Source organism: Pipistrellus kuhlii, unplaced genomic scaffold (genome assembly GCF_014108245.1).
Source record: "Pipistrellus kuhlii isolate mPipKuh1 unplaced genomic scaffold, mPipKuh1.p scaffold_m20_p_5, whole genome shotgun sequence".
Lineage (NCBI taxonomy): Eukaryota > Metazoa > Chordata > Mammalia > Chiroptera > Vespertilionidae > Pipistrellus > Pipistrellus kuhlii.
Genome location: NW_023425551.1, coordinates 30,280,939 through 30,425,117, shown reverse-complemented (window position 1 = coordinate 30,425,117; position 144,179 = coordinate 30,280,939). Strand labels below are relative to the sequence as shown.

At 41.2% G+C, this 144,179-nt stretch overlaps 3 protein-coding genes across 9 annotated transcripts in view; 1 reads left to right on the top strand and 2 right to left on the bottom strand.

Annotated features, from left to right (window-relative positions):
• The window catches only part of WASF1 (WASP family member 1), a 29,988-nt gene extending 22,603 nt beyond the window's left edge, over positions 1–7,385 (bottom strand). For 3 of the 7 annotated variants that reach the window (XM_045573389.1, XM_036414571.2, XM_036414574.2), the window contains exon 1: positions 6,731–7,060. The gene's annotated coding sequence lies outside the window, so the exon portion shown is untranslated. Of the gene's footprint in view, positions 1–5,062; positions 5,086–6,730; positions 7,061–7,083 lie in introns of those variants that run through there. The other 4 variants (XM_045573390.1, XM_036414576.2, XM_036414575.2 and 1 more) reach the window with 4 other exon arrangements.
• A 163-nt stretch (positions 7,386–7,548) lies between these two features.
• Positions 7,549–47,992, top strand: CDC40 (cell division cycle 40). The gene is made up of 15 exons (XM_036414570.2): positions 7,549–7,902; positions 18,222–18,308; positions 25,187–25,316; positions 26,922–27,002; positions 28,262–28,401; positions 30,235–30,331; positions 31,653–31,792; positions 32,610–32,684; positions 34,947–34,992; positions 37,100–37,201; positions 38,463–38,578; positions 38,831–38,964; positions 42,741–42,817; positions 44,914–45,058; positions 46,015–47,992. Exons 1-15 carry the CDS (start codon positions 7,714–7,716, stop codon positions 46,190–46,192), a joined length of 1,737 nt encoding a protein of 578 aa, XP_036270463.1. The 5' UTR covers positions 7,549–7,713; the 3' UTR covers positions 46,193–47,992.
• Positions 47,993–51,486: 3,494 nt separating this feature from the next.
• METTL24 (methyltransferase like 24) lies at positions 51,487–126,539 on the bottom strand. The gene is made up of 5 exons (XM_036414592.2): positions 125,973–126,539; positions 95,139–95,237; positions 88,827–88,966; positions 82,586–82,814; positions 51,487–54,565 (listed from the first exon to the last, which is right to left on the bottom strand). The coding sequence occupies exons 1-5, from the start codon at positions 126,276–126,278 to the stop codon at positions 54,251–54,253; spliced, it is 1,089 nt and encodes a 362-aa protein (XP_036270485.1). The 5' UTR covers positions 126,279–126,539; the 3' UTR covers positions 51,487–54,250.
• Positions 126,540–144,179: the final 17,640 nt, after the last annotated feature.

The window sequence follows — 144,179 nt, the reverse complement described above, 5'->3', positions numbered from 1 at the left end:
ACTATCCTTTCTTCTGCATCACTGTCCACACCATCCCCCAATCAGATCACTAACATCAGCACAGACTTATGCTATAATTTCATCCATCTTAAAAACACAAAACAACATGAACAACAAAAACAAACCTCTCTTCATCCCTCTCTATCTACTCCAAACCCCCAACACACACCCTGACTTCTCTGCTCTTGTTTATGGCAGAAGTCCTTGAATGAGTTCTCTGATTTCTCTCATAGGATTCTCACTTAAATCTGTTCCGTTCAGGCTTTCATTCTCAGCACTAGACCAAACCATCTTACCAAGGTCAGTTATCTGCTATATCCAGTAGTTCATTGTCAGGCCTCTTCTTGCAATCTCTAAACAGCATCTGACACAGTTAGTTGTTCACTCCTTAAAATCACTTCCTTAATTTGGCATTCAGAAGACCTCAAACTCATGGCTTTTTTTCTACCCCCTCCTTATCTTCTGAACCTGTAAACCTGAGAGTATTTCTAAGACTTAGTGCTTGAACCTTTTTTATTCATATTCACTTCATCAGTGATTTCATATTAAATGTTCTTAAAGTGAAATTGTACATCTAAATCTAACTTAAAGAACTTCATAGTTCACTGTCATCCTCAAATAAAGCCAATTATAACTCTGCTAATATTTGGGGATGCAGCTGCAGATTAAAAAAAAAAATAAGTGAAAAATAGATTTCAATAGATTATCACCATCTTTCTTTAAGTTCAATATTCCTGATAACTTAAAAATTAAAAATAATAGATTTAAATTGATAAATACCAAAACAAATACTTTTTATTCTAATTTATTACATTAGAAATATTAAAATACTAAAATAATTTCATTAAAATGTAAATCAGGGCCTTTACTATGGTTCTGGTCCCATGAGACTATAACAGTAATATCGTATATTAATGCAGATTTAATTCAAAAGCCTTTTTATAGCAATTATCTCACCTTACCCTAAAAAAAAAAAAACCTCCATAAGGATATTACAGAAAATACTATTTTAACCAGCAGTTTCATGACCTCTCACATAACAGGCTCTTACTAAGCAAATATAATGAGTTACAATTAGTTGAGAACTCCTAAATCCATCCCTACTATATTTTAAAATTTATGTTCAACTGATGACAGGTCATTAATGTCATTATTTTATACTTAATGTAACATTACAAAAAAGAAATTTACATTTTCTTTTTAATGCTAATGAATGAAACTAAGTCCTTTATAAACACATGAGACATGCTGTATTTCATTTAATTTCATGACTAGACTGAATGAAAATGATTTTTATGATATTAACCCTGACGGGGTACACTGCTGTTGGCTGCCTCTATCACAATAAAAGAATTATTTCTGCAAATAAGAAGGAGAATACATTTATAGTTAAGCACTCACTAGTAATGCATGACCCTTTTCTCCCTCCAATATTCCTACCCCAAATGATGTGGCCTATGCTGCCTGCCAACCCGAGGGTTAGAATTAGAAGCATGTAGAGTAGAACAAGGCTTTCTAAAGTGGTCATAACTGATTTGTTGGTTATAAAATTAATAAATGATAATAATTTATATAAAAATAATATTGAACACATTGTATACAACAGTAATTCTGTAGAAAAATCAATTCAGAATCAAATCGATCTCTCTTGAGGACTCCCACTGTCAGTACTTCCAGTCCTGTTGACTGGGGAGTAACACCTTCCCTTCTATTAAGCACATCAAGTATCTGGGCACTCTTTAAAAGTCCTTCCTCCAATTACTCCACCTCTAAAATGTCCCCTTCGCATATAATATTCTATCCTACCAATCCAATTTCTCATTATAAAATTTATTTGTCCTTATTAAGTTCCTGTAATCCTTTCATTCTCCTCTATTTTCAAAACCATCAATATACTTTTACTTTTGCCTCTCTTCCTACCTCATCAGCATTTCACATTCCTCTTCAAAGGAGAACTGCCCCAGACCTTAAACCCTAGTCCCAACAGAACAGTCCAATCAGAATGCAACACAAATATCCTATCTGATCACACATTCCACATTCTCTTCTGGCTCTCCTTAATTCACACTCTAACTATTAAGTCAGAGTCAATAGTTTTGCTATATCTCAGTTCTTTTCTACACTCCATTCTATGCATAATCCCACCTCTTTCCAGAATCTTGAACTGTCACCTCTAAATTACTTATACAACCTAACATCCCTGCAAATATTTAGTCCTATGCTAGATGAGTCTGCCAGAGAGCAATACAAGAATGCTTCATTAACCCAAACTCATTATATCCAAAATCAAACTCATCATCCAAGACTCTGCATTCTCCACAAAAACAAAATTTACCCATTCTTTGGACTTCCCTATTCCTAGTAATAGCAACAAATCAGTTATGACCACCATAACAAAAACCTTCCGTTAAAAACCTAAAAAGTCTAGTTTTCAAGCAAAGGCATTGGAAAAAAAAGAAAAAAAGAAAAAGATTAAAACTACAATCCTTTCAGAGGCAGATCCAGAAAGAAAAAAAATTCCCTAACGGGAAGCATATAAGCAATAATACTAGAAAGGAAAAAAATGAGCACTTGGGGGGGGGGGGATTATAATGAGCTTCTAGGTGCCTTTGAATTTTATTTGTTACTGAAAGGGCCCCCATAAGTCCTCATTTTACAATTGAGAAAAACCAGAGACCTTTCTTGAGAGCTAAAATGACATGTCCAGCCGAAACCGGTTTGGCTCAGTGGACAGAGCATAGGCCTGCGGAATGAAAGGTCCCAAAGGGCATGTACCTTGGTTGCAGGCACATCCCCAGTGGGGGATGTGCAGGAGGCAGCTGATCGATGTCTCTCTCATTGAAGTTTTCTAATTCTCTATCCCTCTACCTACCTCTCTGTAAAAAATCAATAAAATATATTAAAAATAAATAAATAAATAAAATGACTCGTCCAACATTACAGAGAAGTTCCTAGCTTCTTCCAATTCCCCCCATTCTCTAATCATTGCTGCAGGTGTGACGCTGTACCACTTTCTGAAGACCCTCTTCTCCATGACCAGTGGGTCTCAGAGATCCAGTTCCTAACACTGTCATGTCTAACACAAGACACATGGATTCCTAGCATTTTGAGGCAGATTCTGAATTGATTTTTCTACAAAAGTATTGTTGTACACAATATATTCAATATTATTTTTATATAAATTATAATAGTTTTTTACTTCTCTAGTATTATTAGTTAGCCTAATTCTTTAATTAAGGTATATTATGGATTAAACTTGGTTGGCTGTTTATTCATGTAACTATTGAGTTATGAGAAAGTAAGTTCCAAGTTATAAGCCATTTTATAAATTTTAAGGTATAATCAATCCCATTTAAAGTTAGGAAGTATCAATACACAATGACTCAAAATTATAAACTGAATGTGATAAGCTAAAAACACATTTCAGAAAAAGCGTCATTTTATACAAAGCTCTACCTCAGGGACCATTTATTTTTAAAGTTAGGTTCAGTATTTTGAACATTTAGCACAGGATATAATCTACATACACCTTTTTATTAATATTTCACTGAAAAACCGAAACTTAAAAAAAAATCCAACACATTTCTATACTCATCTTACTTAAGAAAAGCAAAACTTTTCATGTTTATTTTCATGAAGTGAGCTATAAGAGGTAAGAAAAAAATTATTATCATTTCATATATAAAGAGTTGACAATATATACATTATACAGTATCTAGTGCTAGTTCCAAATATGTGTGGGTAAAGGAATTCCAGATAAGTGGAAATTCAAAAAATATCCAAATACATTTTTCTTTTCTCTTGGGATAGTTTATGTTTCATGAGTTAAAATTTGTTTGATAAATCTATTTTTAAAATTTCTACTCAGTACATTAAATCAATGGATATTCTTCATTCATTCATTTAATCTGGTCAACCACAAAAAACAGAGCCTCTACTACTTGCTACACACTGTAGTAACAACTTTAGACTTATGATAATAAACATCAGTTCCTGTCCTCAAGAAACTTAAAAAAACCTTGAGATAACTGTATGTACTCAAGTGATAATGACAGCTGAATTTCAATTGGTCATTTAAAAAAGAAATTAAAAATATAATCAAATTAATTTTCAAAAACAATAACCCAATACAATAGTAATTTTGAAGACATTTAATAGTCTCATCGATATAAAGTAGCCTCACAAAGGAACTGAAAGCACTGTTTTGTTCTAATATATTTTAATAGTGGTTTTTGCTATGAAAATGAATTGAGTTACTCCTCCAATAAGGAAATTAAAAGCTACTATACTATGATAATGAAAATGAAGCACATAGAAATGGTACCTTCGACTATTGTGAAAATAAAGCAAAATGAGTAACTATAGTATTATGCAATAGCCATACATTGTCAGGAGGGACTATTTTAGTTAGGAACTTAATGCTAAGTCCTAAATATGTAGTTATTTACAAACCTGATAATTTCATATAGCTCCATAGCATATCTTACAAATGATCATAGCAACTATATGTATTTTGGATTTTGTCAGCTTCAAGTTTTTAATGAAAAAAGCCTTAATGTTTTCTGGAGATTTTATTTTTCACAAACTTAAACCAATATTCTGCTTGCTAATTACCAGCTTTTTTTTATCAACACTAACCATACCTATATTTAGGTATTACATACAGATATTAACTATAATACCTATTAAATTATTAAAAACTCTTGCTGTATGAGAAACATCAATTTAGAGTCATACCCTTCCAAAGCAAAATGCAATATAAATCAACCATTCTAAAATGTCAAGAAAAATCTTGACATTTTCTCATGAAATTTTACACTGAAATATTTTTCACCATTCATCAGTTAAAATATTTTTTTTAAATCTTCAAAAGCATTATGAAAACATCTTTACTGAATTTATGCATTCTACTTAGCGGAACAAATGGGTATTTTACCACCATTTAACATTTAAGGAAATCAAGGCACAAAGGTGTCCATTTTGTAAATTGCAAGGTCATTTCCTAACCAAGCATCAAATTATATGTGCGCCACTTTCAAGTGCCACAAAACAATTACTGTACCTTAAAGCAGCTCCCTCTGCAATGCCTATGTGCATTCCATTTTATCTAGAGGGCTATGGCAACAAGCTCAAACAAGAAAAGCTGGAAAGGGAGGATTACAAAAACAAAAAGAAAACACTTATTTTTGGTAGGGAATCATTTATTTTAAGATATAAACAGTTTTTAACATAGTACCAAACAACTAAGTTGTTCCTTCCATTTCCAAAAAAAATTCACCTTTCAGTTAGATCGTGCAAAATTAGAGCCTACGCATCCTTGCAGACAGAAGTTAGCAAAACGAGGGGGTAAAAGATCCTGTAGCAAATTAATTCAATACATGGGAATGCAAAAAAAGGAGAGAACTGAACAAAAAATAAAATTTAGATAAATTTAGGAAATGCTTGTTACCATAACTAAAACTCCATCTTAAATATTAAACGCTTCCTTTCGTCCAGCTGAAGACTATGGTAAGCATCATCTATTCTGTTATTAGGAAATGAAGAATGCCAAGACTTTTCTTACTGAATGCCTGAGACATTTTCATACCGTGAACTTTATTCGAGTATTCAACATAAAGACTTTTCCTAACTTAGAAACTTAAGAGCACGAGAAAAACTGTTCCTGAGAGTTCAAAGATTGAAACTGCCCATGTAATGATGAGACCTAGGTGCCATCCACAATCAGAAAAGTGAAAAGCTATCTAGCATACAGATTAAATTTAAGAGCATTAGACGGGGCTGAATAGCCAATAAATCAATTACATCAGTTACTGGACAGACATAAGACTTGGCTAAATCCGTGAGTCTAACACCAAAGGGGGGGGAAAAAATTAAAACATAATCCAAGGATAAGATTTAGACCGAGTGGCATTCCAGTCCCCAGTCTGGCTGGGCATTAGACAATGAACCGGCTATAGGACAGGCTGTGTGCAGGTTCGGGTCAGATGTGCTTTTCTGCTCATCATGATTGCAGCTCATCATGAGCAAGTGCAGGAGGAGAAGGCGTCTGAGGACCGAAGCTAGGGGGCACGCTGTAGCAAGGGGAGAAGAAAAATGGGAAAGGTGCAATGGATGCTGCATCGCTGAATAATTATCTGGGTGGCACAATGGGCGAGCACTGCCGGCAGCATCGGGGCCGAGCGAGCGGCTCCCTAACTCTCCACGAGGCACCCTCCTCCCCCACCCCCCATTCACAGGCAGCCCCCGCTTCGCCAGCTCCCCAGCGAAGAAAGGGATCCATCCATCCCCGCACTCGCTCCCCCGTTAGGTCCTCAGACCCAGACCCCGCGGCGCAGGCACGCAAACGCCGAGCTCCCTTTGCAGAGCCCCCCGGCTCCCTCCCGGCGCGAGCGGGGCTCCCCGGCCACCCCCACAGCCAGGAGGCCGGCCGGCTCCCGGGGGTGCAGGGCAGGGGCGCTCGGACGGTGGCCCCGCAGGTGAGACCCGCAGTCTCCCCGCCTCGGGCCGGCCGGCCGCCGTCTCCCTGGGCACCCAGCCCCGCGGGGCGGGCGGGCCGGTGGGCGTCGGGAGATCGGGGGCTGCGATGGGGGTGGGGGACGCTGCGGGGGAGGCGCGCCCATCACCCCCGTCACCTCTGCGGGGCTGGAGCTCCACGCCGCGCTCCCCGCGCCGGCCGGCGGGGGAGAGTCCCTCCCCCGCAAACAACGATTCCGGGGAGACGCGCGCTCACCGAGAGATCTGGGGGGCTCCTGCCTCAGCCCTCCTGCATGCTCCGGCGGCGGCCGCCGGTCCTCCTCTGCTCCCGGGTCTCCCCCTAGAGCCTCCGGGAGAGGCAGGCTCCCCGGAGTAACCCGCTCCGGGCAGCGGCCGACGCACCGGGCCGCGGGGAACGCCGCCAGCGGCGCCCACCGGTCGTCGGATCCGCCGTGTGCACGACGCGCGAGCGAACAACACCGAGCGCCGCCGCCGCCCCCCACCCGCCCCCTCCCCGCGCGCCCCGCTCCACAACCGGGCGCGGGGACCAGCGCCCGAAGCAGGGGGGGACCGCGGGACTCTCGCCCCCGAACCTCCCACACTTCCCACCGGGAGCTATTCCCCGCCGGCCAGAGTCCTCCAACTTCAGGTTCTCGCATTCCTCTCCGGCCCCCAGGACCTCGGTGCGGCCGCGGAGGGAAACTCAGCCTCCGCCCCGTCACCCTCTAAGCGGGGGATGTATGGCGATCTCCCCCCCCCATTCCTGAGGGTTCATGGTATTGCCCAATCCTCAATTTGGGGGAGGGGACACAGAGCACAGTGCCAGTCCAGGGAATGAGGGAAGAGGATAGCCAATGGAATGAACCATCCATTCGGGGGGCGGGGTCCAAGAGATGCCCGCCAGCCCCGCCCCCTCGATCTAAACTACATTTCCCATGGCGCCTCTGGTTTCCTGTCGCGCTGCACGCCGGGAGTGCAGGACAAAGTATATCGGAATTCGTAGTCTTGAGCCCACAAGGTCCTGAACGGTAGAAGCTAATATAATTCTGTTTCCCTAGATACATGTTCCAAGTTATCAGTTCTGTTGACCTTATTCTAATACGAATTAATTTATTTTAAAGTGTCATAAGTTATTTCTCAGCAAAGGAAGTAAATAATGCTGCGCATTGGCACTCTTTCAGGACCTGGGAGCCGCCGCTTCTTCCGCCTGGGCCTGGTCTCCGCAGTTCCATCGCCGACATGTCGGCTGCAATTGCAGCTCTGGCTGCTTCCTATGGTTCGGGTTCAGGGTCCGAATCGGACTCGGACAGCGAGGGCGGACGGTGTCCGCTGCCAGCCGCTGACTCCCTCATGCACCTGACCAAGTCGCCTTCCGCCAAGCCCTCCCTGGCAGTGGCGGTGGACGCGGCTCCGGAGGTGGCGGTTAAGGTAAGCGCTCTTGCTTCGGATGCGGTGCGGGGAATTGGCTTCTCCTCCAAAATCTGGCAGTCGCTGGTTAGACCCCGTTACAGACCTGCTCCGTGCCGAGAGAGGAGTTGCTAACGCTTTGAGTTCTTCTCCTTCCCACATGCATCCTCCTCGGGAGAAGCCAGGAAGTGGGAGTTCAGGACAGCGTCCCACTGCTCCCCGCCTCCCGCCTCGGACTGCAAGTGGGAAGAGGGAGTGAGATTTGTATGGGATTAGGATGAGGGGATGAAATTTGACCGTATGGGATTAGGATATGGCCTGGCTGGAGCAGGTGTCATCTCAAAAGATGAGAAAGGCCAACTCAGGACGACTCAAACTAGAGCCTATGCCCTCTCTGGAAGTGAGCAGTGGCCTGGCTTTGTTTTGTTTTTGAAGTTTGAGCTATAATAGATTCCCAGCTCCACCACTTGTCCGACGTTGGCCAAGTTTCCTACCTGTGCAATAGTGGTCATCTTAAAAGACGATCTATATTGTGTAGGTTAAGTGAAATGGCGTAAATGGAGCATGTAGCCTGGTATCTAATATAGTGCAATAAATGTTATTAGCTCTTTTGATTCTTTAGGTGCATACAGTGAGAAAAGGACCTGGATTTAGGAAGGAATGCATGATCCCAATTGAGAGAGGTGATAGAGGGAGAAATCGGGTTACCGTATATATTATAGTTGATTTAACAAATACTGAACACATGTTATGTATCAGGAACTGTTCTAAGGGCTGATGACACAGAGGCCAACAAACCAGGCATCTTTGCCATCGTGGGTCACACATTCTAACGGAAGAGGCAGCCCCAAAAATAAAAATAAATAAAAAAATGTGAGCAAATAAAGTGGTAGATTGGACTGCATACTGTGAAGGGGGAAATAGAGTATTATGATAGAGAATAATGCTGGAGTGGGACTTCAATAGATTGGCCAGGGAAGTCCTCTCTGAAGCCAGCCACGCTCGTCCAGGCAAAGGAGACAGCAAGCCTTGAGGTGGCACAGAGTTTAATGTGTTGGGATAGCCGAGGGGAAGTCAGTGTGTCCGCAGCCCTATTGGTAGCATAGGCCCCAAAGAGCCTAACGGGGGTGATCAGAAGCTCAGGGTCAGGTAAGGGGAGGCCCTGTGCAAAAATTCCTTTGTGTTTAGGATGTTCCCAGGGTCATTTCCAAATTCCCCAAACTTATACATCAACTCCTGGGTCCTCATTTCCTTCACAGCTCAGGATCTTGGTTCTCCCCTACGTCTTCATTGCATTTTCTACTCAACCCAAAGCAGCCTGGTTGTAGCTTCTTGGGATAACCCTTGGAGTTGTAAGATACCTTAAAGCTCTCTGCCAGGCACACTGTCCTTATTCTGTCCAATTGTAAACTCCTTGCTAGCTCCAGAGCTATTAAACCTCTTTCTCAGGATGGCTCTCAGGTATCCCCAGTCCCATTTTTGAATAATGAATCCAACCCATTAGTCCAAGCCAAGATCAGAGGAGTCTTCCTTTTCCCTTCTTCTTCCTCAGCCCTCGAAGCTAGTCATTCGGCTTATTCTAACATTTCTGCCAGGCCCTACGCTAGGCCATAAAATAAGTCTCAATAAATTTTAAATCATGCTATCATGTTTTGTGACCACAATGCATCTAAGCTGAGTCAGCCACAAAGGATAACTATAAAATTCCCATCTTTGAAATATGAAATTGTACTTGTTAGTAACCCATGAGCCAAAAAAAAAAAAGTAATAGAGAATACTTTGAATACTTTGAGCTGAACAATCAGAGAAATAGCATTTTTCAGAACTCATGAGGTACAGCCATGGCAATATTTAAGTATAGTCTTAAATACATGTAATAGAAAAGAAGAAAGTCATAAAGTTAGTATGCTAGGCTCTTTAGGATTACTTTTTTAAAATCATTCCATTCTTTTCCTGTACTCATTTCTAACTTATGCCCTCAATTTCTGGTAAGTGGTCAGTCCTAAAAATTAAAACATGTCTGAATTGATACCTTTGCCTCTTAGTGAACAGTGCAAGAACACCTCACTTAGCTATTGTTGTCATTCATTTAAAACTCAAAATATAACAGCAAATGAGTCTGATTCTTGGCATCTCATTATGCAAAAGATCTGTTTCTGTCTGTAGTGCATACTTAAGAATGTCTTTAAGGGAGGGTTAACTGGTGGCAGCTGCTCTGTTTTAGTTTGTCTTTAAAATGTTTTAATGTTACCCTCTTTCTTGAAGGATATTTTCACTGAGTTTAGTTTGCTTAGCTGACAGTTATTTTCTCAGCATATTTAAAATATTCTATTGTTTTTTGTTTTTTTTCTTTTGACTGCTTCTAAGACACTTACTCTAAACCCCTTTTATTTGGGGTATGGTTTCATTACTTACATTCATACACAATTGTGGGTTTCTTTTTGTTTGTCCTGCTAAGAATTTGTTAGGTTTCTTTAATTGTGAATTAGTTGTTTTGGAGGATACATCTTTAAACATTTTTGAGAAGTACTCAGTGCTTATCTTTTCAAATATTATTTTAGCCCTATCTCTCTTCTCTTATTCTAGAATTCAAGTTTAACATATTTGTGTTTTCCAATGTATGACAACTGGCTATTTTAGGTTAAAATTTTATTTTAAGCTTGGCCGTCAGCATTCCTCAGTGATTGAGTGTCAACCTATGGCTCAGGAATGTCGCGATTTGATTCCCGGTCAGGGCACATGCTTGGATTGTGGGCTCGATCCCCAGTGTGGGGCGTGCAAGAGGCAGCCAATCAGTGATTCTCTCTCATCATTGATGTTTCTATCTCTTTCTCTCCCTTCCTTTCTGAAATTAATAAAAATATTTTTTATTTTATTTTAATGCAACATCGTCACTTGGACATCATGTAATGAGCCCTATTTACACTTGGACATCATGTAATGAGCCCTATTGGATGGTAACAGTTGCTTATTAATTGACTTTAAAGTTAAAAAACTGAAGCAAACCTGGCATTCTTTCATTTCAGTTAATAACTGTTACTTTTCACCGATGTATCCCTTGCTTTAGCATAGTCTACTTGAGTAAAATGAAAATTGTGTCTCCAATTTTGAGCATATTTTAAAATTTCTTCTTTGTGGGTGATTTTTCTCTTATTTGTGAGCTTCAAATGATCGCCCTGTCCCCTTGCATTTGTTAAGAGCCAAACTCAAAAAATATCTTCATATGAATTTTGGTTCTTTTATCTCATCCACCTACATCCCCATTTTAGGAAGTTTATTCATTTCCACTTTTGGCAGGGGGGAGTGGCACGAGACAAAACTATACCATAAATTAATAAATGTTTTATAATAATATGTATTTATGTTCTGCTTTATAGTCTATAAAGTGCTTTCATATCTGTTTTCTTATTTGTACAACAGTAAGAAATGTGAAAAAGACTGGAAAATAAATATGTAGTTTTGTTCTCAAATTTCTTTGAAATCAATGAAGATAAACTTTCAAAACTTATTTGACCCACAGGATCTTCCCTTCCCCTCATTTACTGCACTTTAATTTATATGGATAATTAAACTGAATAGAAATCCTTTGTAATTCTGTGGTAATTTCAATTGCATGCCTAATTGTTATTGAACTCTTCATGGGTTTTAAAGCAAAGTTGTGGTACTGTCCAAGTTTTTCTAATTAATTCAAAATTAATAACTTTATTTTCTAGAGGCCTTTTTAGTTTGTTCTGTGATTTGAGGACCCAGAGACTGGGACCTATTTATATTTTGTATTAGTTGCCACTGTTGCATATGTAAAGAGTAATTCTTGCCAAAACCGGTTTGGCTTAGTGGATAGAGCAGCGTTTTTCAACCGCTGTTCCGTGGCATTGCCTGGTGTGCCGTAGGTGCAGACAAGACAAGAATTTTATAATTTTTCACTATTTTGTTTACTTAATATTTCATAATAAAGTAATTATAAAATACTTTCTTTGTGTTTATTTGATTCCTATTCAAGAGAATTACTTTATATATAGTCAATATAGGCACAGAGTTAAATTTTTTAACATTTTCTAATGGTGGTGTGCCTCGTGATTTTTTTCATGAAACAAGTGTGCCTTTGCCCAAAAAAGGTTGAAAAACACTGGGATAGAGCATCAGCCTGCAGACTCAAAGGTCCCAGGTTCGATTCCAGTCAAGGGCATGTACCTTGGTTGCGGACACATCCCTAGTGGGGGCTGTGCAAGAGGCAGCTGATCGATAACTCTCTCTCATTGATGTTTCTAATTCTCTATATCTCTCCTTTCATTTCTGTAAAAAATCAATAAAGTATATTAAAATAAAATAAAATAAATAGTAATTCTTTTTAAGTTGTACTTTGAATTTAAAGCTAGGTGTCTCATGGTACTCTATTCAAATAATTAAAGTTTAGAATACTCTTAATTGGAAAGATCTGGTAAACCATTATCTTCACTAATAAAAGAGAAACATGCAAATTGACTGTCCCTCCACTATGCCCACCAGCCAATCAGGAGTGAGTATGCAAATTAACCCAACAAAGATGGCAGCGGCCATGGAGTTGGAGTGAGCAGGAAGCTTGTGTTGTCCCCGGTGACTGAGGAAGCCAAGCTTCCAGCCCACCTTGGCCTCTGCTCAAGGAGGGGCTGGGAGCCTGGGTCACCAGGGGATGTGGCCAGCCTGTAAACAGCCCTCAGCCCCTTATCCAGGCTGGTCATGCCCCCATGGAGTAAAAGCCCCTGCTTGGGGGCGTGGCCAACCTGCAAACCACCACAGGCCTCTCACCCAGGCTGCCCCATGCCCCAAGGGAACTCCCACCCTAATCCAGGATACCCTTCAGGGCAAACCGGCCAGCCCCCACCAGTGCACCAGACCTCTATCTATTCTAATAAAAGGGTAATATGCTAATTAGACTGGGAGACCTTCCAGGAACCTTCTGGACATTCTTTTGGACAAAGCCATGGTGGCAGGGCCAAGGTTAAGGCGGTTAGAGGTCAAGAGGGGAGTGTGGTTGTGGTTGATCAGGCTTGTGGGGAGGGGGGTCATTAGGGATGATCATGCTTGGGGAGGCAGTTGGAAGTGAGCAGACTAACAACGGGGGCCAGTTGGGTGAGCAGGCCATCAGTGGGGGTCAGTTGAGGGTGATCCAGACGCAGGAGGGTGCAGTTTGGAGTGAGCAGGTCAGCAGGGATCAGTTAGGGGCAAGCAGGCCAGTAGGGAGAGCAGGTGGAGGCAAGCAGAAGGGGCAGTTGGGGGTGAGCACTCTGGTATGGAGGGCAGTTGGGGTTGATCAGGCTGGCGGGGGGGTGGGGGCAGCATTTGGGGGCGAGCAGGCCAGCGGTGGGGGCAGTTGGGGGTGAGCAGGCTGGCAGGGAGAATGGTTAGGGGCAATCAGACAGGCAGGCAGGTGAGTGGTTAGGAGCCAGCAGTCCAGATTGTGAGAGGGATGTTTGACTGCTGGTTTAGGCCTGATCCCAGTAAACTGGCAGTAGGACATCCTTCAAGGTGTCCTAGATTGGAGAGGGTGCAGGCCAGGCTGAGGGACACCTCCCCCCCCTTTTCACCCCATACATGAATTTTGTGCACCAGGCCACTAGTTTATTAATACATTTTATTTAAATATTTTTACAGAGAGGAAGAGATAGGGATAGAAAGCTAGAAACATCGATGGAGAGAAACATCGATCAGCTGCCTCTTGCACACCCCCTACTGGGGATATGCCCGCAACCAAGGTACATATCCTTGACTGGAATCGAACCTGGGACCTTTCAGTCCGCTGAGCCATACCAGTTTCTGGGCCACTAATTTATTATAAAGTGATCTGGCAACTGTATTCTATGAAATCCTTTGGGGAGTATCAATGTGGCCTCTTGTTAATTTAAGCAATTTATCACAACAAGTTGAATATTAAAAAACAAAATATTTAATTTAGTTTTTATGCAGTTTAAGCAATTTGTTTATAACCTTTTAACTTTATAGTACTGGGTTTTGCTTCTGAGCCCTAGGCAAGATGTTATCTCTAATCAATAAAGATTCTAGTATGCATTCTAGGGTAACGTCTGTGCATCCTCCTTTAGGGGCCCAGCTTTTGAAGCCCCTTTTTTAAGAGTCTTAAGGTGAAGCATATCCCTCCGTGCCTCCTACCTTCAGGAGCTGAATTCTCATTCTCCCAGTTTCCTGTAAGACCCATTACTATGGCTTGGGCTCAGCCAGCCAAATACATCTAATCTAAAGAATCCACAAAGCAGTAAGGAGATGTTTTTAAGAGGCAGTGGTAGCCAACATTATCTACTTTCCTAGTCTGGTCATTTCCAGCAGAAATGTTGTCTTCACTGGACTGGTTCTGTGATATGATTGGTTTAGAATTGTGGTTCCATCTGTATATTCAACCCTTCATCTCTGCCTGTTTCCCCAAACTGATTCTCCACCCTCCTTGGCGATGCTAAGAGAAACTTAGAAGGATTCAATACCGTTTAATCAGCCTGTGATGGTTTCAGTTGCTTGCAACTAAGAACCTTAGTGATACTCTGCCCGCAATTTTGTTTGTTGCTAACTAGATCTCTTTGACGTCTTTTGTTATGGTTACTTTAAATTCTTCCCCTTCTCATTTATTCTAGTGGTACTTTGGGGAAAGTGACTGAATCTTGTTAATACTTAATTCACAGAGTGTTCTAAGGATTGTATGAGGTAATATGTTTACTCCACTCCTGGCACTAATGTTCAGTACTTTTTTTCTTTTCTTTTTCTCAGTACTTTTTTTTTTATAGCACTCACCCTCTTCTTGCAAACTATACATATTTATATTCACTTTATTATATTGGTTATTGTCTATATCCTCCCCGAGAATATAAGCTCCTCAATGCAGGGATCTTTGTCTATTTCTATGGGCCTAGAGCAATGCCTAGCACATAGTAGGCACACATTCACTATTTGTTAAATGAATAAAGTTATGCAGGGGGGAAATAAAACAGAAAAAAAGAAAAGAAAAAAGAAAAGAGTTAGAATAGCCAAAACAATTAAGAAACAGATTATAGACAGGTTTGTAGTGGCTTAAGCAAAGATTCAGGGATCAATGGAACAGAGACTACATCCATGCGTATATGGTCATTGTATTCACATAATGTTTATTTTTATATAAGACAATGATATATATAATGAAAATCAGCAACTGTGACAAATTTGGAAAGTCAATTCAATGTTAAAAAGGATAGTGGTGCTAGGACAACTGAATCCTTAGCTCACACAATCTACTTGAAATTGATTATACACCTAAATCTAACAGCTAAACTATAATACATACTGATTAAGAGCACAGAGGAGCCGAAACTGGTTTGGCTCAGTGGATAGAGCATCGGCTTGCGGACTGGGGGATCCCGGGTTCAATTCCAGTCAAGGGCATGTACCTTGGTTGCGGGCGCATCCCCAGTGGGGAGTGTGCAAGAGGCAGCTGATCGATGATACTCTCTCATCGATGTTTCTGGCTCTCTGTCCCTCTCTCTTCCTCTCTGTAAAAAAATCAATAAAAAAAATATATATGTTTAAAAAAAATAATAAAATAAAAAATAAAAAATAAAGTTATGGTACTTGTTTTATGAAGATGTCTCTGCCCCTAACTACACAAAATAAAAAGGCCAAGTGTGATTCCCTACATCTTTACCCTCTAAACATCTGTCACCTATCAGTTCTTACCTTTGTCATCTGTTTCATCTCAGAGAGAGCTTCTTTTCTTTTCAGAGGCTAATCTACTAACTCCAGGATTCCCTTCCCTTCCACCCCTTCCATACCTTTGATTATCCCTCCTATTCAGGTGTTCCTCCCTACTCGCTCCTTTCCACTGCGGTTCAAGAGCCACCTGTGGCTCTGGCCCCTTGAGTGTGGGTGGCTCTTCACAAAATACCACGGCCCGGGGGAGTCTGTTTTGAAGAAGTGGCGTTAGAAAAAGTTTAAGTTTAAACAATTTGGCTCTCAAAAGAAATTTCAATCATTGTACTGTTGATATTTGGCTCTGTTGACTAATGAGTTTGCCAACCACTGCTCTAGCCTATGACTGATTAAATCTTTGACCTAGTCTTTTCTTACGAGAGGAAAAAAAAGCTTAATTTCACCCTGAAAAATCCTTCATCTGTCATCCCATCCCTTTTCTTCTTTATCACCAAATGTCTTGAAAGAGTAAACATCATTACTATCTTGTTTTTCTGAATCCTGAGTTATATACCTCTGCTCCTTGCAGCTGGTTTCCCATAACCAACCCCATTACCAAATTTGCTTTGCAAAGGTTTTTGTGACATGATTGCCAAATTCAGTGATTTTGGTCAGCTTTCTTTCTATTTAATTATCTGTGGATTTGGTTTTTCTTCAGTTTCATTTAACAAATATTTTATGAACATGCACTGAGGGCCCTGCATTGTACTAGGCAGTGAAGATATAAAATGAAAGTGAAGGTCATGTGCAGCAGGTAATATCACAAATATCAATACTATAAGGAGTTAAGAAAAAATTCCTTAGGACTGTGGACAAAAAGCCGTTTTCTTGAGTCAGGAGGAGGGAAGGTTTCAGGAAAAATAAGATGATGACATAGTATCATCAGAAGATTAGCGTCTAATGATAATAAAGAGAAATGCATAATGAACAAAGAGTAATGTTGCCAACAGCACAGAAAGCATGCAAGTGCTTGATATTTTAAAAAATTAACAATTAGCCTAATAATGGCAAAAGTAAGGGGTATATTAAACTTGATAAGGAAGTATTATAAAGGCCAGGCAAGATACGATGAGCCCTGAGTACAGGATAGTGGTGGCTGGGATGCTCAGAAGGGATTATTGGAGGGGAGTTGCTGGAGAAATAGTGCAGAGTTAGAACAGTAAGACTTGGTGCCTCTTGATTTGTTAGTGAGTGAAGGGTGAATCGTGGAATGACATCTGTTTTAGACACAGCAAAGAGTCTGAGTCTGTGGAACATCCACATAATAAAGTTCAAAGTTAGATATGTGGATCCAGAGGCCAAGATTGTGGTCAAGGATAAGTTTCTGGTAGAAATTGAAGTCAGGAAGAGGATAAGAAATGATAAAGATATAATTTCAAAAGACAGTTTTGAAATTAATGGGAAAGGAAGTATCAATTGAGTTAGACCTGAAGGACTCTACCTTTGAGAAATAGAAATAGGGGCCTTTGAAAAGTAGATATATACATAGGTAGGTAGGTATAATATACATATACCAGTATATCTGTCCATCCATCCTGAGGTGAGGATTTTAAAAAATTATAATAATAAAGTAAAAGGTGTAAATTTTTGGAACAATATCTGTTGTTTTTCTGATATATAGTACTAGACCAGTGGTCAGCAAACTCATTAATCAGCAGAGCCAAATATCAAATTTCTTTTGAGAGCCAAATTTTTTAAACTTAAACTTCTTCTAATGCTATTTCTTCAAAATAGACTCGCCCAGGCCGTGGTATTTTGTGGAAGGGCCATACTCAAGGGGCCAAAGAGCCACATGTGGCTCTCGAGCCGCAGTTTGCCACATTTGTGACGATGTTGAAAGAAAGAAGAGTCACAGATAATTCCAGGAGTTTTTGCCTGAGCAAACGTAAGGATGGAATTGCAACTTACTTAGAGAAGGTTAGGAGGCATTCTGGGGAAAGGGAGACCAGAAGTTCCCTTTTGGGCATACTTAGTGTGAGATGGAAAAAAGATATGGAATTGAAGGTTAGATACACAAGTCTCTAAAGTTCAGGGGAGAGGTCCAGACTCGAGATACCAATTTGGGAATTGTTATATTTTAAGTGGTGGGGTTACACAAAAGATAGACTATCAGTAATCTGTAGTGGAGAAGAGATTTTCATGTTCATTAAACTGGAGGATGAATTTAAGTTTGAAACATTGACATAGATTATAAGAAAAGGTTCAGATTTAAGTCTTGTCACTATTGTTTCCTCAGCAGTTCCTAACCAATGCCACTGGGTATATATTTAATAAAGATTGCTGAATAAGGAGCGCTTTTCCTGAATTTGGAACTGGAAGATTAGATCTTTTTGAGTTAATAAAAAAGAGGAGTTAGATTCTTAATTTAAGGCTATGAGTACTGTTAACTTCGAAATTTTTTTATTTATTCAGATGGGATAAAGTCTGTATTTTTTAAGAGAAAAAAATTTTTATTATGTATTTTAACCTTTATACCTGTATGTATTACTTTTATTAGTCTTTGATTAGAATTATTAATTACATGGCACTGATGTAATAATCATTAAATTGGTGTTAAAATGGCTAGTGATACCTTAATGTAGTTTTAAAATAAAACAATTACTTGTCAGATCTTTAATGTTCATTTGGTTTTCTTTCAGGAAGATCTAGAGACTGGAGTTCACCTTGACCCTGCTGTCAAGGAAGTTCAGTATAATCCTACCTACGAGACCATGTTTGCTCCTGAGGTGAGAAAACATACTTTATGTAAGAGCCTACCTTTTGCTAAACTATTTAAATTATATAGAGGTAGATAAACAGTTGGTGAATTTTTCAAAGTTCTCTCACAAAAATACACTCTTTAAACTTTTTAGAAAATATATCCTGTTACATATCAACTGTATCTCAACTTTAAAAGAAAAGAAGATATACCCTTCTAGTCTCCAAAACTTTGAATTATATATATGCTTTTGTGAGAATACTTTTTAAAAATCCACTAAGGATTTTTATCTAATAACATACACCTATCTAATAGTGTGGAATTACGTCTTTTGAAAAAAGGAAATTTCAGAATATCTGATGTAAATTTAGTTAACATCTTCCTCTCAGTATCGATGAGAGAGTATTACAAATTAACCATAAGGGGAAGAGTATAATATTTGGTTTCTTAACATCATCACTGCATAGTACGTTATGAAACATCTGGTTACAAACGTTGCTGTGCTGAACATTAAAAGAGGTACTATACTGATGTGGTCACTGCTCGAAAGTAGTCACAGTGTTTATTGCCTGTTCTGAGTAAGACATCTTATTGATTCTTTTTTCTATATTGATAATGACAAATGGTGATGAAAGCCTTAAAGAAGGTGAGGAAAGAAGAAAAGAGTGAAAATTTTTCATTTAGGAACATTTGTAGTAAAGATAAAATTTATAGATACTTTGCCTTTAAAAAGCAAAAAGAATGCTTGATTGACAAAATAGAGATGCCATAAAATGGTTATTATAAACACACAAGAAAAGGTTTATTAGGATCTTTAAGAAGCACTTTAAAAAACTAAATCTTATTGTATCTTGATAGGTAGAGAAAGAGGTACTTTTTAATATTTTTCATTTTTCTAGTGTATAGTCATTGATGTTTTTGTTTTTTTGGTGTTCGTTTTTATAAAAGAGAGTCATAAAGCTATTCTACATAATTTGCCTGGTTTCTGTAGTCACTCAAAATATGGTGATTGAAATATTAGCACAGCTAATGATGTCAATGCCAGTATTTAGACTAGGGGTGTCGAACTCAATCAGAGAAGGGGCCAAAATCTAAAATCCAGCCTAAATCGCGGGCCGAATGGTTTATTGAACAGTCATAAACTGTCATTGTGATGGAAACATAGCGGAGTGCAGTGATGACAGCTTGGTGCGGGCCACATTGCAAGGCCTGGCGGGACGGATTTGGCCTGCGGGCCTTGTGTTTGACACATGTGCTCTAGTTGTTTTCTGGGTATACAGGAAGCAAAAATCTCATTCTCACACCCCGAAACTATAGCACATTTTAAATTTTATTCCATTATTTTTTAAATCCCCCCAGCCTGTTGAACTATAGGCTGTCCCATATTCTTTAGCACCAGTTTAGCCATCACATTGAAGAAAGGTTGTATATTACAGACTAGAGGCCTGGAGCAAGGATTCGCGTACCGGTGGGGTCCCTGGGTTTGGCCTGTAGGGATAGGGCCAACACTGGCCCTCTGACATCCCCCTCGGGGTCCCAGATTGCGAGAGGGTGGTTCTGGGTGACACACCACGAAATCAGGCTTCTTCCTCTCTGGTTCCAGGTGTATCACCCGAGAACCACAGCTGCCAAGTCACCACAGTTTAGCAGCTCTGTATTGAACGTCATTACATGTCATATCTACCAGTTGGACGGTCGCTTGGGCTTTTATATATATAGATATGCTTCAGGAGTTTTTAAATGAAAGGTTCTTCAATAAAATAGAATCACTGAATTCAGAAAATGAGAAAATTTGGAAGTAATGTAGGACATGACATTCCTATGTTGATATATATGTTTTCTATAAAGTCTGTTAAAATTTAAGATCTTATGCATAACTAATAAATTGCTATTTGATTACAGTTTTCAGAAATTTCAAGAATATAAGGTCAAGATTTTTGTAGTGATATTGACAAGGCCGGGCATCTGTTCTCTTTGAGGGATTATCAGTCCTTTAATATTTTCTTAGTAGGAAGCCTCCCATTACATATATAAATTAGTTTGTGTTAAAAAACACTTTAGTGCTTGTCAGGAATTTAAGAAGAGAATGAGGCTGAAAAGTGAAAAAAATTACAATATTTCCTGATTTCCAAATGAATTGTCTGTGACATAACAGATTATTAACTTTGAATTTTATGACTAGGATCTATATAACTTGGCAAAGTCTGAAAAGATGTTACCAAGAACTTTGCTAGATGAAATTCAAGTTCTTATATTTGAGGAGCCATTGCTAGAAACAAAATGTAAACCCTCTCCTCAAACTAGTTTTACCAAGAAGATATATTCTAAGTGTATCTTTTTTATAAGATAGAGACCAGATTGTTTCCTATAGTGCCTCTACAGTACTGTTCAGGTTTAAGGAGAGATTACTTCTGATTATAAAGATAAGAAAAAGTTCCATGAGAGGAATAGTATTTAAAGTAAGCAATCCAGGATAAGAACATGAGATGTTTTTTAGGTCTTGTGTGACCTTGGATTATCTTAGTTTTCTCACTAGGTAAAATGAAGATAACTTTTACTTTACTGAGCTATAAGGATAAATGAGGTGATATATGATATACTTAGGAAACCTGGCACAGAGTAAGCATTTAATAAATGGTAACACTTATTGTTACTTATATTCCTACTAGAGGCCCGATGCATGAAATCAGTGCAAGGGGCTTGGCCCTCGCAGCCCTGGCTTCATCCGGATGCTTGTCTGGAAGGTCGTTCAGCTGTCTAGTCTAATTAGCATATTACCCTTTTATTATTATAGGTTATTGGCATTGATGACTAGGAAGGCTTTATGAGGAAGTATTCCAGGCGGAAGGGAAAAGCATGAGTTAATCATTGAAGATCTAAAGAACGAGAATGCTGCCCTAGCCTATGGCTCAGTTGGTTGGAGCACAGTCCCGTACATCAAAAAGGTTCTATTCTCAGAACACATACTCAGGTTGTCAGTTCGATCCCCAGTTACTGGAGGCCACTGATTGATGCTTTTCTCTCTCATATCAGTTTTCTCTCTCAGATCATTTCTCTTTCTCTTCCACTTCCTTCTTCCCTCCCTCTTTCTTTCTCTCTCCCCCCCTCCCCTCTCTCAAAAAATCAATAAAATCAATTACAATAATAATAAGTGGTTAAATATTTGAAAATAAAATAACAAGAATGCTTTAGTCATTATTAGTAGGGGAGAGAGGGGAAGTTAGACTATAATGATACTTTGTGTAATTTATTTAATTAATAAATAAATTTCTAAGGTTCTTTAGTGGGGGAGTGACATAATTAAAGCTGAATTTATAGGAAGGTGAATTTGGTAAGAACGTACATGAAGGAAGAACTGGGATAGAAACTAATGAAATAAAACTACCATTTTAAAAACTGAGTTATCATGCCAGCTACCATACTGAGGGCCTTATATACCTATTTTCTTTAGTCTTCACTACATCCTTTTGAAATAAGTACTCTTGTCGCTATTTTATAGCAAGGAAACCAAGTCTCAGATTATACCACCAGCATGTGACAGACTTGAGGATTTGAGTCCAGACAAATCACTCTAACTGGAAGAGCATTTTGAAGGCCATATAAAGTTTGCAGGGTATGCACCTATGTCTTTGACTTTGCTAGTTCAGTAAACTAACTGAACTGGCTGTTTTATCAAATATTGTTTACCCCTCCCAACCAAGGACTTTTCCTGAATGGTCTACTTAGTGATCCAGATAAGCTTTCTCAAATTTATAGATAGGACTTGAAGACTGTAGCCATTGTTTTAATCTAGTCATTTTCTTCATTTCACCCTTCATTTTATCCTTTTTGTATCTGTTTAGAGAAAAGTGTATTTGTTGGCTTTTCTGGACTCATAAAACCCACAAGCTTCAGGGAGATTTTCAGACTGAAAATAATAGTATTTTTAGGAATAGGAAAAAAATGTAAAAGAGGGGAGAAATGCCAGTTAATCTTAAAAATTTGGCTGCATGGGCTGCTATAAATATTAATGTTAAAATGAACTTCAAAAGTCATATGGCTTAGCTCTTTTATTTTATAGATGAAACCAAGGCCCCAGATCATAGAACCAGCCCTAATAAAATATTTTTACATTAATGATATTTAAGCTCTGCTTATATCTTACAAGATTGAGGTATTCTGCCAATAAAATTGTATTTTGCTGGTATTTTCCAAATTTGTAGAAAATAATTAAGTTAATCAACACTCTTCTCACCTTAAGATTTGTTTGTGAATGTTTTAAACATTGATGATTGAAATAAATATTAATAAAAAACTTACCCAACAACCCAAGTATGATTATTAATTAATAACTTGGATTTTTTTTCTATATGTAAACTTACAGTTATGATTTCAGATACTAGTCAGTTTTTTTAAATCACTTGAATTACAAATGATTTATACTTAAACTTAACTACCAAAAGTTGAAAAAAGTATTTGAGAATCAATGATGTGCATTTTTTAATATGCTTCGTTTTGTTTTTTAATGGTTAACCCAGAATTAAAAGACATGCGTATTTACAGAGACCAGCAACATCTGGGAGACATATTTTGAGTAGTTAGGAGAGCTGAGTTTTACTAAGTAATGTTCTCTGCCTTTGTTTGACATTTAATAATTTTTTTTAATTCTCACCTGAGGAAATGTTTGTTGATTTTAGAGAGAGGAAGAGAGAGAGAAACATTGATCTGTTGCCTCCTGTACACACCCCAGCTGGGAATTGAACCCACAACCTAGGTATGTGCCCTGATCAGGAATGGGTCCCGAAACCTTTTGGTGTACGGACCACACTCCAACCAACTAAGCCACCTGACCAGGGTTGCCTTTGTTGACATTTAATGTTTGTGAGTTCAGCTCCAATAGCTGCCAGTAACCAAGCAGTTAAGGTGAGCCAGATGTAGATGGAATGTCCCTTACATAGCGTCCTAAATCATTAAATTTTTTGTTGTCTCAGCTTAAATATCTATAAGACATAAGCATATTTAAATTTATAGACTGAGGTTAAGGATAGCACTTCCTATAAAATACACTTAACTGTAATATATACAGATCTGTGTTTGTATAAAAATCAAAGTTCTTTAATGCTGAGAATTTTTCTCTAAAATTTGGTTTGATATGTGTAGCCTATAGAAGAATTACTCTCTTTTTATAAGATCTTAATAAAATAAGACTATGGAAATCATATTTTTCTTTTTTAAATTGGAAATTATAAGCATGATTGGTAATTTATTATATGTGAAAGGAGTTAACAGTAAGAGCAATGGGGATTTTTATCATTTTAGAATAGTAATCACATGCTGCTATGCAGATGGAGCTGACTATAGCAAGTAGAGCATATAGGAAACTTTTAAATCGTTTATTATCTTTAATTTTATGGATGTTTCTTGTTTTGTAATAAATTTCATTACTGAACAAAGTTACCTGAAAATTCTAGCATTCAGCAGTTCGGGTTTGTTGTTTTTTTGTTTTTTTCTTTTGTTTTCACTTAGCAGCACAGGAAGAACTAATATGGCCTACAAAGTCTTGTATTATCCTTTATTATAATTTAGAATAAATAGTAATAAAGCTTTATATAGAAAACAGATATTTTAAGATTTAATTATTTTAAACATAGAAATGGAAGCTGTCGATAAAAAAGAATATTATAATATTTCTTAAGCAGAAAAATTGTAAGGCAAACCTAACATCCTTTAAATTTAGATTTTTGTGCATAATATAATGTTGACATTTAGAAAAGGCAACATTATGGTTAAGAGACTATGAATAATTTATATTTATGGCTCTGGTTATACATCATAGAAAAGTGGTTTCTAATGCCAGTGACCAAAGATGTTCTAATGTCAAAATATTTCATCTTGACAGTAGACCTTCCAGAGTTTAAATTAAAATATTACATGTAATTCCATTATTTCCCAAGTGGTAAGTTTATTTTATTCTTTATTTAAAACAAAAAGAGAAAAGGTATTCTCCCAGTACTTTTTATAATAGCATTTTTTTAAAGTTAGAGGCTATGATTGTATGTTTAAGGAATAGTTTATGTAATAGAATGCTAGATTGGGATTTATCCTAACCTTGTTTTACTAATGAATAAAACTAAATCACGTAAAATATACGTGATTTGGCCTTTTTCTTCATTTCTAACATGAGAAAGAAAATACTTCTCTAACTTACCAGGATTTTGTATAAATTAAATAACATTTGGAAAGTTATTCTGGAAACTCAAAGGATTATAAACAAATAGAAAATAAAATAGGTACTATTTTATGTAAGGCTTTTACAGTGTGACTTTTTAGAATGGAGGAATTTTTTTAAGCATTTTACTTTTATTGTTTATTTTATTGTCTTCTGCCCCCAGTGGGATTTTGATTAATTTTTCCTTTATCAGTGCTTTCTACTTCCCAGAAACTAGGGTAAGTTTTAAGGATTCTAGTCCCTACCTTTGAGGAACTTATAATCTAGTAGAGGAGAAATATGTATTTTTAAAATTACTTCATGGTGCCATTATTGATATAAAAGTCACCCCAAATCCCCGACATCATGGTTTAAACAAAACAGTAGTGTCACTTATCTAGAAAAACACTATCAAGTAGAACTCTCTGTCATATGAAAATGCAGTACCCAGTAACCATAGGAGACTGTTGAGCTCTTGAAATGTGCCTCGTGTGTTGAGGACCTGAATACTGAAATTCATTTCAATTTAAATGGGCATTTGTAGAATTGGGAGAGTGAGGTCTCTCTCCTCTGTCCTAAGATAGACAAACAGTAGCACTGAACTAAGTAAGGTGAGCATTTCCCAAACAGGTTAATTGTATGTTATTCTAGTAATTCTAGTCTTATACACTCAGAATTTAAGTTCTTTTTCTTTTTCTTTTTCTTTTTTAACACTACAGTTTGGACCAGAAAATCCTTTTAGGACACAGCAAATGGCTGCCCCCAGAAATATGCTTTCTGGGTATGCTGAACCAGCTCATATCAATGATTTTATGTTTGAACAGCAAAGAAGAACTTTTGCCACGTATGGTAAGGTGCTAAGACTTAGAGTTTCAAGTTTGACTTTATTAAAAGTGGTGTGTGTGTGTGTGTGTGTGTGTGTGTGTGAGAGAGAGAGAGAGAGAGAGAGAGAGAGAGAGAGAGAGAGAGAGAGAAAGAGAGAAAACGAACCTGTTTTATCTTCTAGCTTTTTTAATTTATTAACCTGGATTCCTTCAAAAAGGGTATTGTGTTTTTTTTATATGCATCAAAAAATATACAGATGGGAAGGTAATTAATATTTTTAGCTGTCATTCTAAATATGCTATAAATTCTGAGTACTAAATGTTTTAAAAACAGAATGTTCTCTGTTGAAGCCAGTAAATGACAGGATAGATTTTAACAGATTACATTTTTTATTTTATATACAGAGCTTATCACTGAAAAGTTTTCTGTTGATCACTGAGGGTGTCAGGAAATGTAGTGGCCACAAATTTATCATATAAAATAATTACATCTTATCAGTGGCAAGATATAAAAAAGTTCATGTGCATGCACAAGGCTGGGAATCCTCTCAAAAAGAAGGTGGTTTTATAATACCCTTGTTGAGAGTTCCACAAGTCATAGGTTCTGGTCACATGTCTCAGGTTTGTCCTTATTTGGTCATACCTTTCATTCTTCCTATAATCCACACCTGTAGTTTGACATACACACTGATGTTGCTTTCCAGAGCTTGTTAATAGGGTGGGTGAGCAAAGTAAATGAGAATGTGTATGTCTGTTGTAGTTGTGATCTTTTTTTTTATTTAATATATTTTATTGATTTTTTTACAGAGAGGAAGAGAGAGGGATAGAGAGTTAGAAACATCGATGAGAGAGAATCATCGATCAGCTGCCTCCTGCACAATCCCTACTGGGGATGTGCCCACAACCAAGGTACATGCCCTTGACCGGAATCGAATCTGGGACCTGTCAGTCCACAGGCCGACGCTCTATCCACTGAGCCAAACCTGTTTCGGCAGTTGTGATCTTCTTTATGAATAAACTGCTTGTGCTGATATTTCTTTTTCAAAATAGTAATTGAAAAAGAAAACTGAATGTTTTTAACAACAGGTTTAATTATCACTTTTTTAAATTGATTTTTTTTTTGAGAGAGAGAGAGAAACATTGATTTGTTGTTCCACTTATTTATATATTCATTGGTTGAATCTTATATTATGTACCCTGATCGAGGGACCAAACCCACAACCTTGGTGCTCCAAACAACTGAGCTACCTGGCTAGGGCTAATAATCACATGTTAAATATCAGCAATATTCTCTCTTTTTTAAAAAGTTATTTTTTTCCCAGTTAGAAGCCTGATAACTCCTTTTATTTAATACTAAAGGCCCGATGCACAAAACGCACGCAAAGGGCTCAGCCCTCGCAGCCCTGGCTTCATCTGGAAAGATGTTTGGAGGGTCGTTCGGCTCTCCAGTGTAATTAGCATATTAAGCTTTTATTATTATAGATAATGGAATTTTTTTGAAGTTCTAAACAAATTTTTCTGTCCTATGTACCGTTAACTTCCGTTTTTATAAGACAGGACCAAAAAAAGTTAAGGAACAATTGCAAATGGCAAAAAATGAAGTCAGTAATATCTAATTGTTTCCTTTCAGGTTATGCGTTGGACCCTTCATTAGATAATCAAGTAACTACTAAATATATTGGTTCTGTAGAAGAAGCTGAAAAAAATCAAGGTAATTTACTTGAAATTATTTAGACCTATAATTGTTATGAAGCAGATTGACTTTAGACTATAGGACTAAAACTAGTTTTTTATTTAGCTGTTGATTTTTTTTTTATTTAAGTTCAGACAATAGTGTTGCAGTTTAGAACTATTATAGTTTTACTAGGTATGCAACCTTGTAGGGAAGATAGTTGTACCTATTTGGGGAAGTTGTTATGAGTACATGGCACATTGTCAACCTCGTGGAAATTATTCAAAAAATTATAATTAATGCAGAGCTGATTTTATCAGTTTATTTTTCAACACTAATGTCAAGCTACATTTTAATAGCAGAAAAAATATCATTGTGAATGCCTGTGCAGATTATCTTTGAAGGGTTGCTTTGAATGTTGAGTTTTTGCTTTTTAATATATTTTTACTAGAGGCCCATGCACAAAATTCGTGCAAGGGGCTTGGCCCCTGCCACCACCACTGCAACTGCCTCTGCTTCTGCCTCGGCATGGCGGCTGTGGGGCTCTGCCTCAGCCCCCACTGCCATAGCTTCGTCCGGAAGGTCATCTAGAAGGATGTCTGGTCTAATTAGCATATTGCTATTATAGATTGATTTCAGAGAGGGAGAGGGAGCGAGAGAGAGAAACATCAGTGATGAGAAAGAATCATTGATCAGCTTGCCTCCTGCGTGCCCCAACACTGGGGATCGAGCCCATAACCCCAGCATGTGCCCTTGACCAGAATCAAAGCCAGGTCCATTCAGTCCGAACACTGCCGTTTTATCCACTGAGCCAAACCAGCTAGGGCTAAATGTTGAGTTTCTTAATGTGTTTTAAAATACGTGTTTGTGCTCATATTCATTTTGTTATTCTAAGGCAAAATGTCATATTCTAAATGCTAATTTGAACAAAGCTCATCAACTCATTGGAACTTTTTCCATAAAAGGCTCATTAAAAAACAATATAGCAAGTTTAACTTGTTGAGTTTCTTTCAGAAAGTGGTAAAATCCACTGATGTAGGTTTATGATTCATTAAAAGGGTTGTATACATAGCTGGTTTATTTTTTACATATATTAGAATTTGCAGATATTACATTGTTAGAAAATTTGTCCAGAACATTGAATCATTTTTATATTACTTGGCACATTTATATAGATTTTATTTTGTGTTTTTTAATAGATTTTTTGGTCACATGAATAATACAAAGTAAAATTATATATATACCGCTATTTCTTTAGAAAAATCTTTATTTGTGATATCTATTTTTTTAAAATATAGGTTTAACTGTTTTTGAAACTGGTCAGAAGAAAATAGAAAAGAGGAAAAAGTTCAAAGAAAATGACGCATCTAACATTGATGGTTTCCTGGGACCATGGGCAAAATACGTGGATGAAAAAGATGTAGCCAAACCTTCAGAAGTAAGCTTTGATGTTTTTCATTGTCAATTCAGGTGTATGCTATATTATTATGGAGGACACCTATATTAATAAATGAGGTTTCTTTAGAGGACCAAATGATGTATTAAAATTCTCTGCCTTGCTTGAGAAAATACAGTAAGGCTTATTTTTCTTTAGAATATTTTTACTTATATTTTTTCTGACTTATTTTCTTCCGTACTTTTTAATTGTAAGTTAATATTGAACAATTTTTAATAAAAATCACCTTGATAATGCTATTATGCTGCCCTGGTAGCTGTTCTTCTGATACTAGATATTCAGGTAGTAACTAAAGTATCAGCCTTTCTGTAATTTTAGAATTGATGTAGGTTTTACTTATTTACTTGAAATTTTTAACAAAGTAACATATCTATATTGTGTGGTTTTTTAATTGTACTATGAAGTAAAGCTATAGACTCCTACCCTGTTCCTCCTTACCTCCTAATTTCACTGTCTCTAAGAGTCAGTCACTGTTCTAGGTCTAAGGTATATAGCAGTGGATAGAATCAAGAAAGTCCTATTCTCATGAAATTTATATTCTAGCTGTATCTCACATCCAGTAGCATACATATTGTTATCCTATATAATAAAAGTCTAATATGCTAAGTGACCAATTGTTCAACCAATCAAAGCATAATATGCTAATGATATGCTAAGGCCACTCAACCACTCGCTATGACGTGCACTGACCACCAGGGGCAGCTGCTTCAACTGGTATGTTAGTTTGCTGCTGGGGTCCAGCAGATCAGGATTGAGTGAGACAGGCTTGACATGCCTTGGAGCCCTTCTGCGGTCCCTCCCTTACTGACCAACTTCCTGCATCCCTCCCCGGCACTGATTGTGCACCAGTGGGATCCCTCGGCCTGGCCTGCATGCTCTCGCAATCCGGGCTTAGGGTTCCTCCCTCCACCTCGCCCCCAAGTGCACGGATTTCATGCACCGGGCCTCTAGTATTATATTAATACTAGTGACCCAGTGCGTGAAATCATAAGACCTGGGTTGCCAGGGACCCAAAGAGGATGCCCCCAAAGAGGTAGGCTGGAACCGGGAGTTCTGCCTCCACAGCACATGGAGTGACGAGACCCCCAGGCCTCACTCACAGAGTGGCCACCAGACCCCGCCTCCACACAGTGTCATGTCCCCGCCCACCCATAGCACCTCATTGCGCACAAGCCCAAGCCCTGCCCACCCACGTGTGCTTGCTGTGTGTGCAGCCTTTTTGTGACAGTGTGAGGGCATCGCAGAATGAAGGCATGACGACCACCTAGGCTGTTATTAGTATAGATAACTCAGTAACATACATATGCTACTATTTTTTTATTTTAGACGTCACCTGTCGACTTCTTTGTTATTTATTGTACATAAACATTTTCTACTACCCCATTTTTGTTCCACTGCTTCTTCCATAAAGTTGTGTCACAAATCTGTTGACATGGCTTACATTCTTATGACTATGTAAATGCTGTTTACTGAAGAACAACACTGTGCACTAAAATTCAGCTTCCTGTCTGGTATTAGACTTTTTAATTGCCTTGTCCTTCCTCTTGCATAATTAACTTAATATGTTAAATTTATTTTTAGGTGTTCTAGGATGGGTTTTGTATAAAATGAGTTTAAGATCACTAACTAGTATCCATTATGTATTTAATATCATTTTGTAATCTGTTGAAGAGTTGAGATTGTTATCCTGGGAGACATACTTAAAGCTATTGACTCAGAAAAAAGTGGGCCTCATTATAAAGAATTTATAACCTTCCTTGGCCATGATAGGATCCTAGGACATCTATTTTAAAGTTGACTTCTTATTTTCCTTAGGAAGAACAAAAAGAATTGGATGAAATCACAGCAAAGAGGCAGAAAAAAGGCAAACTGGAAGATGAGAAGCCTGGGGAGGAAAAGACAATCTTACATGGTAATATATGTTTTTATACTTCTTCATTTCTATGATAAACTTTCAGATATTTCCTCTGTTCTTTGTTCATATAATATCCATCGCCTTTATTAATCACTGGTATATTGATTATATTAAAAATTATTTTGGATATTTTGCATCCCCCCCCCAAATTACAACATTGTTTTATGTTTTAATAGATGAGAAGAAATAACATGATTAATGATAGTCACAGATAAGTTTTTTAGTGCTAATGAGTTTTAAAAACTATAAATAAGAAATCTGAATGGTTTACATGTTTTTTCTTAAGATAAAGTCAACTCTTCAGTAGTGCCTTAGTCATTTTAACCTTTTGTTTTTAACCCAAATCAAATGTTCTCCAGGTCTACTCAGAGTTACTAAGTTATACTTTAAAAGAATAAACTCTGTTTTCATGTGAACAGATTGGAGATTAAGACTCATACACATTTTGATTTGTGGGAGGAAATGCATTTACACCAAAATAAATTATAAATGTTCTAGAAAGTACCTGGTTCATTAATAATTAGCTATATTTTTTAAGTATGTAGTATTAGTACTAATAGTATTGATCTAATTTTATATCACATATCAATATTTAGGCTTGATAAAGCTTTATTTGGTTTCTCAAGCTCCAGTTTTTATCCCCAAGGAGTTCATTTAGCACTGTGGTCCTGCAGCCACAATAACAATAACAGCCAACCTTTATTTAGTATTTACTCTGTGCCAGGCATGCTACCAAATGCTTCATATACACTATGTCTTTTAATTCTCACAAGTGAATTTATTGTAAAGTCTGGGTTGAAAGTAGAAAAGAGAATGGAAAAGGAACCTAGAAGGGCATAAGAGAGGAAAGCAGGGAAAAATGATAGCTGATATTTTGTTTGTTTAACTTCCTTCTTACTCTACTTTGCTTCTGATTCTTTGTCAGTGACTCACATGGTGCAAGTGTTGTTTTTCCTTGCCTTGCTATAATCATACTATATAAATATGACTTTTATATAGTATGATTATAAATATACTCTATATATAAAAGACTTCAAAGTGAAGTCTTATATATATTATTAAAATCTGTAACTGAATAAAGGAAGTATTGATCTTAATTATTCTCTGGATATTTAGGAATTCCAAAATACTGCCTCTAATTATAAATAATAGCAATGATTGCAGGTAGTTAAATTTTAGCTAGTCTTGGTCTTCCATCAGAGTACTATTGTCTAAACCTTAATGTGGAAAATATCTTTATAAATAAAGTGGTCGTTATATAGATTTCATGGCCATGGCTTGTATTTGTTCATTGCTTTCCTTTGCCTTCTTATTTCAGTTAAAGAAATGTATGACTATCAAGGCAGGTCTTATCTTCACATACCTCAGGATGTTGGTGTTAATTTGCGATCATCTGTGCCACCTGAGAAATGTTATCTCCCAAAAAAACAAATTCATGTGTGGTCCGGACACACAAAGGTAAGCAAATTGGTTGTTTTTATTTCTTGTAATGTATAGTAGTGAAGCCATCATAAAGTTTCAGCTATCGATGTGGAATATTTAGTATTTCTGAAAAAGATGTAGGGGAGTCAGAATAGAGCAGGGAAGTCAAATTAAAGAGAAATCTCCTATTAAGTTAGGCTTTGGAGGTACCCACATGTATCAGTCACAAGTGATGACTCAGTCTTCAAGGTCACCTGGATTGGCATGATATAAGAATGTGTGACTCGGTGTCCTCTCCCCTTATGGTAGCCTGGACTTTCCCTCCCAGTTCCTGCCACAATTTGCTTCCTCTTGGGCACCAAGTCAGTGAGTAACGGGCTTGTACTAGCACCAGAGCCTCAGTCCTTTTGCTTTAGCTCTTGAGTTTATTCCCCTTCAAAGAAGATTCGATGTTCTCTAGTTTATAAACTATGATAATATTTAAACTAATGAAGACACAAGACACTTAAAAACTTTAAATGTTGATAATCTTTGTCATCTGTGCTAATTTATGGCTGTTAGCAAAGAGCAAAGTTAATGAATGAAAGAAGGGAGAGGAGTGGGGGTATTAGTAACTTGATTGATTAAGAATTCCCTGGGGGAGGAAGTCAATATTAAAGATTAAAAAACAAATCTTTAGAAGTTTAATGTCAGTAAGGGCTGCTCTTGGAATACTAATGAAGCTTATTCTGGGTCTATAATTTTTGGAATGAAGAAAAATAGTAATTTTAAGTTGCTTTAAAATAGACTGTCCTTGTGTAATTTTAGCGGATTTTAGAATGTTTCTGATAGATAACTGTAATACCTTTCGTAGGGTGTCAGTGCTGTCAGATTGTTTCCTCTCTCGGGCCATTTATTGCTGTCTTGTTCCATGGACTGTAAAATTAAGGTGAGTTTTCAGTAACAGTAGGAGTGCTACAAAACTAGTGCTTTGGTTAAATCTGTTTGGTTAATTATAATAAATTTGGGTTTGTTAGGCGATCAGAGGCTAATTATTTTCTCTTAGGCCCTGTGAATGCAGCAGTTTATGAACTGCTTCCAAACATGTTGATTCAGATATGGCTCTATGGTCCAGTTGGCTAGGCTCTTTTTTAAGCTTAGATAACTGATTAATAGAATGTAATCAATCACTTTGGCTTTAGACACATAAATGCTTAATCATTAACAATGCATTTTTTGCATATGTAAGAGTTCATTTGTTCCTCAGAACCTTATGAGGTAAAAAGAATACAAGATAGAAATCCTATTTCTAAAGAGTAAATAATGTGATTCATCTTTTTTTTTATCAGTGCTAGTAGACACCAAGTAGCAGGAATGCTCCTAGACTCTTCTCCCCTGTCTATTTTATTTATTTATTTAGTGTGTGTTATATCTCATTGTTTTTTAGAGAGAGAAAGGGGGAGAAATAGATAGATAGAAACATCCATAAGAGAGAAACATCATTGATTAGCTGCCTCCTGCATGCCTCCTACTGGGGATCGAGCCCACATGTGCCCCAACTGGGAATCGAACTGTTGACCTTTTAGTTCCTGGGTCCACGCCAGTGCCTGTCAACTTGAGTATAGGAGAGTCTTTTTAAAAATCTTCAATAGATTAGTTTTTATCACCTTTGTGTCTTGTGTGTCTGGTTTGTTATGATGGTCAAAAATAGCAACTCTATAGTGTTCTTGGGACTTGGAAAGTTTTTGTTTTGTTATGGTTTTTTGTTGTTGTTGTTGTTGTTGTTTTTTTAATTTTTATTACTTGATTCCAGAGAGAGGAGGGAAGGGAGAGGGAGAGAAGCATCAATTGTTTTGTTCCACTTATTTATGCATTAATTGGTTGTATGTGCCCTGACCAGAGAATCCACAACGTTGGCATGTCGGGATGGCACTCTAACCAACTGAGCTACAATATCTATAAAGGCGGATTTTTATTTATTTCTTTATTTTTTTAATGAGTGCAATAGCCATGTAGGTATTTGTCTGTATTTAAGAGCTTAAAATAACAGGTCAACAGTTTGAAGTAAAAAATCCTTATTTCCTTTTAACTTTTACTTTTTAAAAACTATGTTAATTGAAAGTAAAGTTTTCTCTTTTACCAATTAAAAAAGCATAGAATACCATTTGTATCACTTCTATACAAATTAATTAGATATCTGTTATGTGCAAAGGGCAGAGAATAAAAAGTTATTAAGGCACTGTCTCTGCCCTTAGGATGAACATTGCATTATGATTTTAATGATCATTATAGAGTCAGATACAAAGCATTCTGGTTTCAAAGAGGAAGCATTCCCACTAGTAAGGTAACTAGGTAAAGGGAGGGGTAGGGCATAGACTATGTCTGAGAAGAGTGAATAGAATGAATCAGCATGGTGTGCACTCTAAACTGCAGTTTCGTGGTTGCTGGAGCCTAAAGTCTGAGAGACACAGGTGACTACTCAGTCATAAGTAAAGGGCCAGGGCCTGGAGGTCCTTGCCTGGTATTCTGCAGGCACTGAGACTTGATCCTCTTGGCCCTCAGAGGCCAGGAAATGCCTTCTATTTTAGAGGACTAGCAACACTGTTGAGAATTGGATTTGATGCAGGCAAGAATAAAGATACTTTGAAGCTATTGCATAAATTCACTTTAGATGTAGTGAGAATTATGAGCCTGTTATCTTTTTGTTTGGATCTTCATTTCCATAATACAGCTTCCATAATACTTGCTACTTCAGGAAAGTTCAAAAAAAAGTCTTTCAATACCAAAATGTTATAGACATGACAGTTTTAATAACACTTAATTATTTTAAAAGTAGTTCATGGTATTACATCAGTAGAAACTTTTTTCTCATATTGAATACAGAAAAGAACAAGAAGAAAACAAAAAATCACCTGTATTAGCTCCATCTAATCTCTGGTGATAGTTTGATGTACCTTTCAGTATCTGATTTCAGAGTTTAGTTTTAAAATGTATGTGTGTGTGTGAGTCCATGAGTCCAAACAATGCAACACAGACTAGAAGCACCAAGCAATGTGTTTAATGATATATAATGCCTTTGGTTAAATCTTCTGTACACGCACAGACGTGCACACGTATAGCCAGCATATGACTGTTGTTACTGATTGAAAATTGTCATTTTGTCAGTCTGGTATTAAATTTAATATTTATTTGTATTGTTTTTTCCCCCCAGCTGTGGGAGGTTTATGGAGACCGGCGCTGTCTGCGAACATTTATTGGTAATACTTCTTTTCTCCCTGACTATAAACCTATTTGGGACAACTTTTTTAACTTTTTATCATCATTTACTATAATTTTACTGGACTAATATGAATGAAAATCTTCACAGACTTGAACTGAGTCTTGAGGAGGGAGTAAGTCCCCTCAGATAGAGGAAGAAAGAGAACTAGGAAGAGTGAGCAGCAGAAGCAAAAGTGTGAGAAAGCATGCTGCTTTGGGGGAACCACGTATATTTCAGAATTGCCAGGGTGTGGGATGATATGGTGAGAAATGAAAGTGCGAAAAGCAGCAGAAGAGGGGGCAGAGTGTGGAGGACCAGGTGTGCTATTAATAAGGAGTTTAGACTATCCTGAGGGCTCTGGGAAGCCAGACATTAAACAGCTCTTGCAAGAAAGCAACATGATCAGGTTTGAAGCTTACAAAGATCACGTTGGCAACATGGAGATGCTTTGATGGAGGCAGGGGAATGAATTACAAGGTTATTTCATTAGTCTGGATTAGAGATGGTAAGAGTCTGAATTAAAGCAGCAGAGATAGAAAAGAATTAATCAAAAGTTAAAATCAGTGGAACTTAGTAATTGGATGTGAGTGATAAGAGTAAGGTAGGAATCTAAGATGACTCTCAGATGACACCAAGATGAATGCTAGTGTCATTCACCAAGAAGGGAAGCAAGATGATGCTGAGGTTTTGGACTCATTGAATTTTTGCTGCCCTTGGGGTTTTGAAATGAAAATGTCTAGTAAGCAATTAGATGGCCAGATGTTAAGCTTTGAAGAGAGGAATTGGATCTCAACACACAGAAAAGGATGAGATTGAGAGAATTCCTTGAAGCAATGAAGATGGCCGAAGAGAGGACAGTTTTGTGGCAATCTAGCCCTTTTGGTAGAGAATAGTTTATTGTCTTTGTCAGATGTTGTGTGAAAACTAGTTACGTTTCCAAATTTAACTGTATTGCATTGAAGCACTATTTGTGTGAATTTTAGTGGCTCTGTTTTTAGATTGAAGTAGGAGGGTGTTCTGCAATGCTGTATGATTTTAGGGCCTCGCTGCACAGTAAATACTGCCCAAGCTGTGCAGCAGCCTAAAGAAAGATTCATAGGAAGGCTCTCAGCATGCAGGGGGAACAAAATGTCCCTGCAGATGGAGTGGGCTTGGTCCCCAATTGTCTCCCCTGCACGGGCAAGCAGCTTTCCGGGGTGAGCTGAAAGTGTCCTGCTTAGAAAGGTGATAGCGGTTCTGGCGGGGACTCCTGCTATAGACAAGACACCTGGTTGCCTGATTGCTGTGACTCAGAGTGCCTCTCTAGAGGCCATTGGTGGTGTGGTTGACAATGTGCCCTGCACATTTTGCAAGATGTATTTGGCAGTCTTGGTCATGTTGGGTGGTAAAAAAATACGAAAGTTTCTGCTTTCATTTAGCCATATTTTATTTGTCCCTGAGACTGTCAAGAGAATTGATTAGTCTGGCAAGAATGATTTCCAGACAAAGTACCGTAAAATTAATTTATTGTCAAAATGCCATCTTAAAACAAAATAGAAGTTAATATTTGTTTTCAAAAAGGCTTAGTGTCAGATTCTGAATCCATTTCTATGAAATTTGGTAATGTGGTCACACAAATATGCAGTTATTGAATAAGGGCTACAGTTTTCATGAACTCTGGGTTTAGGTCACTGAGTTTTACTTCCAGGTTGGTGAGTAATTAGAGTGAACCTCCAAAATGTCACCAGTCATTTCTCCTTCATTGGCGATAATTGGCCTATTGTGTTCCTTAAGTTCTTAGCTGTTTAGTCATCAGTTATATATATATATCACATGTTAAGAAGTTGCCATGACAGACTTTAAGAAAATCTTAGAGCTTTTCTCTTGGTTCTTACCTAAATGTTATGCATCACAATCACCCGAGGAACTTTTTGAAGGGGGAACCACCTACATTCCCAAGCCCACATAAAACCTATTCTGAGTAAGTAAATCAGGGGATGGGGTTTCAGTAATTTTTTTACCCACAGATGGTTTGGAAAACACTGTTTAATGCTATTTTTCTTATGGTGTTTATGTTTTAAATAAAGATACGTCACCTCATCTCCATTTCTATTGTCTGCCTTTAGGTCACAGTAAAGCTGTTCGGGACATCTGCTTTAATACCGCGGGCACACAGTTCCTCAGTGCAGCTTATGACAGGTACCTTAAGCTCTGGGACACTGAGACAGGTAAGAGGTCACTTACACTAACAGATACTTATCTTATAAACTTGCATTTGGGGAGAGGTTGTTTTTCGGTTTTTTTCTAAATATGTTTTTATTGATTTCACAGAGGAAGGGAGAGGGAGAGACAGAAACATCAATGATGAGGGAGAATCATTGATCAGCTGCCCCCCATGCAACCTACACTGGGGATCGGGCCCACCACCCAGGTATATGCCCTGATGGGGAATCGAACTGTGACTTTCTGGTTCATAGGTCAACACTCAACCACTGAGCCACACTGGCTGGTTTAAATTAGCATTTTAAAATGAAATGTGTTGTCGTCTGTGGCAAAATGATACCTTCTTTAACTGCTAATTCTATCATTAACTATCAGCTTATATAACTTTGTAGAGTTGAAGCTCAGCTGAATAAACAGCTCTTTCACTCTAAAGCTTTGTTTCCACCAAATATAATTTATAAAGCAAACATATTGATAGACAAAGATGTTTGAAATCTTTCATTGACTATTTAATTGATCTTTTTGTTCCTCTATAATCTACAATATATCATCTAACACTTGGCCTTGCATATAATAGAAACACAGGAGATAGCTGATAAACAGAATTAAATTTAACTGCCCAAATTCATTAAAATGTAGGTCTAAACTCCCATGGCCCGTCCAGTTGGATGTATATATTCACAGACATATGAGTGGCATCAATACATTGTGGCTAGTAAAAGTGTGTGTAATTAAAGAACCATCTTTCAGTCTTGCTGGGCTTTAAGGATAAAGGTAATAGCTAACATTTATTGAACACTTTGTGTTCACCAAGCATTATGCTAAGTGCTTATATTCAGTATCTCATTCAATCCTTAAAATATCCCTGTGAGATAAGTACTGTTATTGTTATAGAGCAGAAAACAGGCTTAACGTTTTCAGGGTCACATAGTTAATAAGTAGCCAGATTGTGTTCATACTGAGGTCTCTCTAATTCAGCCCTTATTCTTGACCTCTTTAGCAGTGGTCCTCAACTCTGGCTGCACATCATAATTACCTGAAGACTTTTATCTATTCTTCAATTGTTGATACAGATTTACTTTTGAAAAACGTATTTTTAACCATTAAAAATCCATGAAAAGGAGTGATGTGGTTTATAATAAAGAACAATCAGGCTGCCTTTCCTCAGAATTTATTAAGCAAATAATCTTTAGATATTAATCCCAGGGTTATCTTTTAAGTGGTCAAATTTATTTTGCCTATTTTAACTTGGGTCTTTGGTTTTAGGACAGTGTATATCAAGATTTACTAACCGAAAAGTACCCTATTGTGTCAAGTTTAATCCTGATGAAGATAAGCAAAATCTCTTTGTGGCTGGGATGTCTGACAAAAAGATTGTGCAAGTAAGTCTTTCCACGGCATTTTTATTAAGATTCCTGAACTTTATATTGTATCTGGGGATGGAATCAGGAATATTAATTTGTTTAAAGTTGGAGACTTTTAGGGACTGCTGATGTTCTTCTTAGTAGAAAATAGTAAATCATAAAAACATGATGTTAGAACTCTTTTTATTTCTGCACTTTCCATAATTATGATCTTTGTTTGTTTTCATAAATCTGCTCCACTTCCGTCTTTACCTTTTCTCGTTTATACAGTGGGACATTCGAAGTGGAGAAATTGTGCAGGAATATGATCGGCATTTGGGAGCTGTCAACACCATTGTTTTTGTTGATGAGAATAGGAGATTTGTGAGCACGTCTGATGATAAGAGCCTTAGAGTTTGGGAATGGTGAGTTTCAATCAGTAGAAAATCTGATATATAAAAGAAGCAATTTAAAAATTTGTGGGCAAAGACGCCCTGATAATATGTAGCCATTTGAATATTTTTCAAAGATAATTTCTGGCTTGCCTGTCAAACTGTTATAACTATTTAAGTATCCAGAATATCAAAATAAAAATTTAAACATGCTACTTTTCATAGTCTTTGAATAATCTATCTAAAGGATACATTTTTTGAGTCACTTTTCTGGCAGCAGTAAAAGGGTTTTATAGTGCAATCTTATATCCTTTATTAGCTGTCTTATTCATCTTTGCAAAATACTGATGAGAAATAGGGGCCACAAATGTATAGACTATGCCAGAGTTTGAGCGTAAGATCCTGGCCTCTGAGCCAATCCAAATTTTAAAATCTCAATTTTTTGAATGTCTGCATTTTGACTATTTAATACTGAAAATTGCCTATGTCATCTTCCTTGTTTCCTGCCTACCATTTATTGTCCATATGGTAGAAAACAGTGTTTTCACTTGTAATCAGAATATACAGGGTAGGACAAAAGTAGGTTGACAGTTGTTTGTATGGAAAATAATGCAATAATTAATAAATGATAATGCAAGAATAAACTCTGTGTTTCACATATTGACAACCTATTTTTGCCCCACCCTGTGTTGGGGAATTTTGCTTTCCTCGAGAAAGAAAGGAAAAAACACTTTTCTAAAATCAAGAAATACTAAAAGCTAATTTCACTAAGTGTCATAGTTCATGTTTTATAATTTATTTCCAAAGAAATGCATAATAAGCTTTTTTAAATTAATGTTTATCATTGCATCTCAGGGAAATATCCCACTTGGTCATGGTACATAATCTTTTTAATGTGCTGTTGAATTTGTTTTGCTAATATTTTGCTAAGTATTTTTGCATTTATGTTCATCGGAGATATTGGTCTATAATATTGACCCCTTAAAATGAGTTTGGAACCCTGGCTGGTTGGGCTCAGTGGATAGAGCATCAGCCTACCGACTGAAGGGTGCCTGGGTCAGTTCCAACCAAGGGCACATGCCCGGGTGGTGGACTCGCTCCCTTATGGAGGGCATGCAGGAGGCAGCCGGTCAGTGATCCTCTCCCATCATTGATGTTCCTATCTCTCTCTCCCTCTTCCTTCCTCTCTGAAATCAATAAAGAAATATATTTTTTAAAATGAGTTTGGAAGTATTCTCTCTTCTGTTTTTTGGAAGAGTTTGAGAAGGATTGATAATAATTGTTCTTTAAATGTTTGGTATAGTTCACTGGTGAAGCTATCTGTTCCTGTAATTTTTTGTTGAAAGGTTTTTGATTACTTCATCTCTCCTTAATCATTATTGATCTGTTCATATTTTCTATTTCTTCATGACTCTTGGTATATTTCTAGGAATTTATCTTTTTCTCTCAGTTATCTAATTTGTTGACATATAATTATTTATAGTATTTTTGCAATCTTTCGTGTTTCTATATTATCAACTTTAGTGTCTTAATTCTGATTTTTAAAAATATATATTTTAGTGATTTTTTTTTTTACAGAGAGGAAGGGAGAGGGATAGAGAGCTAGAAACATCGATGAGAGAGAAACATCGACCAGCTGCCTCCTGCACACCCCCTACCAGGGATATGCCCGCAACCAATTTACATGCCCTTCAAATTGAACCTGGGACCTTTCAGTCCGCAGACCGACACTCTATCCACTGAGCCAAACTGGTTTCGGCAGTTCTGATTTTTTTTTTTTTAATTTATGTCTTTTGTCCTTTTCTTAGTCTAACTAAATTTTTGTTAGTTTTATTGATCTTTTTATTATCTTCTTAGTCTCTTCCATTTATTTGCTCTCTGGTGTTTCTTATTTCCTTCCTTCTGCTAACTTTGGACTTTTTTTTTTTTTTTTTTAATTTAAGATATTTCTTCTTTCCTAATGTAGGTTTTTATCACTGTTAACTTGCCTCATTGAATTGTTTCTGCTGCATCTCCTTTTTTTGATATATTTTGTTTCTATTTTAAGTTGTCTCAAGACTTTTGGATTCCCCTTTTAATTTCTTCTTTGATCCCTTTTTGGTTAAGTAGCATGTTTAATCTTCACATATTTGTGAATTTTCTAGTTTTCTCCTGATAAGTTCTAGTTTCATATAGTTGAGATCAGAAAAGATGCTGGATCTGATTTCAGACTTTTTAAATGTATTAAGACTTGTTTTGCGATCTAAGATGTGATCAGTCTGTCCTGGAGAATGTTCCTTGTGCACTTGAAAATAAGGTCTTATGCTGCTGTTGGGTGAAATGTTTTGTGTACGTCAGTTAGTCCATCTTTCTAACATGCTGTTTAAGGTCTGTGTTTTCTCATTGATTTTCTGTCAGCATGATCTAGCCATTGTTGAAAGTCAGGTATTAGAGTCCCCTACTAATATTACATTACTACTTATTTCTCCCTTCAACTCTGTTAGTACTTGCTTTATATAATTAGGTACTTCAATGTTGGCCACATAAACAACTGTTACCTCTTTGATGAATTGATCCCTTTGTCATTATATAATGACCTGCTGTATCTCTTACTAAAGGCCTGGTGCATGAGATCGTGCACTGGGTGGGGAGGGGTCCTTCAGCTTGGTCTGCACCCTCTTGCAGTCCAGAACCCCTCGCTCCTTACCACCCGCCTGCATTTGGACCTTTTTCAAATTGAGGCTCTTTTCAGTATATTCGAGTCTTTCCGAATATAAATTGTCACTGGTACCTCAGATGTGTAAAGTGTTGACTTGATAAATGATACTGTTCCCCAGGTTGTACCTTAAAATGTTTTCCTTTCACCAAGACCCTGATATAATTTTTTTCTAATCATTTGTTTCTTCTTCTGGATGGATAGATAAATGGATAGAGAAAGTCCTTACTTAAAGGCAAATTGTTGTTGTTGTTATTGTTTTCCATTTAATTAAAGTCTTGGAACTTAAATTTAAATTGCTGCTTTATATTCTGAGATAATATGAAATTACATTTCCCACACATAACTGTAAAAAAAAAAAATTGGCATGAAAAGCAACAAGACCAAAACCTTCTAGAATTAGTAAAGACTTTTTTATCATGGAGAATATTAAAAATAAAAAGGCATTTTGATGATTCTAAATTTAGGTGAGTAGGTTTTGGATTCTTTTTGTTTTATCGTTTGCATGATTTACATGAGAATTTTTTAATGCTATTTTTCCTTTACCATACACACTTGTAATATTTTACATATAAACTGAAAAATAGAAAAGTGTCCAAGTACAGGCACTTAATCTTTTTTAGCTGTCCTGGAATCTCATCATTTTGGATCATGCTTGCAGATCCCACCACTTGCATTGCTGATGGCTCTTTGGACTCTCACCAGATGGCAGAGTCAAGTTAAGGTTGACTAGTAAAATAAGAACGTTTCCTTGTAGGTTTGCCTCAGACATCTTGCTTCTGTCTACCATGACCAATCTTTAAATGAGCTTATTATTAAATAAGTTTTAATAACATGTTTTAACCTAAAGGCCAAAGTTTAAGTCAAATAGTTTAAAGACTAAATCATTAACACTGTTATAATTATCACAGAAAGTCATTTGTGAAGTAAAAGATTTATTTATAATATGCAATAGAATGTCATTTTGTGATTTTCCTCCCCTCACCCCCAGAAAGTTCCATGAAAGTTTTATTTAATATATTATTTTAAGAGTATTTCTTTTGGTTCAGAGATAATTCTTCTAAAGGTACTTTTTAAAAATTACTTATTCTGATATGCTATTTTTAATATTTAGGGATATCCCTGTGGATTTCAAGTACATAGCAGAACCCAGTATGCACTCAATGCCTGCAGTGACTTTGTCTCCAAATGGTGAGTTAGAAGGTGTTTTAAATGAGTTCCTAAGACATGGTGTGATTTCTCTTGAAAAGAACCTTGGCCATTCTTTCTGAGGGCAGTTCTGTCGCAGTGTCATACTGTATAAGGAAAATTTTCATTATTAGAAGTAATCATTGGTTTTCATATGTAAGTCACTTCACCCAGTCTCTTGTTGTTTTTTTAAGTGTTTTTATTGATTTCAGGAAGAGGAAGAGAGAGAAAGAAACATCAATGATGAGAATCATTTTTCAGCTGCCTCCTACACACCCCCTGTTTGGGATTGAACCCCCAACCAGGGCATGTGCCCTGACCTGGAATCGAATCCTGACTTCATAGTTCATGAGTTAATTAATGCTCAACCACTGAGCGACACCAGCTGGGCTCTTGTTTTCTACGAATAAAAGAAATAAATGAAACAATGATTTGTAATAAATGTTGACTAAGCGTCTAAGTATTTCCATCTGAGAATCAGGTTTTTTAAAACAATTCTCCTTTCACGCTGAAACCATTTGGCTCAGTGGATAGAGCGTCAGCCTGTGGACTCAAGGGTCCCAGGTTCGATTCTGGTCAAGAACATGTACCTGGGTTGCGGGCACATCCCCAGTGGGGGATGTGCAGGAGGCAGCTGATAGATGTTTCTCTCTCATCAATGTTTCTAACTCTATCCCTCTCTCTTCCTCTCTGTAAAAAATCAATAAAATATATTTTAAAAAATAAAATAAAATAATTAAAACAATTCTCCTTCCAACAGAATCATATTCTACAACTCATTTAGTGATTTAGTGATGAGTTCTTTTATTTTGGTCTGGTTCCTCACAATGAGAACATCTTAGCAATTCATTGTAAGATATTTTCTCAGGCAAAATACAAAAGATAAATGTTTAATACTGTTTTCTGTTCAGTAATGCATTGCCTTTTAAGAGCAAGGTAATTTATGCTATAGATTAATTTCAAAAACAGTTATGAGATTTTTTAAATCATAATTTTTTTGGATATAGCCTAATTTAATAATCCTAGGTTTTCTCACCTAAGTTGACTTTTCCTTTCTTTTTCATAATTAACATAGAGAAGTCTCTTTCTCCCCATGATTCTATTGTCTATATTAAATACAGATTAATTTCTTTTCATAAAATTTTAATTTATTTGTTAACACTAAACTCGGAATATCTACATATCCTTATTTAAACAAAAAACGTTTTTGTAAGAAGAGTGTTCAATAAAACAGGATTATATGAGTAAAATCTATTATTTTATATACAAACTAGTGGCCTGCTGCACAAAATTTGTGCATGGGGTGCGTGTCCCTCAGCCCGGCCTGCACCCTCTGCAATCTGGGAACCTGAGAATGTCTGACTGCTGGGGCATGTCCCTGTGGGAACGGGCCTAAACTGGCAGTCGGACATCCCTCTTGCAATCCAGGACTGCTGACTCCTAACTGCTCACTTGCCTGCCTGCCCGATTGCCCCTAACCACTCTGCCTACTGGCCTGCTTGTCCCCAACTGCTCCCCACACTGGTCTGATGGCCCCCCACAGCCCTCCCAGGCCGGCCTCATGGCCTACAACTGCCCTCCCAGGCCGGCCTCATGGCCTACAACTGCCCTCCCCAGCCAGAGGCACATCTGCGGCCAGGCGAGGAACATTTGCCTTGTCACCAGGGTGACAGTGCAAGCATTCCCCACCACCCCCTAGCTGCTCCGTGCCTGCTGCCCAGAGGCCCTCCGCGGCCAGTGTGGAACACTTGCCTCGTCGCCACAGCAACAAAGCAAGCATTCCACCAACTGCTCATGCTGCCCGCTCTCAGCGGCCAACCCCTGGGACTGGGGGTCTCCGGCGGGGTTGAGAGGACTGGGCGCTGCCATCTTTGTGACAAAGTGCTGGTCAATTTGCATATTCCCTCTTCATTTGATAAGATACCTCTCACTAGCAATAGATTTGTAACACTTTACAGGTGATATGGTAAATTTATTTTCCTGTTATTATAAAATAGTTGGAACAAAAGAATATGAATGACTGAATGTATTTAGAATGAAAATTCTGTAAAAAAAAAAAAATGTTTTTCTCTAAAATGTCTCAATTATTGAATTTGCAGGGAAATGGCTTGCATGCCAATCAATGGACAACCAAATCTTAATTTTTGGAGCACAGAACAGATTTAGATTAAATAAGAAGAAAATTTTTAAAGGCCATATGGTAGCAGGCTATGCTTGTCAGGTGGACTTCTCACCAGACATGAGGTAAGTTTAAATCTTCTCATGTATTTTTATATTCAAATATGATAATATAAACTTCTGTTGTACAAATAATAACACTTTACATGTCACTTTCACATATGTAATTGTATGAGGACTATGCAAATTGTCAAAATGCCAGATAAAAGGGCAAGAACAAGTTATGAGAATTACCCTCTGCTTTTTTAAGTTCTTTCATATATCTCCTTATATTGTTTAGTCCTGTGCCCTTTAATCACATAAAAGTTCCTGTCTATATAGGCAATGCCATATTTTCTCTCTGCTTTTCTAAGCAAGGCTTGGAGAACTATAACAGCTATTGCTGTGGTGGAATGAACACCAAAAGAATTATGTATTGCATTGTTGAAGTTAACAACTTCACTAAAGCATTTCTGTGTTGAAATCTCAGCCCAACTTCTAATATTTCTAAGTCACACTAGATTTGTAAAGCCTAGAGTCTTTCTAAGTGAAACTCTGCATTCATTCCCCTATTCTTAGCTAAAATGCATAGGTGTAACAGTAATTCAGAAATCCCTTTAGCCTGATCATTGGGCCTTAGAACTTCTGCCTCCGAGTCAGTCTTAGACATATTCAAAAGGCATTGGAACCAGGACGTAATTATAAAGTTGCTAGAGTCTATGACAGCTAAAAAGGGTCTCGGTGTGTATGGCAGCTCAGTGACGTTGATCCCCCTACCCTGTTTCTAACTGTCTAGAGACAGTGATTGTGATTCCGCATTCATCGTGGCCCTTGGGCATCTCTGTCTTCCAAGTTAAAAATTATTTTTACTCTTAGATTATTGCTCACTGGGGATGACTTTTTGGTTATGAAGTTTAAATTATAGACCTCGACCTTGTTCTTCTTACTGAGTTACATATGGTGAAAAAGGTAAACTCTTTCTTTGTTCTTCATCTACTTTACAGTGTTTGAATAATTTGAATTTATTTTTCTCCCCATTTTAGCTATGTGATTTCAGGAGATGGAAATGGAAAGTTGAACATCTGGGACTGGAAGACCACAAAACTCTACAGTCGGTTTAAAGCTCACGATAAAGTGTGTATAGGTGCAGTGTGGCATCCTCACGAGACGTCTAAAGTCATCACCTGTGGCTGGGACGGTCTCATTAAGTTGTGGGATTAATGAGATCAATCCTTAAACTCTCTAGGATTATTTTTTACCCAGTAATCTATTTAACTATATTTAATTATTAAATGTGTTGGATGATAACTTGATTTACAGATTATCATTTCCTTACATGGCCTTATAAAGTTGACACATTGTTTGAAAAAAAACTTTGTAAATTTGGCTCATATAATTTCATTGGCAACTTTATTTTGTTCTTTATAGATATTATTTATGCAGAGAATGACCATCAGTTTTCTATTTGACAAATAGATACTATTGGCAGGCAGCTGTGGGTTTACCCCCAAGACATACAGAAAAGATCCCTTTGGAGTCGGGTAAGAATCCCTCATGGATTTGGGGATTCTAAAGGTGGTAACATAGTTAGTGACAATTCAGAAAGGTACCATGTACTTATCTCTTAAACAAAAAGAAAGTAAGGAACAGAGATGATATAATTTAATGTGACCGAGAGAAGGATAAAACCACCCACAATTACTGTTTTATTCTTGCCAGTGGGTCAGGTTCTAATCTTTTGGATTGAGTTGTTCCACTATTTTTTATGACACATGTTGTGTATTTTTAGTTGTAAACCAGCAATCTTCTCTAATTGCAGCATTCCTCTAATTATTAAACTGTAAAATACAAATCAGCCCAGAGTACCTTCCTTGACTTTCTTCCTGACCAGTATATAAGAGAATTATGTGATTTTTGAAGATGAAACTCAAGAGAATGAGTCAAAACTTTGGACTTTATTTGTATTGACTGTCAGTAAGAACCTGGCTATTCTTTCATAAGCCAGGGTCTCATAGGCCATTGTTTCACAGATGTTACTACTGAAATATTCCTCATTGGAAATAGGGCAAAGATCAAAATACTAACTTGTAATTTCTTTGATGAGTTGTATGTCTTATCTTTAAAATTATTCTGAGTTGGTTTGGGAATATAGCCAACAGAACTTTTTAAAATCAATAAAGTTTTAAACGTCTTTCTAAATCTTTGAGTAAAATTGGCAACAGGAAAATGGCTAGGGTTCCCCAGTTTGAGAAGCAGTGGCTGTGATTGGGTTTAAAAATTTGAGATTGTGAAATGAAGATAGCTTCTTGAATATAGTAGCTAACAGCACTTTAGTTGACAACCATTTCTCCAGCTTTATTACAAATCTGTATCAGATGTTTGAAGGTAGTTTGAAATGTTTCATTACCATGCTAGGGAAGATTGGTTCATAGCTGCTCAGAGTGCTGACTGGGAGACCAACATCGTATTGACTGATGATATCCTAAGGCATTAGCTTGGAGTCGTCTGCTATCAAAGCAGTTCATACTTCTTGTCCTTAAAAACATCCATTTTTAAAAATTAATATCAAAAAAGAAAACTGGTGTAGATGACCAGGTGCTATAGCCACATAAAAGTAAATGTCAAAGACGAAAATAGAAAAATGATACAAGTGGTAGGCTGCAGTTTTGGACACGGAAGCACTGGGAGACAAGAATACGCTGCCTCGCTGCTCCCTTTCCGTACCTGCCAGGAAGGGTGGCCGCCGCTTCCTGAAGAGGAGGGAATTCAGACAAGACCTTTACTTTAGTCCCGACCACTGGTTTCATAAATGTGAGTTAATCACATTTGATTAATAATAAAAGAACCGTATATTTAAACTATCTTGTTCAGCACCAGTATTGTGTATGTTACAAATCATTTCTAAATCTGGGTTTATTTTATTGTGTTTTTGACTGTTTCTAAACTAAGCAACTGTGTATAAAAGTTGTCTCTTTTTTAAAAAAAGAAATCCTATTTTTAAATAAAGCATTTTTTATAAAATGTGTTATCAAAATTTTTATTCTTGGTTTCCTTTTGTCTTAACCAAGTTAAACTATTTATAGATATTAAATGGGTCATTTTGATTTTATGGATGCTTTAGACTAGAGGTAGGTGCAGTATATTAATGAGTTTATTCTGATTAAATAATAACACGGGGCTGTGCCTGCCCTTAGAGTATACAGATAAGTTTAACATCCCACATTTATTCACTTAGTGGTGACGCTGAGTCACAGTTGCACTCAGAGTACACAAATCAGTGGGGTTCCTTCCAGCATAAAAACGTCTCAAGGTCATGTTGTTACTGGAATTAAGTGCTTACTCCTTTTCTTCGCTGTGTATGCTTTTTGTCACACTCAGAACATAATGCCTTACTACACGTTAAGAGTAAAAGTAATGTTTTAGTGAAAAGTTTAATGGGATGAAGATTTAAATATTAAAGCACAAGCTGGGAATATTTTGTCTTGAATAAGGAGACAGTTTTAAGATAAGGAACAGGGAGTAGCATCAGTCAGGCACCTCTAAATAGAAAAGTGTAAAGTGATTCTTAAGGATGCATTGGGAGGCTGGTTGATGTGCCCAGCATGTCTATAAATTACCTGAAAGAAAACATTGACAGTGAAACAGCAAACCCTTGGCTGGCAGCCAGAAGCGCTAACTACAGAGGCTCTTCCTGGAGAACTGTTTTCTCAGAGAGTGGACAGACCAGCTGCATCTTACTGAGAGAATTCAGAAGAAAGTCAAGGTTAGCTGAGGGAGCCATATGGATTCCAATGTGGGGAAGGGAAGTGTGGAGGGCCATCCAGGACAAGATATTCATTGGTGGTATAAAATTTGGGTCAAAAGTAAGACCTATAGAAAACTGATGGTATTATTTCATCAAAGATGCTCACTTTTCACATTTTGACATCTCAAATAGAGCTACATCTTTTTTTTTAGAGCTACATCTTAATGCTGCATCATAGTTTAATTGCAGCATTCTTTGTAGATCATAAAATAATTGATTAAATACAGTATTAAGGCAAGGACTAGTAACTGAGGCAAAAAGAAGATCCAATCAGAAGTTTCTATCAGCACTTGCCTCAAATTTCATGTTACACACACACACATATCCTACATACATACACATATGTGCATACACATACATATAGAAGTATTATATTACCATAGATACATGTACTTGATCTAGTATCTTCAGAGATTGCCACTTTGTTAGGGCAGACGTATAAACTATTGCGGTCTGAAACATTCTGGTTTTTCGAACTGTGGAGGCTGAAGTGTGTTATCCAAAAAGGTGCTTTTCCTGAGGGCACTTCACTTGATGACTGGAGAGCCATCATAATGGATTCATCTTTTATCTGAGCTTTTTTTTTTTTTTTTTGAATAATCACATCATTTGGATTCTTGTGAATTTATCCTAAGAGTTCCCTTTTATAGCACACTAATCAAGAAACTATCCTACCACTATCAAAACCTCTAATCATGAACGTCTTAGAATAATGAGGTTTTCCAAGCCAGAAGACACCTTAGAAATTAAATATCCTAATCTAAGTAAGGAAATAGGTCAAGAAAGATGCTGCTGGGTATGTAGCTGGTTAGCAGCAGTGCTGAAACCCTCCTCTCATCCTATCGATACTATCCTGCCTCCGCATAATGCCACTTAACTGAGCGTTGTTTTTTAAACGGTCAGGTTGGTGTCCTAATCTTTTCGGCTTCCAGCTTGCTCTCTCTGACTTAGGTGGTTTAAAGAAGCACTCAGCTATTTAAATCATGTTTATTTCATCCTTTAGGAAAACAACTTGGAGCTACAGACATGCTCTTGGCCTCTTCCATTAGAGCTGGGCCCCCATCACCCTCTCATGACTGCTCACAGGGAAGGTCCTTTGTATTGTATATTTCAGATAGTTTTTAGAACACAATACCTTTTCTCATCTTGTTTTTATTCTTTGAACATCTGTTTTAATCTTTTTTTTATTTTTTTTTTTATTTTTAGAAACACCAGTCTCTATCCTTGTCCTAAGTAGTTTCGCATCATCATACCTTCCTTCTCTCATAAACTGAAAAGTAGTATCTGTGCTATAGGAATTGTGGTTTTATACACTGACTCCAAAAAGTTTGTTTTCTGGGAATTGGTACAAAGGAAGGACTATGAGGAATGAGAATCAAAGATTGAGGTTTAATATCTTAGAATATCTTGTAGTCATAATTGAGCCTTCAATTATTATGTAGCTCTCAAGTTCCTAAGAAAGATCTCCAGGTTAGCATTAACCGGGAATGAGGACTACCAGAAGCAAAGCAATAAACAACCATGTCAAGAACAGGATGAAGTGTGTCTCAATTTAAATTAACCAACAGGAGAGATAGTGGTACATCTAAATGGCAAAGGTATTTCTCATGTCAGAAAAAAAAAATTTTCAGTAACAAATGCTGATGAAATAGATTCACTGAAAAAATCCTATGAGAAATAGCTTTCTTTACTCATAGCCAACAAATATTTACTGAGCACCTTTTACCTGGCAGGCACTGAGGCTTCAGTCTTGGCCCTTTCCCTCATGGAGCGTACAGTCTGCTGGGAAAGACAGCCATTAAATAGGCAGAGACATTAAAGTACAGGCGTGTGGAAACAGACAGGAGGGCATCACAGGGCCACCTAGATCCTAGCTGTGGGCTTTAAATGGAGGGGGGGGGGGCGGAGAGAGAAAGGGGGAGTCCCTGGGGAAGCCATGTTTGAGCTGGTATCAATCCTTGAGAAATAACACTGTGTTGTACAGATAATAGCTTATTTTTGACCTGATTGTGGTTTCATTCGTGTTATAGCACACACTTGGACCTGTGCCCATCATCTTTACCCAGCCAGTTGTGACATCAAACTGTCCAATGGCCAGTCACATAGGACATAGAGCAGTTAGAAGAGAAGCTAACCATTGTGCTAGGGCAGGTCCCACAAGCTGCCTCTGTGCATTAACTGCTCCATCTTGGAGAGGTCTGGGAGTCCTGTGGGAGGAACTGCCGTGGAGGAGAATGAGTCAGGACCACAGCTACTTACCAACCACTATGGCTTCCTGGTACATATCGATTGCATATCTGCCCTGGGTATACTGGGCTCCTCTGTTGGAATAGTCTAGATTAGAATTCAAAATTGACAGGAAAATAAATCTCTTATTGTTTCAACTCATCTTATTGCACCAAACCAACGTCTAAAAAAAACCTTGCAGTATTTTATACAATCATATAAAAGTTGCTGGTTTTACAAAGCATTGGCTTTAATGTGTTGGGAACTAGCATTTTTTCCCATATACTGCTAAACTTAAAGCATGACATTAAGTTTGCTTACTTTATTTTTTTTAAGGACAGAAATACAATAACATTATTTAAAGAATGTCAATAATTTCTAAATTTAGGCAGTTTAAAAATATACTACATTTAGGGGTATGATTTCATGTGATAAGTAAAGGTCAGATACCTCTTTCAATGTAAAAAAAAGAAAAAGGAAGACATTTTAACCCAAGTTTAAGTGTTTTATTGAATCCACAGAGCCAGCAATTGGCTAATACAAAAAAAAAAAAAAAATTATGTTACTGCTTAAAAGGAAAACAAAATTTATCTTTAGTAGAACAGATTACATTAATTGAGCTTGGAGCTACTATTGCATTGTTAAGTATAATAATCTGTTTAAATAAGGCCTTCATTTTTAATCTGGCAAAACACAATGAAGCTAGTTTTCTGGTATAAATCCAAGTTTTGCAAAATCCCAACATAAAATACTTAGGAAATGCGAGTCTTCTGCTGTATTTATTATATACTAACCTCTTACAGCCAAGGCAGAGATGCTTACATGAATAGCCAAGTCAAAGTAAACACTGTACATTCCTGAATTTACTTTTGCTCTACCCTGATGTAAACATCCATGCTGGTCAGTCAATTCTGACGGAAGTTTACTTCTCCCTGGCTCTCTCCATTTGCACATGTCAAATAGCTGCAAATATTTATATAATAACCTAGTATAACTGCATAAAATACAATCTCTCTAAGAAAAGGGGAAAGGAAAAATTGTTTTACTTTAATCTCAAGTTGTAACAGAGTTTAGGCTAAAAGGTGACCTTTGAATCTCTTACATCCTCACGTGTTTTTTCACCTGAGAAAGAACAGTTTTTTTCCTATCACTGGATAAGAGCATTATTATTAAATTTGTATTTTCAGATTCACTTATGAGCACCGCTCTGGTAAGAGTTAATTATGTTGCAGGTATTCACATCAGAGCTCATTTATCTAGGATCAAAACCTAGTTTGAAACAAAGGGAACTCACACCACACTTCCAGGCAACTGTGCCCTTTCTAAAACCCAGGAGGGAGAGTGCCAAGTATTGGGATGAGCCAGGGCCAAGAGTCACTTCCAGGCCCTTGCAAGAGCTTTCCTGGCAACCTGAACATATTGACAGAGAATTCGTTGGGTCCCCAGGTTTTGTCAGTAAGTCTCCATTTGGCAAGCATACTTTAATGAAGGCTTTTAAAATTTAACCTTATTGCTACAAAAATAACCCCAACTCTAATAGATTTGCAGGTCTGGTCTTAGTATATTTGTAGCCGTCCCCCCACCACCACCACTCCCATTTACTAATAGAAAGGCAAAAATATGTACTTTAAAAGAAGCATCTTACATTTGTTAGAGGCTATGGAGGCAGCATTGTGGAGGGACCAGCATGGGCTTCGGGATCTGACAGGCCAAGAAGTGGATTCCTGCTCCACCATCTACTAGTGTTAGTTGAATGATCTGAATAAACTATCTAACTGCTCAGTGTTTTCTATTATAGCCTGTATATGTCATTTGGGAAAATTACACTTCTTTGGAGGGTTGTTGGGAGAATTAGGAATAATCCATGACAGTGCTGAGCACACAGGAAGTGCTCAATAAATAATGGCTCTTGATTTTGTTTGTTTGTACTTTGTTTGTATTCTTCTGTGATGGTTTTGCCTGCTCTTCACCACAGCATCTTCCCAAACGCTAGTGCTGTGGTAACCTAGACCATTTCTCATGGTCGACCCCAGCTCTCCATAGTGGGGATTCTGCCCCCTAGGGGACATGTGGCACCCTCTGGAGACAAGACTGGTTGTCACAACTGACAGGGGAGGGGAAAGGTGCTCTGGTGTCTAGTGGGACCAGGGGAGATGCTGCTAAGCATCCAACAATGCACTTCCTCCCCCAACAAAGAAGGATCTAGCCCAAAACGGCAGTAGTGCTGAGGTTAAGAAACCCTGGCCAACATAATAATCACAATAAATTCTGCAGGCAGGGAAACCATAGCAACAGTGAGAAATTCATCAGAAATTCCAAGCTCTCCATAAAGGGGATGAAGGACAGTCTTAGAAATAAGCATAAAATAAGTATGAATAACTACTGAACAGGCTGCCTTGTAGGTGGGTGTGGGCGGGTGTGTTTGTGATTTGAGTTAATCTCTTCTTTAAAAAAAAAACAGTACACCCATTCTTGCTTCAGATATATATATATGGAGTGTGATGAAGTCAGTGTTCTGTAGCACCAATCTGGAATAAATGGTAACTTGCCTTGTATAAAAGGGGGCTTTCAGTAATGCCCAAGTCTTCAGACTATAAATTAAAAATCTTGATATGATTGTGTTTGCACCTGGACACTTAAGGAGAACAGGGAAGAGGTGGGTTCCAGCCAAAGGCAAGGTCCTGTGGTAAACAGCAGGCTACACACCCAAGAGTTTCATCAACCCCGTGAGAATGGAAAATGTATGTAATTTCTTTTTCATGTTGGTGAATTCACGAATTATACAGGGTGTCCCCCAAAATGTATGCTCACCTTCGAATAATTATTAAGGCAATGTGCATTAAAATACATTTCATTTTCAAAAGCTGTTGAAGTGTGAATACATTTTTTTGAGCACCCTATAGAAACATAACGAACTTGAGAGAAAACTGAGGTGAGTGGGGGGTTATCTTCCAAATAAAAATGAAGGAAGACAAGCATCCCCACTCTGTCAGAGGCAGACAGGCAAAGGGCCTGGTCTGGGCAGATGACGGCTGACTCCTGTGGCATTCCCGTGTCTGCCCCTCAACAAGTGGTAACTGTGCCCTACCTCATGGCAGGCGCCAGCCCACACACACAAGGGCAATAACAACGCCTGCCTCAAGCAGGTAGCAGGCGAGTGGGAGAAGGCAAAACGATAATGAGGATCATGGACATACTCCACTCTGCAAGTACAATACTTCCTTGAGTTTTTTATGAGGCCCTGCATCCTACTTCCACCTGGTATTTACCCAACCAAGAGTATAACAGCTACTTGCATTGAAAATGTCTTTCTTCAGGAAGAGCTGAGGTTTAGATAAATCCTTGTAACTGTGAAAAAGCCTGAAGTCATTTAGTTCCAACTCTTTGAGGAGGCTGTACCAGAACCGCACCACATTGCTGTCGCTGCCGCTGACCTCGAACCCGGGCCAGTGGAGATGGATCTCGAAGATGAGCTGTCCGATCTGTTCGAGGACATCTTCCAGAATAAGATTCTCCAAAACTTTCCATTCTGCGCTCTCCAGATCTGCTTTGAGGACATCAATCTGTAACATAAGGATAAACAGAGACCAGCATATTCAATAAGCGTGGCTTAAAATGCCACTGTGCCATCAGGAGCATCGCCGTTGAACTACTTCCCCAGAAAATAGACTTGTTCAAATTTTAGACTTAATGGTCTTTTTTCAGATGGTCACTTATAAATCTCTAACCTCACGCCACACCAAATATTACCATACAAATAACGGGATGCCAGCCAGAAGTCATAACGGACCCTCGTACTTTCTGCCCAATTGGAACGGATGCCCGAGAAGGACATGCTGGACTGTGTGTATCACAAAGCTCTGCGCCCACAGCCTCTCCCCAGAAACCCTCGTGCTGCGCAGAGGAACCCAGTGTGCCCAGACGGAGCGGTGGCCTGCAGAGGGCCTGACAGAGGACTGCTGGCTGCAGCGACCGCCTCACAAACCGTTCCCACTCCAACTTCACCGGGGCTGGAAGCCAGGGGAAGCATTCTCAGGAATATTGGACTCGTAAAAAAAAAAATAGTATTATGTCATGATTTCTTTTAAAAAGTATATAACAGCACAGAATTCTTTTTTTTTTTTTAAGTAAAAATACCATTCTCTGTTCATTTAATGAATACAAATTCACATTCTGGATGAGATAAATATGGAAAAAAGAGTAGGGTGATAGAGATTTTACAATTAATTAAGGTATGAGAGTCAGCTCCTTTTTGCTGGCTTTGCACAAAACCCATTAGAATAACAGAAAGCAATGAAAGCTAATTCTTCACTGAGCACCGACATGGACCTGGCACTATGCTAAGTGCTTCACCTTGCAATATCCAGGTACCACCCTCAACCATTCTGAAAGGGAGATTCTCTCAGTGTCCCTGTGTAGAGTTTAGGAAACAGACTCACCATAGCCCATCCCGCCACCCAGCTGGAGAGGCAGAGGTGAAATGACAACCAAATCTGCCCCATGTTCTTATCCACTACACAATGCTAACCCCCACCCGCTCCCGCCTCCCCCCAATAAACCACAAGAGGAAAAATAGTAACTCGGAGTCCCTAAAAGGCTTGGGTTTGGAAAATAAGGCGCTACTGGGGAGCGAGTGAAGGTCTGTGCGTAGAAGTATTGTTACCGACATCACTATTTCACATTGGCAGAGCACTTTCCAGCCAAAAGAATTGCTTTCTACATCTACCATCTCAGTAAAGCAGCCCCATCAGCAGACAGGGATTAGGTAAAGCTGACTGCCAAGGAATAAAGAGAAGTGGAAGTGGATAGACCACCAAGGAAGGGGATGACATTCAGACACAGACTAGAATGAAGGGGATGGAGGCAACCCTGCAGTAGAGCAAAGGCCAGCTCCCCAGGAAGTGGCAGCGCCACACTAAGCCGCCCTTCAGGACGTGCCCGCTGAAGCCACCATATCCAGCCCATGGAAGTAGGATATTTGAGGGATAGATAAGGAAGTAGAGGGATGGATAAGGACCAAGACTAATTCTGCCCCAACCTCTCCTCTCTCTCAGCACATGGCTGTTTGATAAGTTTCCCAGATGCAGCTGAGTCATGAGGCTCTCAGTGCAGAGGCAGCATTTCTTGTGGGATTTCAGAGGTGGATGGAGACGAGGCATAGAATGTAGACATAATTGCTCCAAGAAAAGGGTCTTTGCCCAGCATCCTGAGATCCTGTGCAAGACACTTTCATCCTCTTGCCTTGGATAGTACCTCCTGGTCCCTCAGAGAAAAAGGGATGATGATGTTCACAACCCCAAGATTACCAAGAGGCCGGAGAAAAGGGTAGATATCTATAAACCAGCTGGTTGGTTCAACAGTTTCAAAATGAAAGAGGAAAACTTAAAACAGACAAAAATAACTTTCTTTTCTGAAAGAAACAAAGCAAAGAAGGTTCCATGTGAACATACACAAGGCTAAAATAATTCTTGTCAACTGGATGCAACTGAAGTAATTTGCCTTTTTTTCTATCTCTGTGGCCTTGGCACGTCCTTGGCTTTGTTTAATTTTTGAAGTCTTAGGCAGAATATTCCTGAATGAGAGTGATTAACCTGCCAAAGGAGATATTTTATTAAAACTTCAAAATACTTTCTAATTGGTACAGAAAATATCCAAAACCAAAAATCAACAATTGTTATGCCAATTCACATAGTCAAGAAATTTCTTAGGTTCCTTATAGATTTATTGTTTTACTATGGTTTTCTCTGAGTTTGCATGTGTTGAATGATCAATAAATCAAAGTATTAAAGGGTTCGGTAAAGCTAATCAGCCTAAAATTGGCCTAAAAGCTATAATTATGAAATATAGAGGAATGCACTTTACATATTTTTTCCAAACATTTTTAAGATAAGCTGTTCATCAGAAGTTATGAGCAACTGGAAAATAACCAAATTATTAGACTAAATCATAGCAAATATATGCTTTCTTTGGAAATCCAATTTTCATTTACAAAACGCTAATCCATTCTAGAGATCAAAAATTATATTCATACATGACAACATCCACACCCCCTTCTGATGTCCGTGACTGAAAAGGCTCCACTTCCATCAGATTGCACAAGTTGGTCTGTCTCACGCAGCCCAGGGGTAGTGAGGCCCGAGGAGCACAGAGAGCCAAAGGCTGTGATTAGAACACGGTTTTCTCTGACCCTGTGATTCTTCTAGTTCTAGCATTTCAGAATGTTCTATTACTACTATTTTGCAAATATAATTTCCAAAAAAATAAATATTATGTTACTGCATAATGCACCACTATTATTGTTATTATAAGGCTCTAAACATCTCTAAATAAGATATGCCAATTACAATATACTAATACCGGTTTTCTACAATTGTGGCCCTAAAGATCATAATTTTAAAATAATTCATGTCAATACAACTCCTTCCTGCTTTCTGGATTAATGATGAGAAGTTGTTTTTAATGACTCAAGCAAATCCAAGCTTTTATGTATCAAGTCTACTTAAAGCAAGATTCATATATCTGCACCTACAAAACTGAAGCCGAACACATTAAAAAGAGGGTCATGTTCTCGTAGGAACATAGAAAAAAAAAAATTAATCTATCTTAAATGAACAAGAGGATTAAAGGTCTCTTTAAGAGCCTTAGGCTTTAAACCCATTAGATCAGGTTCAATTATCACTGTGGGCTGGCAGAAATGTAACATGACAAGATTTATGTCACCATCACAGGAAGGAGGTAAGACTCACCCTGCATATTATGAGACATATAAAGGGCTACTCGAAGCTAATGTAAAGCCAGTTCTGAAATAATAATCGAAGAAAATAAGCTTTATGTAGTGATCGGCTCACAGAAATAACCTTCGTAGGGGAGCAACACTCAGCAAATGAATTTTTAAAAAGTAAGGAAAATATTTACACACAAAGGCTCTCTTGCCAGATCTCCAGCCTCTTCCAAAGGCTGCTGAGCAAGTGTCTGGACAGGACCAAGTGATGAAATGCGAGAACTCAGAAACCCAGGTGAGGGCAGGTCATTGGTGAGCTGGTGACAAGAAGCCAGAAGTCAGCAAGGCTATGGATGGCATACAACAACAAGGAAGGAAGCAGAACAAATTCCGGCAGGATGGAGGTGGCAGCAGGGACCTCCCTGGCCACAGGCAGAGTCATGCAGAAAGGCTGTGACAGGACCAAGGACAGCACCAGGCTGCAGCTTTAATTTCTTTATTTCTACCCCACTTCCCTGGGCAGCTAAAACCAGCACACAGCCTCTCACGTCAGACCAGAACCCCGTGCCTTTGAGCTACATCACCTTTACCTGGTTCGTTTATTTTTCTGACCTAATCATATTTATGCAAGCATTCTCAAGTATTTCCAGAAGAAGATGGGGTATATCATATAAGCATGTGTAAACTACTCCTAAACAAACAGATGTGTGAACAAACAAATGACCAAGAAAACACCCAAATAGAATGTTCCTTGGCCAGACATGTTCTTGGGGTTCAGTAAGAGGGGGGTCTTCGAGGTGGGACCAAGGCAATCGCAGAGCACTGTGAGGCCAGCAAGGCGATGGAGGCTGCATAAAGCAAGGCCCAAGTGCAAAAAGCAAGCACTGATTTAGGGGGACACACAACAACCTCACTGGGTGATTCAGGAACTTTTCAATATACTGAAATGTGAGTTAGAAATAACACTGCCCTGGGGGTGAAAACTATGGAAGGATCAGCAGTGAGTGAAGGCAAGTGTCAGAAGACAGAATTGAGAGGAGATGAGGGAATAGCAACAGGGCTTGTGGGCAGGGCGGGGGAGGGAAGGGGGAAGGAAGAGAAGGTGCTGTATGTCAGGGCCACTTTGACGGCCACCACTTCTGGACCCTGGATGGACTCCTGGGGAAGTACATAACGTGGTTTCCACTCCTTTGTTGACATGCCTGATTCCCCTTCCCTCCCCCCCCCCCCCCACCTCCTTCACCCCTGTTACTTGGGCTGTAAGTTCTTCCAGAGCAGGACCTAACTCCTCTGTGGTATCAAGTTTCTATGAGAGTTCCTGGCAGACAATCTGTGTAATGTCCTATCCTGTCTGCTCTGCTTCTGTAACGTCTGACACCTGGCCCCTCTTCTCTGCCCCTCACTTCCTCACCGCGATCATCGTACTTCAGACCGCACTGACTGGAAGGGAGGAGAGAGGATCCAAAGGTTGGAAGTTAGGAATGAGGGCAGCCATGGATTCCAACGGCCTTCTCTGCACACATGGTGTTGGGGTCTTGATTAACAACATTTTATAAACCCTACACGTTAGCCAAAGGCAGTTCCTTGCTATTCCTGGAAATGCCATGAAATGCCTCACCTTGATCCTTGCTCCATGCTGCTTTCTCTGTGTCGATGGAACACCAACAAAGGTTCCTGCTGGTCACCGCCTCTCCCCTCCACCCCCACACACAGAGCCCCATGGCCTTCTTCAAGCACAGGCTGGATTCCATTTTTCTTTAAGAAACTCATGTATTGGGGTTATTAAGAAATCCTTACCCTCAGGATCTAAAGCAGAAACAATCATCTAAGAAGGAGTTATTCACCATATTCTGACAAGACTTAGAAATACAAACAAACTGTTTTTCTCCTCTTGGATATTTAACTGACAATCCGCAAGGCTCCCATCCCAAACATGGTCTAGTTAATGATTCCAACACTGAAATAAGGAAATAGGTGGCATCCGTATGTAATTCTACAGATGGCATGCGTTTTTTTGGTTTTGTCGTGTCGTGTATGAGGCAGGGACTTGTTTCAATGTAAACGCACAGGAGTGTTTAGGAATGTTACGCAGCGGAGCTGTGCTGTCCTATACAACGCCACTCACCACGTGTGGCCATCCAAATGTTACTTAACTAAAATAAAATGCAATTAAAATTTCACTTCCTCCACCACATTTCAGGTGCTCGATAGTCACCTGTGCTAGTGGCTACCATCAGACATGTCCACCGTCACACAAAGTTCTGTGGGACAGTGCTGCCAGGGTCTGGGCATCAGAGCCACCGGAGGACTGGTGAACACTGGTACACGCCTTCCGATTCAGCAGGTCTGGATCGGGGCCTGAATATGTGCTTTTCTACCAGAAGGCCAGTTGATGGTGATGCTGCTGGCAACTCGACCTTATTTTAGATGCATTCCACATATTCCAGCATCCTTAGTTACCTGTACAGAGCGGTGCCCCTGTTGAAAAAAGTTACTACTCAGAGTTGAAGCCTTCTATGGAGAAGTGATGAGTGGCAGTGCAATAGACCAGCACTGTTGGAGGTCAAAGTCCCTACTTCAACGTTCTCTGTTCTTGCTCAGCATTTCCTGAAACGCTCAGCAGCATTCTGGTCCTGGGATCACTGCCCTTCCTCCGGATTCTCGGGGCATTTCCTTATTGCCTCCTCCTCCTTTGTTCCAGAACCATGCGAACTCTTCTCCTGCCAGGATTCTCGTGACCACTATACTGCACTCTCCTCCCTGCCTCTCTCGGCCCAGAAACGTGCAATGCATTCCCCCAAAGGGGCTACAAGATCACATAGTTCCTTTCGCCTGAAAAAGGTGAGCTTGAGGTATCATTTAATGAAGTTGGCTCTCTTCTTTATTGATTGCATACTAACGTCTAGCATATACTTCAAAGCCAGATACTGACATTATTTTAACCATTTGATAAATCCTATGGCTATTTACTGAAAGCACAGATGCATTTTCTTGGAGAAGTAAAGCAAACTTCAGTCAGAACTCAAGTGGAATGAGAAAATAAAGATATCTTCAGTTTCATAATGCTCCCATAATAGCATTCATTTTAGAAAATTTTAAGTTGAATGTGTCAAGTCTTTCCCCTGAAAAAGAATTATAGTGTAACTAGGGCAGATCCTGGCTTTCTGGAGCTTGAAGCTTATTTAATTTGAGGGCCCTCTTTAAGAAAAAGAATATATCAGTCCTAGCTGGTTTGGCTCAGTGGTAAAGTGTCAGCCTGTGGACTGAAGGGTCCCGGGTTCAATTCTAGTCAAGGGCATATACCTGGGTTACAGGCTGGATCCCCAGTAAGGGCCATGCAGGAAGCAGCTGATCAATGATACTCTCACATCATTGATGTTTTTATCTCTCTCTCTCCCTCTCCCTGCCTCTCTGAAATCAATAAAAATATTCTCTTAAGAAAAAGAAAACATCATTATAAAATGTAGAATTAGGTAAAAATAATTTCTGGTTATAATTAAGACATATGCACAAGTCCCAACCTAAGAGAAAAAATAAGATTAAATAAAAGCAAATTATGGTATAAACAGATGTATGGCTAAAAGCCAGGAAATAATTTTTTTTTTAAATCCCGCAAGAAAAAATACTAGCAGTGCCAGTTTTGAACCTTCTGTTAAATTTATGTAGCGATTAAAATGAGAAGAGAAAGAAAGATTACACACAAAAGGATTAATACTGACCACCACGTGACGATATCACCCATACAATACTCAAAGGAATGTGCTAGATATCCAGATGTAGGTTATATAAAAAAATCTCACCTTAAGGAATATGTTAAGACAATGACTTGTCAAAATAAACATTTATTGACTCTCACTGTATATTGCTAAAACATCCCTAACATTTGCTTTAGGTGTGCCATCCCTCAGAACACAATACCTATCTTTTTTTTAAAATCTTGAATCAACTGGTAGTAAAAAAAAAAAAAACAAACAAACAAACAAACAAAAAAAAACTAATAAGCAACTTTAATCAAGCACTTGCTGTGTGTTCAGCCAAGCAGCATGCTAAGCGTTTTAAAGAAATGTCCAAAGCAATCCCCAATGAACACAGGAAATGAGTGCTTTATCACCCACATTTTACAGAGAAACTTCGGCCTATGTAGGTCACACACAGTTTGTGAGAGGTGAAGTCTAAACCAAATCCAAGCAGTTTCCATAGAAACCTGAGCTTCAGAGAAGTTAATCCACCCACCCAGATCACACAGCTATCGAGTGGTAGGATCAGGATTCTAACGGGGTCTGCCTTCAAAACAGAAGTTCTTAACAACATGTTCTTAACGCCAGGGATACTCTCACAATAGGAAAGGGTCCAAGCACAAAATGTGATACCGTCAAGGGTTTCTGGACTTACAGCTCCTTTTGCGAAAATGAGAGACTAGGGAAATGCAAATGTGGAATACTTATTAATTTAATAAGTCTTTTATAAATTATATTTTTCCATTACAGTTTACATTCAATATTGTTTTGTATCGTTTCATGTGTAACCCCTCTAGTGCTTAGACTCATGGACACAGAGAACAGACTGATGGCTGTCAGGTGGGAGCGGTGTTGGGCTGGGTGAAAAGGGAGCAGGGAGTCAGTAAGTTTCTGTTGAGCTCCTGGCACAGGCGTGGCCCACCTCCTGCCATGTTTGCAGGTGAAGGGCAGCAAACAGGTCTGCCTGCAGCAAGGCATGCCCATTGAGCAGCTGCAGCATATTTTATCATTGGAACTAGTGCCCTCTCCTCTTATTTCAAGTACTTAGAATAAACCTTGTCATTTATATCCATTTCATAGCTTTCCTATGACCAAAAGGCATAATTTGGGGCTAGGACATTTTCTTTGTCACCTCATGTTCTATCAAGTTTCATACAATTTTAAAAAATATTTTTAACGTTTTTCTTGATTTTTAGAGAGAGAGAAAGGGAGAGGAAGAGAGTGAGAGAATCATTGATTGGCTGCCTCCTGCACGCCCTGTGCTAGGGATCAAACCTGAAACTGGCAACCTTCTGGTTCATGGGTCGACGCTCAACCACCGAGCCACACCAGCCAGATTAGTTTACCCTACAGACAACTACATGGCAAGGTGAGAGCGACCTTCCTGGAAAATGGGACCTCTCTCATTTCATTTTCACGCTCATATGAATTTAGCAAAAAGTTTGTATTTTTTCATTGTTTTACATCTGGCAGTCTCTGAACTGCATAAGCAGGGGTGACTGCAAATCACACACAAAAAAATGAAAAGAAAGAAAGAAATGAACATAGCACAGATGGGAGAGTGGAGGAGTCATTTCAACATTTATCAAGATGGAAGTGTTTAAGAGCCTCATTAGTTTGACAAGGAGCAGGCCAGGGAAGGGGATGCGAAGGAAAAGGGGGGTGGGGTGGAGACCAGGCAGCTTCTCCAATCGCTGCACCCCTTGTAGAGGCCCTTCTGGTTGAAGTATCCCCTCTCCTAGCACCTTTCTCAGTCCTCTAGTCCCACAATAGGAACAGTCGGATGGCTGCCTAACAGATACCTTTCCTACTTTGTTGGCTACGGGTTGACATGTGGGAGATTTGACAGCTGATAATCTCTGAAAATCATTCAAATCCCTGTACCTCTATATCCCTGTACCAAGAGCGATCAATGCATATACTGGATTTTTATTTATTTTTATTTTATTTGTTTAAGTCTGTGTGTTGGCCCAGTACAGCGAGAGTGGAGGTAATCATGAAAGTTTTATGGGTTGTCAACCAGGGACTGCATCATCTTGCTTGATTTCAGTGGCGGCTGTTTATACAATTTTTAAATCACGATTCCCAGAGTCCTCTGTCTGGCTTCTTTAAAAGAACTGCTGATGCCTGGGAGGCTTTAGCCTGGAGGCGGTTCGGTTTTATTGGAGCTGGAGGAGTTTTCCAGATGGCGCTTTTTTCAGTGGAAACAAAGGGTAGGATGCAGTGTCCCTAACAGGCGCTCACCCCTTATGGAGCTTGGCGGCCGGTCTATGGTGAACCTGGCACCATGGGCGCCTTCCCTTCAGTGCACGCTGTGTGTTTCAGGAAGTGGGTTGGTTTCAGGGAGGCATTTTTCAGGCACTAAGGGAAGCTCTGAATCCTGTTAAAGAGAATGAGGATCCTTGCCTCACAGCCTACCTGTTCCTTCCTGGTAATGACATTTGAACCCCCACAGAACCAAACCTCTCACAAAGCATTACTGCAGCAAGTTTAAGTTCCCCCGGTTACTAATGATCCTCCTACCGGCGTTTTCCATAAATGTCTCAACGGAGGAAAATGTATTCCGATTGTCTTGTTTCTGATGTGGGAAGGACAAGCAGCAGCATCTTGGTTCTTCTGAAATGAGCTGCCAGATGGGGTTGAGTTCCTTCGTCACTGGAAGGTTAACTAATGAATTCAGGTTGAAAACAGCTTCTTCCTATTCCTTAGTTAAGAACATGCATTTTCAATTTGTTGTTTCCATAAAACTGAGTGTGGTGAACTAGATTATTTCAGCTGTGAGGGTCTTGATCTATACTTGAAATTGCCATCCACACACACATTTGAACTTGAAAATACAGTATACAGGGAAGGACCAACAAAAGAGAGTCCATACTCCAAGCAAAACATGCATATAGTCTATTTTTTTAGTTCGGTTCTCAGTTATCGATTGGGTAATTTGCAAACCCACATTCAAAAGTGCACAGTTCATAGCTAAATATTTATTTTGAGTCGTCTGCAGTTTGGATTAACTAGATCCCTGGAGGAAAATAATAAGTTGCTGATAGTGCAAAAACAGCTTTCATTGTTTGTGGGGAATGTGACGTATTTCTGCTTTCTTCATAGACAAAAAGCCAGTACAAATTTGTTTATAGAAGCCCCAGAGGAACTTTAAGAGGCCTTAGTAATAAATATTTCTTTTTAAAATGAATTATTAAATAGAGCTTTTAAAATGCGTTGCTCTGCAGCTTTAATTTTACCGCACTGGGATAGGACTTTTTTCAAAAATAAATGTGTTTTATTTAAAAGTTGGTTGTAAAAGTGCAACTGAGAAAAGAAATGTATGGAACCAAAGTAGAACCCCTTTATTCCTGCCCACATTTTAAATTCTGGTAGAGCTTTGTAGCTATGACAGCTATTGCTGAAGCACTGAGGCTGACTAACGTCACCTTCACCAAACACTGGTTCTTAATCAATCTCATTAATGCTTGAACTATGTCAACTCGAGAGAGATCTTTGCCTTGAATAGCCCACCTTCCACAATGTTTCCAGAATTATCTACCTAATTTAAAACCCAGGCCAGTAAGCTCCTTGTGTCAGGGCCCCTTTACAGAGCTCCCTCTCAGCCTGGGTCTACCCTCCCCTTTTGCCTCATTTCCTTGCTCTCTCCGCAAACCACCTTTGTGCCAGCCAAACTTTTTACCTGTTTTAGAAATCATGATTCTCTTTCTCACCTCTGCGCCCTTGCATTTAATGTTTCCCCTCCCTTCTAGCTCTGATAAACTCCCATCCAACTTTTAAGAGCCAGATGAAATAGCATCTCTTCTGTGCCACCTCCCTGACCACCCAAGAAAAAAGAGCTACTTCTCTTCTGTGTCTCTTGGGGTTGCACTGACTACATTCCTATATAGTTCTTGTGCAAATGTCTGTCTCCCCCTATAGACCATGGTGTCCTTAAAGGCAAGGACCCACGTCATTGCTTCTTTGTCCTTGGTTGAGTTCTTGATTTGCAGGAGGCTCTCATTTTTACTGAAATGCCCAAAGAGTGTTCAATTGCATCCAGCAAAAGTGAACAACAAACAATGAAATCCAGTCTCTCTTCTTCATTGACAGCATGGAATATGAAGTAGTTGAGAGTAATTAGTACATGTGGCAAGCATTAACAACCTAGGGCTGGCCTGTAGAAGGGAAGCTCGCCATGAAACTCTGTGGGTAGGCACCTCCACATCATTCCAGTCATAGAGAAGGCAAACCACACCCAGATGTTTCTCCTTCCCACCGTCCTTCGGCCTTCCTCTTCCACTTCCTGCCATAGAGAAGGCAAATCACACCCACAGCATTCACTCTCAGATGCCCTCTGGCTGGCCAAAGCTCTTTATATACCAAGCCATACACAGAAATGTTCTTCTTTTCCACCTCAGCCAACTTCCATTCCCCCAGCCAAGTGTCAGGCAACACCTTCTTGAGACACAAATAAAATTACAAGACTTACGTAGGTGATGCTCAGGCAAGAAGAAGCTTAATCTTTCCAAGAGAAATATCTGTTTAAAAGATTAGCTAATTAATTCATTAGCTAATGACTCTCACCAGCAGAATATACTGAAGAAATGTTTTTAGTGGAAGGCCTTCCCAAATGCCCTTGGGTTTTCTGGGTCAGTGGAGACCACCAGCCCCAAGGTGGAAGAGATGCTGTCAGCAGCCAGACATCCCCTATTTCCTAAAAGGTTGCTCACACCTGGCAAGTCTGCAGGGAATTCCCATTGTGTCTTCCTTAGAGGGTCAGTGCTCAGAAGATCACAATCTCTGAGTATACACTTTTGTCCTCATGGAAAGAAATCATTAAAAAAAAAAAAAAATAGAATTCGGGCAGGAGAGCAAGAAGAAAAAGTTTGAAAGAAGAGATGTGTCAATATTGAGGGAACACACACAGAAGGCACAGTGCCTAAATAGATGGCACTCACACAAAAGCCAAATGAAAAAATCAGAAATGCCAGCCAACCCAACCTTTTTTCTACTTAAAATGCTTTTCCTTTAAATAAGTTGTGTCCTATATTTTGTAAAAAATTACAAAAGATTGAGTGAGTCAGAAAACCCCTGAGCACTTTTTCCCCTGAAATTATGAAAGCCTACTGAAAAGCTCAAAATGTTTCTGCCCTACTCTCGCTTCTAGTGATATTCATTTCTATCCCCAGTTTGATCTTGTTTCCAGGCCAGCCACTCCTCTTACAGCCACACATGCTGAGATCAAAGGATGGAGAGGCTGTGACATGCAAGACTAATGTTACAGAGAGAAGAGTTGGAAAGGGCTCACACTTCATTAAAAAAAAAAAAAAAATTTCAACAGATAAAAACCATTTTCAGAGGAAGCCAAAAAAAAAAAAAAAAAAATAGTAGCAACTTTAAATTTCATTTGGGGAGCTTAAGGGATGTTATATCCTTATGTGGTTGCCTAGGGAACAGGATTCATTTATCCTTTACTATCCAATAATTTATTGGAAATTGCCATTCTATATTATATCTACAATTGCTAAATTTTCCAAATGAAAAAGCCCCTCCAAAATTCACTGTAAATTGAAGAGCCCCTCAAAAAAATACAGTTTAAGTTATAGTTTTGGGGATCTTTGTCAGGAAAACATTATAGAAAGCAAAAGCTCTTTTAATATCTCTTCTTTTCCCAATACATTCTTCTACTTGAACAGAAGATGTTCTTATTCATAATATCTTATTCTTCATTTTGATTACTGAATGTGGAGTCTTCTTATAAATAAGTGAATTTGTCTTGATTAAACACACTTATCTTATTATAGTATGCAAAAAATATATATAAATGCAAATATTCTAGTCTGAACTAATCCATGCAAAATTATTCTGATTTTCCCCTCAGCATGAACAGAAGCATATCAAATATCCTTGATAACAGATAAGAAGCCAGGAGTGACTTTTGGTTTTTTGTACATAATAAATTTTCTTCAACTCTTGCTTGTTATAGGCCCAACCATGATGGCGAAAAGTTTGGGTAACTGTCATGGGGAGGCTTACTGAAAGGGCCATCAATTCTATTAGTACATGTTTGTTGTGTATATGAAAGCAACACTGATGGCCAAATCCCTATCCTTTCTACTTCCTGTAATTCTATCAGGCCGAGTAATTATGTCACTGAATGTGCTGAGCCTTTCATTTCTGATTCCCTTGTGTTGTTAAATGAATAAAGGGCTTTCTGAGAGCTCACTCTCCAGTGGGTAGAATATTCCTTCTGTTTATGTTCCTTGCTAATGCTTTTGGTTTCTCTACACATTATCACTTTTCACGAGGAAGCTAGATGAAGAAGCTAAATGTTATCTCTTCACTTTCCTCTTTGAACAACTTGTGTTAAAACCTAGATCAGGAAAAGAAACTGAGACCAATGGCTAAAGAGGAGGTAAAATGTGATTTGGTGAGTTCAATTTTAAAATCCTGGCTATCCTGTGCCTGAGACTCTGTAATATAAACACTTACTTAGAACCATCTATGAAATGATAGCTATCAGCTAAATAGCAAAATCTCAATTAGCCAGAATTTAATCACAGGAGAGATATTCCTACTTGTCACACAGCATTATTTTGGGCACTGTGGAGCTTAAAAATATGCCCCTATGTTTTTTTCTGAGGATCAATTTTTAAGGAAGTTGAATGACAATGAACTAATTAATATAAGTAACCTTGTTTTTTTAAATAAAATAAAAAAATCCAGGAAAGTCCTAAAGTAAGTCCACACCCAGTCCTATCTTCTACAACTAATTAACTGCACCAAGAGCATGAAATTCAGAATGACTTCACATGAGTGCCAAATATCGCACCTTCCTCGCTCTATTTATCAACCAGGGCCTGTGGAACTCTGGATAAAAGTGTTTGAACACAGAAGTGCTGAGGAAGGTTAACAACATTTGTTGAAACAACATTTATCAACACAATCCTATCAATTTTAGGGTTTAAATTAATAATGTGCTTTTTCCTGTTTTATTTGAGAGTATTCAATTCTGCTATAGCAAAAGAGAAATCAAATGGGATAGGTGAAACTTGCAAGATGTGTTAAGTAGTACATACATGTGCTGAGCATAGACAGAGATGGAAAGGCTGACTAAACACAAAATTGTCAGTAAACATTAAGCATGCATGAGGTATGCAAGTCACTCAATATTCATGAGACCTTAAATTGACCACCCATTGGTCACACCCACTCTGGCCCACAGGCATTCTACAGATAAAATTCAGAGCTGCTCATAGACTAACTGGTGAGCTTACAGTTGTGGCCAGACATACTTGTCCCCGTGTCTCTCCAATTGAGACTCCTTGCTCCAAACCTCAACTCTGTTCCTCCTAAACACACCATAAGCAGAAAAGGCTGACGAGAGAGGAGGAAGGGGAGGGGAAAATGGAGAAGAGGAAGGAGGAAAAGGAGAAGTGGGGGAAGGTTGAGGAGGAGGCTGGGGGGGGAGGGAGGTAGATACTGACAAGGTACTACCTCATTTGTACCCAATCCTAAGTACATAAACCTACTCCATCTCTTTCCCCTTACTTTTCACTGTGTGTTTTAAATGGATTCAATAAACCATGTAATTCCAACATCTTAATTTGGAAGTAGCTTGCCTGGGAGTATAAATTTGGAGACTACATTATTGCATCAAGGTAATTTCCCACATGACAAAACTCAACGGTACTTCTTAAGCCTTCATGCTATCTGCTAAATGTCTGCCACCAAGGGCCAATAGAAGAAAAATAAATGAAAGATGGCAACCAGTTATTAATAGGGAAACCTGAAGTAGTCAATCCTGCTTATTTCTGTCGCTTGGTTACAACTGATCATTGCTGTGACTTTATATTCCATACATAGAAGTAGTTGTGTTTTCTCCTGGCAAATTTATCCCTAACTGGAATCATTAAATTACTGATACTAGTATTTCATAATGCTCCACAGAGAATATAGTGGTGTGTAAGGAGGGCTATAATCTCAGGGTGCTCAGCCAGATGGACAAGTTTCACTACCGTCATTTTAGAAAGACGCTTACCCACGGTGTGGAACTAACTCATTTCATTGCCCCTGCATTCATGTACTACATGTTTCACATCGGCCAAGGACTATAGGAAAGATGACTGAATTACATGATTTCTACCAATGCCGTGAAGCAGGTAAACTATTTGAAATGCACATCAATTATGATTGTCACTGATGAAAAATTGATCCCAAGGACATTGAAGAGGTGTCTGAACATCAGGTTCGCACTGCTGCTGTTCCAAACACTTCCAAAACCCAATTCAGAATGCTGACTCCATTTCCTGGGGTAAATGGTTGACCTATTGGGAATTTCTCACTATCACTAAGAAAGCAGAAGAGCAATAAAATATACCAAATGTTCCATACCGTATACTCCATTGCACTTGAATATTGGCCTAAGACAGTTCAAATTAACCCAACCCAACAAAAACTGTTTAATAAGCAGCTTTCAAATGGGGAGCAGCTGGCCAGGCTCTGTGCTAGGTTCCTTACAGACCCTTATGTCTTTAGTCCCAACAGAATTGCACAGGAGATATTATCATCCCCATTTTACAGAAAAATAAAATGTGGCTCGAAGGGCTTCCTTCACCTGTGCTATTCGCACAACCAACAGAAGGTAAAACTGGCATTAGGGTCTCTTTGGCTGAGACCCTTCCTCTGGGCGACAGAGCCCAATCTTGCTACCTACCTCAACAATGGCATTCTGAAATGTCATCACCACTGCTTTCCTCTGCCAATAACTTGATGAGGCAACTGGGAGAAACCCTCAGGACTCATTTCAGACTGATAACTGGATCTCTCCGGCTCGTCAGAATAATGATGCCATGGCAAAGAGCAAAACCAATAAAGGTTTCTAAGGAAAGAGCTGTGCCAAATACGCTTGTGGCCAGCCTCTTTCTCTGCCTCAACTGCTAGCAAAATAAAACACTGGACAGAATACCATGTTCCCCGAAAATAAGACAGTGTCTTATATTAATTTTTGCTCCCAAAGATGCAATAGGCCTTATTTTCAGGGGATGTCTTATTTTTCCATGAAGAAGAATAAGGTACACATTTATTGTTAAATGAAAATAAAGGAAATTTATTACCTGTATACAGTATGGTAGTACGGTAGTTGTCAACACAAACCAGACAAACTGTGAATCCTACAGCATCAAGAATTTACTCATTTATTCAATGACAATCATGTCATCATCTTCTGGAACATTATCGTAACAATCCAATTCCTGAATTTCCTGGTGAATTTCTTATGACTCCATTTCTTTCAGAATCAGTGGACCAAATCTCTCATGTTTAGCCTGGGGGGGGGGCGCTTATTTTCAGGGGGATGCCTTATATTTCACTCAAAAGGAAACCTGTAAGTAGGTCTTATTTTCAGAGGATATCTTATTTTCAGGGATACACGGTAATAGCTATGTATTTCACTAGTTTGGGTATCAGGTAAGCAGACTCCTTTGCTAAAACCAAGAACAAGAAGTTTAAGTCTCCAAATATAATGCTTATGCATTTTAAATATCTGAAATTTCCTTTAAAATCTCAAGAATGAAATTTCAATTTAAAATGTCTATAAATAGCATGGAATTGAGCAAAAATGTTACTGATTTGAGCCAAAAGAGAAAGAGGCCCCTCTTCTATCTTTTTAGAAGAAAAAATTCTTTAGGGAATAGAGGCAGTATTCTAAGAATAGAAAGAACATTTTCTCCCTGGATACCCACCACTCCCTAACATCACTACACTTTCATCTTACATCCGCGGCGGCTTGCTTTTTTCTCCCCCAAAGAAAGGCTGGGACAGGTCCGGTGGAAATATCTGAGCATCTCTGGATATTAGATGATATGCAGAATTAGGAAAAGGACATTTCTGGGGGGAAAATTTCCATAATCTCACCAGAGGTCAATAAAGGCAACCAAGCAAAAGCTAGCAATCTACCAACAAAGACTCTTGCTGCTCTCCAGAGCCATCCGTGGAGAAGCTGAAATGCAGGAAGAAAGCCAAGGAAAGGGGTCTAATCACCACGGGTCTAAAAGGCTCGCTCACCCACCCACCAAGCACTTACGGAGCCCTCACTATGGACTAGGCATCCGGGAGACTACAAAGATAAATGGCACGCGGGGCTGCATTTCTCTGCTAAACACTCCCATAGCACACGGTACTTCTTCATAGCACTCATTTCAGGATCACATTCCTGTCTTTTTAGCAGCATGTTAAGTCTTAAGAGACTTGTCTATGGGAATGTAAGCTGGTTTAGTCACTGTGAAAAGCTGCATGGCAGTGTCTCAAAAAAAAATTATATGGCAGTTTCTGGATCTGTATCCAAAAGAACTAAAAGCAGCGTTTGGAAAGCCATTTGTACCCATTCTCTTGCATCCATTCTCAGCATCCTTACTCACAATAGGCAGGAGGTGGGAGCCACCTAATTGCTCACTGATGGGTGAATAGATAAGCAAAATATGGCACAGGAGAGAGCATTGTTCAGCCTCAAAAAGGAAGGCGATCCTACCACATGCTACTACATAGATGAACTTGGAGGATGTGATGCTCAGTGAAGTAAGACCATCACAAAAGACAAATACTGTATGATCCCGCTTCTGTGAATTGAGACAAATTCACTAAAACAGAAACTAGAATGGTGGGGGCCAAGGGCTGAGAGGAGAGAGAAATTGGTGTTTAACGCATACAGAGTTCCAGTTTTGCCAAATGGAAAGAGGGAGGAGCAGAGACCAGGTGCACAATGAGGTGGAGATACGTAGCATTACCTAACCACACACTTGAAAATGGTTAAGGTGGTAAATGTTATGCTGTGTATTCTACCACAATTAAAACTTTTTTAAAAATTAAAAAAGAGATTGTATCTTTTTATTTAAGCACAGGTCCTTGCACAGAGAATGTGCTTAATAAATATTTATTCGATGGATGGATGGATGGATGGATGGATAGACAGATCAGACCTACAGATGGGAATGTAAAACAGAAGTGCAACATATAAACCAGTAATTACTAGGCCACGTGAACATAGAGAGATGGGCCCCGTGAATATGAAGAAGCAAAGTGTTTTTTTGGTTATAGTTGATTTCGACATAATATTTATGACATAGAATTCCTTTATCTACCAATACCACAAAGGAATTTAATATAGATTTAGTTCTACCTAATTGAATAATTCTCATTTTTTCCTATTATTTCTTTTCACTGCAGTACAATCTGTCTTCTGAGCTAAGAGATATGGGCACAGGGAAAAATCCATTTTCTGGCACCTCTGCTCTTTCCAGCACCTCTCTTCATTCAAAGGCGTGATGTGAAATGAAGCTTACACCCACCCTGCCGAAGAGGAAGGCAGGTGGTAAGCTGCCCGTCCACAGATTATTAATCAGCTGTCCGCCGGGCACCGTGTTAGGAAGCTGTGTCATGTACCAACAGCAGGCAGAGAGAATCCGCTCCATTTTCTGATCGGAAGTGCAGGCATGTGCTATAAAACTAAATTGACATCTGTTAGCAGGCTTGTCGCGTGGATGTTTTTTTCCTGCAGAATCTGGAATAAATTAAATCTTAAAATAAAACTTGGAACAGAGAGGCTGCTTTTACATAACTCCTCCTAATGGTGTGCTGTGAGCCCATCGCGCTGATTTTTAAGAGAAGTTTTTGTAAGAAACGCTGCATTATCATCTTAATTGCAAAACTGCTGAATGCCAAGCCAGGAAATTGGTGCATTGTTGTTGTATTTTTGTTTTTAATGGTCCTTATATTTTTAACTAAAATGTGGCAAATGCAACATTCCTGTCCTGATATTTTTACTGCCTGGAAAATAAATCAGGTTTTATCTCCACATGGAAGTGTGACGGCCTTTTTTCCCCCCAAGCCCCGGGAGCCTGCCCCATGGGTGTTTTGTTTTGCTTGGGCAGCTCAGGGCACTGGCATTGCTGAGCCCCGAGGCAGGAATGGAGAGCCTGGGTGTGACCCCGGGATTTGCTCAGGAATATGCTCCCTCAAAGCATGCACTAATATGATAGCGGCTCCTGGGGGCTTTCACTGTCCAAAGGCGTTCAGCATTTTGAACACACACAAAGGAACGCACTGAGCTGTGTGACCCAGTGAATGGGAGCCGCAACGGAACGTGACATTCTTCTATGGATGACAGTCCCCGCCAGGAGAGGAGGCACACAAAGGGACACCTTCGGGGCCCCTGAAGCTCAGAGCCCTGCTGCCTCCTCGGGACTCACTTGGCTCCGAGTCCTCACATTTTGTCAAGATGGCAAGATCCTCAGGCAAATACGCCCACCTCTGGTTCACAGCAAAGAACAAAAACACGTGCCAGTTCCCGGGAGACTGATGTCCTCCATATGTGAAATCTCCCTCTTCTGCAACCATACCGGGCCCCTTCGGAAAAAAAATCTCAAGCGAGCGATTTTTGCCACAATGCTTTCTTTTGTATAAAATTCCCAATTCTGGTCTCATCAAAACTTCCCCCTTCCTTTCTCTCACTTGACGTGAGTTTATTTGCCATCTTCTCAGAGGCAGGTGTCATGCATCAGGCATCACGCAACAGGGGAAACTGAGGCAGAGAGGACACGGCGACCTGGTAAGGAGACAGGGAGGAAGGCTGCAGAATGGGGCAGCCAAGCTCAGGACCGCCTTCTTGCTTGAAGGGCTTTACGCACAGCAGGGGGCGAGGGCTTTCGGAGGGAAGACTGAGCCCCTCACGTCCTCTCTACACACTGAGGTCATCAAAGGGTGACCTTCCTGTCCCCTGGGGCAGAGTGGGGTGTGGTGGGTGAAATGCAGGTTCCTGGGCTCCAGGCCAGACCAGCGACATCGGAATCTCTGAGATTGGTCTTAGATTTGACATTTTAATTGAGTCCCCGAGGTGATTCGATTCTGTGCTTGAGGCCTGATGATGCTCTTTTTGGTTTGCCAGTGTTCCGGATCCTAACAGTAAAACATGAGAGCCACTTGGTTGCACAAGTGGGAGTGGGTCTCCGAATTTCAGAGCACCGTTCACACAAAGCGCCAGTCATGGCTTCTGCCCAAGGAAATCCAACGGGAGAACACGCCAAAGGGAACACAAACCCTGGGTAAGTCTACGTGTGCCTAGTTCATTCTGCAAATGGGCTTGGTAACCTCTTACATGTACCCTGTCTCCCCGAAAATAAGACAGTGTCTTATATTAATTTTTCCTCCCAAAATTGTGCTAGGTCTTATTTTCAGGGGATGTCTTATCTTTCCAAGCGCTAGGTCTTATTTTCGGAGGATGTCTTATTTTCAGGGAAACACGGTGCGTGCTAGCAGCTAGCTGAATACCGGATGGTGTGAGTCACCCAGAAGAGCCCGGGCATTTTGTTTCACAGCAAATCTCACCACTAGAGAAGAGTGAAAAAGATAAAAAGCCACAAAACTCATTTCCTAAATGTCGAGGGAGGAAGCTCTTGACTCACTTTCTCAAGATGCCTTGTCCTCAGGGTCCACTGCGGGCTGATGGAGACCAAAAGACGTCTCTGCGTTCTTAACTGCGATTCAGGACCGTGACTCATTACTCCCGAACTGCCACCGGCTCATTTCACAGAAACACAGCACCGCGGCGATTAAACAGCGATTCTGCAAGAGGAAGCTGCCTTCAAACACACAGAGGACGGCTCTCTTTGAAACGGGAACATAAACACATCGAAAAGGACGGCTGCACCGGGGCTTGGAAGAGTCACCGAGGCGTCTCCCTTTCCCACCGCAAATCTTGTTTCCCTGAAGTCTCCCACTCAAATGTTCTCCTGAAACATCACCAACGAAGGCCTCCGGATGCTCCCGCTGCCGCCAATTAATTCTGAAGTGGGTTGTATAAAAGATAACATGCTCAAACTTGGGTACCCTGCACATTTTATTTAGGAAGGCACTGGTGAGAAAGTCAGGTTGGCAAGTATCTGTTTCCCGAGTCGTTCGCTGACCATTGGGATGGGATTCCGTACAATAAAGGGTCTCTGGCCTCGGGCTGAGCTAGGAACACACAGCTGAGAGCAAGGGTCCAGCTAAACCGTTAATCACCTAGGACTCAGGCATGTCTGGGCCTTGAATTGGGGCACAGACAACCAGAGGACATGTTTGCCCCAGGAAAACAGCTTGTTGAGTACAAAACTCTGGCCCAGGTTGGCACAGGAGTAAGCATGGAAAACGATCTGGAGCATAATACAGCATCTGTGCCTCACGGCACCCCTGGCAGGGCCTGGGCCTACGGGGGAGGACGTCCACAGAACACAGAGTGGCCCAGTGCTGGGCCTCTGAGGGAACACCACCCAGCTTCAAGTTCCAGCCCTGCCAATTACTATTAAACATCCTCTGCTCCTGTTTCTCAGGCTGTGGTACTGATCTTGCTACTCAGTGGGTGGTCCCCTCAACAGCAGCATCACCCAGGAGCTTACTGGAAATGCAGAATCTGGGGCCCCACCCCAGACTTTCTGAATCGATATCTGCATTTAATTTTATTTATTTATTTTTAAATATATTTTTATTTATTTCAGAGAGGAAGGAAAGGGAGAGAGAGAGAGAGAGAAACATCCATGATGAGAGAGGATCATTGATTGGCTGCCTCCTGTACCACCCCCACTGGGGATCAAGCCTGCAATCCAGGGATGTGCCCTTGACCAGAATCAAACCTGGGACCCTTCAGTCTGCAGGTGGATGCTCTACCCACTGAGCCAAACTTGCTAGGGCCAATGTCTGCATTTTAATTAGACTCTCCAGAAGGTTCACATATACATCAAATATGAGCAGTCTTGGTATAGAATATGACTTGTAGCAATACTAATAAGCATCTCAAAATCTTTCATTATTTTTAACATTTATTAGAAAACATAACGAGAACAGTTGACTTGTGAGTCCATGCATATTATTTCTCCAGATAATTCTAAGAAAGATGAATCAAGTTGACGTAAAAAAAAAAGTATGAAGGCGAGATCCACCATCCCCACTCCCACGCCAAACACAAAGCAAAAAGAGAGTATTCTTATAAATTATAAAATAGAGAAATAACCCAAAAGGACAAAGCAGGGCTCACTCAAAAACAAGATGAGGATCTCTATAATCAGGATACAGCAGTGAGTGGACTGAAGCCAGGACATGCTGAGCTCCTGCCCTAAAACAGGTGACAGTGGGCCTGGAGGTGCATGCCCTACGGGGGTTAGGAACGAGAAGTTCCTGAGGGAGCAGTCGAGCCACATTCATGCATCAAAGCCAAGGGTAGTGAAGAAAAAAGCCTGCCACTAGCTTAACACCAACCACTGGCCTAGGGAGGCTGGAGGAGAGACTCACCCTAATAAATATCGAATGAGCCAGACCCTAGAGCCTAAAGGGTTCTGTGAAGAAATATTCCCAATAGCACAGGGAGGAGCAGGAGCCGCTGAGTGCTTACATAAGGCCTGGCCTGAAGGCCACTGTAAATCACTAGGCACAGAAGGGTGAAGCAAAAAGAAAAGAAAAAAGCAAAACCAAACCCAAAGCCTGGAAATGAGCCAGCAAATGAAAATTCCAAAATACACACAGAAATCAACTGATGAGAAACAGCCAACTAAAGCACTACGTGGGATATTCATCCTGAGATAAAACTGATTTTGCTGAACAGTCTGACAAAAGATTAAAATAACTATGTATAGAATGCTCAAAGCAACTAATAACACCCACTTTTATAAACATGCAAGCAGTGGTAATATATTTGGAGATAAAAATATGCAAAACTATAAAAGAACAGAGAGGAAAAATACCAATTCAAAATCTTGGAAGTAAAAAATATAGTCATTGCTACTTTTTAAAATATCAATAAATAATATAAAACTCTAGAATGGACATAGATAAAAAAGGAAATTAAAAAATTGGAAACTAGTACTGAGAAATTCACCCAAAGGCGGTTGATATTTTTTAAAATATAAAAAAAAAGGCCCTCTGCATAGCTCAGTGGTTGAGCATCTACCTAAGAACCAGGAGGTCCTGGTTTGATTCCCAGTCAGGGAACATGCCTGCCCAGTTGCAGTTGCCCTCTTGATCCCCAGTAGGGGGCAGCAGGAGGCAGCCAGTCAATGATCTTCTCATCATTGATGTTTCTATCTCCCTTCCTCTCTAAAATCAATAAAAAAAATATGTATATTTTTTTAAAAAACAACCTCCAGAAAAAACCATGTGAGGTTCCATGTTATTTTCCTTCTGAATTTCTCTTTCCTTCTTTGTTGTAGAATTTCCAGTCAGTCAACTTTCCGGTAGTTCTGGATAATGTCCACTTTATATTTTAGTTGTATTTTTTGAAATGGCTGTGTGAGGCTGCAGTTAGGCGTTTACCTATGCCGCCATCTTGTGTGGGGTTTTTTTGTGTGTGTGTTGTGTTTTTTGTTTTTGTTGTGTGTGTGTTTTTTTTTGGGGGGGGGGTGTTTCCATGTTAAATGGGCAGTTAACTTGCTATAATCCTTGTTGTATTTAGGAGGAATATAAAAATATTGATAATTTTATATGTTCTTTTAAAATTTTATAATTATATACATTTAAAATTTAAAGGTAACCACAAAGAATAAAAAAAAAAATAAGCTTTGACAAGAAGAGAAAAATGTACTGAAAACCAAAAAGCCCAATTTAAAAGAGTAAAAATTAATCTCAATTACTATGAACTAAGTGAATTGAACACACATATTTAAAGACAGAGATTATCAGATTGGATTTAAAAACATAATGTAGGCATATACTAAATGTCACTCTTATATGCTACATAAATTAAAAGAATATCCAAAAACTGAAAATAAAGGAATTTAGAATGGCATTCTTAAAAACTTATCCCCAAAAAAGCTGGAATGGCAGAACTAATTGCAGATGAAATAGAATTTTACTAGTATCATCATGGATACTGGTACACATGGTTGAGTTTTCTTCCAGAAAGTGCTATCGTTTTCCATTTCCAGCAGCTAAGCATGAGTATTATTCCCAAGCACTCCAATGTAGGGCAGCTCAATATGTGGTTTATATCTGCCAATCTGACAAGCAAAAAGGAATCTTTCAGTAGTTGAATTTCAAGCCCATATTCTCTCAGCAGTGACCACACAACAGAACTGATGTGTGTTTTTTTTTGGGGGGGGGGGATTTTTTGTTTGTTTGTTTACATATTTTTATTGATTTCAGAGAGGAAGGAAGAGGGAGAGAGAAAGAGAAACGTCGATGATGAGAGAATCATTGATGTGCTACCTCCTGCACGCTCCCTACTGGGGATGGAGCTCACGTGTGCCCTCACCTGGAATTGAACCATGAACTCCTGGTTCATAAATCAACAGTCAACCACTGAGCCATGCCAGCCAGGCGGAAATGAAGTTTTGTTATTCATGGGGAGCCCCCAGCCCAGGAAAGCAGAGACTGCCCTCCTGTGAGGACCCCTGGGGACACTCATCGGCTGGGGTAACATCCAGAGAGGAGAAGGAGGACCCCATCCTTTCTCAGCACTGAGCATGCGGGAAGTCCAGCTTTACCCGGTCACCCCCTCAGGTTACGTCTGCTCTGTATTACTCTTCAGCAGCTTAGTACATTCTATTTACTTTCTGGACAATCACAGCAAAAGCTGTTCAGCACCTGAGGCAGCAAACAATAACAGTTTCCAACAACCACGATGAAGGCCCAATTGTCCTTCAGCTTCACACAAAACATCCATTTAAAACTCTTGACTGGAATTAGGTGCAGTTAACAATTTCCAGAAAAAATTCTCCCATGTCTTTTCCCTGAAAATAGGGCAAGAAGATATTTTCTATGAAATTTAGTACACATTTTCTGAAACTGTTCATAAAAATTCTTTGAACTTACAAACAAATGACTAATTCATGCCAGACACTCTGCTGAAGCCTTTCACACCGTTTTCTGGCCCAATCCAGAAAAAAAATTTTTTTTTTATTTAAGTGGTATCACTGTCCCAGTTTTATTGACAATCAAACTGAGCACCAGAGAGTCATTTAAGACTTGCCCAATGCCAAAAACCAACAAGAGGACCCAGGTCTCAAACCTAGACTAATGAACTTGCAGAGGTAAGCTCTAATGCAGTCCTGTTATTCATCTCATCAGCCTGGTTGAGACTGGAAATAATAATTTACCATGAACCTGCCTGGATCATTTAGCATACTCTGTGTAATCAAGACCTTCTGGGGGGAAAGCAGAGATTATGATTAATATGTGCAGAAACTTCAGATCCAATATTTCTAGTCATATTCTGGAAAAATTCTAATGTGTAGTTACAGCAACAAGCAGTTGGGTAAAGACAGTTAATCATTTCAGATAATGCTGGATTCAGGTGAAATTATTCCCTGACAGACTGAGCTTCTGGTTCTCAAGCTTTTGCTGAGGCAGCTGCTCTCCCTTGATGCTTTAGAAAGATTTTTGATTTATAGTCTGAAGTAAAAATTACCAGGGAGTTTTAAAAGTACTGAGAAAGCCATATGCATCTTTCTGTCACCATCTCAAAATGCGGCTTTTCATTTTGCCGACATTTCTGCCTGAGTGGCTAGAATCGAGGTCTGATAAAAAAAAAAAAAAAAAAAAAAAAAAAAAAAAAAAAAAAAAAAAAAAAAAAAAAAAAAAGAAAGAAAGAAAGAAAAAGAAAAATAACAAGTTAACATGGAGAAGCTATTATAGGAGATGTTTTAAAGTCATGAAGTGAAAACAACACAACTAACACCACTTTGGTTTCTATAGCTGCTTTCAGGGGGGCGGGGAGAAAGAGAGAAAATAAGGCAAGGTAAAAAGCAATCCATGTTTCAGTGTGAGTTGTTTTTTCTATTTGCTTTCCCTGCCAGAGCCATGTCCTATTTACCAGTATCTGTGCGCATGCAGCAAAATGAAAACAGCCGTCGCACGCTTCAGGCCAGAAATGAATTTTCCCTTTATCTGGTATCACATCGCTCCCAGAAGCGTGTTCCTAAAGGAAGCCAAGGCACACTGACGGGCTCTGTTTTGTTTTAAAGCGTTCCCCAGAAATCATCTCCACAGAAGAATGTCAGTCTCTTTAAAAATTATCAACAAGAGCTGGTGTTTTTTTTAAAGCAGCAAAAACATTCTGACATGATCACTTTCATTATTACTAGAGTTTTTCCCCCCTGTTTTTAGTTTTGTTTTTTTATTATGGTAAAATGCACATAAAAATTACCACCTTAACTATTTTTAAGTGACATTATTCGTGTTTTTAATAAAAATAAGTAGCCTTTGGAACACAAGGAATTTTCCAGAACACGTCTCCTTTCCGGAGATGTAGATGTTTCTGCTGTTTCAGGCTCAGTGCTGAAGGCTGCCTGCTTCATCCTCAGCAGACAGGTTTGCCGACTTCAGCTCCCAAGGAGTCAAACAAGCACACATCAGGGGCAAATCTGGTTGTCTAAGAACACATTTTCCATAGGCAATATGGCTTAAATCAATGATAGCCACTGATCGTTTTTCAAAGTCTCATTTTTATCCTCACATATTCCAAAGTTTTAAAAATATTATGGGAGTGGGTGGGCAAAATTATTTTAAGCTTCACCTCTTTCCTCTATTTGGTCTTTTCTTAAAGAGTGGTGGTACGTGGGGCCAGGATGGAAAGCACATTAAGGAGAAGCAGGAAAACGCCTCAATAAGCACAAAGGTCAATAGTTAGCTCTTGGGATAATCTAGAGTTGACATATTCGAGAGCAAGCCTGTCATTTTCAATTGTAAAAAGCAGGTCTATGAAACTAAGAAGCAGCAAAGACGAAATAAAGCTCTAAAGCATGCTCTCAGTTCTTGGGGTTCTGTTCACAGGCTTTACCCAGAAAATACTATATTCTTTTCATTAAGGCTTCTAACTATTAAATGCTAGTTACTCTCATTGGCAAAGCAAAATACAAATCAGTAGTTAATCACATGTTAAAAGAAGAGAAGGTTCTTTGAAGTTCTTCTTAAGGAAACTCCTGTTGAATTAAAGGGAGTTTGGTGTTTTTGTTTTGTTTGTTTTTGTTTTTTGAAGAAGAGGAGGAGGAGAAAAAGGAAGTGGGGGAGAACAATGCAGTGGAAAAGCCCTTTTATTAAAGATCAAACAGCAAACTCAAGTTTAAAATTGAGCCCACTATACACTGTTTCTCCCAAATACCCATTCTGGCATGTTCTAAGTTACATGCCGTCTCTGGCTGGGAATAATAGGCCATGATAGGGCAAGCCCAGAAGGCTGGCGATCAAACAGAAGACAACTACACTCAGGAGAATTTTCCCAGTATCTCCCTACTAAATGCAACTAGCTCCACTCTGCTTTTAGGAACACAGTTCAAAGTTGGGAGTCTCTTTTTTGCTATCCATTCACAATAAAATATTTATAGAGATTTGACATCCTTTGAACATAAGTATCTCAGGTGCAACACACATAATGTCCATTCAATTCTACAAAGTACATTTTAATCAAAGCTACACATATTTTTCTAACCTTTCAGAGCCTGGAGACTCAAAAATAGTTGTTACAATAATGAGAAATACGATACACAAGCAATCTGTTATCAAACGTAAGCCCGACTCTGATTACTTTTTGTATGTGAGGCTAACATAAGTCGTTTCCTCTGTCTGGAAATTTTAAATCAACTGCCCATCGGAAACGGTATGCTGGAGCCTATGCTAGGAGTAGGTTTCTGAGTCTCCCTGTCCAGTCTCAGCCAAAACCTCACTTAACCCTACTCAATATAAATATTCCTACAATATCAATATTTCAAAGCCTTAGGTTTACAGAGTTGACTCTATAAATAATGTCGGAAAATGAGTAAAGTTAAAGCTGGAACTTCTAGTTACCAAACAGTCATGGGGACATAAAGTATAGCATTGGGAATATAGTCAGTCATATGGTAATAACTATGTGTGATACTAAGTAGGTACTGGAAATATTGGTGGGATCACACTTTGTGAAAAATATAATGGTCTAACCCCAATCCTGTACACCTGAAATAATACAAGATAATGCTGAATGTCAAGAGTAATTCAAAAAATAATTTTTTTAAACTGGACCTTCAAGTATCCAATTTTTAGGGTTGTATTTAAAACACACACACACACACACACACACACACACACACACACAGTTTATGAGTTTTTTCACTTTACCTGATTATGAAATCAAATGAAAAAATTCTCACCTTGTGATGCCCAAAGTCATTCAAAATGGTCCCCAGTTTTCTGGTGTTGCTATGCGGCTTTTGGGCAGCAACGGCTGGATGGGGGTCCCGCCAGTCGATGGACAAGCGGTGGTGCCAGAGGCGCTGACTCTCCAGGATATGAGCAGACTTAACACTGGGATCAAAACGATGCACTTCACATCCGTTGTTGGCCATGCTAACCTCAAACTGGGTGTCATCACTTCCCAGCCTGGAGAAAGAGAAGAGGATGGAAATCAACACACAAAAACAGGTAGGGAAGCAAAAAGTGTTGGGTTGGCAAAGTGACAATTCCAAGGTCAATTTTCTTCATTACATCAAGCCTTCTCCTCTTTTAACACGTGGCTAACTGTACACATTCAATAATCCTTCTTTCACAAACAGCACGATGGCCGAAAGCTTCTGGATTACAGAGAAGAGGGAAATGACTTGCTGAACAGACACAGACCAGAGAATCACACGTTCAACATGCAGAAGCATATCAAATGGTTTTTTGTTAAGATGTAAACCATAGTAGCAATGAAGCAAAGATTACCCAGCTGTCTTAAGAGATTTCCTCAAAACACGTCAAAAATAATAAACCCCAGGATCAGTCCCCTTAGGGCAGTGGTCAGCAAACTTCTTTGTCCCCTTGAGTTTTTAGCAAAGGCCAGTTTAGGAGTACCCTAATTAAGTTAGTAACAATGTACCTACCTATATAGTTTAAGTTTAAAAAGTTTGGCTCTCAAAAGAAATTTCAATCATTGTACTGTTGATAGTTGGCTCTTTTGACTAATGAGTTTGCCGATCACTGCCTTAGGGAGAGGTGCATTCTACTAATGAGGTGATTCGTCTCCATCCCAATGACCACAGTGCTGTGCATGCAGTTTGTCTTAAGGACAGCAGCTGTTTTCTTGGAAATAGAAAGTACTTGAAAATATCACTGTAAACAAAAGGCAAATGTACATGGTCCTACTGGATCCAGTAATCAAGAAGCAGAAGAGATACCTCACCTAAAATTCACACCAACAGGAGAGAGAAATTAGACTTAAGTACCTAGTAAGTGGCACATCATGTGCAAAATTCATATACTTAAAATTTTTAATTTACTCAAAAGTATTCCTTATTTAGTGACATAATGTTCACCACTTTGATTAAAGCATTAATTTGAATGAAAACATTAACTGAGAGAAGATAATTTTTTTTAATGGTGATTATGGCTTCTCTGCCCCAAATACTATAATTAGATGTGATTTAAGGAACCAAAAATACCACGGAGTCTCTATAATACCTGGGCCAAACCTGAACCCAGGGAAGAAATACTTCATTCTCTTAGACTCTACTCTTTCAGAGTACTTCACAACTTTGAAATATACTAGCTCACTGGATAACGATTATTTACCCTGTTCTCATTAAGTACAAAAGAGTTTTCAATGCAGAGATTCTCCACTTCGACATTCTTATTTGCCTTGTCCTCTCCCTTCACGCCCACCTCACTGCTCTTTTCTTCACTGGATCCATGGCCTGCCAGCCCTCTGATGTCCCTCAGTTATAGTCCTCTCTATCCTTTGGCCTGGAAAGAAGTTCAGCACTCCCCTCACAAAGCCTCCCATTCCTTTTCAGATTCCCAATCTCTTACTGAACCCACACAGTTCAGAATACTGTAGTCTCCACTAAGTTTTCCATGATCTAATCTGGTGTGGCAGAATGACTACCTAAAGCAGTGGTTCTCCACCTTTCTAATGCCATGACCTTGTAATACAGTTCCTCATGTTGTGGTGACCCCCAACCATAGAATTATTTTTGTTGCTACTGTTAATGAATCATAATGTAAATATTTGTGTTTTCCAATGGTCTTAGGCGACCCTACTAGCAGTTCTCAACCTGTGGGTCGCAACATTAGAAAGGTTGAGAACTGCTGTTATAGAGCCTCAGACCATCGGATTTCGTGCACCAGGCCACTAGTATATACATAATAGCCAAAAAAGAGAAAATAACCCAAATGTCCATCAACTGATGAGTAGCTAAATAAAATGCAATATATCCATACAATGCACTATCCTTTGGCAATTAAAAGGAATGAAGTATTGATACATGTTACATTATGTAAAATATTATGACAATTAGCATTTTTTGCCAAGAGATTCAGGAGTTCATTTTTCATGCCAGCAGGAATCAGAGAATCTGGACAAATAATTATCCAGTTGCAATGGTCACTTATATAGAGAGATATCATTATATATTATATAGAGAGATATTATTATATATTATATAGAGAGATATTATTATATTATATATAGATAGATAGATATTATTATATATTACATAATACTAGAGGCCCAGTGCATGAGGGAGGGTGTCCCTCAGCCCGCCTGTATCCTCTCACAATCTAGGACCCTCTGGTAGAGTCCCTAGGCCTGGCCAGTGATCAGGGCCTATGGGGACTTTCCTTCCGCCAGCTGCTGGCAGCTGACCCCACTCCCACCGCTGCCACTGCTTGCCATCCGTGCAACGCTGCCCTCCCTCCCCCGCCACCAGGTGCTTCCCTCGGAGGGCGGCAGGCATGGGGTGCCATCACTTGGCTGGCCCCACATATCTGCCACAGGTAGCCTGAGCCTCCCTCTACGATTCATCGCCCAGCCGGCTGGGGCTCCGCTATCAGTCGCTGTGCAGAGAGTGGCCTGGGCCTCCCTCTGTGGGCTGATTGTGGGGCAATGGCAGAGCTCCCCAACCAATCACATCACACCCGCCGTGGCTGGCCTGGTGCCAGTGTGTGTCATAGTGTGGTCACCCGGAAGGTCGTCCTGACAGTCGTTCTGCTATTTGGTCGTTCAGTCCATTTGCATTTGCATATTACTCTTTTATATTATATGTGTGTGTGTGTGTGTGTGTGTGTGTGTGTGTGTGTGTGTGTGTGTAAACAGATCATAATATACCTATGGTATTAAAGTTCCAAGGGGGTGATTAGGAAAAAAATTATCTCAGAAGTTTCCTTGTGTCCACGGTTTCTGATTCCTCATTCGTACATTCTGTGAGCTCCTGGTTAATTACACTAGTATAAGAGGACAGTGTCTGGCTCTGGAGATCAGTCATTGCTCTTGACATGCTCATGGCAACCAAAGTCCCAGATTTTCTATATAAAATATTGCTCTTGTTGCTTAACCGTATGTCATCTATCAAATCTTCTTCTGTCTAATGCTGAGAATTAATGTCTTAAAACCAAATTAATATCTTCAACCCCCTCTCCCAGAGAACTAAAGAAGAGATGATAAACATCTGCCTGTACATGATCCCATCTCAAGTTTTCCCTTCCACTCACACGCCTACCCCTGAAATTTCACATGAAGGGTGAACTAGGTGATTTCCCTCAGTTCACTTTCACTACCTCCCTCAGCCCCCAGCCTCCTAGATTCTCCACTTCGACATTCTTATTTACCTTGTCCTCTCCCTTCACGCCCACCTCACTGTGTGTCCTCTCCCTTCACGCCCACCTCCACCTGCTCCCGCCATCACCCTCCACTCTACATGCAGAAGGACTTGCAGGGCTGACGCGTCTCAAGTTCCATGGGAGATGACGTTATCACCTGAACCCACAGCCTCTCATGTCTCAGTTCCCTTCTCCCTAACATCATGTTCCTTGTCAGTGCTGTATTAATTGCTGTATGCTACTCATCTCAAAACTGAAAAGGATCTGACTTTAATTTCAACTGACCTTCATACAGAGTACACTTTCCCGGGGAGGGGCGTGGGGGAGTCCTTTCTCAGGACTTAAAATAAAAAGCTTTGGTTCCTACTACAGAAACTTCAGAGAGCAGGTGGAGGTGATGCCTGCTCCAGTTCTTGGGAATGGAGGAAGGATAGGAAACAGACCAGGAGCCAGGGCAGTCAGCCTGTGTCCTCTGACGCTCAGGTCCTCAGGTCCTCAGGTCCCTTCCTTCCTCACTCAGGAAGGTTACCCTCAGTTGCAGCTGCACCCATCATCCTCTGATCGGAAGAAAGTGACTGGCACAGCAGTGGCACGCTGTTGCTGCTGCCACAGCCCTGGGGCTTGGAGCACAGGCTGCCAGGATGTAGGGGCCCACCTGCCACCTGCCCTCCCCACCTATTTCACCACTGTCCCAACACTCCCACCACGGGGAGCCCAGGCACCTCATCCCAGGAGCACCACTCTGCCCGGGGCTTCTTTCTTCCTTCAGCATCAATTGAGATGCTGCCAGCTGCTACTCACCCATCCCCCGAGCAAGCGATTCACCTGGGAAAGGGGGGTGCTTGCCTGGACCCTCAGTCCTGTAACAGTGATCGGCATATACACCACCCACAATCCAAAGCATCCTTGTTTAGGGCATAAGAAATGGTTTCTTTTGTTTCCAGTTTTCAATTAAGCATCTTCAAATATGGGCCCTCATAATTTATTCATTTCTAATGCCAGGGGAATTCATCTTTTCTTATCTGCTCTTTATAAAGTTGATTTTGAATAGTGAACATTTACATGAAAATAAGAAACTACCTTTTTCCATGTAATAATCAGATATCTTACAGAAGAACCATCTTATCTAATGGCTCTGACGTATGAGGAAAGCAAGAAGGGATTTTAAAAATCTCTCCAAAAACAGCTTTCCCAGTTCCATTTTACTCAGTTATATGCTTTAAATGAAATTATTCCGGGGTGTAAAATATTAAGCAACATATAAAAGCAATTTGGAGCAAGAAAATAAGAATAAGCTGAGATCACCAATTTGCATGTGGTACAAGCAATTATTTTTATGGCCAACTTTCATACATTTTTAATCTGATATAAAATAATCTCTCCTGTCACAACTTCCCATTCTTCCTACACTCTTGAAGCAGAGTGGCTGGGATCTCAGTGAAAACGCTCTGTTCTAATCAGCTGGCTGGGCAATTTATTTCCTCGGGCCTCCAAGTCTAAGTCACAGCATAGCCAGCCAGCTGCCCTCCTTAGTTTCCTTACCTCAACAACCATCGATGGAGCAAATACAGGTGTCCCCAAAAAGGTGTGCACACTTTAGCAGCTGATAGCTGTTCAATGAAAAGAAAATACTGCCTTTGCCATTGTATTCGAAGTGTGTATACATTTTGGGGGGACATCCTGTATACACTGAGTGCTTGCTCTTATCAAGCTCCACTGATATGCTTCATTTAACCCACAGAAGAATGTTTCTATTATCCTGAAACTCTTATTTGAAACGTGTGTGTGTGTGTGTGTGTGTGTGTGTGTGTGTGTGTGTTTGTGTTTAAACCCATGGTGACTATCCTTAACAATTCTTGCTTTGGTAACCTTTTACAAGCAGTGGTTATCCTCCAGGCATCAGCACCTGTGGGTAGGCCTCCACGTCGCCCAAGTGTCTACCCCTAACACCTACCATCTAGGATTCTGGTGTGCAGCTGTCACTCATGGGCCTGAATGTAAGTCTGAGAGGGATGAGACCTATTGGTGAGGAGCAAGCCTATGACACTTGTTGGGGTCCCCGGTGTTTCTGTGAAGGTCTTGCCTGAGGACCTAGCTGCATGGCTTGCACAAAGCTTCTATGCACAGGGTGCTCCAAACGAAAACAACTCTCTCCTGGCTTTTCTGGACAAACACCATTTGCAAGCTCGGGACTGTTTAATGAGCACTGGTGTATTTGGTGGAATAGTTTTGTTTCCTTATCTTCACCCTTCTACAAAGAGCTCTCTAAATCAATGTGTACATTTTAGGTCATTTTCAGCCTGGGTGACTGGATATCAATATTTCCCACTGTTCTGACAAAATCTGTGGTTTCATAAGAAGTTCCTTTTCTTTCTTTTGTAATGGAAAAAATATATCCAGATTTACCACTGGTACAAAACATGAAAGTCCAATCGTGGCCATTTGCCTTGGGCCACGCATCAGACTGTGCATAAAATGTCTAATACACTCCCTGTTCTTCCTTTTCTCTAGGTGCACTTTTAATATTTGTCTTTTTCTTTACAATAAGGATGCCCCAATTCTCACTGGAAATCACTGACTTCACCAAGAGGATCCTCATGAGGCTGAAAACCGAAGTTGCCAACTCTCTCCCTGCAGAATGAGGAAGCGGCCCTGACCAGTTCGGGTGAACTGCAAGGACCCGCAGTTAAATCACAGACAGATGGGTCTGAACGGCCCCTGCCACACTCTGCCCCCATTCATAATTCTGTGCCTGTGGAAAGACCCTGGCCGCCTGCAGCAGTGTTTTTGTTCTCGTCCGCTGTGAAAGGTACTCACCCTAAAGAGTAGAGGCGGCACTGCTTGTTGCGGATTTGATGAGCTAAGCCAAACCTGTCATCAAGACAAACCGACCAGGGCTTCTTCGCGGAGCTGGAGTCCGTAGCCAGGCTGTCTGTACTCACGTGATCACAGGCAATCTGCGGGGATTGGAAATCGATGTGAATAATTTAAAGCGCTGGATGATAAATGGCAGGTGGGCACTTACTGCTTCCCTGTTCCCTGAAAACCTTAGCGGGAGAGTTCTGTCTGCCACGGCTAGCTACGCCCTCCCCTGGGGAAACACCAGGCTGCTGTAACGTGTTCAGAGGAATCCCAAGTACCAGGCTGTGAATCACCTCGTGGAGACCATAGGCAGGTCTGAAGGGATGTTAAGTGCTGCTGTGGCCGAATGCACAGAGCGCACGGGTGAGCACGGCAGGAACAATGACGGCGGGAAGGACGGTAAGGAAAGGCTTCACAGAGCTGTGTCAGTCTTGGAGGATGAACAGAAGCTGAGACCATGAGAACATTCCAGACATGGAGAACAGGGCTCCGAAGACACAGAGGTCGTCACCCACAGCGTTCCTACTAGAAGTCGTGAGATACGACCACAGGCCTGGCCTCTGGAGGATACAAGATTATTGATTCCTCATCTCAGGCAGATAAGGTGGGGCCCCCAGGGTCCAGATAGGTGACATGGGTTACCCAAGGCTAACAGCTGATCAGGCGTCATGGAAAATTAATCCTAGTCCACGCTAAGAGGACAGTTCGCTTTGTAATACACTGCTCTCAGGAGCTTCCTGCTGGGGGAGAAGAGAATGGGGCCAATATATGTGGAGACCAGGAGTTCAATGGCTCCCTATGATATGCACTGACCACCAGGGGGCGGCATGGAATGAAGGAAGTCCCTGGCCAGCAGCTGGCAGCCAGGGAAGGGAGGCCCTGACTGGCAGTCAGAAGAAAGGTCCCAGCCTGCAGCCCGAAGGCCCCAGTCAGACCTGATCGCCAACCAGGCCTGGGGACCCTACCTGTGCACGAAGTTCGTGCACCGGGCCTCTAATATATTTATATTCTTTTCCCTCAACCCAGGATCTCTGTCTACAACCACTGTTTAAAGGGAACAAACATTAAAAATGGAATTGAATGTTCTCCCAAGCAACTAGGATACATTTATTAACTGAGTGTGGCAACATATTAACTTGTGTAATTTACTCCTGTTATTTTTCTCTCAGATAAATGGAAACTATGCCTCTGCCTTCCCCACCTGCTAGTCTCCACCCACCCACTCTGCTAATCTAATCAGTCAGAGCTGTGTGTTCGCTGGGCCTGCTTTTATTCGTGGGCAAGTTGCTGTGCCTTAAACATCAGCACCTCCACTGGCACTCTGTTCATACCCTGCCTCCTGCAGCAGTTATGAGGCCAGGGTAGTTCTGTGGGGCCCCAAGCACCTGGTCCTCCTGGCTCCAGGGCAGCTTCCTGGGGTAAGCTCATTCAAGTGCCTCGATGACGCCCCTCTACTGCTGTTCTTGCGCGGACCCCTCTCTACAAACTGTCATGATAGCCGATGTCATGATAAGAAGCTCATCGTTCTTATCCAGAAGTTCCTCCTAACGGCATTAAAACCTAACTCTGGCCTCCCCTACAGTGTTCCTCAACGTGTGATCCCCCTACATTCTGATGGATCTGGGAGGTACTTCAAGATGCAGATTCCTGGGCGCCACTCCAGGTCTATAAAATCAGAATCTTTGAGGCTGATGATGCATGCATCTCCACAAGTTCACCAGGTGATTCTTATGCCGGAGGTCTACGGTACCTTCGTAAAGCCCCGTTGAAATGCTCAGCTGGCCAGCCCTGTGGTTTAGCAAATTAAGAGAAGAGGCTACTCTTAGGCTAGACGTTGGGGTGTCGAACTCAATCAGAGAAGGGGCCAAAATCTAAAATCCAGCCTAAATCGTGGGCCGAATGGTTTACTGAACAGTCATAAACTGTCATTGTGATGGAAACGCAGCGGAGTGCAGTGATGACAGCGCGGTGCGGGCCACATTGCAAGGCGTGGCGGGACGGATTTGGCCCGCGGGCCTTGTGTTTGACACATGTGGGCTAGAGCTTTCATCGGAAAACGGCAGCCCCTCCAACCCCACCCCGAACAAAGCCAGAGAGGCAGTACCGACAGTCAGCCAGAGGCCTCTACGAGTCGGGTAAGTATTGAGGGTCAAGATTCAGGGCTTTGGGGTTCAGCTGCTCCTCCTCTGCCAGCATTAGAAGTAGATTTTTAGTGTATTAAAAAGGACACTTGAAGCATTTCTTCTTCCACAGACTTCATCGTGCACAGATAGATCCCTATTGGAAAGCCATTCTTTACCATTCAATCTCTTTGCTAATGTTCTCCTTTCCTCTCCTAGTTCAAAAATAAAACACACTTCTTCCATTTTAACCATCTCATTGACAGACTTAGTTTTTGAAAACAACTAAAGTAAAATTCAGCTCCAAAAAATTAATTAAATATTGATTTTTCAAACTTCCTTGTTAAGATTTATGGCTAGGGCTTCCATAAACCCTCTTGAAAGCAAATAAGTGAGGGCAGTAACTCCTAGCTCAGCTCCAACTCCAGTAATTATGTTCCCCCCCCCCCTCTCTCTCTCCCCTCCCTTTTTTCTAATTCCCCTAATAATTTTGTCCATATACAAGCAAATTAGGTATACACAAAGGAAAATAGACTCCAGGAAGAAAAATGTTTTCTAAAATGCTTTCTAGTTATTTAACTTAAAGGAATATAATTTATTTTTATTTTATGTTGTATTGCAGAAGCTTGAATAACCTCTCTGCCAATCCACAAGTAGAACCTGGTGAAGAGAGCCCTTAAAGTTTGTGGACTTTTGGCAAGAAACACTTCACTGACCAACTGCATGTTTATGTAATACCACTATTTGGAAAGGCAAAATCTCAAGGAAAGGGTTGTGTTTTTCTTGCTTTTATCCTAATTTGTATTTGTATGCATGTGTGCGTGTAATAGTAAGCATAATAAGTACTATGTTATGAAGTTCTAAAGTCTCTTTCCAGAATCTAGGTTCTAATGTTATCCTTAAAAAACAAACAAACAAAAAAAAAACCCTAAAATGGTAAATGATTAGATAGATAGATAGTTTAAAACACATTTTATTTTTTTAACCAGCAACTGTTGCTTAATTCTGTGCTGCACAGCATGCTTCCTGGAGGCATATGGTTTGGGGGTTGCCATCAAGAGCCAGATCTGGAGCCTTCCCTGAGAACAGAGCTCTGTGTTTATGATTTAACCATTAGTTAGCAGCAGCGTATCATCAGCTGCAAAACTCAGAGATGTCACTGTGCTCTTTCACATTAGAAAACAACACCTGATGAGCTGGAGCTTGATGTTCCGTACCCTCTACCCAAACGCACATCCTCAGGTGCCGCATTAAAACACAGGGCCCCAGTCATGCCACCAGAGGCACCGCAATGCAAGAGCAGGAGTGCCATCTCCTTGGCAGTCCCGTGCCGCCCTGTCCCACGCACAGGGCTCCTGTTCCTCAGCTCCCTGAGCCTGGGGAGCTTCCCCCGCCCACTGACCCTGCTGGAACACAAAGCTCTCCTGCACCCTGGCTGCTCACCAGGGCATCTAATTCAGGTTTGGCCTCCCAGCCGGTGTCCAGCAGAGTGCCAGCCACAAAGCAGGAGCTCACCAAACATCCGCTGAATTGAGAAAGGAATAAATCAATGATGAACACAGCAAATGCTGGGCCTTGCCGTACCAGTTCGAACACAGATTTGATTGAAACATTTTTTTTTTTTTTTAAAGCAGCAGAGAAGACGGGGGTGGAATTTGCTTTAGTGCCTTCACAGGTTTAATTTCTTTTCCTTGCCCATTATGACTCACTTCTGCTAACTGGAAATTTTAGGCAATAGTGACTCTAATATTCTGCCAGTTTTATACATTTTCCTTTTCAAAAATGAATCCTAAATGAAGCATAGCCCCCAAAGCACCCAAGAAACTCTGCATTGCATAGAAAGGGGGAGAGAGCCATGGATAGCAAAGGATTCTGTTTAAGCACAAATTAGTGTCATCTCTGATGAGCTCCCACCTGCTGGGCTCTGAGTGACCCGGAAGTACACAGAAGCACAGGACTTCATCTGGGTAAAGTGATTCCTGATCACAAAACCATTCTGAAGTCTGGAGCTTTAGCTCATGCTTTCTGGAGGACAAAAATCCTCCTAATGAGCTTCCTCAACCAAAAATCTATGATTGTACTCACCAAGCTGAATAAACATTGTACGTCCATTTCTCTGCCTTTCCAACGAGTTTGTTCGCCTCTTGAGACTTGTGGTATAGCCCTAGGGCCTGGCACATAGTAGGTGCCCAAAAAGAAACCAAAACCAAAAACAAAAACAAAAAAACAATCCTACACTACTCTCAGCACAGTACAAGGTCACAGGACTGAGAGGGACCTTAGAAACAATTTAGTACTCTTCCTTTTCAAGATCAGAAAAGCAAAATAAATTGCCCAGGGTCACAACATCAGAGCACACAGTAGCATGCTTTTATGTTCTCCTTTTGGAATTTTTTTTTCTCTCAGCCCCTAAGTCATGGGAAAGATCCAAGAGGGGCTTGAAATGACCTTTGCATGCCTAAGTGCCTCTTCTAAGTAAATACAACCTTCAGAAGTTATAGAGCATTAACCTGCAATACAGTATAAAATGGAATGAGGAGGCTCTCACTTGGTCAATTTTTTTGGGGGGGTGGAGCCCATCGTTCTCAAAATCAGCTCACAAGTTTAACATCTCTGCTTTTTCTCAGGGGCCTTTCGGGGCTTCTTAAAAGTCACAGCACAGACGTCCAGCTTCTTATTCTTCACGTAAAACCAAACCATAAGCTTACAGTTTCAGGATTTTTAATTAAGTCTGTGTGAGGCCACTAACTTCATCTGAAGCAGCGGAATAAGATAAAAAGTATGTAAAGCACAGGGACCAATTTATCATCCCCTTCTTCATGATTAATTCAATGCCTTTTACCTCCGTGTCTAGGTGACGAATATTAAAATCCCTGATGGACTGAATCAGAGAAATGAGACTTCCTTCTACCTCCTAAATTAGCCTCCTAAGCACCTAGAAATGCATTCTCTCCTGTGGATGAAAAATGGGCTTTGCTGTCTGTGAGGTTTAGGGGGAGGAGGAGTGGGATGCCGAGAGCCAATGGGTTGAAGGGGCTTCAAAGAACCAGGGTCCCCAGTGCCCACCCCAGCAGCCGGCGAGGCGTGCTGAGTGGGCCCGCGCCTCACAGGCAGCCTGAGCTGTTCATTTACTAGCACCTCTCAATTCAGGGCGAAGTTTCCCCTCTGGCCTCGATTTCCTCTCCTCCCTCTCTCTCCCCCCAGGATCAGGCCACTTGAGAACGGAACCTCCTGATTAATGTGTCAAGAATCACAGACTCTCCTTCACGGACGATCTCTCTGCCTGCTCGGGGCACCGACTCAGCCCGCCGAGCTGGCCGGGAGCTGCCACAACGTGTTAAGTCACGCACACAGGCCAGCGCTCAGTAATGAATCAAAGGGCCCTCGAGAGCGGAAAGCCTCTGGATTCATAAGCTTTTCCTCGAACTGCCTGTGGCATCCCCTCTGCTCTCTGGCCTGGCACGTCCCTGTCTGCCCAGCGTCTGTTGCAGAAAAGCAGGCAGGCGGGACCTCCAGAGAGAGAACGAAGCTTGAGCCTCCTCCGGATGAGGGTTTTGTCTTGTGACACACTTGACTGCCTACTCACAGGAGCCAATCTGTCTCTTCAAGTGGTTTTCCAAAGCAATTTTCTAAAGTGGATCCTTACAACGCATCAGGATGAATCATGGAAATGTGTCAGGACTACAGCGGTGCTCCGGAAGGGAGAGGATGCTGAAGGGCGTGGAAGGCACCCTTCTCTGCCTCTGAGAGAGTGGGTACAGGCAAGCAGCGACGCCCCAGAAACCACGTCCCTCTCAAGTCCCCCTCAGGAGTCCCTGGAAACCTCCCCACCCCTTACCAACAAATCCTTCTTCAAAAGGGCAATCAGCCCTAACCGGTTTGGCTCAGTGGATAGAGCATCGGCCTGCAGACTGAAAGGTCCCAGGCTTGATTCCGGTCAAGGGCATGTACCTTGGTTGCGGGCACATCCCCAGTAAGGGATGTGCAGGAGGCAACTGATCGATGTTTCTCTCTTATCGATGTTTCTAACTCTCTATCCCTCTTACTTCCTCTCTGTAAAAAAGCAATAATATATATATATATATTAAAGGGGGGCAATCAGTATCTTTTGCATCATCTCCAAACCCCCTCGCGCATGAAACACAACCTGGGTGGTGCTGATGTATCTCAGGAACCTCGAGGCTTCTTCATCCAGTGACTGAGTAGGGCCTGCCCAAGGCTGCAAGTCTATGTGCCACCGAGAACCCTGAAAGAGAGAGAGAGAAAACAGAGGTTGGTGTATAAGCGGGGAGGAGTTGGGGGGGGGGGGGGCGGTGGCTAGAAAGACTCAGGTAGGAGATGGGCTGACAAGGCTGCTTATCCTTCACATAAAACCAGCAGCCTGCTAAGCAAGCTTGACTCCTCAAAGGGGACAGGGAGCTGGTGGAGAGCTGCTGTCACTGAGGCCATATCAGTCCCAGGGAGACAAATGAGGCCTGAGGAAGCCCAGGAGCAGGCAGAGCAGAGAGAGCCAAGACGTCCCCCGGGGACGCTGACTCTTCTGATCAAAGGCAAACTCCGCTCGCTCGCTCAGCACCACTCGGCTCTCCCAGCGGCAGCCTTGCATTGCACACGCTGGTCCGATTCAGAAGAGACACTCCGCTGGTTTCCAGAGCTCAGTGCTTCTGAGACATCGGCCTCCTTGTGGGCGAGTTTCAGGTCTCACACCGCAATGCCTGGAATCTCACGTTCTGGCACCTTCCCCTGCACAGGGAGCCACCCAGTGTCCCAGACCTCCTGGCCTCTGGGACCTTGGACACGTGGGCGGGGAGGGGTCACCAGCAGGGCTGGAAGGGTAACCTTCTAACACTGTGAGGCGCGCCCCCCCCTACCCCCCACCTTTAGCAGAAAGCAGGTGGAGCTCCTTGAGCAGAGTGGCTAGACATAAACCCTAAGGCCCCTTTTATGGATGCTGGGGTGGATGAAGGGTTGGGAGAAGGCAATAGTCTAGAAGAAACAAAAATGGGGACCCACTCCAGTCAACAGCAAGCAATCGTCATGAGTCCTTGCTAGAGTTCAAAGTTCATCTCCTAAGGTTCTTAACACCTGGAAACATCCTGGAGGCTCACTTTTAAGAGGTGAGTATGGTGTGTGGGCAAGGGCGGGGGGCTGGAGAGGTTCAGCTGTTGGCAGGGGGCATGTCTAGAGTCAGAAAAGACCTTGGGTGTCTTGTCACAGGGTGCAGAGTGCTTGGGATGGCCCCCTCAGATCCCTTTTATGGTGAGGAAGGGGGCAGGGAGGGTTCTGAGGACAAGATCAAGAGACCATCCAAGCATATACATTGTTCTCCAGTTAGGTATTATGGTCTGAACGATTGTGCCTTCCCCCACCCCCACTTCATCAGGTGCAATCCTAATGCTCGATGTGATGATCTTAGGGTGTGGGGCCTGTGGGATGTGGTTAGGTCATGAGGGTGGAGCCTTCATGAGTGGGATTAGAGCCTTATAAAAGAGGCCTGCAAAGCTCCCCAGCCGCTTCCACTTCCACCATGTGAGGACGCAGCCAGAAGGCGGCAGTCTATCGCCCTGAACCGAACCGCAGTGGCATGCTGACCGTGGGCTGCCAGCCTCCAGAACCGTGAGGAACACATTCCTGTTGTCCATAAAACCACCCAGACTGCGGTGTTTTGCTGTGGCAGCCCGAACAGACCAAAACGGGTATTATGGCGGGAATTGTCCATCATCCAGAAAAGAAACATCTAAACAGGTTAGGCCTGAGATGCTTTAGTGCAGATGTGGTCTGTTGCTCCTGGCCAGCAAGGTGGCCTAGATGGCCTGGGGTTAACCTGAAAGCAAGAAGTGGGGGAACACGCAGGTTGGTCAGGGTGAAGGCCAGTGTGTGGGCTTGGGGAAGAGGACCTCACTCTGGAAGGAGGGTCTGAGATAAATGCAAACTCTTTGTCAGCGATAAAGGCTTGTTCCAGGTTCGGCATTGCTGACTCACTGCAGAGAGTCCCGGGGCCCACAGTATTACTGTCCACGCAGGTCCGCACCGCCTCACAGTGGCTGAGCAGCCGGCAGTCCTTCAAAAGTCTTCACTGATTTCCCACTGGCTGCCTCTTCCTCAGGAATCCTTCAGGCAAAGCCGGCGTCATGGGCATGCCACCTGCCTAGTCTTAGAGGCTCATGCTTGGCTTCAAGCTCTGCTGACAATCTCTTGAAATTCTTAATTTTTGAATAAGGGGCCTGCATTTTCATTTTGAACAAGGCCCTGCAACTTATGTACTCGGTTTGCCCTGAGGGGCCCCTTTTCTAGAGGAACAAGCAGCATTTTCTTATAGCTATGCTTGCTCAGAGTCTGAGCACATTCGCTCATGTATTTCCTAGTTAATATATTCTATACCACCTATTTTTTTTCCTTGTGAATTTGTTTTTATTGCGATAGAGGGGATGGGCCAGGAAATTTCAACCCCACCACCCATTTCTTCTTTTCCCTTTCTGAAAGACATGTTATCATTTGATCAAACAATATTTACAGTGCGCCAGCCACTGGCCAACACAGATATGAATAAAACCTGAGCTCCCCCAGGAGATGCTCACAGTCTGGTGAGGGAGGTGAATATGTACAAATTGACTTTGATAGGGAAATGCTGAAACACTGGGGAGAGCTATTCTCTGCAGGAAAAGGTTTAATTATGAAATCACAAATTATAAGCACATTTAAATACAAATGCCTCCTAGTGTTGCTTGGTCACATTCTTTTTGCATAAAATGACAAAGATTGACTTCCCAGGTTGCCACTGCTATCAGCACAGCAGCGCAATGCCCTGTGGCAAGCCTGTATAGACCTGGGGCTTAAAGATTCCCATGGCCTTGTTGTGGGCCTGCTCCCAAGTTGCCTTTTAGCCCCAGAGCCTCCTGATAAAAATGATAAAGTTCACCCATTATGGTTTTCCTCTAAATCAGGGTTTAGACTTTTGCAGGCCATACAATTGCTATTGCAACTCCTCACTTCCATTGTAGCTCAAAAGCAGCCTTAGTAAGTCAACAAGTGCTCATGGCTGTTTCTAATAAACTCCGTTTACAGAAATGGGCAGCAGGCTGGACTTGGCCCACAAGGCGGTCGTTTTCTGACCCCTGCTCTATTTGATTATATTTTGGAGGCAGAGTGGTTTAGAAGAGAGTGTTTCCTTTTGAAATAAGGCAAAAGAGACAGATTACTGAGAAGAATTTAATAGATTCTTTGCAAAGGTGCAGACAGGATTTAAGGACACCAAGAAGGAACAAGACAATAATATTTGTGGCAGGTAGCACCACAGAGTCCTTATAAACCATAAGAACAAGGAGGAGGAGGAATTTTGGGAACCCAGAGAGGAAATCTATTGATATGTGGAGAAGGCACTTAATAGAGGAAAATAGAGGAACATAGCCAATCCTATCACATCCAGTCCTATTACATACCCACCCCAGCTGTCAAACCCAACACAAGGCAGAGAAGAGGAAGACTGTATGTAGTGGTCTATACCAGTGGTCGGCAAACTGCGTCTGGCGAGCCACATGCCGACCACTGCATAACGCATTACCCTTATCCAGAAGTTTTGACTTCAGGTTAAAGACATTAGTACATTATTAAAATGTTTTTAAAGTGTTTTTCCCTAATGCAGTGGTCGGCAAACTCAGTCAACAGAGCTGCCGCAGTTTGCCAACCACTGGTCTACAAGGTCAGTCTCCAGGGTGCAGAACAGGAAGGGCAGGTAACAGAGTAGATCGTGAGGGGTCAGTGGAAGTTCTCCTGCACAGCATCCAATGGTGAACCAATATGGTGAAACTATGGAGTTATCTTGAGGATTCACAAATAGTATCCTTCTTGCAACCTCATATTTCTCATTTCCAACTGAGTGCTGGCCACGACACTGTAGCTGGAACAGTGAATAACATAACTTGAAAGATCTCAGGTAGGAGTATAATGGAAACACACAGCAAAGAGATATCCTCAGAAGTTTCTGCCTTCCTGCTTTGGTTGACCTGTTTAAAAAACATTTCACATAATGTTCCTATTGGAATCAGTCTGACAGTAATTTGTGATTATTTCCCCAAGGAAACCACTAGTTTTTATCATCTCTTTCAGTTATCATTTGTCTTAATTCTTAGCACACACATCAATATGTGTTCTTCAAAAAAATCCCACAAACAGAATTTTCTGAGCATCTTAAAACATCAATGGCCAGTACTTAATGGAACAAGGCAAAAAAATACTTTTAAAATTTTTATCTTTATGATTTCGTTAGACAAGCATGAACAGAACAAAAAAAAAATAATAGTCCAGGTACAGAATATCACCAGGGAAGAAAGTCTCAGGTGCCTAGTAACAGGCAAAACTGTAAAAACAAGTATTAGTAGTCTAGACAGTGGTCGGCAAACCTTGGCTTGTGAGCCACATGCGGCTCTTTGGTCCCTTGAGTGTGTCTCTTCCACAAAATACCTGGGCAAGTCTATTTTGAAGAAGTGGCATTAGAAGAAGTTTACGTTTAAAAAATTTCTCTCAAAAGAAATTTCAATCTTTGTACTGTAGATATTTGGCTCTGTTGACTAATGAGTTTGCCGACCACTGGTCTAGGACTTTAATCACAGGATATAACCTTTCCTCCCCTAGCATGTTGCTAGTCACATGGTTTAGACCCCCTGACCTTTCATATGGCTAGTCATTCTGTTTAGACTCCTTTACAAGAGAAACAAGGGAGCTAGAGATTAGCCTCATAAGACTCCCATATAAAAACCTTGCTCAACCACTTCCTTAAGCATTCAGCCCTCAGGACAATGAGGTTCTGGTCAACATCAAACATTCTTAGGAACAAAGCCTTGGGTCTATTGACCACAGAGACAGAGTTTTGGTCAAATTAGAGATAACATCTAGACTTCGGCTGTGTTTCATCTCCAGCCCAAAAAAGCAGCAAAATCAGATAAAGGGATGCCATTGCTGATATCAAATCCAGATGTAATGACTAATGACTCCTCCCTTGGCACCAACCAATCAATAAAGACCATGACTGTGAAGAGTCACACATGGAAATCTGATGAAGATTCTATTGAGATCCTCCCCTGACAAGATCTCTTTCTCAAGATAAAGGATACCTGTCTCCTTCCCTCCATTTCTCTCTCCCTCCTTCCATCCCTCCCTCTCTCTAGCATGCCCACACTTCTTTCCTTCTTCAGGGGAATACTAGGGAGCACATCCCTACCTTTCCCCCTCTTCTTCCCTCAGGGGCTTATCTTTGCTTTCTTTTTCCTAAGCTCCAAGGGTCCTTCTTATACCTCTGTGATTTGTTTCCTGAGTCCACTTCTTCTATCTCTGTGACTTTCTACATACATTTCTTACGTCAGAGTTCTTGGCTTTGAATTCTTTCTTAGCCACACTCAAGAAGTGAGGTTCAGCCGGGACCGGTTTGGCTCAGTGGATAGAGCGTCGGCTTGGGGACTGAAGGGCCCCAGGTTCGATTCCAGTCAAGGGCATGTACCTTGGTTGCAGTAGGGGGTGTGCAAGAGGCAGCTGATCGATGATTCTCTCTCTCTCTCCCTCTCTGTACAAAAATCAATAAAATAAAATAAAAAGAAGAAGTGAGGTTCAACACTCTAACTCCGCTGTTAACAATTTTAACCCAAATAATTTTCTAAACTCTAGGGTCCACTATTGTCCACGTATTCCAAATACCAAATGGCCAGAACAATGCTACCCCCATCACTTCTGGAGGGTAGGAACATGTATTTGAAGTCCTGTCTGTGCCTCTACTTCTCCTTCAGATGGTAAAGGAGCAGCTTAAGCAGAAGGTGGCTAAAAGTTCTGTCATTTGGGGCTGGTCTGTCCCCAGCTGGCCTGAGCTCAAATGTCAAATGCAGCATATACAATGAGTTACCAAACAGAAGCCGCCATGTTCATGAGACCCTGCAGAAACAGGCTCATTTCCAGTCCTTGATCCTGCCCCCAATACCAGTCATACAAGGGGCCTCTCCCAGCATGAACCAGCCTCTCAAAGAAGACTGGGTCCCAGATTTCTGAGGAAAGGAAACAACCCCTGCTTTTTGTTTGTGAAGGCTTTAGTTGGCACTTTCTCCAGGAAATATGCATTGAAAAGTGAGCTGGCAAATGAGGGGCAAATGTTTTAATTACATAGAAAATTTTGCAAAAATTAAGGACAGCAAAAGGTTCTACTTACATACTACTAATCTGTGTGGCATGGGGCTATTTTGCAGACATCTGAGATTCTGTTTCACAAAGGATAAACAGTGGTCACTGAATCAGTCCAAGCCAGTGCATAGAGATAATGGACTTGGCTCAAAAAGAATGCAAGTAGTATAACCATGAGGCTTTCAGCTATTTTTGTCATTTGTGATATCACTATTAAATGTGTTTCTCAAAAAAAAAAAAAATTCTTTCAAACCAAAGAAAATGAATTCCAAGAACTTACTATTAAAAGATAACATGAAAAACATTTTTTTGCTTCCCAGTCTATAGTATTTATGTATATAATCCTATATAATAAAAGCCTAATGTGCTAAGTGTCCACAAACATTTGACCGTTCAACCAGTCATTCTAATGCTCACTGACCACCACGGGACAGATGCTCTGACCAGTAGGTTAGCTTGCTGTTGGGGTCGGGCTGATTGGAACTGTGTGAGAGGGGCAGGATTCACCCTGGAGCCCTCCCGTGGTCCCCTTCCAGCCCTGATCATGCATGGATTTATGCACCAGTGGGGTCCCTCAGCCTGGCCTGCAAGGATCCGGCCAAAACCAGCTCTCAGACATCCCCCAAGGGGTCCAGGTCGAGAGAAAGCACAGGCCTCTAGTAGAAATATATTGATTCAAGACCTTAAACCCCAAACAAAACCAGTTGCATTAAAAAATTATAGGAAAGAAAAAAAAAGACCCACCCATGAACTAGAAAAAAGAGCCATTGACACTGCCTTTTGCTTTGTCTTGAAATTTGAAATAACAGATTTTTTTTTAATAATATTGGGTCGGCAAGTAAGTAATTGCGGATTTTTTAAAGAAAATCAAAGACAATTTTTTCATGGAACTAAATAACTTTATTCTGTAATGTATTGCCCATTTTGATCAATGACCTTTTGCCATCTTTCAGGCAGCATCATAATCCCACGTTCAAAAAACTTCTGGTTTTTATTAGCAAAAAACTGAATCAGGTACGATTTGACATCATCATCATTATTGAAATTTTTACCATTCAAGGAGTTTTGTAAAGATCGAAACAAAAAGTAATCAGATGATGCAAGGTCAGGACTATATGGTGGATGTGGCAAAACATCCCAACCAAGCTCCATTAATTTTTGCCGAGTGACCAAAGATGTGTGTGGCCTTGCATTGTCATGATGGAATACAACACCTTTTCGATTTGTCAATTCGGGCCGCTTTTCTTCAACTGCATTGTTTAATTTCATTAGTTGTTCAATGTAGACATCAGAATTGATCGTTTGGTTGGGTGGTAAGAGTTCAAAGTAGACAATTCCTTTGTAATCTCACCAAACTGATAACAAAACCTTCTTTTGATGAATATCAGCTTTTGATGTTGTTTGAGTTGGTTCACCTGGCCTGCTCCACGATCTTTTCCGCTTGATATTGTTGTAAACAACCCATTTTTCATCGCCAGTTATCAGTCGTTTTAAAAATGGATCATTTTCATTACGTTTCTTTAGCAAATCGCAGCTGCTAATGTGTTGCGTTAACTGTGATTCTTTCAGTTCGTGAGGAACCCATGTATCGATTTTTTGAACATAGCCAAGTTGTTTTAAGTGATTTTCAATGCATGTATGTGATACATGAAGCTTCTCTGCAATCTCACATGTTGTACTGTGACAGTCCGAATTGATTATTGCTTTGATTAGGGCGTCATCAACTTCAACTGGACAACCAGAGCGTTTTTCATCTTTGAGTGAAAAATCACCAGAACGAAATTTGGCAAACCAATTTTGACACTGCCGTTCTTTTAAGGCTTCGTCACCATAAACAGCACATAACTTTTTATGAGCTTGCGATGCGTTTTTCCCTTTGTGGAAATAAAAAATCAAAATATGACGAAAATGTTCCTTTTGATTTTCCATTTTTCAACGAACGCCAAACGAAAACTACAAAACAGATCAAAAAACTTTTTTTACTGATTAACAGCTGAATAGCCAACTATCAAATAACAAAATGTGTTTTACATTTTTACTACGTCTGCAAACCTAAAAATTCAACTGAAGCCATATATGTGTGAAACCCGCAATTACTTACTTGCCGACCCAATATATTTTATTGATTTTGTACAGAGAAGAAGGAAGAGAGATAGAGAGTTAGAAACATCGATGAGAGAGAGTCATCGATCAGCTGCCTCTTGCACACCCCCTACTGGGGATATGCCCGCAACCAAGGTACATGTCCTTGACCGGAATCGAACCCGGGACCCTTCAGTCCCCAAGCCGACGCTCTATCCATTGAGCCAAACCAGTCTTGGCTGAAATAACAGATTTCTTCTTCACAGTTTCCTGCACACCCCTGAATGACCTCACATAGCCCACGCAGAAACTGTCAAACTAAGAACAGTATGACCACAAGCAAATTTTGTACAAGCATCTTTCCCTTTTTTGTAAAAACAAATATAAAATAAGCCAAAGAAGGGTTCTAATGACCCGTTCCTCTGAGTTTTCAATACCACATTTCTTCAGGATGAAACAGTATGATAAGTGATTGAAACGATCAGTTTCTTTATTGTGATAGATACCGTATTTTTCGGACCATAAGACGCACTTTTTTCTCCCAGAAGTGGGGGGAAAAGTCCCTGCGTCTTATGGTCCAAATATAGCCTACACATATACTGTAAAAAAAAAGTTTTTTTACTTGCCCGGCTCTGTGTGGTCTCTGTGTGCTTGCCCAGCTCTAAAATGGTTCTAAATGCTGCTGTTTACTTTACAGGGTTGATTACATGTGTTTATGACTGTGATGTTGGGTTTTAATGCACATAAAATATTTTAGGACACTATTTGTTTCAGAATCTTTTTTTCTTCATTTCCCTTCTCTAAAAACTGGTGTGTCTTATGGTCCGGTGCGTCTTATGGTCCGAAAAATACGGTAATTGGTAGAATGTGAAGTTTTAATATTCCCAACTGCACATTCCTACAGTTAGCAAGCTCCTGCAAAGGTTGAGAACCAGTAATTTCTGTTGGGAGAGATGGCTAATGACTGATCCTCTACAGTTGAGCCCATAGGAGAGAATAAGGTTGTGAGTTCTTGACTCAAACTAAACAATGCACTGAGTGTGTGCTGATGTGCTGACGTTGGGGATGCCTAAACTTCTTGGAGGAACAACCTCAAAACAAGCAAAATATATTTATTTTGAAATTTTGTTGCAATTTTGTGATAATTAAAAGCATCTGTTAGTGGGTAAGGAAACAATGATTGAAAAAAATTGTTTATTCCTTTCTAGAAAAAGAAGGGAATTGGTGCCAGTTGTTAGGGGAGGAGGAGGCATAAAATAGTGCCTGGACAGAACATGAATCCAGCCACAGCTGAGGATCAGCCACTACCTTTCTGGAAGGCCCTTAGATCATCATGGTTTTTAGGTCTCTGTTGAAGTGTGACTGGGACTCAGAGTGTCTCTGGGGTGGCAAATCACATGCATTCCCCTAGGCATTCTCATACAATTAGCCTTTTCCTCAGAGTCAGCCAGCTTAAAAAAAAAAAAAAAAAAAGCAAGAGTCAGTTACACGTTTTGTTTAAACTTCAGGTTCCCCCTGCACAAATTTCATTTAACACATAAAGGATCTCAGTTTCAGCTCTGAGTAGGATAGGTGAGCACACTCCCACTGAATGTAGCAATAAAACCTGGACAGAATACACAGAGCAATTATTTGAGGAATCTGAAAAGTAAATACTAGCAGGCAGATTGGGGGAAAGACAAGATTCAGAAGACCACTCAAGCAGGAGTAAAGTCACCATTGTCTTTTTCTTATGGTCTCCTGCCTCCTGCCTCCTACACAGGAAGACTCACAAGGCCACGGGCATTGGCACAGACTGAGAGCTCCAGGAGAAGCCCTCTTGTTCAGGCTCCAGGAGGGAAGGGGCCTTCTAATGCTAAGGGAGTGGGAGAAATTCCCCATCTTTTCCTCTCCTTTCTTTTTCTTTTTCTTCTTGCTTTCATCCCAACTCCTAAACAATCCCATTATGGTCATGGAAGTCACAACAGCAGCCACAGGAACCTAAAACTCTCAGGAAATGGAAATTTCCTCTCCAATTTGAAGCTCAAGAGGGCAAGGTGAACCCCCATGAGTATTTTCTGCCCCTTTCTCCCAAAGGTTGGCCTTGAACTTGGGCGCAGTCAAGGGAAGTGTATGGCAAAGCATGGGGAAACTAAAGCCCAATCTTTCTAGCCAACGGTTCAGAAAATGCAGGGGGGAAACCAGATAATACTGAGAAAAATGCAGAGAGGGAAAGCAACCCCACAAAGTGATTTCTGAAGCCCTGGGCTCAATAATATGATCCTCATTAATATTTAAAAGGCTTTGAGAACCGAGATAATAGACAGACCTTTACCCAGGTGCCAGACGAATCACTGGGTGACATGAATGTGGGATGGAGTTGCAAAAGATTGCAAACAGAATCAATACTGACAGCACAATCCTTAGAAGCTGGCTGGAAGTTGAGGCATGAACTAAACCAGGTCGATTTGCCTGTTAAAACACATATATCAACTTTATCTATAGTATGGAAACATAACTCAGAATCCCATGATGTAATATTCAAAATGTCCAGGATATAATCCAAAACTATTCAGAATGAAACCTGAGGGGAAGACTCAGTAAAATCCCAATTAGTGTGGGGGAAAAGACAATCAACAGATACCAATACAGACATGACACAGATGTTGGAATTATCTGAAAAACTTAAAAGCAACAAATTTGAAAAATACTCCAAGAAGTAAGAGCATTCACTCTTGAAACCAATAAATAGATAGGAAGTCTCATCAAAGAAATAGAAGGCATAAAAGCCAAATGAAACTTTTAGAACTGAAAAATACAATAACCAGAATAAAAATCTCAGTGGGTGGACTCAATATCCAAATAGAAATGACATGAAAGAGTCAGTGAACATGGATGGGTCAATAGAAAGTATCTAATCTAAACAATAGAGAGAGAAAATGATTGGGGGGAGGGGGAATTAAGAGTCTCAGTGTCTCTAATAAGCAGTCACTCGAATCCCAGAGGAAGAAGGGGGTGGGGAAATCAGTGCAGAAAAAAAACACACATTAAACATATAATGGCTAAAAGATTCCCAAATTTGACAGTAGACATAAACCTAAAGATTTAAGAATCTGAGCAAATAACAAACAGGAAAATTCAAAGAAATCCATGCCTATAAATGTGATAACGAAACTGCTAAAAAACTAAAGATAATAACAACAACAAAAAAAGCTGAGTCTCTATTAATCTTCTGACTGACCTGCTAGTGGGCCAGAGTCAAAATGGTTGGGTAGGAAAGGGCAGAGCCAGCCCAACCCACAGGGTGCCTCTCACCTTGAGGTTCCTTCCCTGCTAACGGAAGGTCCTACCTCCCCAAGTCCATCTGCTAAATGTCTTTGGCAGCAGACAGTGCTCATGCTGAAACCCAAATCCAGAGCAGCATCTGAATCCTTTCCTCATCCGCCTGCCATCTCTTCATCATTACAGCGTGTAGGCTGGGAGGCAAGGGACCAGAAGTCAAATCAAATGCACTATAACTCAAGCAGGTCCTGATAACTTTTAGGAAGGATTAAATAAAAAAGAGAAACAAAGGATAGGGAGGAATAAACACCCAGCTCTAAATTTAGTCTCTAGAATTTTATGTCAAAGCACACGTCTCCCCAAGGATTCTCTCACCGTGACCCTGAGGCTGCTGGTTGCATCCGTACAGATGCCCTTAATGGGCCTCTCAGCCTTAGAGCCTCTAATGAGCATCTGTGGCACAATGTCCAGCAGAAAGCTTGTCAAGGGAAAAGCTCAGTGTTGCTGAGCAGTTTTACAGGGAAAATATTCAGTTCTAAAAATGGTTGCATACAATTATGTATATACTAGAGGCCTGGTACATGAAAATTCATGCACTGGAGAGGGGGGTCCCTCAGCCTGGCCTGCCCCCTCTCATAGTCCAGGAGCCCTCAGAGGTGGGAAGCAACCTGGCGATCAGGGGAAGGCGACGCCTCATCACACCTCTGCTGCTGCCACTGCCAGCAGTGCAAGCCTTGGCCAGCCCTGGTTACCTGAGCCTCCATCTGAGGCCTGCCTGCACCTTGGGCTGGCCTTGGGGGACTGGAGGGTTGAGGGGACTGGGGGACTCTGGAGGCAGATATCCTGGCAGGGATGAGGGGACTGGGCGCCGCCATCTTTGTGAGGGCGTGATGGTCATTTAGTATATTCCCTCTTTATTAGATAGAAGGCATGCATGTATGTATTTCTCAGTTTTAAGTATATATTCATTATTAATGAACTTTTTGTCATTTTCATATTGTCCGTATTTTATACTGTCTATATTGCTACCCTCTGGTCCTCTGGATTGTGATAGAGTATTGGTAGCCTGGGTGAATCCTACTGGCAATTAGAGATAAGACTCCGGTTCTAGGACACTCCTCCCAGGATTGTGTATTTATAGAACATCTTCTGCCTGAACGCACTGTGAGTTACAGTGCCTGACAAGTAGAAGCAGCCCAATAAGTGTTTCTTTTTCATCGGTGGGAAGCTGCCAGCAGTGTAAGATAGGCAGAGAGCTGGCCAGACAGCTCTGGAACCAAAAGTACTTAAGCCTCCAACCTAAATGGAAGTAAAGACCTACCCTCTTTATCACTCAGTGGCCCTTTTCAAGAACATGAAGAACTGCTGAAAGAAGCAGACCTCTCCAGATGGAGGTCGGTTATTATTGGGTTTGCTGCTGTGTAACTCTCTGGACTCAGACTTCTCTCATGAGTGAGAGTGGCAGTCGCCAAAGTTAGCAGTGAAGCTACCAAAGTGGCAGCTGACCCTGGCCCCGTCTTCTTCCCTCATTTTAGACAGGAAATGACCAAAGTAAAGGGGACAAATAGCGCAAATAAACACAGTAGGTCCAAAAATTTTTTACCACATTTCTGAATTGTATAGGAAAGGGGGATTAACATGTATTGCATTAAAGAAAAACAAACTTTCTCCCACATAGGACTTAAAAACCAAAACAAGCGATAATACCCAGAAGACAAACTATTTCTAGCTTTAAATTTACTTATTTTGTACCTGTTGAGAATCACTGTGTTCAAAGAAAACTTACGGGTAATCTGCCAACTCCTGTACAATAGAATTGAAGAACAGGAAGCTCAGAGGGGAGAAACGACCTACCAGAGTCACAAAGGTGGGAGGAGGCAGGGATGTGGCTCATACCCAGACCTCTAGGCAGCTAGTCCCATACATGTACTGCTACACCATGATGCCTCCCACCCAGGCCTTGGAGCTTTATCTTCCCATACATAATTCTCCTTTTAATATAGACATAACATGCCCAATAGCAATTTCAGAAGGGATTCCCAGGTAAAAACCGCAATAGCTGTCTTGCACTGATACATTTACGAACTTCTTTATATATGACAGAGAACACACTAAAGTGTTTGCCAGTGGCTCTGAAAATGTCATGGATGGTGAAACCTCAAAGAGTTGAAAGCAGGATTAGAATGTGGCAGGGGAAAGGATTCAGGCCTTTCTGATAAATGGCAATGGTATGTCTCCGTGGGCACGAGGTCAGCCTTAGCCCTTGAATGACAGCGAGAAGCTGAGTCTTTGCCCACTCCTAACCCCCACTGGATATGGCATTAGCAAGATATAAAGGTTTGCTACTTAATCCACTGAAATGCTGAGGACATTTGTTACTGCAGCATCACCCCAGCCTATCTTGACTGATACAGGTACCTCAAAGGCACTGGTAAAAGATGGTTATCATTATCTATGAGAGCATCCCCACAGAACCTTCCAAATGCCATACCATCAGAGACTGAATGATAGATAGAACAGACCATTGGTTATGGAGATTCTCCATTAGGGAAAGAAAATATTTATAACCAAAGGCAATTCACTGCCAAGATAAGACTCAGAGAAGTAAGAAATGCTCAGATAAAGACTATAGGACACTCTGATTACAAAACAAACTCAGCTCTGACCTGCTTCCTAAAGCATCCTGCCCCTAACGTACTGTGCCAGGCCTTTTTTGTCCCATCCAGAATTATCTTATCCATGAATCAGTTCACATTCCACGCTTTATTCAGAGTGCAGTTCTGGTCCCACGTACCTCCCCCAAATATCCCAATCACTCAAGTCCCTACGATTCGCAAAATACACTATGCAAAGCAGGTGCTTCACAATTATTGCTTGTACTTCTTTTACACTTAAGCAAATGTTTGGTAAAATCTGTTTCAAGTGTGTCCATCTTGTTTCTCTCATCAAACTACAAGCCTTGTGAGGACACCATGTGTTTTACTTGTTTTAAACTCCCCCACAGAAATGACTCCTGAAGACATTTTTATATTGATTTAAAAGCCAGAGAGGAAAGAACATGATATAATTCTTGGGATAGATGACAATTTTTTTATTACTCTGGAAGAAAGTAGGGAAATTCATGAGCTGACCTTATTAGTAATACTTTAATCTAGCAAAATATAAATATTCTTTATTTATTTAGGTGGTAATAAGTTATTATAATCTCTAAATGCCTTTGATCCAGCTTTGTTAAAATTAAAATAATAAAATAAAACCAGAGTTGACAAGCAATTTAGCGGAGCCCTGAGAGAGTCTAAGAAAGCACTGTTAAGAATTTCAAACATTTCATTAAAAATTAACATTTGTTTTGATAGATTTTTAAAAATCTAGCAATTAGAAAATGTAAGCTAAATCTGTATACTAGTATATTCTATACCTTGAAATTGTGAAGTTCGTTTTACCCAAATCTATTTGTGAAGAAGAACACAGAGCTTTTCTGTAAAATGAAAGTCTGTTTTCATAATTCCAAAGACTGTTGGCATGTAACCTTAAAGGAATAAATGTTTGTGTAAATATATTTGTTAAATGGAGAAAAACTGGTTTCTCAGGTAAAGGTGAGAATGCTTTCCATGGAGGGCTGATCCCATCGAGCCTTGCGGACATCGGCCTTCTGACCACAACGGCTCTGACCCAGTTCCAATCGCTCAACCTGCACAACGCTGTGCCGGTTCCCTTAAAGGTGAGTCTGCACTTCTCCTTGTAGGAATGTATTTTACACATAAAATTAAGTAACTCCACCACATTCTAAGCCTTGGTGCTCACTTTTTGTTTCTTCAATATGTATTGCGGTAGAAGCACTCAACCTGTCTCTACAAAACGCCGGGGCAGATTAACTGGTTCACAGCATGTTCTCCACGCACACACTTCTGCTGCCACCAGACCAGCTATAGTTAAAATAAAAAATGTGAAGGATCACGGCTCTGGAGTGAATTCAAGGCCTCACTGCCCTGGTTGTCTGCAGCCCAGAGGACTGCAAAGCCGAGCACCAGCACAGAGCCCTCTAGTCTCTTTCTCACTCCGTTTTTTTTTCCTGCTAAACTCCAATCTGTTCCTATTTCTCCGCTTCTATTTTTAAATTGGAAAAGTTTGGTTTCCAAATAGCTATAATCTAAGAACTCCTCAGATAAAAGAGAAAATTAAAATTTCAATTTCTCTTACTCCACTTATCCCATTCCTGTACGGTTTTGTTATTTTTAAAAAATATATTTTTGGTAAACCTTAAGAGTACTTTTAATCTGTTTTTTCTATTACATTAATGACCTAACCAAACAACTGTGCCTTTATTTTAACTACCAGCATCCCAGCTTGCCTATTTTTTTTTAAATGGCAAATTACATATCAATATATGTGTGTTTTTTCTGTTTCTGTTCCAACACATCCCCATCACAATGAAGGACACAAGGCTGTGTGTGTTACGGGGGCTCCAATCTGTGCTGGTGGTTTGGTTTTATAAATACGAACATGCCTTGTCCAGAAAGAAGGCCCAGGCACTCAGATTTTCCAAAACAATTATCTGTATCCAGGCTACCCAAGTAAATGCAAGCATTTCGGCTTCAAAACTGATGTGGCTGCCTGCTCCTGATTGAGGTTGATGGCCTCTAAGTGAACATTAGCTAACTAAGGCATTTTTTTTATTTCTGTACAAAATGAATATTCACTATTCAAAAGAACATTCCTTATCGTAATTATATAATCAGATCCAATTTGTTCTCAAGCAAAGTAAGTCATGTCTGAAATTCCAGCCTGACAAAATAGCTAAAAATGAATCTCTAAGATATATTGCTTGGCTTGGAAAATATCTAAAATGCTTTAATATCAAACCTAAAGTCTAGAGTAATCAACATATTTTTCTCCAAATTTCAGCATGAAGATAGCCGGAGTGTAGAAAAGGAAAAGAATATTAACTCTGACCTCAGCGAATGGGTTACAGTCTCTTTTTACCTTGAACCAGTTATTTAACACATTCCCTCCTGGTGAAATGGAAAAAAGCACCACCTCATTCATAAAGCTATTATGAGAACCACTTGGGATAACAACAGAGCAAATCTTTGTAAGCTGGGAAGAGTTGTGTAAAAGCAAGAGATTGATATAATTGCTGTTCCCTTTAACACAATTGCCCTCCTAAATGTGGGTAAGAATGAAGGCAAGAAAGAACCACCAAGGGAGCTGAAGTCTAAGCAGAAGAAAAATTCACTCACGTAAAAGATGACAGGTGCGTGGCCATGTCTTTGGACAAACCCCTGGTGCTCTGGGTCAGTGTTTTGTGCAAAAAGCTGATGCACTAGGAGGCTGGCAAGCTCGCCAGGATGGTAGCTGGAGGTTCTCCCTTAGGTGGTAACAGCGAGTGCCTGGGCTCCTGCTGCAGGGCTGCATGTGTCTGGCCCTGCAGTGCCTCTGCCATGCCCGAGAAGCTGTTGGGAGAAGAGGCATGACGTTCACCAGGTGAACCTTTCCTGAGGGGCCATGCCAGGTGCTTCCTAGAAGCAGGCATGTGGACTCGACATTTCTGCTGAGCATGTTCATCGGTGAGCACTGCCAAGCAGGAGGCCTCAGGGTCCTCTCACAGTCCAACTATCTCTGAACAGAGAAAACATGTGCTTTCACAACTGTCATTCACTCAATGGACGTCTGAGGATTGTTTAACTGGGATATAATTCACATACAAAAAAATGTACCATTTCAAACAATGGAGTGGCTTTTAATATCCTATCTAATAAAAGAGTAATATGCAAATTGACCATCACTCCAAGACACAAGATGGCTGACACAAGATGGCTGGCAGGGGAGGTCAGTTATGGGCAGCTGGGGGAAACAAGGCCAGCAAGGGAGGGCAGTTTGGGGGACCCAGGCCTGCAGGGGAGGGCAATTGGGGGGATAAGGCCTGCAGGGGAGGGCAGTTGGGAGCACCAGGCCTGCAGGGGAGAGCAGTTGTGGGAGATCAGGCCAGCAAGGAGGGCAGTTAGGAATGACCTGGCCGGCAGAGGAGTCCAGTGTGGAGGAGGAAGAAACAGTGTCCAGAGGTGAAACAATGAGCTAGGAGTAGGAATTCAGAGACAGTGACCAGAAAATGTAAGCCCCCGACATTACCAGGACACTGAAGGGGAAGAAAAGTACTAGCTCTCTCCCAGCACATTGCTCATGCCATTTCAATGTAAGTGTTAAGGGAAAGGCTGACTCCAGAAGCTGGAAAAGATGGAGTCAATCTGCCCAACCAGCCTATACTTGTTTTAGAAAAAGTGGGTAACAGCCCTAACTGGTTTGGCTCAGTGGATGCAGTGTCCACCTGCGGACGGAAGGGTCCCAGGTTTGATTCTGGTCAAGGGCATGTACTTTGGTTGTGGGCACATCCCCAGTGGGAGGTGTGCAGGAGGCAGCTGATCAATGTTTCTCTCTCATCGATGTTTCTAGCTGTCTATTCCTCTCCCTTCCTCTCTGTACAAAGTCAATAAAATATATTTCTTAAAAAAGAAAGGAAGAAAGAAAAAAAGAAAGGAGGAAGGAAGGAAGGAAGGAAGGAAGGAAGGAAGGAAGGAAGGAAGGAAGGAAGGAAGGAAGGAAGGAAGGAAGGAAGGAAGGAAGAAAGAAAAGGTGGGTAACAGACAGAAGGAAGTAAATACCAAGATTTAAACCACTTTAATCTCCTACATGGAAATGGCCTCCTAACAAAGAACCTGAAGACACAATGACGACATTCCCACAAAGGATAAGAGAGTATCCGAACATTTTCTCAGTGTCCCTGTAATCTAGGACCACTCTTCTCAGGCTGCAGATGGGAAAACTCGAACACAAGCATCTCCTGGGTTTGACTGGGTTCACTGAAGGTCAGTGGTCAGTGGTCACCCTCACCTCAAACAGTCCCAGTTGCGTGGCCCTGAGGCCATTTCCACAGCAGGGTTTGGAAAATATTTTCGGGAAGAGCCAGATAGCAAATATGTTAGACTTTGTGAGCCAAGAAGTAAAATCAAGGATATTAAATAGACATTTATATAACCAGAGAGAGGACAAGTTTCCACATTTTTATTGATAAAATTCAAAATAATTGCACACATTTTTTGTGATACAGATCTAATGAGGGGAATGGAAATATTTTTTCTGGGGAGTATTTTGCTTCGTTGGGGTTCAAAGTTAGTGTTTCCTAACATCAAATCAACTGCAGATGTTCATCCATATAATCCATTCTTAGCTCACAAGCTGTATAAAAATAGGTACAGGCCAGATATGGCTCTAGATCTCTGGTATAGTCACCACTGTCTGAAGCAAAGTCAACATTGGGTGCTGTGTTCCAAGAATCTGTAATGTAATCATACCCTCATTCAGAAATTAGAGATCTGAAGGGGACCTTGGAATAGTTCTTGAAAGACTCAGATGTTCCTCAAACACATGGGTCTAGTACCCCACTAGAAATAACCATTCTTTCAGCCAGTACTTACTGAGCACCTACTATGTATGGGTACTATCATAGACACTGGGGATATAATGGGGAGCAGGTCAGAATAGCTCCCTATCTTCAAAGGAGACAAGAATTTTAAAAATATAAAATGTCAGAGTGGGAATGCCATAAGAGAAAATACTAGGAGAGTGACTGGGTAAGGAGCTACTTTGATAAAATAATTTAGTAAGAGTTCCTTTTTTTCCCATATTCTTATTAATCCTTGTTTTAGCAGACATTTTGCATTTTTTCCAATATTATGGGTGTGTGTGTAAGAGGAGAGAGAGAGAGAGAGAGAGAGAAATAAAATCCCATTGTGTTTTGATTTGCTTCCCCTGCTTATGGGCAGGGTGTATCATCTCTCTGTGAGTTCATACTCTCTCTTTTCCATAGGTGGATAGAAAAATAATCTTTCAGGTTTCCTCTTCTATTAGTTCCTGGTTAATTCGCTGCTTGTTTTCCTTTTCAGTTGTCTTTTTCTTACGGTTTTGTTGGTGAACTTTTAAAATTTAGGATATTAATCCTTTATTGGTGATATGTACTTCAACTATTCTCTTCCAGCCTATGGCTTGTCTTTTAACTTTGTGGTGTCTTTTGTTTACAAGAAGATTTTAGCTAATGAATATCTGGTAAATAGCCTACTTTGATTGAGAATTGGTTATTAGTTGCCTCTCTTGGTGGGCAATTTGAAAAAGTCATAGATTTTGAGTTTGAACCTTCAGTCCATGCTATGACTTTCTTGCCCAAATGTATTAATGTCCCAGGGCCTTGGCTTCCCCATCTATAAAATGAAGACTCTTCCTACCTTGCAGATTTGTTGTGAGGATTAAATAAAAGAATATATGCAATTCCCCTAGCACAGTGGTACCCTCCTAGCCAACTCTTAACTTGTACACTTCTGAAAGGCTTTATATTCCCCATAATACCATGCGCAAGGTCAGTACTTAGGTCTTGTTTATTGTGTTGGTTAAATTGAGTTTGTCTTTAATGCATATAAACTTCTAAGTATAATTATATGCACTTAATTGACTAAAATGTGGCCGACAGGGCCAGAATAACTTTTAGCGAGATTACTCTACAGGGCTCCCTGATCTAACGAAGTAGCAGAGTTATAGCAAGTGGTACAGTTAATGAGATTTGTAAACATTATTTTGAGTGAAAGTTATATTATGAAAGAGAAGAAAAATATACAGCCAACCCTGACACAGACAAAAATTATTTAACAACATGTTGTAAAGAGATTTGTAATTAGTTTTGAGGGGGAAGAAATCACAAACCAATGTGAACAGGTAAGCCTCAACCATTTTATGACAAATGGGGGATAAATTTATGACAAATGGGGGATAAATTTATAATAAAAATGCTAACAAAATTTTACTAGTTACTGCTGGCTTTTATTTAAGATTTTAAAAACGTATCTTCTAGCTCCTCTGATTGCTGAGCATACTACATATGCTTTAAATTTCAAGAATAAGAAAAATAGTAAAAATTCCAATGAATACTGGGCTTTATACCTCACAGATAAACATACCTGTATCTTTTTTTAAGCCAGTTTCTGTCTATTATTATTATTATTATTAGAGATAGGAAGGGAAAGAAAAACAATGGGAAACATCGATCAGTTGCCTTCTGTACGTGCCCCCACCAGGGATCAAACCCACAATCCAGGCATGTGCCCTGGCCAGGAATTGAACCTGCAACCTTTTGGCGCACAGGATGACGTTCAGCCCACTGAGTCACTGTGATAAGGCCATACCTGTATCTTTTTTATGCCCAGGAGCCCACAGCTCTCCAGCAACAAAGGGCTGCACGGAGACAATCTTTACTTGCTGAGCTACCCCACAGGCCAGGTGCTTTCCCCTACATGCTCATTTCATCTTCACAACAGCGCTGAGTGACGTGCTACATACCATTTTTTTTACAGAGGAAGAAACTGGGATTCAGACAGGGCGTGCCACTTGTCCACATCCAGTAACTGGGGGAACAGAATTTTAACTCCTCGAGTGTGAAAATACGACACCATCTTACTCAAAACAGACAAAAACAAACGAAAAATACATACCATCACATCGGACACAACAGCAAACAAGAATATTGCCTCTGACTTTGTTGCCAGATTCTGAATACACATTTGGAAGTCTTTCAACTTGCTCCAACAACCATGAATAAAGTGATCACCAGGAAGATGGACTTACACATGGAGCTTGATTCATCTCACCAGAGTCCTTCGGCTCGTTCACACTCATGACTTCATTTACTCAAATAATTTGCTTTATTTCTGGAAGAGAGGAAAAAGGCCTGCAGACCATCACCCCATCACCGCTCTTTGCAAAAAGTCCAACATAAATAATGTCAACAAGAATCATTGTATTTAACAAACTCCAGGACACATCACAGCACTGTTTATAAGATGTAAATAGAGGCTTGTTTTATTTCACTGTTCTGCTGAATTCAGTTGTTCGCTTCAGTGCAAATCTAGGCCCCTGGAAGAGCTTCCCAGCTTTATGTAACACTGCCGAATGTGCCTACTTAGCGAGGCATTCAAGACGGCCAGCCTGAAACATCACCGAGATGATGTCCATTGGTGTGGATGAGCAAAGGGCACTGTGGTGCCTGTAAGCTCTGCCTAGCACATGTTTCCAGCTCTCTGACTCCTGCCGTCTGGCACTGGGTGGGACCCAGCCACCAGCTACAGGATTGTGAGCAGGAGGTGCTGTGTGGCTTCCAGCCAGGCATTTCCTAAAGCCATTGGAGACCCCAGCACACTCCCTGCTCTGTGGAGGTGACAGGCAATATTCCAGCTGGTGGCTGTGCTGCCAGAGTCTGGGGTCCAGAGAGAGGACGATGATAGCACAGAGCAGTAGCGCCCACCCTGCCACCCGGCAATGGATACATTAACATGAGCAAGAACTATATCTTTGTTAGGATGAGCCCTGATTTGACAGTTGGACAGTTGTTGGTGATCGCAGCATAAACTGCGCGTGCGCCCCCCCCCCCCCCCCCCCCCCCCCCCGGCCCTATACCCCACCTAAATGGCACCATGAAAAAGGACTTTGTGTTTCTAGTGATAGGTTAGCAGATTTGGGAACTTTAGTATCTGATGCTAAATGTTATTATCTTGTCAGGAAAAGGTCCCTCAGCCCATAGGTCATTTGGACCCAAACCATCATGTCCCAAAATCTGAATTAAACAGGCCACAAGCAAAACTGAAGAGAGAAAGTTACAGCTGTAACCTTCGGAACTGTCGGTTCTAATTTACTGATCTGTCCAAGTTCTTCGTTGTAAACAATAGAAACCACTCTGGCTAGTTAAGTAGAAAATAAATTGACTGAAGATGTATTCACTTATAGAATCTTAATGTTAGGAAGACCACTCCACGTGCTGGTGTAGACTGCACTGCCCCACCGCTGGGCACACATGCGGGGCTGGGTGCTTCCGCTAGAATCTCGGCCACCATGCTACTCCATGGTCCTTGTGCCACTCAAATTTCTAAGGCACAATCCAAGCTCTCGGGTAGGTGTTTCCGAATGGTAAGGCCTACAGTGCACTAGGAGCAAGGAAAAGTTGGAAAAAGTATTTTTTGGCTTTTTTCTAAGAAAGATGGAGAATTCCTCAACACAAGAAGGAAATTCAAGGGTGTGACAAAAAAGAACGACTAATACCTACTTCATGTGTGGTAATGGGTACTGTGGACAACAAAGGTTTCCAATGCTCATGTCAGTCCATAAGTTCCAAGAGCCTTCCTGGCTTCCACAGCTCTTCCTTCAGTTCTACCCCAGGACCCTTCCCATGAATCCCTATTTTTTCTATTTTACTAGTTTCAGTTGGGTTCTGCCATTTGCACCCAGAGTCCAGATACAGAAGTAACCAGACTTAAAGAATCCAAACTAGCAAGTTGCAAACAGGCCTCTAAATATTCAGATTTTCTAGAGAAGTTTTCAGCTCTTTGTGTGTAAAGTACCTTCCCACATTTACCATGGGGGAGGAGGGAGTCGGGGGGCTGATCAAAAAAGGCAAGACTCTAACATGGTTTGAGAACTCTAATTGGGATCATGGGCTGCATACTGGTTATATTTACTTTCTCTATTTAAAGTCCTCATAAATAACTTTTCCTAAGCAAACAAACAAACAAACACATTGCATCTACATAGATGTATGTGCATATATATACCCATCTCAATAAAAATATCAGAGTATAGAAAAGCTGACAACTTACTGCCAAATGCCACCTGGAAATAAGGTTATCTATAAGAATACATCTAGACAGAGAAACTGAGAAATAGTTAACCAATAAAAAAAAATACACAGAATCATAAATGCTAGGTTTGGGTAGTATTAAAACAAACAAACACACACACACACACACACACACACACACACACACAAGATAAAACAAAAACAAAAAAACCTACACTCTATTTCTAGATGCTCACGTTCAAGATCCCTGAACTGGAGTAGTTAAAATAATGGAATAAAATATAGGAAAAACAAAATCCTATGGGCATAAAACTGTGCAATAACTATACTGAATAATTAAGAGATGTCAAGGACTTGACTTCATGGGATAACTTAGAGAAGGTTTTCCCTTTCCCTAAAAATGGCTTTGAGGGCAGAGAGGCATATCTTGAGCCATTGATGGCTTGTGGCTTGAGCTGGTTGACCCAGGGTGTACTAAGAGACTGAGCAGGGAGTTGAGTGAGGGAGGTGAGTTTTGTTATGTTAGCACGTTAGGGAGATGGTTAAAGAAAGCTGGGATTTCCTTCTCTCCTTCACATACCAGTCAGTCAACTCTTCTTCCAATTCAGTGAGGTTTTCCTAATTAATTTATTTAATTCTGTGTGTTTTTTTCTTAAGCTAAGCCAGGGTCCATCCATTTTTCTTGTTTACAACCAAAAGAGTACATTAAACATACTCCCCTACAATCTTACTCACCCCAGCATCTAATTCAAGTCTTGGATAACTCATCTTTCTTTAGGTCCTTTCTTAAAGGACCTTCTGCTTTTGCAAATCTATGTGCCATGCTGCCACTGAGTTTAGCAGCCTTAACCTCACTGGGAAAACATCTGGCTAACTGTTGATTTTGACATCTGGCTCAGGGGTTGCAACTTCAAATGCCTTCAGAGGTCACACAGTCAATGTAAATGGAGAGAGAGCTGAACTGGACTCCACTAGACACTACATGCCCCACCTAAAGATGTGTATGTTCAAACACTTAAAACACTGTGTGGCTCCAACAAAATTCTTTGTGGTCAAATTTACCTCCTGAGACATCAACTAACAATCCATCTTGCTTTTAGTTTAAATTACAGATGGTCTTGTAGACTCATAAAACTCAATTTTGTTTCTATCATTTGAGTAGAATAGCAATGCTTCTTAGACAACAAATTTTCTCCTCGTCTATTAGCAGAAAACTCCTTTGATTACTAATGGAACCAATGTGAGGTATCTAGAGAACTCCAGGGATGTTTTTAAAAGAAGCTGGGAAATTGATATAAATGGCTTTTCATGAAGATAGCCCTGAAGGCAAAGAAAGAGGAGGCCACTGCCCTCCAAAGCCAAAGCAAAGACTTGGAGGGCAAAAAAAGCAATATGAGAAGCACCCACAGCCACATGAAAAAGATCTACATGTCACCCACCTTCCAATGTCACCCCAAGACACTGGAGCTCTGAGGGTAGGCCACATATCCTCAGAAGAGCACCCCCCGGAGAAAATAAACTTTACCACTATGCTATCATCAAATTCCCCGACGACCGAATCAGCCATGAAAAAGTGGAAGGCAACAATACACGTGTGTTCACTGTGAATGTTAAGACCAATGAGCACCACATCAAACTGGCTATGAAGTTCTATGACATTGACATGGCCAAGGTCAACACCCTGATCAGGCCTCATAGAGAAAAGAAGACACAAGTTCGACTAGTTCCTGATTATGTTTTGGATGCTCCCAACAAAATTGTGATCATCTAAACTGAGTCCAGCTGGTTACTTCTAAATAAATAAATAAATAATCACCATAAAAAAAAGAGAAAATTCATATAAATAGAACCATTTTTAAATGGAATCAAAGCCGCCATCCCAGAGGAAAGGTTTTGCATATCTTGTTCCTTGAAAGTTTGGAACGTTTGACAATAACCTTTGGACTGGGTCAAGCCAACATTGTTCTACAAAGGACTGTTTGCAAGCTAACAGGATAGCAGACATCCTCTCACAAGGACTGATCATTGTGAACATTCTTTAGAATCAGTAACCAGCCATGTATAGCTAAAGAATAACTTAGCTTGTTAACACCAATAGAAATTTCTTTATCCTATTCATGTAATTATTTCCCTTTTCACATTTAAAAACAAAAACAAACAAACAAACAAAAAACCTTGCCTTCACCCCATCACCAGAACACTATTTGCGTTTCCGCCTGAACCTGTGTTTCCCAAATAGCTACTCTAAGATCTCAAATAAACACTTGTTGCCTTTCGCTTTGGACTTTATTTTTTAGGTTAGCAAAGCTTATCAACGCTGGTAGATTCCAGCCTTAGTGTGTGTCTTGGGGTAAGTGAAGCAGGCTCTGGTTACTGTCTATGAATTACAGAATAAAGAGCCCAACTATTTATAAGCACAGACTCCAAAGGTATCCCAGCTCAGATGGAAAACCCAAATGCCTACCACCCTGACAGTCTCCAGTTTCACTGCCTAGTTCCGAGATTCTCTTCGCAGACTAAGAAAGAAATCCAATTCAATAAAGCTGATAAGGCTCCCCATTCCTTGGAGAAAATGGGCTGGACAAACTGCTCTCAAAAACCGAAAAGCTCTACCACCAATTGTTGAAAAACAATGGAGCCTCCTTCAGCTGTTCTTTTGCCCACAGACCACTGCTCTCTGAGGAGCTGTGGGGTTTGGAAGGAGTGCAGAGGCCTATTCCCCATCTAAGGCACATCAAAGTTTTATTCAAAACCTGTCTTTCTCCCTGTGAAACTAAGCAACTGCTCTTTCACACCCACATATTGCTGGAGAGCATTCAATTACCCTCCATGACTTTGTTTAAAATGAAAAGGCTTTGCCTCCTGGGGACAGAGAGAGAGGATTGATTAATGCTGTTCGTGAAGGACAGAAGTGTAAGGACACAGAAAGATCCAAAGTACTGGAAACTACCGCTGGGCCATATTTGACAAGCAATTCAAACCCACCTTCAAGGTTTTTTTGTAAAGAATAAGGACTTTTAAGGCAACTGGATACACCAAGGGGCATAGATGCCATTTTTTCCCTCTTCCTTTCCCATGATGATCGCAGAATTAGAAAACCAAGAGGAAGAGAGACGTGATGAAGAACGGCCAAATTTTGCCATATGGTTTTTCAGGAGAAGAGGAAACATTTTTTTTCTTTTCTTTTTGACACGTTGTTCCAAGGGATCTGTGACTAACAAACCAAGCCAGCACACTGCTGGGTTCTGTGGCTCTGTGACTCAGAAGTCACTTTTCTACCCAACATATTAAATGTCAAGGAAAATACCTTCGATAAGAGAGAAGAGCTTCCTTCAGGAAGCTGGGCTCCTGAGTGAGTGCCTCTCCTGCACAAACGAGCTATAGGTTTTGCTGCTGTCCTTTAGGTGGATCGCCAACTGCCCAAGATTTCATAAAGAAGCATAAATCATGGAGAAACGTATATTAGTCCTCTATAAATGCTTCCCAAAAGTACTTTACCTATGTAATCATAGTAGATGTCTGTTTAAAAGAAAAAAGATCAGAGACACAGACAGAAAACAGAGAGAAGGGAAAGGAAGAAAAAGAATTACAGTGATACTTCGATGCATGTGTAGTATGCAGAATTAGGAGATTAAATGCCCTGGTGAATGTTTAAAGCCTCTGTACTATACGAAAGTGTATGGGTTTCAGGCTCGTCCTAGCCCAAAAGGGCAGCATTTATGCATCATTATCAAGAGCCCTCAGCTCACAGTGCTCTTAAATCAGAACCCCTGATGTGAAAGGGGGTTTACTCTGGAGAGCTAGCTCCTGCCTGGCTTGCTGAAAGAAGGGATGAAGTAAGCACCACACTTCCCTTCTTTATAACAATTGGTTTCGTTAAGAGAAGCATAAGCCACGGTCAAGGTGGCAATGTAATCACTGAGTTTTTGTTCCTCTAACAAAGAAAGCATGTTGACAAGAAACACTCAGCAAACCAATTATTTCATGCAGGTTTTCATCCATCCAGAAAGCCATCCTCAAAATAGATGGAACTTTTTCTCCTTCACTAACCAATCTGGTAGGTGCCTGTGGCAAGTACCCAAGAACCTAAATAACACTGTTTGTTCTCAACAAACAAAAATTAAGTAAAGTAAGATCCAAGGAGTTAAACACATAACTTCCAAACTTTTTAACTCCATAAATTATTTAATGGTGCATTCCGCTTCTATCTCAGCACATCTTGATGGTAGGCTAAGGCGGAACAGGATTTGTCCCCCAGGAATATAAGGGGTATGAGCTCTGTTCCCAGAAGTGGGAGAACAGATCAGGTAACTGGTCTTTCCAGTTTTGAGGAACATTTTAATCCAACTTTTTTTTTTTTAAATGGAAAAATGAAACAAATTCAAGACTCCCACTATCTAGGAATTTGGGAAAGTTAGAATGTATACCCTGAAAATAAGTAAATAGATAACTAACTAGCCAGGGAGAAGGAAATCCAGGGAGAATGTTTCCTTAGGAGGCTAAAAAGATATTATTTTTATTTTTTTATTTTTATTTTTTTTTAATATATTATATTGATTTTTTACAGAGAGGAAGAGAGAGGGATAGAGAGCCAGAAACATCGATGAGAGAGAGAGACATCGATCAGCTGCCTCCTGCACACCCCCCACTGGGGATGTGCCCGCAACCAAGTGCATGCCCTTGACTGGAATCGAACCCGGGACCTTTGAGTCCGCAGGCCGATGCTCTAAAGATATTATTTTTAAAATAGGAATAAACTCACTCCTTTCTTATATTTGTTAAACCAAAAACATTTAGAGTCATGCAGAATAGACTAACGTAGATGCCTCTATGTGTTACACAAGAGTGTAAGCATTTTTCAGGAGTAAGCATTTACTAGCATCGCTTTAGGAAGCACAATCCTTTCTGTCAAGAACAACTCTGGGAACAGAACGTCCCATCTGAAATGGATTACCAGGTCACCGCATGTGCAGAGCAGCTCACCCATGGGGAATGCGTTTCTGTTGTCATCTCAGATTGGGGGAAGTTCCGCATGGAAGAAGGAATAACGGGAAGGTTGCCAGGCAGCATCCTTGAGCTGAGTGTTCAAGGATGGAAAGAAGAGAGGTTATAACAACATATCACATTTGGGGAAAGGCTGGGGCTGAAGACTTGAAACAAATTAGTGAAAATTAAAGCTGCCATCGCTGTTTACAACACACCAAACTCTCTACCAGGGGTGAGGAACAGCTGGCCGGCAGGCCATATAACGCCCACAAAATCATGTTGTCTAGCCCTGCCAAGGCATTAGGGGTGAGTTAAATGTTTGATCAAAATAGCAGGCAGTCCCAATTTTCAAGTTGATACTTTTATATGGCCCCAAAATGGTATTATAAATATCCAAATGTATTATGCTAAGCGAAATAGGCCAGTCAGAGAAAGATAAGTATCATGTGATCTCACTCATAGTGGACTCTAATGAACAAAATAAACTGATGAACAAAATAGATCTAGAGACATAGAACCATGGAGCAGACTGGTGAATATTAGAGGGGAAGTGAGGATGGGGGGGGAGGGGGGAGACTAACCAGGGAATTTATATGCACATACGCAAAGCCCATGGACACAGACAATAGTGAAGGCTTGGGAGAGGTTGTTGAGGGGAGGAGAAGGGTCAATGGGGAAAACAAATAAAGTTGTAATATTTTCAACAATAAAGATAAAATAAATAAATATCCAAATGGCCGTTGGCAGGAAAAAAGTTCCCCACCCCTGCTTAATACAAATATTCCCTTTTGTTTTTTCTAACTTAATTTTAATAAAAACTGAGCTCCAGGGCTCAGACTCAACTTTCTCATCTTTGTTAGCCACCCTCACTCCCTAGTTGCTCTCTACAGTCTCGTGGCTTTAGCGACGCTGTGTGCTGATGACCCCACATGTCTGTCTTCAACCTGGCCATGTCCTCCGACTACAGACCTGTATGTCCAACTGCCTGTCTGACATTTCCGCCTGGATGTCTAAAAGCTATCTCAAACTCAACATGTTTAAAACCAAACTCCTGACTTCTGCCCATTCCTTCCAAAACAGAAAACCACCCCTCCCTCACCTCCCTTCAGAACGTATCCAGCACCGACCACTTCTCCCGCCTGCGCTTCTACCACCTCTCTGAGCCGCCACCATCGCCAGCCTGGATCACTGCAGCCTGCCATGAACTGCCTCCCCAGTGAGCCTCTGAGTCTGTGCATTCCAAACTCTCCCACGTGTAAGACAGGCTCCGGTTATAGACACTTTGTCTGAGACTTAAGAGCGACGCGTGGACAGGTGACAACAGGAACAATGGAGCGGCTGTGACATGAAGAGTGCAGAGTGGGGTTGACGGTATCAAGGATGGGACATGTGAGAATATCCTGAGAGACAGAAGAGCCGGAACTCGTAAGAAATATCAAGTCGTAGGTCAAATGTTCCCTCTCAGTTAGCCTTTCTTGACGCCACAGGTAGAGGTCGAGACCGCAATGACAGCATCGGTCACCTTACCGGAGGCCTGTGCTGAGCGTCTCCCCATCTAGACTTTGAACCCATTTGGTATCCCCAGCACCTGTCGCAACATCTGGGACCCGGTAAGCCCTGGCAACGTGTGTTGGATGCATCACATGGTGGCAGGGAACTCGAATTAGGAACATGGAGAAGAGGCGGCTGCATTATTCTGGAAGTGAGGCTTTGGAGATAGAAAGACATATTTGAGTTTATCCAGGAAGATAACACTGATGGGAGTACAATGGTAGGGAAAAGCCAGAGGGTAAGGCTTGAAGAGGAGGTGGAAGGGGGGCGGGGGGGTGTGATATGAAAAAAATAGGTGAGAACTAGGAAGCCAAAGGAGATCAAAGGGAGAGGTTTTTCTCATTTCCCCGGAGGAGGGTGGTGAGGAAGGGGAAGAGGGATGCTTAAATGAAAAAAGAGAAAGACAGGCTTACAAAGAGGTGGATGGGTATGAGCACCAGGCACGCTCATACCTGCAGTTCTTAGTCTTCTCACTCCCAAGTACCAAGTACACTCCTGAGCTCCAACAGGAGCGTGGGAGGGCGGAGGCTTCCTAATCCGAGGTTAAAACTGGGCCACCTGGTGAGGTGTGAGCCCAGGGGTTAATGAGGGAGGAAGAGCAAGCCCGCGTTATTGCTTCGGTCCTCCAAGTTCAAGTGAACTCCGCATTAAGTGGTGCGGGGGGGAGCTCAACTTCTCGCCCCGCGCCAGCCAATTCAAGGGCGATTCTCTGCAGCCCAAACTTCTCTCGTGATGAGAATCACCTAGTGGGGTTGTTACACTACATACAGATTCCTGAATCCCAACTAAGAAGTGCTAAACTAGAATGTTTGGGAACATATAGGTAAAACTGCATACTTAACTAGTGCTCTAAGACAGGGTGGACCACCTTCACCGAGGAAGGTGGTGGGAAAGCCATTCACAGTGCACACAGACCCAGTTCTGCCCAGGCCTCGGGGAGAAAACTGGGGAAAGTACAGACTATAGACAAAATCACCACTCCTTCCTTGTCAGTGCCCATCACCGCTCTCCTCCCCTCACTCAAACGTAGGTGAGAAGCGGGACTCCGTCCCGGGACGCCTGCAAACCGAGGCTGACAGTGCGCTCAGCCAGCTTCGCTGCAGGGAACGACGCCCCGGCGTGGCCGCCCCAATGAGGAGCGCGGGGTTCAGGCTCTCGGACGGTCCCAGGGCGCCGGCCGGCGCAGCCCGAGCGGAGGGCCCCGCAGCGCGGCGGAGGAGGTGGGGTCTGGGTCTGGGTTCGAGCCCCCAGACGGCACCGTTTGCAACTGACCTTGCGGCGGGGGCGCGCGCGCGGGGCGCAGCAGCCGGTGTCCGGCGTCCCGCTCCCGCCGCCCCCGCGCGCCCGGCGGCCGCTGCGCACGTAGGTCACCTGCCTCCGGCCGGCGGCGCGCGGGGGGCCGGGCGCGGGCGGCGGGGGCGGCGCGGGCGGCCGGGGCGGGGCGCTGCGGGCCGGGGGCGGGGGGCCGGCGCGCCGCAGCTCCGCGCACAGCCGCAGGCCCAGCAGCAGCAGCGCGGCGCCCAGCAGGCAGCGGCTCAGGGCGCTGCGGCCCCTCCCGGGCGGCCTCTCCCGCGCCATGGCCCGGCCGAGCTTGGGGCTGTGTCCGCGCCCGCCCGCCCGCCGCAGGGATGTGGCCCCGCGGCCCCGAGCTGCCAGCTGTGGGAACACCCCCGCCGGCCAGGGCGCGGGCTCGGACCCGCCTCCCTCCCTCGCGTCCAAGGAAGCCTCGGCGTAACCTTATCCATCCCAGCCCCAGCGCAATGCAACGGCCGCTGGAAGGGAAGGGCGAGGCGTGGAGGGACCGGGCGGGGTCCTGGGATGCAGGCGGCTCGGCTGGGGCAAGACCCCGAGGAGCCCAGCCTCACCTCGAGGTCCCCGAGGAGGGTCCCTCCGGCCTGGCCTCTGGAGCCTGGCAGAGCTGAAAGCTGTGGCCAGAGAAAGAGCATTCCTAACTGGAGGGACCCTGGGCCGCAGCTTCCTGTTCTAGCATGAGGGTTGTTGCAGACACACAGCCGGAGGGGAGGTGAGGGGAGCTCCCAGGTTTTGTTATAAGGAGCACGTTCTGATTATCAAGCAGCGCGTGCCACTGAGCACAGGATAAAGACGCATCGCACTGATGCTCAGGTTTATAAAGGCTCTCCCTCCAGAGAGAAGAGGGAGGAGGAGGAAGAACAGCCCTCTCTCAGTGCAGAATAATCAAATTAGAGTTATTCCATCTCTAAATTCTGCCTGAAGCTAATCCGTGCTTTCTCTCCGTGTTATGAAATGTGTGGGGGTGAAGGAGGAGAGGGAGAGGAAAAAGCAACCGAGATAACTGACAGCAGGGAGAGAGAACAGAAGATACTGGCACGATGTGGATCAAATTAATTTAGCTCCACACGCGCACACCTCCCTGCTGTCTTGCACAGATACTGAGGGACAAATTTATCTTGCAGCAAAATGCTCCCCAGCTGGCATTTTCACCACCACCTTGACCTTAATTAATCAGACCAAAGGCTCACAGCCTGAAGGCCAGTGTTGGCTGCTCTATTTGCAAATATTGGTAAAATTCTTCCCCACAAAATTCTTCCCTTTTGTGGTTTGGGTTTTAGGTGTAGGTTTGGGTTTGGGTTTGTTTTCTTCAGCTGTGGCCACATTTTTTTCATACTTTACGCTTGCATGTTTCCTGTCTGTATGTAGACTATCCCTGCTGACTCATCCTCTTTCTCCTCAGCCTACAGAAAGGACAACAGAGACACGGAGCCCCCTCTGCTACACCCCATTTTAATCTCCAGAATTTCTTTTTTTTTAATTTTTAAAATATATTTTATTGATTTTTTACAGAGAGGAGGAGAGAGGGATAGAGAGCTAGAAACGTCGATGAGAGAGAAACATCGACCAGCTGCCTCCCGCACATCCCCTACTGGGGATGTGCCCGCAACCAATGTACATGCCCTTGACCGGAATCAAACCTGGGACCTTTCAGTCCGCAGACTGACGCTCTACCACTGAGCCAAACTGGTTTCGGCTTCGGAATTTCTTGTTGGGATCCCTCCCCTCTAAAAGCCCCTGGTTTAAGGAAGACTCGGTGTATTCTTTGTCACTGTACAAAGCACGTGGGCTCTCTCTTCCATGTGACGGAACTTAACCCAATCTCGCTCTTTCCCTGGGCTCACCAGGTCCTCAGGCTCCCGAGCGAGCGTTTGATTAGGACCGACTTCTGTTTTCCCTAGATGCAGCCCTGCAGCTATTTCAGAGGGCTCTGTTTTAAAGAATCCAAGCAAGTGCGTTTTTTCTGATACAAACTCCAAGAGAGAACTTCACATAAACAACAGGAGCCGAGATGTCAGAAATGAACTGTGTGTTGGGTCAAAATCTTGTCTTTCAAAAGCTGTGAGACTTTAGACAAAGTACTTAATCCTTCTGAGCCTCAGTTTTTTCATGGACAAATAGACCTATATATCTGGTTTGCTTACAAAGATTGAATAGAATATTATATGTCTAGTCCACAGGTGGTACTCAATAGCAATTATTTTTATTATTTATCATTAAAGAAAAGCTTGGCCCTAGCCGGTTTGGCTCAGTGGATAGAGTGTTGGCCTGCGGACTGAAGGGTCCCAAGTTCAATTCCGGCCAAGGGCATATGCCAGGGTTGCATGCTCTATCCCCAGTGGGAGGCGTGCAGGAGGCAGCCCATCAATGATTCTCTCTCATCTTTGATGTTTCTATCTCTCTCTCCTTCTCCCTCTCTGAAATAAATAAAGATATATACCGTATTTTCCAGCATATAAGACGACCCCCTAATTTTACAGTTAAAATATAGGTTTAGGCCTATATTCACTGTATAAGACTACCCCCCACTTCCGAGGCAACACCAGTTCTTTTTTTAATAGACTGCTTCTCTGACTCTGGCCAATCTGAGCAGGCTTTTTACTATAACACAGTGTAGCTTTGGGTATATAAAATCCTGGATGTCATCATGAAAAACAAAATGTAAGCATTGATCCCAAGGTAGGTAAATATAAGAAAGCATACAGAGATTTGCACTCCTGGAATTAGGAGTACCCGACAATGCAAGAAACAGCCACGAACAAAGCTTCAGGATCCCACAAGTGCACTCTATTAGTTGTGTAATTGATGCCATTTAAGACACGATTTACATTGTGCTTGATAAACCTAGATCCCCAATGTCTGGTGTAGACTTTGCTAGACGTTTTATTTATGTGACCAACACAGTGTCACTAACTAAAGATGTAATCTTTTGAAGATTATGATACCACTAATTTGTGCCCTCTGCTCATCTGTTGAATTACTCTTCAGAGGGGAAAAATGAGGAGTATCCTATATTATTAAAATGGGAATATTTAATAAGACTGGAGTGGCGGGTGGAGAGGAGAGACACATAGAACAGTGTAGCTCTTGAAGAGGATTGGGGAAATGACCTCATATTTTCCCTTATCTCATGTCTCTGGTTCTCTAATAATGTTTCCATTATAAAATCTAAATAAAATGCAAAGTTGAAATGCCCCTTTTCTTATCCTTTGCAACTGTTTCAAAGAATCCAAGCAAGTGCATGTGTTTATGTCTCCATGTGTTTATTACTAACTAAAAGGAACTGTTTATATATGTATAGCACCATTAACTTTCTAGGAAGAAATCTCCCACTTTTAACTTCCACGCAATATTTCCCTGTGTCATGGAAGATAATGAATAGTGAAGTAGGCCAGTTGATAAGCGGGGGTGGCAAATTCATTCACTGTCCTAGCTGAAAAGCAGTCTTTCATTCATGACCTTTGTTTTTCTCATAGAGTTGAGTTTGTCTTGGTTGTTTCTGGATATGTTTCAAAAATGCAGATAATCATTTACCACTGAGTCTTACACTGGTTCATTCAACGGGCATGCGGGTCAGTAAACCACAAAAGCAGCTTTCATTAGATCACAAATTACATCCTCCATGAGGTTTGAGCCAACAAAATGAGTAAAACAGAACATTTTTTACTGCTAATCTCCTAGACCTCGTACATTTCCAATTTGCACACATGCTGTAGTGCCGTGTTCTCAAACTGGGTTAATTTTGCCTCTCAGGAACATTTGGCCAATTTCTGAAGACATTTCTGGTTGTTACAACAGGAGATGGTGGGGCAAAGATGCTACTGACACCTAAGGGATAGAGAAGAGGGATGCTGCCAAACATTCTCCAATACAAGCGATAGTTTTCCACAAAGAATTATCCAGCCCAAATGCCCTTAGAGCTGAAGTTGAGAAACCCTGATGTCACATAACATAGATGTTAATGTGACAACTTTTCATTACAGACTGTGCAGAGAGAAAACAGGCTGACAGTCAAGGATCCTCACCTCACAATGTAGTTATTTCTGTTTTCAATGTGAAATACCTAGCCTGAATTAAAGTAGTCAATTTTAAGAAGGAATAGAGCTAGAATTTCTGGCATCAATATCTTCCTCCACCCTACCTACCCCATCACCTTTTCTCCATGTAATATATGTTCATTGTGGAAAATATACACAAGCAAAAGAAGATATCAATAGTCATTCAGATGGAATGAGTCAGAGATAGCTACCCTCTCAGACTTTTGTCTATGAATATATATTGTTTACAAAATGAGTTATACATATTTCTTTATAATGGTTAATAGCAATGTTATTATATAATTTACATATTAAATAATATGATGACTGGAATTTGCTTAAAAACAATCCAATGGGGATATGGGAGATAACTCAAGGTATAAGTGAAACTAGAATGGCTGAGTTTATAATTATTACTGCATAAGTTTCAAGTGTACACTTATAATTTGACATCTATAGATTCTATATCATGCTCACCACCAAAAGTCTAGTTGCCACCCATTACTATGCAATTGGCCCTCTTTACCCATTTTGCCCTCCTACACTCCCTTCCCCTCTGGTAACCACCAATCTGTTGTCTGCCTCTGTGAGTTTGTTTTGTTTGTTCATGTGAGTTTTTTTTTTTTTATCATACAACATTTGTCTTTCTCTGTCTGATTTATTTTGCTTAGCATAATACTCTCAGGGTTCATCCATACTGGCAAAAATGCCAAGATTTCATCTTTTTATAGATAAATAGTATTGCATTGTGTATATGTACCATATCTTCTTTTTCCATTCATCTGTTGATGGACACTTAGGTTGTTTCCATATTTTGGCTATTAAAAGTAATGCTGCAATGGACATAGAGGTGTAGATATCTTTTTAAATTAGTGTTTTCATATTCTTCAAATAAATACCCAGAAGTGGAATTGCTGGATCACATATTAGTTCTATTCTTAATTTTTTGAGTAATCTACATTCTGTTTTCATATTGACTATTCCAATTTATGCTCCCACCAACAGTATATGATGGTTCCCTTTTCTCTGCATCTTTTCAAATACAAGTTATTAGTTTAGTTGTATTTTTATGACACCAATCTAACAGGTGTGAAATGATATCTCATGGTGGCTTTGATTTGCATTTCCCTAATAATTAATGATGTTAAACACCTTTTCATGTGCCTTATATAACATATTTTTAATGGCTACATGTACCACGATTTTACCAATCTGCCACTGTTAATCAGTTTAGATCATTTCCAAGTTTTAGTGTTCTCTGTGACTCCGTGGACTCTGTGAGAGAAAGAAAGAAGCCAAGGATGATACCAAGGTTTTTCCAGGGTATTACAAGAACAAAGTTACCATTAACTAAGAAGGGAAAGACTCAAGTAAGAATAATTCAGGGTGGAAAATTAATAGTTTGGTTTTGGTGGTCATATTGAGTTTGGGAAGCCACCCAAGCTTGGGAAGACATCCCAAGTAGAGATGTCAAGTAGGTAGTTGGATTGAAAAGACAGGCTGGAATTTAGGAGAGCAGTGAGGGGTGGAAATACACATTTTTGAATCATCAGCATGAGTGAGGGAGGGGCGAAATATTTGAAGACTTAGTTCTGGGTCCACCAATATAAAGTCAGGAAGATGAGGAGGATCCAACAAAGGGCACTTGAGCAGTAAAATAAGAGAATCTGCTGTCCCAGGAACCAAGTAAGTGAAACATTTCTTGGGAAGACACGGAGAGGTCTAATAAAGTGTGGGTTTGAAACTGCCCACGAGATTTGATGACATGATGCCTTGTGTATTCTCTCTCCCAACTAGAATATAAAATCCATGAGGTCAGGACTTTGTCTGCATCAATTATTAATCCCAGTTCCTAGAACAGTACCTGGCATGTGGTATGTACTCAATAAATAACAGTTGAATTAAAAATTGAATGAATCAAATCCATGTGCATTCATAATTATTTCATTATGTTAATTTTTTAAAAGGGTAGAATCACTAAGTTAAAGCAAAATTGTAGGTCTTCCAATGTGAAGCGCTATTATCAATTTTTCAATCAATCAAGAAAAAGGCCGTATTGATCCCATTTAAAGCTCATCACATATTCCTTTGCTATAATTGGGAAGCCTCACAGAATAGCTGAGCCAGCCTCTGGCAGACAGATAAACTGGGCGGTTTCTTTTTAGTTCCCTCCTATTCCTATTACTACACTTGAACCCACACTTAAACTCCCCTCAAGTGCCAATCCCAAGCTGCAGCCCAGACGGGATTTGTGTTCACTCTACTGTCAATTATTTACCTCCTCCCCACCTCCAGGATGTAGCTAACTATTGAGATACTAGCTCCACATGATTTGAGACCCCATCAGCAATATCCATGTTAAAGGAAGAACTCACCAAAATGAACACTTTCAAGGCCCAGAATAAAGTTTTATGAGAATGACAGATATGGGAGCCGCCACTTGCGGCTGGGAGCCCTGCCTAAAATCACACCACGGCCTGGTCCACAGCCTAATAAAGCTGCCTCTGGGCTAATCCTGTGGAAAATGCCTGGGGAATTGCTTCATGGCCTGGCCTGCTTAGGAGAGAGAGCTTGAGCCTTGCCTGCTTTAGCTTTTCCGTTCTTGGTGTTTCTGTCTCTCCAGCATTTGTGGATTTGCTTTATCCTTCCTCTGCACAGACTGTTTCTCAAGCATTGGGAAGGGGTCTTGCTCATTCCTGTATCTCCTGCAACGGGCCTCCATCATTACTCTGCAGTTGTTGACAATCAACAGATATCAAACCCCACCCTGCTGAAAAAGAATCATACCCAACTCCGTGATGGCTCACAAGTAAGATCTCCAACCTGGTACCTTTTTTCCCTCAAGGAACAGGGAATGCTTCTTTTAGAAAAAGAGAGAGAGAGAGAGAGAGAGAGAGAGAGAGAGAGAGAGAGAGAGAGAGAGAGAGAGAGAGAGAGAGAGAAAGAAATGTGGGTGTCAGGGGAGCATCCGGGCGGCTGATAGCTGTTAGGTAAACCTAAGCCCAAACAGGAAGTTCATAAAAAATGCCTCTCGCCCTAACCAGTTTGGCTCGGTGGATAGAGCATAGGCAGGCCTGGGGACTGAAGGGTCCTGGGTTCGATTCTGGTCAAGGGCATGTACCTGGGTTGTGGGCACATCCCCCTTAGGGCGTGTGCAGGAGGCAGCTGATGGATGTTTTTCTCTCATCGATGTTTCTAACTCTCTATCCCTCTCCCTTCCTCTCTAAAAAAAATCAATAAAATATATTAAATTAAAAAAAAGATGCCTATCACATACACTTTCTTGGATTCTGAAAACACATCAGAGGCATTGTTAGATGCATTTATTTACAGACATTGACTCCCACGATGAGAAATTCCAGGGTTTTATGACGCTAAAGCAGTTTAGGTTAAGAATGATCAAAACACTGCTCGGTTCATAGGACCACCTGTGGGGCTCTGCCCCTCCCTCGCCGTGGGCGCATCTCATCATTATGACACATGCCAGAAAGGATCCCCCAGCTACAGATCACTCTGAAGTCAAAGACATTCCCGGTGGAAATGTTCCCAAAGTCAAGGGCTTAAAAAACCCTTTTAAGGTCAGAAAAGATCGCCAGGGAACTGACAGGATTAAGTGAAGCACAGCATGCCCAAAGGCAAAAATCTCAGGGCGCTGTCATTTCAGTTTAGCTTGTGAATATATTAAAAGTCCTGAGGTCAAAAGCCATTTTCTTTTCTCCTCACATCGGCTGCTCCAGCCCTAGGGAAAGCATAAGAACTACATAATTGTCAGATCATAATCAGGGGCTCTCAAACTTACGTGTGCATGAGAAGCCCTGGGGCGGGGAGGGGGCGCGGGGGATGGGGATGTAAATGGAGGTTCAGGAGCCCCACCTCCAGAGCTGAAGTTAGAGGTGAGTCCCCAGAATCAGTATTTTAATAAGCTTCAGGCGGCCCAGGATGCAACTTTCAGAAGCCTTGGCATAGAGGTGCCCCAAGCATTGTGATGCTTGGCGTTGGAGGTGACAGAAAGCAGGAAGCAGTTATTACAAGGTGTTCGTGTATCCATGAGTGCAAATGTTCTCTCTCAGCCTTCTGGGCATAGTTACTAGCAAAGCTTTAGGCATTAGCAAGAGGCCCTCGTTTTCAAAATTTCAGGAGTTCCCTTGGCACCTGATGGGAAAGTAAAAGGCCTACAAAGAGGACAGCTTTCTTCCTTCCTTTCTCCCTTCCAATGCCTTCCAATGCCTGCCTTCCTTCCTTCCTTCCTTCCTTCCTTCCTTCCTTCCTTCCTTCCTCCTTTCCTTCCTTCCTCCCTTACTGCTTTTCTTCCTTCCTTCCTTTTTTCTTTCTTCCCTTCCTTCCTTCCTTCCTTCCTTCCTTCCTTCCTTCCTTCCTTCCTTCCTTCCTTTCTTCCTTCCTTCCTTCCTCCTTTCCTTCCTTCCTTCCTTACTGCTTTTCTTCCTTCCTTCCTTTTTTCTTTCTTCCCTTCCTTCCTTCCTTCCTTCCTTCCTTCCTTCCTTCCTTCCTTCCTTTCTCCCTTCCTTCCTTTCTTCTCTATTTGCTTTGAGAACTTCCCAGAGCTCTTGAATAAAGGGAAGGGAGTTGGTGATACCCTCAAGTAAGGTCAGAGCTGCTCCTTGCTTGTTCTAAGCAAGACCATAGCACCTTGAAATCTGCAACCCTCTCTCTGGGACACAACGTCCTCCCACTCACTATGGGACCCCAGAGAGTTAGAGACATGGGTCCAGGAAGGGAGATTAAGGAAGCAAAGCCAGAAGGTCAGGTGGAACAGAAGACCCGAGTCTCAGCTCAGCTTCCCTTAAACCACTCACTAGCCGTGTGGCCTTACAAAAGCTCCCTCACCTCTCTGCGCCCCGTTTCCTCACGCAGAACGTAGAGATAAGAACAACTTCCTCACAGGGCTGTCGGGATCCTGGGATGAGTTGATGTGTTTAAAGCACTTAGTGTCTGTGGGGAGGGGTGAGGGATGGGAATGGGGGGATGAGGACGAATATGTAATACCTTAATCAATAAAGAAATTTTAAAAAATAAAATAAAGCACTTAGTGTCATTCTTTCTGGCCCATAGTAAGTGCTGTCATGTGTGATGAGTTATTATCATTGTTCACATAGCAAAGGACAATGGTGTGACTTGTGCCCTAGTTTATATTCCTCCCACCTTCCGGTTGGATTGTCCGTTTGGGGCTTGGGCTTGCTGGGTCTCCCCTCGAATGACATAAGAGGGGACATGAAAACGACATGTCCACTTCGGTGTTACCCCTGAGCCCTGGTCTTTCTCCTTTAGCATCCTCAGGTGCCAGGGCCTGTCTTACTAAGGTTTCCATTCTTCCTTGGAAAGCATTTAACTAGCAGGGCTTTCTCTTCTCTCTTCGATCCACAGGTTCCAAGCCATGTCCTTTCCTCTCTGTCGTTCTGGTTTCCATGGTTCTGGGTGCCATTTAGGCACACTTCCTTCCTCCCTTGTACCTCTCTCCTTGTTTGCTGTGCTCACTTTCACCTTTTCTCTTTAAAGTAAGCTTTTCATACTGTGCTGGCTCCATCACCTCTGATTCCTTCCACCCTCCCCTTAGAACAGCCAGGACCGGGTCACCTGGCTATGACTTTGCACATCCCTGTAAGATGCAAAGCCAACTGCGGAGCCCTCATCCCCCACACCTCCTTCAGGAATGTTCACTGCTGTGCACGAGGCTGCTGAGAATTTCCAGAGACCTGCCCCCTCTCCATCCTCCTCTGTGACTTAGAGGGCTGCTCAGAGGGAGTGAGAAACAAATGCTGTCTTGGAAGAAGGCGGTGGTTGCTAGGAGAGAAATCGTTCCCTGTCACAAAAGGCGGCGGGAGAAGGCGGCTCCAGGCCAGAGGACTCAGCAGCGTGGGGACGAGTTTTGGTGTCTGGCTGCTGTTGCGGTGTGTAGCTGCCATTAGGCACTTTCACCGAAGAGGGTGAGATCACTGGAACAGGTTTTTAATAGCTGCAGTTCCTATTTTAATGTCTTTGTGGGTTTTTAATTTAGCCTTTAATGGGGGGAATTGTAAATAAAAAGCAGGAAACAAATTCTCATTATGGATGTAACTTCTGCTGATCAGGTATCCCGGCACTCACTGCCTCCGCAGTGGCTGCTTACCAGCCTAAGTCCCACAGGCAGGTGCTGGTGGGCACAGGGATGGTGAATTATTTATTTTTGCCCCTCTCTCTCCCCCCACTCCCATAACCAGTCTCTGGCAGGGAGAGGAGCTCAGTAAAAGTGTACAACTAAGGATTTCAAAATCCCTGAGTTACTGTGTACGTATAAAGCCAACCTTCAGGCACCCTGCACCCCAGCCAGGCCTCTCCATTGGCTACACCCCAAATGCAACTGCATTTTCCTGCCCTGGGACCTTTGCTCATGCTACCTCCTACCTGAAAGAGACAATGCCTCCCTGTCCTGGAGATGAGAAGGTCCTGGCAAGCATGAAAAGAGCAAGCTGAGGAGTTTAGATTTTGTGTAATAGGTAATGGTGAGCCATTGGTGGTTTTTGAGCAGAGAACATTAGCATGGGTTCAAGGTTGAGCCTGTGTAAGACCTTGAAGACCTGAAGAATGCAGATCATGGCACTCCCAAGCCTCACTTTATATACTTCAAAGTAAAAACAGTACCAAATAATAAAACACAAAACATCAGCTATATTGACGTTGAAAAGCTTGATTCCACATCTGCTGAATCTAAAATTCTGAATGCAAAAAGAGGATTCTTTTCCAGATCTTTCCCTCCTCCTCACCACTCAATACTGACATGGAGCTCTTTCTTTATTGTAGAACATTCTCCCAGAAATATTTCAAGTGTTATAAGGTTTGAATACAGAGATCTAAAAAAATAAAGTGGTCTTGCCTGTCCATGTAGTTTCTTCACACAAAATTAGTTAAAGGTAGAGCATAATTGTTTCAGACTAAATACTCGCACTTTTGCTGCAGCCTCACAGAAGGCCCTGAGAACAGCCTCACAGTGCATCTAAAGCAAGCATGTCAAACTCAAAGGCTCACACGGGCCAAATAAACAAGGTTTAAGTTTAGGTGGGCTGCAACTAAAGAAAAGCTTCAATTTTCATAGAAACGTAGGTGTATTTTGATAGAGACATGCTGAATACAAAGGGCTAAAATAAATGGGTAATCGTTAACATAAAATAATAGAACATTTGAATAAAAATTAATATTTTTTCTTGAATATTAACTTACCAGACACTGAATAACTGCACAAATTAATGTGTAACACAAATAAACCTATTTTTCTTGTTCTCCAAATTCAAAATATTTCCTGTTGTGCACAGCAAACAAGTCAGTACAAGACTAATTGGCTGCTAAAATATTCGCTGCTAGTATTAGTGGAGAGAAATGGTGCACCTGCACTTAAGACATGTAAGGAAAATGAATGCAACATGATTAGAGTAACCAATCATTAGCTAACTTTGTAGTTCATCCTATATAATAAAAGCCTAATAGCCAAATTGTCCCCTCGACCGAAAGTTCAACCAGGAGTTCAACTGGGAGTTCAACCAGCGGGCAGGGGCAGCCAGCCAAACGTCCACAGCCCCTTCCCCCTGACTGATCAGCCCTGATCAGGGTGAGCCGGCCAGACCCCACCCGTGCACGAATTTGTGCACTGGGTCTCTAGTTATTAATAATTATGTATAAGAGATTTGTAAAAATTAAGTTTTGACATTTTTATTAAAACATTTCTTACATACATATTGGCTGGGCTGCAAAAAATATTCCTTGTGGGCTGCATGTGGCCCGCAGGCCATGAGTTTGGCATGCTTAATCTAAAGTGTCTTGAAACCTTTAAATGCTACACTGATGAAATTTTAAGGGAATCTTCATTTTGTAGAGTACATTAGATTAGAGCCCTCCTAAGTCTGGTAGACAATAACAAAAATCATTTGCAAGCCACACAATCATGTTCCAGCATTTAATTTCAGCATAAGAAGAAACCTGTGAGCATTGGGAAAATTCTTCATTTTGCCTAATTCTGATTTAAAAGCAAAAGGGGATCAATTTCACAAAGGGTCCTTTGGCCCCAAGCTTTTAAAAACAACAACAATTAAGTTACTTATGAAAAGGAATAAAAATCAAAACTAAATCCACAATCCTATCTCTTTAAAACAGAGAGGCCCTCTTTCACACAAAGGCCTTTATCTTCTTGGCCACCATGCTTTCATAAAACACAGCTCTTTCTGTGGAGCCTATCTCAAACCCTACGTTAAACAAAGGGGAGAAGTCCCATTATTTTTCAGGCTTTAACGTCTCAGGATAAATTGGCTGTTCATCTATTATTCATCTGCCATTGTTAGAAATTAAGTCTTTGCTGCTGAAAGAGGTAAAATTTAGCAGGGCTGATCAATAGAATTCTTTTTCTACTCAGACAATAGAGGATAAGAAGATAATGATTAGCAATGTCTTCAAAAAAAAACAAAACCTGCCTTTCATTAGCAGTTCATGATCCAGAAAAGGCTTTTTTTTTTTTTTTGAGTTTCTGGAACAAAAGACAGCTCCCAAGGTTTAAACAGCTTCATGTATCAGAGAAATTTTCTGCAACTCTGAAATCTAAATGCCCAGAAAAAAGAAAAAAAAAAAAAGCATATTCTATTAGATGCACAGTTCACTCTCAGAGCCATAGGAAAGCCTTCGAGATTAACGCTCTTTGAATTGTTCTAGGCCAATGCTAAGCCCGCATTGCTGCCCTGAGAGCCAGCGGGAGCTGTGGGATCAGAAGAGAAAGCAGAGCGCTCAGACCAAAGCAAGTGCTTCAGCAGCAGGAATAACAGCTCTGCTCTCAGAGGCAGCCTGCTCTGCCTGGCTTCTCACTTGGGCCTCACGTGGTTTCTCTGGAAGCTACTTGTCATGAAATTTTATGATCTGTTAAGAAAAGAAAAAAAAAAGAAGTACAAGAATATTTCTTCTTACCTACCTTGCAAGGATGTTGGAAAGATTAAAATTAGATAGTTGTGAAAATGTTTCTCATTCTCCTAGGGAAGGCTAGAGAAATGCTTTGTGGATAAAATCGCGCATTGGAACTTTAAAACAGTCAGAATGATCCCATCTCACAGCTTTCTCCCATTAAAAACCCAGGATTCTGCTGACCCAGCAGTCAGTTCCCGCGTCTCTGAATAGCTCTTGGAAATCATTTTGCTTGAAGCCCCAAAGTATTTCATACATGAGAGACAAAAAGAAAAAATCACTCTCCCCTCTTCCCCCACCCAGACACTTCCTGGGTTAGTCAGGAGAGAAATTCCAGCAGCCCTGCCTTGTCTAGGAGAGGAGGTATTCGCATTACCCCCTCCCTTCCTAGCCTCAAAACACATTTTCCTTTGTCTCCTCCCAAATATAAGAACTAGCAAGTGCATTGCCTCCTGTTTACAATCTGTCCAATCATCATCTTCTATTCTTTCACTTAGGCCCTGATGGGTAAGGCATGGCCCTCCCTCAGCAAAACTGTATCTTGATACCTCCGTGCTCTGCACATCAAACCCTCAGGACAAACACTTCCACCTCCAGCAGAGACCCAAGACGTGGATTCCCCACACACTTCCACCTTTTGCCCCAGCGCCCTGCCCATCCTCAACTCTACCTCATTAAATCACCTTTCAGCTGAGGCCCGCAACACGTTCCCATTAAGCTGTGAGTCACTGCGATCTGCCTGAAGGAGCTAAAGTAGGGGTGTCAAACTCAATCAGAGAAGGGGCCAAAATCTAAAATCCAGCCTAAATTGCGGGCCGAATGGTTTACTGAACAGTCATAAACTGTCATTGTGATGGAAACGCAGCGGAGTGCAGTGATGACAGCGCTGTGCGGGCCACATTGCAAGGCCTGGCGGGACGGATTTGGCCCGCGGGCCTTGTGTTTGACACATGTGAGCTAAAGCTTTCTAAATATTTTTACTTCATATGCTTCTCCTCTTCGAACTCTGAATATACCTTCTCTCCCCATTTTTCATCCCACAACCTCTCTATCCCCAGTGAGAAGAGCAGAGGGAAATTTTATTACTGTTAAAAAAAAAAAGAAAGAAAGAAAGAAAAAAGCTGTATACAAATAAGACATGCCCCAACGGAGGAGTGAAGTACATGTGAATGATTTGGAGGAGGCAAAAAAAGGGCGGGGGGGGGGGGGGGGGGGGGCGGGTAGGAGAGGAGGGCCTTAAATTAAAGAATGAAATTCTAAGAGTGGAATTTCGGTTGAAATTTGATGATAATGAACTCAGGAAACAGAGGGTCTCCCCTGAAGCCACTCAACTTGGGTGTTTCCTAGTCTGCGTGCAGGCTAACCTCCCCCGGATTATGGGGTTACATGTACCAGGGGCTGAGAACTGAGTGGTGGAGATGATGGTGTTGGCTTCTCAGGCACCAGGCCTGGTTGGTGTGTAGCAGTCAGTTGCAGATAGCAAATGCTACATTTAGAGTTAACATAAGCTGAAAGGCACTTATTTCCAAGTATTATGTGGCTTCCTAAGTCATGGAAAAGTAGAGGAAGAGGTGCTGATGGAGCTACTGCTGGAAAAGCAGCTGCCACTGCTCTGGGACGTAGCAAATGTAGAGCCACAAGGTGTCTGCCCCCAGCCACTCCAGCAGGAGGGGGTGCTTCTGGCCCGGCCTCTTTCCACTTTACTCAGTTCCAAACCCAAGTTCCATGCAAATGCATCAGTCCAAAGGAGCCTAAGGCACATATGGAATGCCAGCTGTAAGAGAGTCTAAGAAATGTAGTTTTTCGTTTTCTAGACACTACAGGGCAGAAAGGCACACTGAAAGGAGAAATCAGCGTTGAGCAATTCGTAGAATCTACTACCTTGTATTCCTATTGAGGGAAGTTCCCATAAAATGGAAGATCACTCTTGAAGTATTAAAAACCTTTATTGTAACTATTCCGTGAAACATTTTTTCAAGTATTTTCCACTTTTCCCAGCCTTTTAAAGAAGAAAAAGAAGAAAAAGAAGTAGAACTAAATGAAATTTATTTTTTCTCAATGACCTAAAATTATAGCCATAAATATTAATTACTGTGCTACAAAGAGTAGCATAAATACAGTATATATAATATGTATATACATATATGTGTATATACATTTAGTATACACATAGCATATACTTATAATAAAATAAGGAGGTATATAGTTCTCGTTTTTTTCTAGAACTGGTCACGTTCATGGTCAAAGCTAATGTTAATAACTACGTTTTCCCACCGCCTATTCTGTATTCCCTTTGCCTTCAGCAAGCCTTTCAGCTGGTTCTGGTTCTTACCTGGAGAGATGACCCAAACCTCTTATTTCTGAAGAGTGCTGACTGGATTGGACTGTTGTAGTTTCCCACTGGCCTTCATCACAGGGCATGGTACTGCTAAGAGACACCCTAAGGGATATCCTGCATCCCAGACGTACTCTTCCTTACTTCCGTTTTGGAGTAGTAGTCCAATGTCCCCTGGTAGTCACGGCCAATCACCCCAGCCAACACCCTAACACACTGCCTATTAATTCAGAGGCATGAGGAGCCCAATGTGGCTGGTGGTAGTCTTTACTTCCAGGTCAAAAGAATCACTGTTGTGTCTCCTCATGCCTTCTTCTTTCTGGAACTGAGACCTCTAGGCCAGCAAAGCATAAGGTTGTAGGAACAGGATGCAACGTTTTGCTAGTAGTTCACTCGGTGCAATAGTGAGTGTTGACACTCCATTTTTCTGACTTTCAGAGAGATAGCACCATATATTGGAGACTGACTCAGAGCATAGACAAGACAGCCTTCTGGAGAACTTTGCCACAGCTCTGCAAGGTATTGCCACCTAGCTGGCACCATAACTGAGTTTTCCAAAGGCTGTTCTCAAACCAGCTGCTTCAGAGTGGTGGGCAACATGGTAAAAACAGTGATTTCCATGAGCATGGGCCCATTGAAGTACTTTTATTGCTGTAAAGTGAGCTCCTTGATCAGAAGCAATGCTGTGTGGAACACTATTATGGTGGGTGAAGCATTCTGTAAGTGCACAGATGGTCGTTTTGGCGGAAGTATTGTGTGCAGGTAGGCAAATCCATTCCCAGAATAAGCGTCTATTCCAATAAGAACAGAACATGCCCTTTTCATGATAAAAGTGATCCAATGGAATCACCCTGCTGCCAGGTGGCTTGCCGATCTCCCCAGGCAGTGCTGCCATATCAGGGACTCAGTGTTGGTCTCTGCTGCTGGCAGATTGGGCTTTCAACCATGGCCATAGTCAGGTTGGCCTTGGAGTGGGAGTCCATGTTGCTGAGCCCCTGCATAACCTCTATTCCTGCCACCAAAGCCACTTTGGGTGATGACAGGAGTGGCTGAGGAAAGAGGCTGAGGATTGGTACCCACAGAAGGAGTCATCCTATCAACTCAATTATTAAAATCCTCCCCTGCTGAGGCCATTCCTTGGGTAAGCATTCCCACGGCCCACAAATACCTTCACATTCTGTGCCCATTCGAGATTTCTATCCACAGACCTCTTCCCCAAATTTCCTTGTCACCGGTTTCCAATCAATTCTTTGCAAGTCCACTACTAGCCATCCAGCTTAACCAGGAGCCACAGCCCACGAATCGGTATATAATCGAACATCTGATCATTTCTCCTTCCAAGCAAAGTGAACAACCAGGTGCACTGCTTGAAGTTCTTCCCACTGGAAGGATTCCCTTCACCACTGCTCTTCCGGGATATCCCAGGCAATGCCCATGAGGCCATAGGTGCAGGCGGGGGGTAAGAGGCAGTGCCGTGGGAATGGAAACCGTGGGCATTTGGGCCATTCTTCATGTAACTGCCTTGTGCCTTCAGGGCCTGCTTGGACCCACTCACTTGTATCCCACTCCCATTTGATGGTGGAATGCTGCTGTGCATGCTCATGATGGCTCATCTAACACCCAGTTTGTGCAGAGCAGCTCAGATCACATGGTAACTTGGCAGCCCATGGTTAAGCCTTCAGTCTCTCCTAAGGCCCAGTAGCAGACCAAGAGCTGGTTTTCAAAAGGAAAGCAGTTATCTGCAGATGACAGCAGGGCTTTGCTCCAACATCCCAAGGGCCTGCACTGTGGTTTGCCGATAGGGACCTGCCAAAGGCTCCAAGCAGCATCCCTGCCTGCCGCTGCCACTCCAAGCTCCAGCGGATCAGCGGGATCACGCGGCCCAAGGGGCAGAGCAGCTTGCCCGGCAGCCTGGACCTATTTGCACAACCTTCTCTTGTTCTGGAACCCGTTCAAAACTAGCAACTTTCAGGTCACGCCGTAAATGGGCCTGAGTCACACACCCAAATGAGGATTATGTTGCTGCCCAAACCCAAAGAGGCCCACTAGACATTGTGCCTCTTCTGTGGTGTGAGAGGGGCCAGAGGCCTCGCATTCTTCACCTGAAAGGGATGTGTTGCTATGTCCCCGCACTGCTGACCCCTAGACATTTCCTGAAAATAGAAGTCTCCTGAATTCTTGTCAGATGTATCCCACCTTCGGATATGCAAATATCTTACCAATAAACCTAGAGTAGTTGCTACCTCTTGATCCCCAGGTCCAGTCAGTATAGTGTCATCAATGCAGTGGACCAGCGTGATACCTTGTGGAAGGGAAAGGTAGTCAACATCACTGCAAACTAAATGATGACACAGCGCTGGAGAGCTGTACCCCGGAGGTAGGTCAGTGAAAATGAAGACAGTGGTAGTGTGTAAAGGCCTGAGAGTCGATGGTGTGGATTCCAGTTCTACTTCTCATGAGGTTTGACGAGACAGCCAATTCTCTACTCCTCAGAGATCTCACTTAAAAAAAAAAAAAAAAAGTTTTGGTAAGAATTAGTTTTAAAAATTTTAATAAAAATTGCCGAAGCCAGTTTGGCTCAATGGTAGAGTGTCGGTCTGCGGACTGAAAGGTCCCAGGTTCGATTCCGGTCAAGGGCATGTACATTGGTTGTGGGCACATCCCTGGTAGGGGGTGTGCAAGAGGCAGCTGGCAATGTTTCTCTCTCATCGATGTTCCTAAATCTCTATCCCTCTCCCTTCCTCTCTATAAGAAAATCAATAATATATATATATATATTTTTTTTTTAATTATTATATTAAGCCCTGACCGGTGTGGCTCAGTGGATAGAGCATCCGCCTGCGGACTGAAGGGTTCCAGGTTTGA

Coding starts and splice junctions, on each gene's coding strand:
- CDC40 (XM_036414570.2), top strand. CDS start 7,714: ATGTCGGCTGCAATTGCAGCTCTGGCTGCTTCCTATGGTTCGGGTTCA. Junction 27,003..28,261: donor AGAAGCTGAAAAAAATCAAG/GTAATTTACTTG, acceptor TTTAAAATATAG/GTTTAACTGTTTTTGAAACT. Junction 45,059..46,014: donor GACTTCTCACCAGACATGAG/GTAAGTTTAAAT, acceptor TCCCCATTTTAG/CTATGTGATTTCAGGAGATG.
- METTL24 (XM_036414592.2), bottom strand. CDS start 126,278: ATGGCGCGGGAGAGGCCGCCCGGGAGGGGCCGCAGCGCCCTGAGCCGC. Junction 88,967..95,138: donor GATACATCAGCACCACCCAG/GTTGTGTTTCAT, acceptor CAATCCCCGCAG/ATTGCCTGTGATCACGTGAG. Junction 82,815..88,826: donor TGCCGCCTCTACTCTTTAGG/GTGAGTACCTTT, acceptor CTCTTTCTCCAG/GCTGGGAAGTGATGACACCC.